The sequence below is a fragment of the Microtus oregoni genome, unplaced genomic scaffold (assembly GCF_018167655.1).
Source record: "Microtus oregoni isolate MIOR12 unplaced genomic scaffold, Mior012 000082F_ref0000272, whole genome shotgun sequence".
Taxonomy (NCBI): domain Eukaryota; kingdom Metazoa; phylum Chordata; class Mammalia; order Rodentia; family Cricetidae; genus Microtus; species Microtus oregoni.
This window is the reverse complement of record NW_024544542.1, coordinates 5,954,876-6,099,054: the sequence shown is the minus strand read 5'-3', so window position 1 is coordinate 6,099,054 and position 144,179 is coordinate 5,954,876. Positions and strand designations below refer to the sequence as shown.

Here is a 144,179-nt window from a genome sequence, read left to right as displayed (position 1 = left end):
TGCTGCCTGGCTAGCTTATGCCTTGAAATAACAACACAAAAGTTGTATTCATTTAAACACTGCCTGGCCCATTAGCTCTAGCTTCTTACTGGCTAATTCTTACATCTTGATTACTCATTTCTGTTAATGTGTGTAGCACCCCAAGGTGCACTTACCAGGAAGATTCTAGCCTACGTCCATCCTGGGTTGGAGGTTCATTGCGTCTGCCCAGGAGAGGGGAGCATGGCGTCTGAGCTCACTTCCTTTTCCTTCCAGCATTCTGTTCTGTTTACTCTACCCACCTATGTTCTAATCTATCAGGGCCAAGCAGTTTCTTTATTAATTAACTAATGACCTTCCTCCATCAGTGTGGCTATAGGATAAGGCCAGTTCAGGTACCCTCTTCTCTGCTGCCCAAGGAACAAGCTAGGGACATCTCCTTGGACACCAGGGAACCCTTCTACAGTCAAGTCTCTTGCCAACCCTAAAATGGCTCCCTTAATTAAGATAACTACTTCCCTGCTTCCGCATCCACCCCTCCTCCATCCCAACCATCCCATTCCCTCAAACTCTCCCTATCCTCCCCTTCTCCCTTCTCTCTCCCCATCTCCCCTTATCCCCACCCCACCCCCACCCCCTGCTCCCAACCCCTGTCCAGCAATCTTGTCCACTTCCAATATCCAGGAGGATAATTATGTTATTCTTTGGGTTTACCTTCTTATTTAACTTCTCTATGATCATGAATTATAGGCTCAGTGTCCTTTATTTATGGCTAGTGATCTAATGGGAGATCACCAAGGCCAGTTGGACAGGAACTGATGAAGCATGTGATCAAACCGGACTCTCTGAATGTGGCTCATGGTGGAGGCTGACTGAGAAGCCAAGGATAGTGGCACTGAGTTTTGATTCTATTGCATGGATGGGCTTTGTGGGAGCCTTGTCTGTTTGAATGCTCACCTTCCTGGACCTGGGGGGATCAGGGACGACCTTGGACTTTCCATAGGGTAGGGAACCCTGACTGCTTCTTGGACTGCAGAAGAAGGGGAACGGGGAGTGGGGGAAGGGGAGGGGAGAGAAGTGGGAGGAGGTGGAAATTTTCAATAATAAAATTAGGTAAAAAATAAATAAATAAAAGTTTATTTTTAATCATGCAATATAATCTGAATATAGGTTCTAGATTGCCCAGAGACCTATGGAAAACAAAACACTACTGGTCTTGAAAAAAGTAGCAGTAAAATGGCTTCTAGTGATGTTCTGCAATATCCCCAAATTGGTATCTTGTTTAGACATCATCAGATATGCTGCATCCTGCAGAAGATGGGAACAGACACATACACATAGCCAGATATGACATACAGAGAGATAGTCCTTGGAACACTCAGCTTTAAATGAGTTGTCTCCATTAACACTTTCCTTTCAGAGAACAGGAAAATCATGCAAAAGGAGGCAGGAGGGGAGGAGCCAGGAAATATAGGGCACCAGAAAAGCAAGATCCCCAAAGCAACTGAGCAAAGTTTATATGAACTGACAGAGACTGAAGCAGAATGTGCAGGGTCAACATTGGCAAGCACTAGGCTCTCTGCATATATTAACATAACTTTCAATTTGTACATCTATGTGACTTGTAAATGTATAAAGGAGTGGATCTCTGATTCTTGTGCCTTGTCTTGGGGTTCTTTTATTTTATTTTTGTTCTGTTGGGTTATCTTGTCCAGCTTTGATACGGTTTTTTATTTTATTTATTTTATTTTATTAGGTTTTGTATGATATTGTCTCCTAAAATCCTGTTATTTTCTAAAGAGAGAAAGAAATGTAATGGACCCATTTCTTGAGATGAAGTATGGAGTAACTGGGAATAGTAGAAGGAGGGGAAATAACATTCTAAGTATCTTCATACATCTTATTTGCATGCTTTACTACAAAGTCTCTTCCAAAAAGAACTCCATGGGCCATATTAAGATCACTAAACAACGTAAGTGTTAGGCACTCCCCTTTCTTGTTATTTATCAGTGTTAAGCTGCAGTTCTCATATATTTAACAAAATGTGATTTAAAGCTTTGAAATTACTAACTGCGTACAGTATTGTCAGGGGGTATTTTAGGACTGTGCAGTGATTGTGAGGTTATAAAGTCAGACAAAGTCTGTGAAAGTTGTATGTGATTTCTGAAAAAGAATTGAACAGAACCTTCATGTAATCTAATAGTTTAACTTCAGAGTAAATGTGCAGACAAAGGCTAAATAAAGACTCAAATATTTGGATTAGTTGCCATGTTTGCAAACCTTATTGACAACAGAAAAAATAGGAAAAAAGTAATTTGCTAACAGATGCGTGGACAAGTAAAATTTGATCTATATGCAGGAGAATATTGCTAATTACAAAAATATAAAAGGTCTGACAGTGTAAAAAGTGAGATAAAATTCTAGAGAAACAAACATATGGTGAAATACTTATGGCCATGAAATTCATGGAGACAGAAAGTAAAATGGTGATTGGCTGGAGGGAAAAGAGGATGTGAAATTATGTAAAATGAGTAGAAAGTTTGAGTGGGCATGTTGAAAGAGTTCTTCAGATGGATTACCTCTTCAAACATAAACCATCATCAGTCTTTAAAAATCCATGAATTTAAATACCATCTCAATACCCCAAGGTTTTCGCTGATAATACTGATAGATTCTCATTCTGCCTCTGTCTCTCTATCTTTCTTTCTCTCTTTCTCTTCCTCTCTCTCCCTTTAATCCTTTCACTCGCTGTGTGGGTGTATTAAATATAATAGCCTTAGAGTTAATATAGGCCTTCTCACCTTTAGAGGGTAAGGAATGATTTAAGCATATACACTTGATACTTTACAGTGTTATGTGTCAGAAATCTGATATAGGTCTCAGCAGATTAAAATGAAGTCTAAATTCATTTCACTATTCTAGAGGAAAACTGTTACCTGGTTTACTTGTCTAGTTAGTAGAGTTCAGGGCTATGTAGATATAGCAATGAGGATTCCATCAGGCTCAATTATAGTTTAAATTTTGACATAAATTCAAGGCCATTCTCTTTCTATAAAGGCTATTGAGTATTGGAATCTGTGCTACAAGATTTCCCCCTACCACCCAAACACATACATGTAGCTATTCTCTTCCACTTTCAAAGAAAAAAACTGGAATGACAATAATTTTCCATGGTGTATTTTAGGGAAATACCATTAAGTGAAGGCATTAACACTGAAAACAGTTTGTGCGCCAAGATTGCGAGAATTACTGCTGTGATCGGTATTACAAAACAGAATCAATAGTAAAAGTTAATGTTTATACTTTACATCACTAGTGATAGCGAATGACTTTGATAAGATGTCTGTATTTCTATATATAGATGGCCATTCTTTTCTATACAGCAGAATCTGTAGACAAAGATAAACACTCGAGTTTAATACAATGAAAATGGTGCTGTAATTGATTTAAACTTACTCTAGAGTTCATAACAAGTGCAGATTTAGTGGATCTAATCCCAACCCTGGTTTTCAGCAGTAACTTCAGTCCTTCTTCTATGCCCCTAACATGTTGTTAGATTGTTTATTCAGGACAATAAACCTTACTATTGTTAGCAACAATGAAATTCCCTAATTAACTTGTAATCAAATAATAGACAACATAGAAGTTGTTTATTGGACCTTAATTTGTTCTTCTTTGAGATTTACATGGAATCAACTTTATGTACAATCTTGTGAGATGAGATTTCCAAATAAAAATACATGAGCAATATTGAGATTCTATCAGGTATTTGTCCTAAGTTTTCTATTAGATTCTGATGCCAAAAATTTACCAGTATAGTTAATATGTTTTATTGAGGGATTAAATATTAAAATGCAAATGTAAACTCTGAAATATTTTTATATTTAATGTTCATTGTATGTGAATTTATGTGAATCATTCTAATTGACCTTTGTTTCTATCAAATGTTGGCAAGACTAACGAGAAGAAACAGTAAGAGAATGATAGATTTATCAGGAATTGTGAAATAAAAACTTTGGAGAAAGAAAGCCTGAAACACCAAACTAGGCAATCGTTTAGCATGCCAGAGTACTTGCTGTATACTCCTCAGTAACTGCCAGTCCCTTTAACTCTAGTGCTTGCTTTTAGGGGAAAGCAGGATCTCTGGGGCTTCCCGGTCAGCTATCTTAGTCACAACAAAGAGCTCTAGGTTTAGTGGAATTATCACAGGGTAATAGAATGCAGAGGAGTAGAGTGGAATCTCTGCTGTTTCCAACTGGCCTCTCTACATGTGCACATGGATGCATGTACTCAAACATGTATATGCATATACACACTCATTAATTACACACATGTACATGTTATGTGTACACATACAAGTTCATATATATATATATATATGAAGCATATTCTTTGGATTTTATAATTAATGTGGATGGCAGAAACATGCCTCATTTTGTTGATTGGAAAAAGACTTTGTATCCCTGGAAAAATATTATTATTTTATAATATTGCACGAGTTTGAATTGCTTCAATTTCTGATTCAGTATTCATGACCAATAGCAATTCTTTCTACCAATACTGGTAACAACGTCTACTTTTGTGTAAGCCAAACTCCAAAGTGTTAAATGAATGCCACAGTACATACAATGAGAACACTTTTGCTTCCATTGCTGACAGAAGTTAAAATTTATGTAAGTTTCAATGTTATATTGACCTTAGAATTATTTCTCATTTAATACAGGCAGATACATTTCTGGAGTTTAAAAAAGTCCTTCAGGTAGACATAGTTCATTAATTCTTATGAGTGTATTGTGTTGTATTATATAAAGCAATCTATTTTATAATGTTCATTTAGTGGATGTATCTTTTATCCAGTCAGTAGATTCCTGTGGGATTTATACTGAGGACAGAAATTGCTGCTAATTTATGTCTATATTTTACTGGAATGGGATCTGGGATAAAGATATTTTTGTATCCCAATGGCGGGGAAGTAGAGACAGAATCATAAGCCATACAATAGAATTCATGCTCTCACCTTACTGAGCCACTTTGGACTTACCATCGGTCTCCTGACAATTTAAAGTTATCTCATTGTGCTTCAATTTGCCATTTTTTTGGTGGTATTGATTATTATTTTGTATACTGCTTTTCTTGTTTTAATATTTGATTCCTTTTATGTTTAAAACCCAACTAAGTTCAGAAATACAGTACCTAAAAATATGAGCAAACAGCTCTCAGAAAAAAATGAACATAAAAGTGCAACTATTTTTATTTCAGAACTACAGAGACAAATCTAAAAAAGGCTGCAAAATAAATTTGGAACATTAAATGTGTCAGTTCATTTCCTTTAAATAAAATCTGAATTCTAGTTATGATTAAAAAATGCTAACAATTCAATGAAAGTTAAAATCCATAAATTACAAGAATTAAATTTTAAATATTACTACTATCATACATACATACAATAATGTACTGGCCCTTTAAAATTAGCATGTTAGCTTAAAAAACATACTGAGAAATTAAAGTTATAATAGTTTTCTTATAATAATATTATTTACTAAGTTAAGCATGTGTATTGAAAACTCTCAGAAAGGTTTGCAATTAAGTGGTTTATCAGTAGTATTCATGTAAATGGAGACTTATTAGTTAACAAATGGCCTTTGAATATGCAATAAATAATACTGCGAATAAATTGTAAAACAACATTTAAAATCTCTTTGTCCTTTCATGTATATAGACATATAAAAAGTTTCTACAATAGTAGGCTTCCATATGGCATTTCAAAGGGACTTTGATGTTAGTGGTCCCAATCCACTTGACCCTCTCTACCCTTTTCTCCCATTGCCATATACATTTAATCATATTCTAGTTTCCCATTATCTCTTATCACACTACGTGCTATTTGCTCTCATTTAGAAGATCCCTCCAGTTTTTACTAGATACCTAATCTCTGCAGTTATTCAGCTAAAAGCATGTATACCTCAAGCTTAACTATTAACATCCACATGTATACAAAAGCATACAATATTTATATTTTGTGAGTTTTGGTTAATATACTCAGGATGATTGCAGATTTTGTTTATCTGAACATTGCATTTTTTTTAGTACGTGAATAATATTTCATTGTGTACTTGTGACACATGTTCTTGGAAATCTAAGTTGATCGAAATCTACGCGATGGCTAAAAATCTCAGATGCTTTCAGTTCATGACTATTAAAAATATTTCAGCAATGAACTTAAATGAGCAAGTTTCTATGTAGTTTGATGTTGAGTGGCTATAGCCTACTGGTGGCTGTACTTAGATATTGTACTAGATTGATATTTGTGCTTTTGAGAAACCTCAACACATATTTCCACCATTGCTGTGCACGTTTACACTTCCATGATCAATATATGTGTTCCCTTTCACCATATCTTTCTATCATGTGTTGTCTTTTGTTTTATTGATCTTAGTCATTTTGACTGGTGTAAGATAAAATCTCTGTATAGTGATAACAATTTTAATTTGTACTTTCCTGTTTGATAAGGCCATTGAACATTTTAAAAAATCATTCTCAGTACCAGTTAGTGGTGTCACACACATTTAATTTCATCACTCGTGAGGCAGTGGCAGGCAGATCTCTGTGAGTTCAAGGCCAGAACTACAAGAGCTAGTTACAGAATAGGCTCCAATGCGACAGAGAAACCCTGTCATGAAAACCAAAATAAATAAATAAAGAGAGAGAGAGAGAGAGAGAAAAATGAAGAAAGAAAGAAAGAAAGGAAGGAAGGAAGGAAAGAAAAAAATCTCAGCCTTTTGTGTTTCATCATCGAGAATTATTTGTTTAGTTCTACACCCCACTAATAACATTTTTATCCAGTTTTTAAACCTTTCATATATCCTACATGCTAATATTTTATCAAATACATATTTAATAAATAGAAAATGGAGTCATAATAGACTGAGGACAACGTCCCAACAAGACATCTTATGCCACCAAGCAAAACCCTAGTGCCATAAATGTGCTACTTGTTGTTGTGTATTGGCAAAAGGAGTCCTAGAGACTTCCAACAACATCATGGCTATTTCCAAAGCTGCTAGTTACTCCCTGAAACCTGATGGTAAGGCCCTATTTCTGAAAACAATCATTTTTTTTGTTCATTGACACATAGCAATTAAACTAGTGCCCAAGTAGAAGCTTGATTTTTTTCTAACTAATATATATGGTGCTGTAGGTTCCAGAGGAGAAAAACAGTCATTATTATCACTGAGCTACTAATATTCATGTCTATAACAATGATCCACATGAAAGATATACAGGTGGAAAAATATAGAAGTAATCAACCCCATGTTCCTCCACCACACAACTGTATTTATGGCCTACTTCACAAGAGAGAACAAATATACCTGATACTGCCTAAATGCACAAGCACCTGAAGCACCTGAAACTAGTTGGGTAATTGTTGCAGCATATTTGATCACACTGCAAGCCCTGAGATTGTGTTAAATAAATAAAATGCAGGCAATCAATTGACTGGAGGCAGCTATAGAGAATGAGGTGACATCGCAAGGTTGAAGAGAGAGAGAGAGAGAGAGAGAGAGAGAGAGAGAGACAGAGACAGAGAGAGAGACAGAGACAGAGACAGACAGAGAGAGACAGAGACTGGGGAAAGAGGGGAAGTACAAGGGAGACATCAGGTTGAAGGAGTTTTGTTTCAGATGGCATAGGTAAGATGGTTGGCAGAGAATATAGACCAACTGGCTCTGTCTTCTTCCTCTCTGAACTAGAATGGTTTTATCCCAGTATCTGGCTTCGAAGTCTTTATTGATAAAATAAAAAAGGCAGGAGATGGCTCCCCGACACCGAGGTATCAGTAGCGAGGCTGCTGTGGCTGCGAATATGCAATCAGAATCTGAAGCAGTGATAGGATGAGGTGCAGCTGCTATACCATACATGCGAAACAGCAGGGAGTGGGCTTTAGGGTAAACCTACTATCATTATCCTGCTAAAAGAACACAGCAATAAAAGTAATCTTGATGACATATTGCTATAACAATAGATCACAAAGCTACTTAACCCTCATCAAAGAACTTTCTTGAAGCAGATGGACATTAACTCAGAGGTACACAACTGGACAATTAACACAGAGTGAGAGACTTTGAAGCTTTTGCAACTAAATGAGATGTCTTCAAGTCACTCTCCACAGTGCGCACAGATCTATTTGAAAGATGAGATGGAAAGAGTATTTGTCTGGGGGGGAGGGGATGGGTAACTTCAAGGACACAGTGTCTGCAGACACAGAGAACTGAAGCACATATACACTCATGGAGACAGTTATCATGCATAAGACCTGTATGGGTTCAACTCAAGCGAAATCTCAGAACCAAGAATGGAAAGTAGACAATAAATTCCACACTGATTCAGATTCTATTTGTAGTTGATTCCTGCAGAGAATAAAACAACTAGTTTTCTCCAATGAAATGTCACTGGTATATCAACCATGTTCCAGGGAAGGTCCTATTCCAAGGAGTACTTAGTCAACACAAAATTGAATGCATGATTATTTTAATCCAAATTTGCCTCTCTCTCTCTTTTTTATTTTTTTTACTATTTTTGGCTTGTTAATTTCTTTAATAGTTTAATTTTTGATTTCTGATTTTTGTCTGCTCCCTTCCATTTCCAGATGGGTAAGCTAGCACAAGGAAGTCAAAAAAATATGAACTTTTTGTCTCACTGTATCTGTGAACATCAATTCGAAATAGATTATAGACTTAAAGTAGCAATTTTGAAATCAGAAATGCATATAAGTGTATAAATTGTTGGCATTGATTAAATAATGTGCTTTTGTATAAAATACAGTGGCACTAACAATAACTGAAAAGCACAACTCTTAAGCTTTTGAAGAGTCCCTCATATTCAGAAGCCATTACAATAACGAGTGGATGAATCACAAGTCAAGAAATGTTATGTGCCACACATACAGTCAATCTAAAACTAATTTCAAAATGCATAAAGCTTTCTTTGTATCTATGTTGAAAAGTATGCTTCTTATAAATACATTGCAATAACTGAAAATGTGAGGCAGGTGATACAATGTTAACTGTTTGTTGATTACAGTATTGTGACAGTATCTACTAATAAATAATAATGATAACCGTTTCTTCACTCCATCTTTTCCTATCTTCCCTCTGTTCTCTTCCAACTCATGGCCTCTAATATTTTTCTTTAATTGCTGACATATATGTTATACACACACACACACACACACACACACAAACACACAAACATACACACATGTCTTGATGTGCAATGCACACTGCTAATCACCTGCCTGTACAGTCTGTTGCTAAGATTTTGAATTTCTGTCCTAATCTACCGTGACTGAGAGCTGCTTTTATTAGGCTGGACCACCTCAGGGGGCTTGAAAGTACTTTAAGTATATTTTCAAGAATACAAATGAAATTTTTAAAAATTAAATATTGACTATCATAAAACAGTAATATATGTTTGATTTAGACAAAACAAGATTATGACTGTTATAGGAAACATACAAATCTTAAAGGTACTAAAATATGCATTTATTAAGGGTAATTAATCACAAGTTTAAATTTACTTTCATAAGTATTATCAAATATAAAACAATAAAAATACACAAAAATAAAAGAATGTTCCCTAACTGACAATTTGATTGAGGTTTGATTATCTCAATATTTACTGACACATTAGAAATCTTTCAAACATGTTTTCCTTTCACAAAAAAATCATGTTTTAAAATTCATATGAGTGTTTGTCTTATTAAATACTGTTGGTAAAATACATGCACATAAGAATATATTAACTTGTGTGTCTAACTATGTCTTCAATGATATTTGGATACTGTTTATTTAGTAAATAATATCTTGTTTCATTATTTTCCCTAAGATGAATAACATATCCACTACTAAAAATTATTTGAGTGTTGTGCAAAAGATGTTATCAACACTGGTAATGGGAAAACTATCAGACTATGAGGTGCTTTCTCTGGTTATGATATTCTCAGTACAAGGCCGAAAAACAATCTTGTAGAGGTCCTTCAGAGCTAAGTATCTTTTCCTTTCAAATCTTCATCCCTTGCAAACCTTGCTTTTAAATTATTGGTAAGTTAACTATTTGTTATTTGTAGTGGTGTGAATGTGAAATGTCTCCCACATAAATACAATTTTGCACACTTGGTCCTCACTTGGTGTAACTCTGTGGAGAGCTCTTGATATTTTTGGATAATGTTCTTTTTTATCTCTTTTTCTTTCATATTTTAATTTTTTCTCATTTTATATACCAATCCCAGCTCCCTGCCTATCCCTGTTCCTTCCACTTCCCCCACACCTCATTTCCCTTCTACTCCTTAGCGAGGGTAAAGCACATTGATTTGAGGAATCACCAAGGCTCTCCCTTACTATATCTAGGCTGAGAAAGGTATCCCTCCAAAGAGAATGGGATCCAAAAAACCAGTACAAGCAGCAGGGATAAATCCTGGTGCCACGGCCAGTGGCCCCGGAGTCTGCCCCAGCCATACAATTGTCACCCACATTCAGAGGGCCTATTTTGGTCCTATGCTTGTTCCTTCCTAGTCCTGATGGGGTTGGTGAGCTCACATTAGCTCAGGTAAACTCTTTTAGTGGGTATCCCCTTCATGGTCTTGACCTCTTTGCTCATATTCTCACTCCTCCCACACTTCGACTATGGGAGCTCAGCCCAGTACTCTGTTGTGGGTCTCTGCCTCTATTTCTATCAATTGCTGGATGAAGGTTCTATGGTGACATTTAAGGTATTCATCAATCTGATTACAGGACAAGGTCAATTCAGGCACCGTCTCCACTATTGCTTAGCATTTTAGCTGGGGTCATCCTTGTGGATTCTTTGGAATTTCTCTAGTGCCATGCTTCTTGATAGCCCCAAATTGGCTCCCTCAAATAAGAATCTCTTTCCTTGATCTTTATGAAAGAACCAGCAGTTTTGAGATTTGGTTACTTTGCCATACTTCAAATTTCTCCCTCTTTTCCTGTAACAGATGAAATATGAGCCATTAGTGTCCTACTATTGTCATCACCTTTTCTCTGTTATTGTGTATAACTCACATCCTGAAACGGGAATGCTAAATAAATCTTTCTGCAAGTTGCCTTTTGTCTTGGTATTTAACCATAGCAACAGAAAGATTGTTAACAAAGTAGTTAAATATCTCATTAGTATTATCAGTTTCCCTGATAGAAATATCACATCAGTTCCGAAGACACAAGTTAGAAAGAAACAGGAAACAGATTGAATAAACTATTGGACATAAGGTCATCACATTTACTTGAAAGTACCATTTGCTTCAAATACAATGATATTGATTTTGATTGTTTTCATTTCTTCATTAATGGATTCAGTTTTATTTAGATCTTCTTTTTAAGAGCACATTAAGAATTAGCACAGGAGCCACCAGAATGCATGAGTGTCTCATTAAGAAATTATAAAAGATACTTTGTTTTACAGTAGTTTAGACCAAGAGAATTTCTAAATTTGAATTCTTGTCTTCTCTTCTTGGGGTTTCTGTCTGTCTATACTATCTGTCATGTTTTCAACCTGGGCCACAAATTGCCTTCTATATTTATTGGATATTTGTTTTAGTTCACTTTCAAACCCTATAGCACACACATACCCATATCATTCTAGGTCAGTGGCATGGAAGAGTTCATAGTTTAAAATTAAAAATATGTGTTAAAATTAGGTTGTAAAAGCTGATTATATGGTTAACCAAATTCACAGTCAAGTTGATTATATTCCTTTCTTATTTTTTTTTCTTTTTGGTTCCCTGACTGGAAATTGAACCCGGGCCACGGCGGTGAGAGCGCCGAATCCTTTCTTAAAGACAAGTTAAATGTGTACAGATTTAAAAGGAAGTAAGCTCAAAGAGAGAGTAGGTAGATATTTGTGATCTTAAGACATATCATCAACTATCTATAAGGCCTAGAAAAATTCCATTTTCTTTGGAGCCAAGAATTACTTGTAGAAGTTATTACCACAGATCATAACTGAATGTAACCAAGCAGATGTAATGGTTTCTTGTTTGTACTTTAACAAGTCAGGCTTGCCTAAAGACCAGAGGGTTAACTATCAACTAGTGAATCCCAGAGGTCTGGAGGTCTGTAAAGGCAGACCAGAAGTGTATAGGTAAGCATAAGTAAGATTATAAGTTGTGAAGAGACAGGAGCTCAGTGTCTTTTCGATCTGAGGTTTTGTAGATATACGAGCTCTGGTGGTTGTCTGTTCTGCTTTTCTGCTCATTCAGCTTTCACCCCTGTTATCTGACTCTAGGTTTTATTATTAAGACGAATTTGAACTCATTTTACAAACAGATGAATGGGGAACTAATTCCCTGACTCGTGATTATAGGAAAGAAATTATCACCTCTAAAAGCTTTCATTTGTATTCTTCACCATATCAGCCCAATGTGACACCTGCTTAAAGATAAATAGACAGTCTGGAGACAGTTATTACAGTGTTGTCTCTACACTAGAAAATCCTAGATGCAAAGACTCAAAGAAAATGGTATTCCCTCCATAAATCTTAAAATATAAACAATATAATTTAAAATGCAGTGAGATCCTGGGCCAAAGCAGCTTGAGATGTGGAGTAGAAATGAGGCATGCTCTTTTCAGGAATTTGGTTTTTGAAGCACACCAAACCAACCAACAACCAGACACCTGATACAAGCCATTGTTGTTCACTCTGCTTTAATCCTGAGTGTCCACATTGTTCAGCTTTAAATTCTGTCATGCCAGAATTTCTGTGTTAATATGTTCTTCTTCCTCAGAATCTTGGTTCTCCAGGGAAAGGATTCCAGCTGCCAGGCAGGAAAATGCCCACTGGCCACAGAAGTTTTATGTACTAGAGGAGTAAAGTAGTTATTTGAATGAAACACTTTAAATGTCATCTACTGGAACTGAATGAATCTATCGAACTTGAATTTATGGGGATAATATTCTCTATCTAGTTTTGTGAGTAAACTTAAAGGAGCAAAATCAATAAATTCACTCTCTAAGTTCATGAAGATTCAAACACTGAGTTTCTATGTATTAAAATATTCATGAATTGAAATGCACGAACAACTGCTTTCTAAAATGATTCCCTTTTGATGACTGACTAGTTATCAAGAGTAAACAAGAATACTAAAAGTGAATTTTAGATCACAGATAGTTTCAATTGAGTTTGAAATTGGAAATGTGGAAATTATGTGCATATTTGTATGTTCTTTCATGAGTTTGATACTTCTGACTTTGAAATACAGAATTCAAGAAATTTAAATAGGTTAACTTTTCAATGGTTATCATACTGGGAAAATATACATTCCTGAGATTCTTTGAAGCAGCTTAAGTTTTGAAAAATGTTAGTAGAAGGAAACCCCTTCACAGTGATGAAAAGTCTAGTTCATTTGTGTTTTGTTGGCAAAATATTCAGACCATTTTAATCATGTACTAGAATCCATTGCCTAATAGTATTAATAATTCACTTATGACTGAACAATTTGCTTATAACAAGTAACTGAGCAAAATATTTTGTTCATGTTAATTAATATGATTAAAACATGAAAACTATTTTATCCGGAAGGTTTATATGATGAATTGCAAACCTACACATTCTTCTTATTGGAATACAGTACAAAGCACAGCTGGTGGTAAAGGGATAAGGGAAATCTTTTGTAATGTCTCTTTTACCTTTCAAAGAATGTTATAATTCAATCATAATTTCAAAAAATAATGAAATTTTTTATGACATCTGCAGGCAACTGACAGGGTTAGCACTTGGAGATAAAGTTCAAAACACATTTTTAAGATTTATCTTCTCTGAGTAAAGTAGACTCCATGTTAGGGAATGATTAAAAACAATGATTCAAAGAAGAAGGCAGTTATGTAAACAGAGACTAACACTTCTCCAAAAATTATAAACATGGTCAACCCTAAGTCTTAAAATAATCACATACTATGACAAAAATTAATTAAATAATACTTTCAAAATATTTAATAGAAGATAGTATTTATCAGAAACTAGGTTCAACATAACTGGATGAAATTATCAAATCAAAAAGCAAATATTAGAAGCAAAAGTTTAAAACACCTGAATGTATGCCTATAATGGTTCCTACTATATTACTCATAGAAGTGATTCTTTCTTTGTCATGTGATGCAAATAACTCCAAAGTAACAGCTTGGAGATTCACATTTTATAGAATTAGCAACAAAGAGGTATGTGGAATGACTCCAATGGTAACAATCAAGGCACAATCAAAAAATCAAAACAAAACAAAACCCTCACAAGTTGTAAGAAATAAGGTAATATTAAACGAGGCTCATTCCATCAGAATTTAATGCTATCTCAATTACAATACTATATTCAAAACAAAGAAACACAAATGAGATTTAAAAATTCAGATTTAATTTATGGATAAAACTATATTAATGGCTAGGCATTTCATAACTACTATCTTAAAAGTAAATTGAGTAACTAGGCAAAAATATACACATAAATATAGAATATCATAATAGTATAATATAATCACACTTAATGAATGCATAATGGTAACACCATTCACTACCTGTTGAAAGCACATTCATCTTTAGGGGGCAGGAAATTTTATTTAAGGTAGACTATGTAATAGACTAGATGAAAAGTATCTGTAAACTTATAAATACTAGGGTTATACAAAGTATGCATTGTAAGCACAGTAGTTTTGAACTGAAACCCACAAATATCTATCCTATTGCAGTAGATAATATACATCTAAATAACTATAGTGTCACAAAAGATATCACAAAAGAAATAAAAAAATATGAACTAAATGATGAAAATAATTGTTAGCTAAATATATGGTATCTGATTAAGACCTAATTTAGAATAATCATATCTATAAAGTAGTAATATTAGATAAAGAAATATCTTTAAATTAATGACCTGGGTTTTCTTAATTAAGGTTTAAGTGAAAATAAAAAAGCAGAATTAGAAAGATAAGCTTAAATAAAATAATGAGTTCTTTATGTATTTTGGAGATCAGACCTTTGTCATTTGCGGGGTTGGTGAAGATCTTCTCCCAGTCAGTGGGTTGCCTTTTTGTCTTAGTGACAGTGTCCTTTGCTTTACAGTCTCAGGAGGTTCCATTTATTCAATGATGCCCTTAATTTCTGTGCTGTTGGGGTTAAACGTAGGAAGTGGTCTCCTGTGCCCATGTGTTGTAGAGTACTTCCCACTTTCTCTTCTATCAGGTTCAGTGTGTTTGGACTGATATTGAGGTCTTTAATCCATTTGAACTTGAGTTTTGTGCATGGTGATAGATACGGATCTATTTTCATTCTTCTACAAATTGACATCCAGTTTTGCCAGCACAATTTATTGAGGATGCTCTATTTTTTTCCATTGTATACTTTTAGCTCCTTTATCGAAAATCAGGTGTTCATAGGTTTGTGGGTTAAAGTCCGGGTCTTCGATTCGATTCCATTGGTCGACTTCTCTGTTTTTATGCCAATACCAAGCTGTTTTCAATACTGTAGCTTTGTAATAGAGTTTGAAGTCAGGGATGGTAGTTCCTCCAGACGATCCTTTATTGTATAAGATTGTTTTGGCTATCCTGGGTTTTTTGTTTTTCCATATAAAGTTGATTATTGTCTTCTCAAGGTCTGTGAAAAACAACAACAACAACAACAAATACTCAGGGTCACCAAGGTTTATAGGAGTGAGTTTACAGATGTTTGAACTCAAGATTAGAAATTTAGTTGCTTACCTGAACATTAATTTTATAAATGATAAAATATATTACAAATCATTGGCTTGGTTTGGACTAACAGGGTCATGTTTTTACTTTGAATAGAGAAGATTGTATATATAGAAGAATAAATTTATCGTTTTTGTTCTTGTTAAAAAACATTAAAAATAATTCTAAAAAATTTAAAAAAATAAATAAAATAATAGAGAAAAATTAAAGAAAACCAATGAACTAAAACTGTAATAATTGATAAAGATTGAAAATGACTCACCATGAACTAGATTAGCAAACAAATCATTAAAACTTTATCAAAACTGAAACTATAGGCATTGCATTTTATTTCTTGAAAATGCAAATACAATTACTACAAAGTGAAATGTAGAGCATATACAGATGATCAACATATTAAACTAAGTGTATTAGTTAATATTAATGAAATTAAACATTTGCAAATTTAAATTTGTATCCCAACAGATTAAATATTTTTAATAAACTTTTAATGATAAAACAAACAATAAAGAATAGAAGGAAAATTTCAATGTGTTTACGAGCATCTAAAAATCCATGTCTAAGGCTAGATTGTGGATCAGTGGTTAAGTTTATTTACTGATCTGCAGAGGACTGGGATCTGTTCCTAGCACCCATATTGGCAGCTCACAATTGCCTAAAACTTTTGTTCTAGGAGCTCTTATGGTCTTTTCTGGACACTACAGGAATATAATTCTATGTGGTACTTATAGACAATCACATATATACATAATTAAAGTAAACAAACAAATATTATACATTATACACCTAATATTACGTTAAATAATAGAAAAATCCCTGAATGATTTTAATCTTTAAAATAATATGCACAATCTTCCTTGAAATATGTTTTCAATATTGTATGATAGTTGCAAATAGATATTTATAAAGAGAGAGAAAGATACAGACAAGTAGATAGACAGAGACCCATACAGAGAAAAGGCACATTAAATTTTCTATGCTCAGACTGGGCAAGATGGCCCATATTTTTATAGCCAGAAGGCAGAGACAGACATGTTGTGAATTCAAAGCTTGCCTGACCACTTAATGAGATTGAAAATTAAAGCTATCTGCTCCAGTGGATGATTTTAAAGCCCTGTGTTTATCAGCAGCACAAAGAGGACTCATTGGTTTTGAAGCCTGTACACATGATGCGGGGGGGGGGGGGGTAAAATGCAGTGAGGAAAGATGGGAAAAAAGGTAATTGGGAGAATTTTATCAAAATGAATATATTCATGCATAAAACTTTCAAACAAATAAAAATTGAAGCTGTGAAATTACATATAGAAAAATCAACAAAATTTTCTGTGTTAAACATTGTGTGATAATATCTGGTGAAAAATCCCAAAGGAGAATGGGGAGATATTCCTTAACTAATAATTGTAGTAATAATTTTTTAAAATGTCAATAAAAACAAAGGGATATAGACACTAAACACATTTTAGAGAAAGAAGAGAGGTACACTTTCTGGTGGTTGAAAAATTAGGCTGCTGCTATCTGGTGTAGAGGATAATTCAGTACTTTTAATAATTCCCTTTATTATATCAAATCTAAAACACTAATCAATAACTCATACCATGTAATTTACATGCATTTAACAACCATTAGGTTTTACTGTATCATAGCTAAAACGACAATTAAATGTTCTTACTAAAGAGAAGAAACATGGAAACTTCTTCCTTACAACCAGACATTAGCTTGTTGACACTAAAAGGCATAGTTAAACTATTTGGAAACCTAAGGAATTTCTTCCCTCAAATAATTTTGTACAAGTAGTAAGTTTCTCTGCAATTACATCTGTAAATTTTCAGATGTTTATATAGTCCATATGTTATATTGAGGTAAATTTATAATGTGTTAATTCTACAATCATTTATGAGACAAACATTTTCTGTAAATTGACCCCAGTTTAAAATATACTTTTCAAAAACAAATACATTCACCACCCATTTAAATGAACATGATATATTTTCCCAAAATTTTTAGACATCTCTGATTTTGCAATATAGAATATGAAAAGAACAGCAATTTTCAAGCAATGACCACAACAAAAATCTTATCTCTAAAAACCCACCCTTCACCCCAACAGATAGATACAAGAATGAGTTATTTTTTAGAAAAAAATGATTTTTTAAAAAAATATTCTTTGTTGTATTTGATATTTGCATTTATATTTTAGTATTTTAGTACTTGGGTTTTATCTAAACTCTGTTTTGCATTTTAAAATTTATTAAAACATACCAGAGTATATAATATATGAATCACATTTGTTTCAAATATAAAAGGATATTTAATTACTATACATAGTAAATTATCTAACAATTGACATTATGCAGTACAATTTAATCAATTTCACAATTGTTATGTTAATTTATTAATCAATAAAATTAGATAAATAAAAATCTGGAGTTAAGCAGTAACAATTTATTCCAAAGCTGTTTTGTGAAAAAAATTATTGATGATTTTTGTAAAAAAATAAAAGATTAAATACTTTTAGAGGCCAGTCATTGAACATCCTAGGAGCAATTTGTACAAAAATTAACCAAATATAAATATATATATGTATATAATGGTAAAGTTATATGGTTAGCTTGAACCAAAATTTTATTACTAAAAAAATAGAATAAGAAACTTAGAGAAAGTTATTTATTCTCTTTGAATAAAGTTCTTAGTTTTAAACTCAGTATATAATCTATAGGCAGAATTCATTAATGTACAAAAACCACTTAAGTCTAGATTTATAAAAGCTTATGGGGGAAATGTTTGATAATTTTGACAGAAATTTTATTGATTCTTATTATCATAATCTATGAGAAGAACCACAGGTATCTGCCTTTTCCAGTTACACTATAGTGTGTAGAGATATGGCCATTAAGTAGAACAGTTGGTCCACCTACTTGGAACCACATCTGTTTTAGTGGGTTCCGTCCAAAGATGATACCATATACAATCTGTTTCCTAGTTGGAGATCCATACCTTTACAATCATTCTGAGTAAAGTTGCAATGGTTACTTATGAGTGATATTATTTATTGTCTAAATTGGACACACTCTGTATGCATTAACTATACTCAGTTTACAAGAAAATATTCAAGTCAATTCAGGAAATTGTATTCTAATTATTTAACAGCTGAAGGCAAGGGTTTCAATTTGTCACATACTGTATATTCTCATTCACTTTAAAATAATTACTTATAAATATAATACAATAAAAATGATCTTTAGACACATTAGGATCCAAATGTAGAGACTGGTGTTTAAGATAGAAACAATATTTGTACTATTAAATTAATGATAGTAGCCATTTTAATACATTATTATTTAGCTCCTAGTTGTACTTAGTTTAAAAATTCAGGATTCAATGAGAGACCTTTTAGATATTGCAAGGAACTTTGTTCCTGTAAATGATTCTATGGAATAATTAAGGAATCTCATCCAACAGCCAACATGGCAACATTTAATTATTCTATTCCTTTAAAAAAAACAATTATCAAGAATTTGCTAAGCAATAGTCTTAGTATCCAAAAAACATGAAAATACTTTATGCTTCTAAGAAGCTGCTGGATGTATAAGCTTCCATAATGCTTCTATGCAGTAAAAATACAAAACCCCCAGTTAAAGCAAAAGTAATAATTGGAGATAATCTATCATAGCCTAATTTATGATGTAAAAGAACTTTGAATGAAATAAGTGTTTAAGAAACAGAATTCACAAACAGATTCTCTTTTCTAAGTTCTCATTGCTGAGATGTTATTCTGACAAGGTAACTTAAATGAGAAAGGTTTAACTTGGTTTACAGTTCTAAAAAGAAGCAGTCCAGTATTTCAGAGACATGGCAGCAAGGAGGAGGATCATGGTGGGAGAAGCAGGAGGCTGGTGAGCTATACAGTACCCATACAGAAGCTGAGTGTAACCAGGAAGTCAGGCCAGGCTATTAGAAAAGCCTGTCTCTAGTGACTAATTCCTTCACTCAGGGTCTACCTCCTAAAGGCTTTCCATCTGTCTAAATGGTACTAAGGGCCAAGATGGGAATGAAGTGCTCAAATATTTGTAGCTGCAGGGGATGTTCCACATAGAAATCACAACACAAGCCTCACTCATTCAGCCTCTACTGCTAGACAAGGCTGCATTTTCAGGGAGAACTTTCCAAGAGGAATCTAAAATGAGACATAATATCAGTTGCTCAATATTATGTGAATGTATGATGCTTGTTGCTTGTAAAAGACTCTTCCAGGAAGGAGACTTATCAAATAACCACTTCCAAATACTACTATCTACCAATGACATAATTTAAAAGCTCTATACAATCATATTAATTAGATAGCCCTGTCTAGTTTACAATATTCTCCCCATTTCAACAGACATTTTTCATCTTAAGTGTTTATGCTAATCAACTCATAACATACAATCATTCTAGACTTGCAATTATCAAACTACAAAGCATTGCTTTACAGAAAACTCTGCAACGATAATATAGAGAGGATTAATGGCTCCAGGATTGTTCATTTGTTGCTATGGAAACTCTGCTCCTCTACAGAGCTATTAGTAAACAGCATATTAAGGCTTCTGCCAAAGGCAGAGTCAGTCTTGGCAAATGTGTCATAAATGCAAAATGGTATTATTACCATTGTCCTAGTGAGGGTTTCTATCACTGTGAAGAGACACCATGACCACTGCCACTCTTCTAAAGGAAACCATTTTATTGGGACTGGCTTACAATTTCAGAGGCTTAGCCATGCAGGTAGACATGGTGATGGAGTAGGAGCTGAGAGTTCTACATCTTGATCTACAGGCATCAGAAACTAATGTGACACTGGGTATAACTTGCACATTGGAGACCTCAAAGCCCACCCCCACAGTGGAACATTTCTTCCAACAAGGCCACCCATTTTTCATTAAGGCTACATCTCCTATGGGGGCCACTTTGCTTGAAACAACCACAGCAACCATGATATGCCATTATTTCATATAACAGTTTTTTTTAAGATTTAATAGTCTTAATTTTATTGATAAAATTAATAAACTTAATTTATAGAGCAAAAGACATAAATAGAAATATGGACATCTGGTGGACTAGGCTTGCACACATTAAGATGTGCATTGGAATTCAAATATTTTAAGTGAGAACAGATAATAACTTATAATTAGGAACTAAACTAATATGCAAATTCTTGGAATATTTATTTTTCAATGATTTTATTATTGTATTCAAGTATTTACTTATTTATATCCAAATTCAGGTTTGTCCTCCCTTTTTCCCTTGCGGTCGCTTTTCCCAACCTCCCGTCCGGCCCTGCTACCCTCTCCTCCTCCTCCATTTATATTCAGAAAAGAATAAATCTTCTATAGATATCAATCAAACTTGGCATATCAATTTGCAGTAGGACTAGGCTCCTCCTCATGTGTTTAGATTGGACAAGCAAACTCAGTATGAGGAATATGGTACCAAATGCCATGAAAAGATTCAGAGAGAGCCCCTGATGCCACTGTTAGGAGTCCCACAAGAAGAAGCTATACAATTGTAACATATATGCACAGAGTCTAAGTCAGTCCCATTAAGGCTCCCTGGCTGCCAGTTCAGTTTCTGAGGACTCTTTAGAGACCAGGTTAGTTGATTCTGTAGGGTTTCTTGTAGTATCCCTGACCCTTCTGGCTTCTTAGTCTCTCTTACCCTTACCCCTCTTCCAGAAGATTCCTTGAGGTCTGCCTAATTTTTGTCTATGGATCTGCATCTGTTTCCACAAGTTGCTGAATGAAGGCTCTCTGATGACAACTGGGCTAGGCACCAATCATGCTTGTCTTTCTGGCTCTGGGTTACCTCACTCAGGATAAAGTTTTTCTAGCTCTATATATTTATCTGCAGAGATCATGATGTTCTGTTTTTCACATTTAGCAATACTCCATTGTGTAGATGTATCACTTATTTTTTAAATCCATTCTTCTGTTGAGAGATGTCTAGCCTGTTTGCAGTTTCTGACTATTACAAATAAAACTGCAATGAATATAGCTGAACAAGTGTCCTTGTGGTACTATTGAGAATCCTTTGGGTATATGCCCAAGAGTGGTATAGCTGGGTTTTGTGTTAGATCGATTTCTAATTTTCTGAGGAAATGCCATATTGATTTCCACAGTAATACATGTTTGTACTCCCACCAGCAATGGAGGAGTGTTCCCTTGGTCCGCATTCTCAAAAACATGAGCTATCTCTTGTGTTTTCAGCCATTTTGAGAGGTGTAAGATAGAATATCAGAGTCATTTTTATTTGTTTTTCCCTGAGGGTTAAGAATGATGAACATTTTTAAAAATATTTCTCAGTCATCTGAGATTCTTCAGTTACAAATTATGTGTTTAGATCCGTACACTATTTTTGAATTGGATTATTTGTTTTTTTTATGTCTAGTTTCTTATGTTACTTATATATTTTGGAAATATATAAGATTTTGTGTTGATGAATATCTTTTTGATTCTGTAGGCTAATGTTATGTCCTTTGGATGACATCATTCTTGCCTTACAGAAGCTTTTCAGTTTCATGAGGTCAACATTTATTAATTGTTGATATTATAGCCTGAGCTATTGTTGTTCTGTTCAGGAGGTTGTCTCCTGTGCCAATGTGTTCAAGGTTATTTCCCATTTTTTTTTCTACCAGGCTCAGTGTATCTAGATTTATGTTGCTGTCTTTGATCCTCTTGGACTTCAGTTTGATCAGAGTGATAATATCTTTGCACTCTTATACATGCTTATAGCTAGCAATTTGTTTAAGATGCTTTCTTTTTTATATTATATAATTTTGGACTCCTGGTCAAATCAAAAATCTAGGTATGTGGATTTACAACTGTGTCTTCCATTCGATTTAATTGATAAACCTGTTTTTGTGTCAATGCTATACATTTCTTTATCACAATAATTCTGTAATAATGCTTAAAATCTACAAAGGTGATACTTCTAGAAGTTCCTTTATGGTACAGGATTATGTTTGCCATTTGCCATTTTTTGTTTTTCCATAAGAAATTGAATATTATTTTTTCAAGTTTTGTAAATTATTGTGCCATAATTTTGATGGACATTTCATTGAATTTGTAGATTGCTATTGGTGAAAGTTCCATTTTTTCTCTGTTATTTCTACCAATCTATGAGCACGGAAGCTGTTCATCAGCTGTAGGAGTTCCCTGGTAGCATCTTTGGAGTTGATTGTATATATTACCCTATCATCTGGTGATAGCAATATTGACTTCTTTTCCAACTGATGTTCCTTTGATCTGCTTTGGTTCCTTTATTGCTCTGGAAATAATTTCAAGTTCTATATTGAACAGACATTTAGAGAGTGTACAGCTTTGTCTTGTTCCTAATTTTAGTGTAATTGCTTTAAATTTGCCATTTAATTTGATGTTGGCTATTTGGTTTCTTTATGTTTCCTTTATTATGTTTAGTTATGTCCCTTGTATCCCAGATCTCACCAAGAATTTTATCATAAAAGTGTATTAAATGATGTAAAAGGCTTTTTTTTCAGAAACTAATGAGATATTGTGTTTTTTACATTTGTTTGTTTATATGGAGGATTTTATTGACAATTTTTTTTTTATGTTGGACCATCCCTGCATCATCTGGAATAAAGATTTCTTGATCATGGTGAATGACCTTTATGATGTGTTCTTGGATTTGGTTTTTGAGTATTTTACTGCATTTTTGTCTTATTATTTATGAAAAACCTTGGTTTGTAATTCTCTTTCTTTGCTTAGTCTTTTTGTGTCTTGGATATTAAGATGAGTTTGTCTTTATAAATTTGGCAATGTGTTTTTCTCTTTCTATTTTGTGAAATAATTTGAGGAGAATTGATATTAGCTCTTCTTTGATATTCTGATCGAATTTTGGAATTCTGCATTAATATTATCTGGCCCTTTGCATTTTTTTGGGAGAGGGCAGAAGACTTTTGATGATTGTTTCTAATTCCTTAGGGAGTTATATGTCTATTTAAAAAATTGTTTTGATCTTGATTTAACTCTAGTAAATGGTGTCTATCAAGAAATTTGTCTGTTTCTTTTAGGTTTCCCAATTTTATATATACAGATATTTTAAATATCTTTACTATTATTATTATTATTGTTTTAAACTATATATTTTTCTTCATTCCTCTCCCTTCCTCCTTCTCCTTTTCTCACCCTCCCATGATCTCCACTCTCCCAATTTACTCAGTAGATCATGTCTTTTTCTACTTCCCATGTAGACTAGATCCATGTATGTCTCTCTTAGGGTTCTCTTTATTGTTTAGGTTTTCTGGGATTGTAAATTGTAGGATGGTTTTTCTTTGCTTTATGTCTAAAAGTCATTTGTATTGATTACATATTATATTTGTCTTTCTGCATCTGGATTATCTCATTCAGTATGATGTTTTCTAGATCCATCCATTTGCCTGCAAATTTCAGGATGTCATTATTTTTTTTCCACTGTATAATGCTCCATTGATTAAATGTAACACATCTTCTTTATCCATTCTTTGGTCAAGGGACAATTAGGTTATTTCCAGGTTCTGGCTATGACAAATAATTCTGCTATGAACATAGCTGAGCACATGTCCTTGTGGTACAATTGAGCATGCTTTGGGTATATGCACAAAAGCAGTATTATTGAATCTTGAGGTTGTTTGTTAACTAATTTTCTGAGAAATCGTCATACTGATTTCAAAAAGGGCTGTATCAGTTTGTACTCCCACAAGCAATGGAGGAGTATTCTCTTTACCCCACATCCTCTCCAGGATAAGTTGTCATCAGTGTTTTTGATATTGGCCATTCTTAAAGTTGTAAGATGTAATATCAGAGTTGTTTTGATTTAGATTTGTCTGATGGCTAAGGATATTGAGCATTTCCTTTAGTGTCTTTCAGCCATTTTAGATTTATCTGTTGAGAGTTCTCTGTTTAGATATGTCTTCCAATTTTTTATCAGATTATCTCAAAGAATATTTTTTTCTCATTGGTTTTTAAAATGTTTTCTTTCTTTTTTATTGATGTCAGTCCTCAGTTTGATTATTTCCTGTTATCTACTCCTCTTGAGTTTGTTTGCATTTTGCTTGTTCTAGAGCTAGGTATGTTGCTAAGTTACTAGTATGAGATTTTCCATATTTTTTATGAAACCACGTAGTGCTATGGACTTTTCTCTAACACAGATTTCATCATGCCCCATAAGTTTGTATATGTTGTAAATTTATTTACCTTGAATTCTAAAAAAACTTTAACTTCCTCCTGCTTTATTTCTTCTTTGACCCAGTAGTAATTTAAGAAAAGTTGTTCAGTACCCATATATTTTTAGGCTTTCTATTGTTTTTTGTCATTATTGAAATCTACTTTTATTCCATGGTGGTATGAATTATCATAATTTTCTTGTATCTGTGGAGATTTGCTTGGTGACTGAGTATATGGTCATTTTGGGAGAATGCTCAGTGAAGTGCTGAGAAGAAGGCATATTCTATGTTTGGATGAAGTATTCTATAGATATCTTTTATGTTCATTTGGTTCATAATGTCACTAACTCAAATAATTTCTCTGTTTTGTTTTTGTCGTGTGACTGATTCATTGATAAGAGTAGGGTATTGGAGTCTCCCTCTATCAACGTGTGAGAGTAAAAGTATGATTTAAGCTTTGGTAATATATCTTATACAATGTGGGTATCCTTGTGTTTGGACCATAGATGTTAAGAACTCAAAGATCAAGTTGGTGGATTTTTCCTTGGCTGAGTGCTAAATGTCCTTCCCGTATATATTAATTAATTTTGGCTCGAAGTCTATGACTACATTTGAATGGATAGGGTGCTTTTTGGAGTCATTTGATTAGAAAATCTTTTTCTAAGCATTTACATTAATATAATGAAATCTTTGATATTGTGTGCTCTTGTATGTTGTATGCATAATAATGGGTATTGTTTTCACATCCATTCTGTTATGTTGTAGTTTTCTTTTATAACTGGGGAATTGAGTCCATTGATAATGAATGATATAATTGACCAATTTTTGTTAATTTATGTAAATTTGTTGTAGTTGGTAAAGCGTATGCTAGTGTGAGATTATTTATTGCCTATTTGCAGGGGTGTAGTTAATCTCCTTGGGTTGGAGTCTTCCATCCAGTCCTTTCTGTAGGGCTTGATTTGAGGATAGATATTGCTTAAATTTTATTTTATTAGGTATATCTTGTGTGGTATGAAGCCACTTGGTTTCCAGCTGATCAGCCCCCAAATAATCACACAGAAACTATATTATTTAAAGCACTGCTTGGCCCATTAGCTATAGCTTCTTGCTTGCTAACTCTTACATCTTAATTTAACCCGTTTCCATTATTCTGTGCACTATCATGAGTTTCTGGCCTACCAGCAAAGTTTCAGCATGTCTGTCTTCGGCAGTGGCTCTATGGCTTCTCAAAACTCCTCCTTCTTCCTCCCAGCATTCAGTTTAGTTTTCCCCACCTCTCTCTGTTCTGCCCTGTTTTACTATAGGCTCAAAGCAGTTTCCTTATTCACCAATGTTATTCACAGCATACAGAAGGAAATCCCACATCACCTCCCATTTTCTGTTGAAATATAAAGGAAGTTTTAAAATTTAACAAAGTAAAATAGCATATAAGAAAACAGGTATCAAGCAAGAATTATAATTAGAATGTTTATATTTACCTTATATTATATCATAACTAAGAAAAATTATAACTAAATATTCTCAACTTTGTCAAAGACTCCAAGAGGATATAATATTACCTAACTAAACAGGGAGTGCATTGTAAGCAACTTCCAAAACTCAAGAATTGACAGAAATATTTTTGCTGCCCTGGAGAGTCACCCAAAGTTCTTCTGTACCATTGGGGCAGCCATCTTCAGCCTACAGGCCAATAGTATACAGCTGTTTTTTTCCATGAAGCAGGGAATTTGAAGACCTGCTCTGCCTTGTAATGACAAAGTCCATCAGTTGCATTTTTCTGTGTCATGCAGAATGTCATGAAACAGGAGCCCTAAAGGACTATCTCACCTTGTTTAGGAAACTTCAGCAGTCATTTCTCTGTGGGTCCTGCATGTCCAGTTTATACATTATAACAGCAAGCGGTCCAGACAAGATAAGTTTCTTGCCCAAATGGCTAACCAACTCCATGGAAAGCCTCATTGGTTCCTATCATCCTCTTGAAATAATTGGTGATTCCAGGAGCAGATGTGTCTCATCCATGAAATGTCTTCTAGTGGTATGGGCCGAGATAATTATAATCCTATTATTTGTTTTTCTTTGAGGCAGCATTTCATTGTGTAGTACTAGCTAGCATGGAAATTGGTATATAGACTAGGCTGATCTCAAATGTAAAGCAACCCTCCTTCTTCTGTCACAATAGCTTAGAATGAAAATGTGTTTCAAAACATACACTGAATACTTCTTATGTTAAAATAAACACTTCACGTTTTTTAGTTTTTCATGTTTACTGAAAATATTCATTTTCAGAGATGCCATGTTAAATCACTTAATAATTCACAATAAAAGTGTTTATAGCCCATCATATATTAGCTTGAAAAATAGAAGCAAAAATCTACATGACTGCATATAACATTTTTGGTTGCCTTTGACTAAAGTGGCTAGAACACATGTACAAGAGTTTATCCTTTTCCATTAAATTTATAACAATATTTAGATAAGTGTTCTGTGTATGGACGAGAGTCATACATTTATGATCATTATATAGAAGAGTTACAAGCTTTTTAACAATAAGATTTTATTAATATCATTAGATGATTTTGTATTGTGAACACAGTAGTATACTTGTTAAACATATGTGGTGTAGTCATACACAACTGAGTTTAAAAAATTATTATGTTTGTGTGTATGTGTGTGTTTGTCTAAATATATAAGCATAGTCTTCTCAGCCCTTTTAATGCTACTTTTATATACATGATTTCATGGTTGGACATTCCTTATTAGATCACCAGTTAGGGTGTTCATCTTTAGGGATGACTAATTCTCCTACTCAGAGCATTCCTTAATTGCTATATTTCTTTAATCAGGTCTAAAAGCAGTGAGATTTCTCCCTTCTACATTAGCATGATAATCAGTGTTGCACTTATTTAGGGCTTGTGTAGGTGTCATATTCCTAGGACTTTATATTTGATGTTTCACTGTCATCTCTAAGGGAGACATTTCACACAGACCTTCATTTCCTCCAGATTTTTATCAACTTTCTACCCCAACTTCCATAATGTTCCCTGATCCTTCAGTGCAAGATTCATGCTGTAGACTAGAGCTGTGTACCTCATGATTGCTTATTCTCTACATTTAGATCAGTGATTTTGTTTGGTTTTTTTGTAATTGTGCCTTGTTGGCTGGTTCCTGCTACAAAACATGTAGAGGTAAATTACTAGAGAGTTTGGATGCAATAAAAAAGGGATTCTTGTTTTACTTTTTGTTGATTTTTTGTTTAAAATGAACATATGCTATAAAGAAAAAAATGAACATAATCACATTTATAATGCAAAAACACATAAAGCAATAAGTGTTTGTTTTTCCATGTTGGATATTTTTCCTGATCATGACTACCTCTACTTTTATTACCACTGCCCAGAGAGTATGTGTGTACACCAACATCATCACAAACATATAAGTGACACGTTGAATTATCACTTGGCAGCTGTGACATCTTTAAGTAATGGAAGATTCTTCTAATGTAGTCTCCTGGGTTCACTATCTGCATATGGGACTTTGTTGTTATTTATGTAACTGCTTTCTGTGCATTACACATGAAAGTTTCAGCTGTTAAGGAAATTTTTTGACAAAATATGTTTAGAAATAAATACAGATTATGGCAATTTTATACAAGGTCAAAAAATATAATATACCTATATATATATTATACCTATATATAATGTCTTTGGGATATTAAACTTGCAACTACCAACCAAAGAATTCTCCTTGCATTATAAAATGATATGTAAAAAGTTCAAAGAACTAGATTAAACGTATTGGTAATCATTACATGAATTTTCTAGTTTGATGACTTTAAGAAAAGTAAGCAGTAGAACTAGAAATTTGTTAACTTGTTTTAAAATTTAAAGTAGGGAATTACTTGTAGAATAGTTACATACTCCATTTTGCTCTCAATAGTCATTCACTCAATTATGCACCATTAAATAGAACTTTTGGAATCTACTTTAGCTCACTATTAAAATGGATCATGAATTACATTATTTGCCTTTCAAAAACTGGTTTGGAGTAGACAGCTTAAAGAACAATGAGCTCCTAACTGCAAATGCTATATTTTGAGAGTTTTCTCTGTTTGCTTTTTACTTATAACAGAAAATAATGATTTAGACATAAATTCAAGTTTTCTGCACTACAATCAATTAGCCTGTTACCATCACAAACTTGAAAAAAATTAGAAAGTGACTCTATTGAAGTTACTTAAAAATAGGGAAATCTTAGAATAAATAGACCAAATATTTTATATAGGTGAAGCAAAAAACTGGTTTTCAAACTCAAAATTAATTTTATTTAAGATATTTGTCTTTTTATCAGCACACTAACCCTCAGGTATTTAGAGACCTGGTATTTATTTTGATTTTTGTTAATTAAAAGTCATCCAGATTGAACAGTTGAATTAAATTTATACTACTTCATTGATTAAGAGATGCTTCACAATATTTCCAAGCTCTGTGTCTGCTCTAAATATTTCAGTTAATTACAGCTAATGAGATTTGGTTGATCTGGAAACGATTCCTCATAGGATATGGATATGGTCATTTGTTCCATTCCTTTTGTCCGTATGTTTTCACACTTGAATAAATCTTTTATTTTTAACATATTAATTAAAAACAAGTTATTTGAGATGACACACATACATATGCACATATAAATGATTAAACAATGATACTATATTAGTCTTTTAACTCAAGCAATGTACATGCAAATAATTTGTTCATGTACATCTCTTATATAGTAATGTCTATATTTAAGGAAAATTTGTAGTTAAATATAACTATTGGATTACTTTTGTGTAAACACTGTTAAAATGTGTGAATATAATCTCAATATCTGATAAGAGACAAGATTCAATATATCATTTTTAGAAAATGAAAATAATTTTTCTTTAATAAGCATTAATGCATGGCAAAGTAGCTTGATTCCCATAGGTATCCTGAATCATATTTCTCCAGGCTATGTCATCGTATATTTTAAGACCTTTGATTTTAACTAAGCATTTATCTTATGGAAGTCATAGTTTTGACTATACACCATCTATACCATCTTTATAAGGTGATGTGCTTAAAATATGAGTGTATTTTCACTATACTATATATATTACAAAGCAATGAACCTAGCTACTCTCTAAAGACAGATCTATTCTTGTAAAGAGTATTTCAAATGGGAAAGATTTTATAGTGTTATAGGCTGTGATAGCTTTCCAAAGTTCATTTATTAAATGTGCCCAATTTTAAGTTATTTTTCCTCTAGTGTGTTGCAATTGTCACTAAAATTTAATTAAATACCGCTACCAAATATTCCAAAAAGTAATTTCTTTTTATTTTATTTTAAAATAGCCTTATTTTGCATATCAATCCCAGTCCATCTCCTTACCTTCCTCCTGCTCCCTCCATCAGTTTGACCCATCCCACTCATCCATTCCTCAGAGATGAGGAGACCTCCCATGAAGAGTTAACAAAGTCTGTTACATCATTTTAGGTAGGACCAGGGCCCTGCCCCTGGTATCAAGGCTGAGCAAGGTATCTCTCCACAGGAGGGAATGAGCTCCAAAGTGTCAGTTTATGCACTAGAGATAAATACTGCTTCCACTGTCAGTGGCCCCACAAACTGCCCAAGCCACACAATTATAACCCACATTTAGAGAACCTTTGCTTGGTCATATGCAGGTTCCCAGCTGTCAGTCCTGAGTCAGTGCATTTCCACTAGCTTGGGTCAGCTATTTCTGTGGGTTTCCCCCATTGTGGTCTTGGCCTCTTTGCTTGTAATAGCGCTCCTCCTTCTCTGTGGTTGGGCTCCAGTGCTTAGCTATGGATCACTGTCTCTGCTTCCATCAGTTACTAGGTGACGGTTCTACAATGACAATTAAGGCAGTCATAAATCCGATTACAGGGAAAGCGCATTTTAGTTACCCTATTTATTTTACATACACTATTGTTTAGATTCTTAGCTGGGATCAACCCAAGAAGTAAATTCTTTTTTTTTTTTTTTTTGGCATTCTAAAAATTTTATTGTTATTAAAAAATAGATTATGGCCACATTATTCCAGTTGCCCAATTCACCAAAGCCAGTATTTTCTTATTCATTATCTGATGATGTATCTTTGATTACTGAGGACCCTGGCCCTGGGAAGGTCCCTGAGGTCTGCCTCCCTGTTGGGGTGGGCCTTGCTGGTTTCCTTGCTGAGGGCCTTGATTCTGCTGCTGGCCTCCTTTTTGGGGTGGGCCCTGCTGGGGTGGGCCTTGAGGGCCTGGACCTTGTTGGGGTGGGCCACGCTGGGGTGGGCCTTGCTGAGGTGGGCCTCTCTGGGGTGGGCCTGGCCTAGGACCAAAACCTTGGTGGCGTGGGGGACTGTGCGGCAATGCTTCACTGAAGCTCTGAAGAGAGCTCAGGGCCAGCAAGGCGGCTGTGAACAGGACAACCTTATCTGCAAACTTTCACTTTTAAATTTACTTCAAATTGACTATCCTATCCCTATATAATTACTAATATAATTTCTGTGCCTGTAATGTAACTGTTTTGGGCATTTTAAATTAATGGAATTGTTGTATGGGGCACAGGGGCCTTTTGTTTCGCTCTGCCTGGCTAGCTTAATCCTGAAATAATCACACAGAAATTGTATTAATTAAATTACAGTCTGGCCCATTAGCTCTAGTCTCTTATTGACTAACTCTCACATCTTGATTAGCCCATTTCTATTAAATCTGTCTATTACCATGTGACTGTGGCTTACCGGCAAAATTCTAACCTACATCCATCTCAGGCCAGAGATTCAAGGCCTCTGTCATACTTCCCTTCTTCCCAGCATTCTGTTCTGTCTACTCTGCCTACACAAGGGCTGCCCTATCAAAAGGCCAAGGCAGTTTCTTTATTCAACCAATGGAAGTAACACTTAGAAATAAGACCTTCCTACACCATGGAAAAAAAAAGAATTGTAGATATAACTTTATAATTAGCATATTATGTTCAAAATTCTTCCATTCTGCAATTCATATATTTATGACATTATTTCAGTTCATGACTATGACACTTTTATTTTTGCATTTATCAGCTGATCCTCACAAGTTTAATACTCTGCTTTATTCCTTTGTCTATACTGGTTTTCTGTTCATTTGTTCATATGTCTTAAGTAAACATGATTTGATTAGCTTTGGAGATTAGGTTTTAGTATTATCATCTATAGATGCATATGTGCATATTTGTTTTCTTTTAATCAGATGGTTGCCCATTTCTTTCAATAACATCTGATATTTTTCAGTACATTTTTGAAATTTTCTCAAAATTTATTGAATTTATTGATACAGTTTTATGTTACTGTATTAGTAATTGTCTTATAGTTTATGCATTTATGATTTCTTAATAATATATGTCAATGAAGTTGATATTTATGGAATGATTTTGCATCTTTCAAAGTGAAGAACTCCTCCATTCATTCTGGTCCTTTATTCATATATTACTAAGTAATTTTCACAATAAGGTTATTTGACCCAGTATAATAAATATTTTTTTTCTATTTCACCACCTGTCTCAACTACCAATTGCCTGATACATCCTTCCTTACTTACCCATAGAACAATATTAAATAAAATATATTTTTTTAAGTAAGCAAGATAATTTTTTCTTTTTTTATTTATTTTTATTTATTTATTTTTTATTGAGAAAAAAAATTTTCAGCCTCCTCCCAGCCTCCCACTCCTCCCCCCTCCCCCTACTCCTCTCCCCCTTACCCCACTCCTCTCCCCCTCCCCGCACTCCTCTCCCCCTCCCTCTCCAGTCTGAAGAGCAGTCAGGGTTCCCTGCCCTGTGGAAAGTCCAAAGTCCTCCCCTCTTCATCCTGGTCTAGGAAGGAGAACATCCAAACTTGCTAGGCTCCCACAAAGCCAGAACATGAAGTAGGATCAAAACCCAGTGCCATTGTCCTTGGCTTCTCAGCAGCCCTCATTGTCTGCCATATTCAGAGAGTCCGGTTTTATCCCATGCTTTTTCAGTCACAGTCCAGCTGGCCTTGGTGAGCTCCAATAGATCATCCCCACTGTCTCCGTGGGTGGGTGCACCCCTTGTGGTCCTGACTTCTTTGCTCATGTTCTCCCTCCTTCTTTTCCTCATTGGGACTTTGGGAGCTCAGTCCAGTGCTCCAGTGTGGGTCTCTGTCTCTATCTCCATCCATCGCCAGATGAAGGTTCTATGGTGATATTCCATATATTCGTCAGTATGGCTATAGGATAGGATCATTTCAGGTTCCCTATCCTCAGCTGCCCCAGGGTCCCCAGTTAGTTCCTGGGGCAGCTGAGGATAGGGAACCAGAAATGATCCTATCCTATAAATAGGTTTTAACTCAGCTTTCATTTTCTTTGTAAAACATTTCTCACTGCTCCACCACTTAGTGTAGTAGGTATTGTTGCCCTTTACTAGTTTGAGGAAATAAATCTAGTATTGTGTACATTTGCTCCTATTTTAATGAAGAACAGATTAATTTTTCTACAATATGTTCTGATTACTATATCCATTCCTCCAACTTCTCTCTGATCCTCCCTACTTCCTCACCCACCAAATTCACATCCTTTCCCGCTCTCTTTTGAAAACACATTTATAATAATAATGTTAATAAAATAATAGCAACCATTGTAATAATAATATAAAAAATCAAGTACAATTACATAAAAACAAACAAACCTGAATAGGACAAAACTAAAAGTGAACAGAAAAGAAAAAGGAAAAAAAAAAGCTTAATAACACATACAGATGCAGAGCCACACTCAGTAACACATACCAAAATCCCACCAAGACACAAAATAGGAAACAATGAGGAAACAATGATTTAGGCTTATTTGCTTCACCTTACAAATGTAATTAGATAGTCCATACTATGACAATAGATGCTGTAGTGGTAACATAACTTTGTACTTCTGAATATAATGTCTTTTCATCTCAGTAAATCATTATTTTATGTACAGATGGATTCTGACTACAAGGATTCTGCTTAGGTGTTTTGTGGCTATTCACATAAAAACATTATGTTCATTCTCTGTTCCGTTCATTGCCAATGTTGACTTACTTACACTTAATATAAGGATCACTCATAATTAAATTTACATATTTAACTAAAGTAAGTCACCTTATTCTTATGTTCTGAATGGTTTGTATCAAGGGGTCACTGTGGGGCAGCATAAACTATTTTGTTATTAATTACAGCTTAGTCTTTTTGGCTTATTATTTACAAGCTTGTACATATGTTGAATTTGTAATTTGGAGTTCATTGAGTTTACAATCCTGTTTTCTATGTTCAGTCATGTTTTTCAGGTCACTTGTGAAACATTTTGGGAGACTACCATATGTGTTATACCTTACGTGTAGCGTCCCAAGAACCCGATATGCTCAGACTTTGTTATCATTCAGTGAGTGAGTGAATGCCTGCTGTTTTTGAGAATTTTATTGGGTGGGGTTGGGCAAACCATGCAGAGTAGAATATTTGCAGTTCTGGAAAAACAAAACACAGCAATCAATAAAAACTGTCTCTAGAATGAAGTAAATTCAACCCAATAACTTTTAAATCCAGGGAAATTTATGATGCTCCTGTTTTGTGTTGGAGAGAATAACTCCTACACTAAGTTTTCTTTAAATATATGTCATTCATTTTTGTACCCTTCTAGAGTTTATGATAAGCTTACGCACAGTTCATGGGAGATTTTCTTTCCACCCTATACACTTTCATGATTGCTCTGTTTTGATTCTACTTAGCCATGTGCAAAAATCTCCAAATTCCCCACAGCTGACTGTGATCCCAATAAGATACCTTACTCCCTCTTTCCTAGTTCTTTTTATTTGGCTTTTTTTTTTTTTTTTTTTTTTTTAAGTTTTGAAGGGACATTTAAATGTCTGTCAATCAAAGCATTTTGTTTCCGACAAAGATTTTAGAAATGCAGCTTCTTTTCTTTTATCAAAATGAACCCCCCCCCCTTTGTTTCTCAGAACGAACTATTGATCGTGTGTCCTCTTCATATGTATTTGTCTCTGGGCAAATGCCATATATGTCATCAATGTGACTGGAGAAAGGAAGGTGCATTTCTGGAGGTGACCCTTGCTTTGGGAACGTGTATCAGACACACAGTGGAAGCTTTTTGGTTTTCTAAGTTGTTGCTTGTGCTTTGCACTAACTCTCTCAAGGCACCTGGAACAAAGACATAATGTAAGCCACAATATTTTCATTCTACTGAGGCTTCAGTGGACATCTTAGTGTGAGTGAGGACCAGACATAAGAAGCAAGACCCAGCAGTGTTGGCATGCTTCCTGGAGAAAAATATCTGCAACTAAAGACTGAGGCAAGTAGTTAAGAATTATAAAATGTCAGGAGCCTGAATCAGCACAAATGACCCATAATACCAGAGTGGAAACTAATGATAGAGAAGCCTCTTCTTGCTGCTTGCTGTAAAAGACAGCATCATAAGTATAGGGCTGTAGGTTAACTATGGACTAAGTTTTATCATAAAAAGTTAATACTGGTAAAAAAAAAGTGTTTTTTTCCATTCATGGTATATGAAAATCAATAGGAAACTTTAAACTAAAAACATAATTTTCATCAATTAAATTTATTTCCTTCTGGAAACAGGTTTCATTGATTCCTGTGTTATGTTTCTCTAGAACTGCCAATATTATATTCTGCATTGATTGTCCAACCATATCAAATAAAATCACTTGAGTAAATTAAAACAAAATACTGGTAACAATCCTTTACCCAAGATTCTAATTTAATTTATCATTTTTGGCTCTACAGGTATTATAAGCTGTGTAACTGCTCTGGTTTTAGAATTTGATAGATAAGTATTAGTTTCTATTCTTCAGCACTTTTGGAACATATAAAGCTTTCAAATTAGTGATAAAGATTGCTGCTTAGGAAGCAAGTTCAATTCCCAACATCCATGTTGGGCAGACAACAATGCCTATAATCTAGCGCCAAATGACCTGACAATCTCTTTAGCCCACTATGGAAACGCTCACACATGTATACTTACTTATACAGACCCAAACAATACATTGCAGTAAAAAATAAAAAGAAAAACTTTAGGAGAAATAAATTATTATACACGTTAGAGTAGCAATTGAATATATGTTTACCTGAATCATACAAGATCATAACATTGTTATTTTGACAGAGATCACTTTATTCTTCTAGTATCAATATATGCAATCTGCAAACATGTGTGTATGCATGCACATACCATATATGCATACTTAGAAATGGAGAGATATAAACAAATTCACATGTCTTCAAGTCCCTAATATGCATGGTGTTTTCATATAGCCTAAAACCATAAACATATTTTAAGTCATCTCTAGATTGCTGTAACTCTGAATAATTAAGTATAATATAAAAGAGATTTTATAATGCATATTTAGAAAATAATCCCAATGAAAGGAAATATGAAAATATTCCCTAAAAATAAGAAAAAATTTAATAGTAATGAGAAAGCTTATATTTTATCATTAAGTTAATAAGATACTTCCAGTCTGAGTATATGGTCTAAATGTTTGGGATTTTGACTTTGTAGTGGACTCCGATAATTACTAACTAAAATTTTTAAATTAAAAAACAAATAAATGAATTGAATAGTTTAATTAAATCATGGCAGTGTTATCCTTCAAGATGATACCAACCACCTTTTTTATATTGGGATACATTAGGGAATTATATTGGCATGGTGAATGCTACCAAAAGATGTAATATATCAAGTGGGCATAAAGTATTGTTCAAGGTTAAAGATCCTCCCTTCATCGATTATTAACATTCTTATTTGATTTGGATTTTTGGGGTTTTTTTTGCTATTTTTTTCAAAAATGTTCACTGTTATTTTTGTCTTAGCAACAGATAGGCAGAGGAGAGATGTGAGTTTGATAGAGCATTTGCAGTAAGAATGGAGAAAACAGAGATCAGATACACTCATATTTGTGCATGTCAATGTCAGTCCTTTTCAATAAAGTTCAAAGGAGTCTATCACGTACAAACTACTTTTCTGTTATATGTGACGAAAATACATTTTCTTGGCAGGTTTCTGATGTGCAGACGCGAACCTCTGTCAGCTTCCTACTAATTTTAGTGCTTCTTGTCAGTTTCTTACAACTAATGACATAAAGGAAGAGTTGTTAGCAGAAAAACACTTTGGAATCCAAAAAAGTCTGGCAGATCTCACTGATAAGATTGGAAGAGTTTATTTCTCGAGGTAGTTAATGTATGTTCATGAAAATTAGAAAATTACTGTTTAACATGTATTAAGGAATTCATCTCCTCCCAGTAAGGAATTATATATATCACAGAACTAATGCTTCTCAAATATCTAGGCTTACTACAAATATGACTTTTGCTTTTCTTTAATGAGTGGATTTGATATAAAATATATATTAAATTCAACAATATATTAGTTTTTACATGTTATCTTTCTTTTAATTTTTGATATTATAATAAAATTACATTTCTCCATTCTCTTGTCTCTCATATATGTGTGTGTGTATGAATGTTTATTGAATCATGCAAGACCGTAGCATTATAATTTTGACAGAGATCACTTTATCTTCTAATAGCAATATATTCAATGTGCAAACATGTGTGTATGTAGACACACACCATACATGTATACTAGATTAATAGCGAGATAGAGGATAGATAGATAGATAGATAGATAGATATTAAAAAAGATGGCTGTATTTTTTGTTTAAATTGAAGTAAGGTATTTTCAAAGGCCACTGATCATGAATGTGCATGTTACCAGTCAACATTTACTCAAAAGAAAGGAATGCTTTGCATACTTTCTGATATTAAATCCATGGTGATATTATTTGGGGCATGAACCTGCTAAAAATCAGCAATCCTTAAGAAAACAAAACAAATGCAAAAGAATTTTGCCAGAGGTTGGAATATAGTAATGATACTTTGCATAATAATGCTTGTACCACAAGGAAATATCTGTTCAAATCAATTCAGCGAAGTACAATTTGAACAGAAATTCAATGTATCAGATTTTCTACAGGTAAATTCTGTTAATAGAATAATTGTCCTAATAAAATATTCCACATTCCTCATTGAGAAACTCAAGCACAACCTGCCTATGTAGAGATTTACAGATTCATACACAGCTTCATTCTTAACTACTACTGTTTCTCCTCTAAAACACTGCTACCAAAGTCCAAATCAAGCAATTTAATGTAAACATTGTTTACTTTCAAGCCAAAATTGCTTGTATTTAAAGAATCATATTCATTGTAGCTAAAAACAATTTATATTTCAAAATTATTTTGACTCTTTGAAAATTTACATTTCATGGATGCAGTATCATCAAATCAAACTTCTTCTGTGGAAATCAAACATCAAAGACAACATCTGAAGCAGTCCTGTTTTCTATAATAGCATGCCTCATTACAAACAGCAGGCTTAGGGAGTTTGGAATGTGGAGGGCAATAAGAAGGAAATACTGGTTAATTATTCACTTCTCTCCTGTTACAGAAATCCCAACTTCTGCATGAGTGAGCATGGCTCAGAGGAGACTCTTTTATTCATTATTGATTTTGACTTCTAATTCCATAGAACTTCTGAACACATGGAATTTCTTCGGTGATAAGAAAAATTTATTGTCATGGAGAGACAGATATCACTGTTTCCATGGAAATTAGCCATGTGGTGAGAGGATTAGGACTTTCACAGACTTTTTCTCTTACTTTTGTAGATGAACTGTCTACTGAGATCTCAGTTGGTCACCAAAATTAGTGTCTGACTCCACCATTGTGTAGTGAAGAAATGTTAAAGAAGCACCAAAGATCTTACCCTGTGTGTTCACATAGCATTGCTTTATAACTAGTGTTTTCTCAGGACACAGAAGGCCTCTTCTTTCCCACATAAACTCTGTTTATGCACTAATTTATTGTTAAACTTTTTGCTGTGGTCTATGATATTGTCAAAGTGACTCATTAAGGGTTTTTTTTTTGTCTTCTCTTTTAAATAATTTCTTTTATTTTTTTTAGATAGCAATGAAGTTATATCATTTCTTCATTCCAAAATATCCCAAATGACACCACTTGCACTTCTCTTTTTCAAATTCATGCATACTTTTTCATTAATTGTTTTTATATAAGCACATACCACATCTCTCTCTCTTACACACACACACACACACATACACACATACACAAACACATGTGCACACCTTCTCTGACTGTACAATATATGATCTCAGAGCCAATCATTTGGTATTGAATAACCAAAGGGTATCCTCTTCCTTGGCCATATATTCTCAACAATATGAATATCTAAACATGAACAAAGCAAAAATATCATTTGACATGCTAAAATGTACAAGGAAAAGTCCTGCATTCCTGACCTCTACATGAAAAACTAAAGGCAACCAAGGAATATTGAGAGCAGCAGAGTCTGCATGATTTCTTGGAGAAATCCTTAAATTATCATTCTGTAAAAGAAACATAACAATAAAATGACTATTAGTAACTTGTTGCTATACCCACAGATTAGTGCCTTCCCTAAAATTTCCTAAGAAAAGCTTCTTCCTGAGCTGGACAATGTGTACACAGTCAGAGACTTTACATCACTCAGTTTCAAATGGAATATTAAGACCAAAGCCCTACTTTTGTTTGTTTATTTTTTCGAGAAAGGTTTCTTTGTGGCTTTGGAGCCTGTCCTGGAACTAGGTTTTGTAGACCAGGCTGGCCTTGAACTCACAGAGATCCGCCTGCCTCTGCTTTCCAAGTGCTGGGATTAAAGGCGTGTGCTACCACCATCTGGCAGATAGTAACAATACATAAAAGCAATCTCCATGCCTAGGAATAGTTGGCAAACACAAAATGAACTCAATGATATTTTAATAAATATTAATATTTATATAATATAATAATAATAAAATGGATTATTTTTCTCTCATTTTGCTTAGTTTGGGTAATTTTTATCTTATTTGTCATTTGATTTTTCAAAAAATATTTTCCATTTTGGTTTTTGTGTTTGTATATGTATTTAGTGATTTTTCTTATTATTATTTATTTTAATTTTTAAAAGACAGGAAAGAAGAAAATAAATTTGAATGAAGAGGTAGGTGGGAGAACTTGGAGGAAAAGGGGAATGATTAAAATATATCATGTGAAAAATTACTTTCAATAAAAATTTAGTCATATATAAGCATCAGCTGTAGCAACCCAAAATTTGAATTTGCCAGTCAGGAATGATGTTGATGATTGTCTTCTTGCCACTAGAAGTTGCAGGGTTAATGGTGGAAGACATCTTTTAGAAGTGAACCCTCAACAGGTAGTATCTGTACATCTTTACCTATACAGGATGAAGAATCATTAGAATAAGGGAACAAGATGGTGTCCTCTCTGGGTTCACCTTCTTATTTAGCTTCTCTAGGATCACGGATTATAGGCTCAATGTCCTTTATTTATGGCTAGAAAGCAAATATGAGTGAGTACATCCCATGTTCCTCTTTTTGGGTCTGGCTTACCTCACTCAGGATAGTGTTTTCTATTTCCATCCATTTGCATGCAAAATTCAAGAAGTCATTGTTTTTTACTGCTGAGTAGTACTCTAATATGTAGATATTCCATACTTTCATCCATTCTTCCATTGAAGGGCATCTAGGTTGTTCCAGGTCCTGGCTATTACAAACAATGCTGCTATGAACATAGTTGAGCATATACTTTTATTGTATGATAGGGCATCTCTTGGGTATATTCCCAAGAGTGGAATTGCTGAGTCCAGGGGTAGGTTGATCCCGAATTTCCTGAGAAACCACCACACTGCTTTCCAAAGTGGTTGCACAAGTTTGCATTCCCACCAGCAATGGATTAGTGTACCCCTTTCTCCACAACCTCTCTAGCAAAGGGTAAACATAGAGGACAATGAGGACTACTGAGAACTCAAGAACAATGGCACTGGGTTTTGATCCTCCTACACGTACTGGCTTTGTGGGAGCCTAGGCTGTCTGGATGTTCACCTTATTAGACCTGGAAGGAGGTTGGAGGTCCTTGGACTCCCCACAGGGCAGGGAACCCAGTTTGCTCTTAGGGCTGATGAGAGAGGGGGGGTTGATTAGGGGAGGGGGAGGGATATGGAAGGTGGTGGCAGGGAAGAGACAGAAATCTTTAATAAATAAATAAATAATAATAATAATAAAAAAAGATTGTGTCCTCCACAGAATTGCATGGTGTGTGACAAAATGACCTCAAACAGCTGACGTCAGAGTACTTGTTGGGTAAATACAGAGAGTCAGCAAGAAAGTCCTTTATTCATCCTCCTGACCCTGATACAAGTGTACTTAGATGTTGATCATTGGAATCTACTTTGTCATTTTCTCTATGTGTGAATCTGTTCCCGGAATGCTTGGCTTCCTCCTCAGAGGAAGCTCTCATGACTAATTAACTGATAGGCCCTGTTCAGATAATGTTTTACTCTTTTGTTTTTTCTTCTATAAAATATCTATAGTTCACACTAGAGGTCATCTACAAACTGGGACATTTGAATGAAATAATACATCACTGAATCTTATCAAAGCCTAAATTCCATGGTTATTATTCTATTGCATTTCAGTACATGGATAGAAACTCTCTTATTTAAGAATAAAAGGAGTTAAGTGCCAGAGAATAGGATGTGAAATTGTGAGTAATTACCTTTTAGGCATTATTTGACTGATGAAGAAATGAATTTAGAGCAGATATGATTGTTTAAATTTTTTAGAAAGTAAAGACAGTGCCCAGTAAAGATGGGGGAGGAGATCCTGAGGTCCCATGTCAAACTGGGGAGCTAATGGAAGTTGATGACTGCTAATGGAGAAGGGACTCTAGTGAGGTGAACAGTAGAATGTAGTTGGGTTGAAAAGGAAAAAAAGAAGAAAAGAAGGGAATTAGCCTGGGAAAGAGAAGGGTAACATAGAGGATGAGAGAAGAAAGGCACCAATCAGCAGTAAAACTGCTTTTTTAAACTGAGAGGGACACAGTATTTTATGTTTAATTAAAATTGTACACAAACAAAATTTTAATTAAGTTATGTCACTTGAATTAACAATGGTCTCTTTCAACATTAATAGACTTTCTTTCAAAAACCCTAATGGCAAGTATGGAAAAGCTTCCTGCTGAGTTGGGAGTTAGAGAAATTTAAGAGAGCACCAAAATAATTCAGAATATTGATGTTGCTCTTGGATACATTAAAAAAAATTAAATGTAAGACACTAATAATGAAGTTGGGATAATTGATCTAGAATTGATCCTGCAGACCTCTTTTTAAGGATTCTGGACACAGTACCCAAAGATTTATTTGGGATTCTCCTCAGTATGCTGTGAATATCATTGGTTAATAAAGGAACTGCTTTGGGCCTATAGCTCTGCTTTAAGCCAACAGAGCTAGGCAGGGAAAACTAAACAGAATGGAGGGAGAAAGGAGGCAGAGTCAGAGAGAAGTCATGGAGCTACTGCCAGATACAGATACTGGGAACTTTACCTGGTAAGCCACAACCATGTGGCAATATACAGATTAATAGAAATGGGTTGAATTCAGTTGTAAGAGTAAGTCAATAAAAATTAGAGCTAATGAGCCAAGCAGTAATTTAATTAATACAGTTTCTGTGTGATTATTTTGGGTCTAAGCTAGCCTGGCAGCTAGCAACCAACAAATTGGTGCCAACATGGTTGACTAACCTGAGAGGGCTTGGAAAGGAATTCTCGACACTTAAAAACAAAGTTTAGTCACATTTATTTCCCCAGATGGGCTTTGCTTGCTGGCAACATCCTGCAGCTCTTTAAGTGAGATTTTCCTGATTCAGAGATAGCAATGAACAAAACCTGCATGATTTTGAAATGCTGGCTTTATGGGCCATGCTGCCAGTGTGACCTCTGGCTACTTCAGAAGGCCGAGATTATAAATGGGATTGTGAGCAATGTATTACAACTTGCTTAATGGCAATGTAGACCTGTCGTGTGCCTAAAACTGGAGCAATATGCATGGCTTGCACAGGCTGTGAATGGACTTCCACCATGTTGGACTGTGCAGAGCAAGGAGAAAGTGCTCCATATGCCCTTGTAATGGCGGTTTGTTCTTTTAAGAAGCATTTAGCATTTTAAGATGCTGTCCTGGTCAGCAAAGATTTATAGATATTCAATAAAGACAAATTCAGATGTAAAAGACCTCTAAATGGGTCACAGTGTTAGTTAAATATATGTAGACTTGGGAGAGAGAAGAAAAAGAATATAGAGAACTATAAAAAGAAGTAAATGGTATTAAAAATAAAACAAAGTCTTTAAAGAGACAGAGTATAGACAGTCATAGATTAAAAAAAATAAGAAAAATAAGCCACATAAAATGGAAAATTCACAGAGAGTCTGGATTATGTATATTATTGTGTTTTCTTTGAATTTTTTGACTGTGAAAGAACTAAATACAGAGAGACATTTTATTGCATGGGTTGCAAAGCTAAACCAGGATTTTTTTATAAAGGAATATTGACTTCAAAATTTGAGTCTTAGTATATGTTGCTTTGGAAAAGAGGTTCTTCTTTTGTTTCTACAGAGGATGAGAACTTGTAGGTTGATTCCAGGCTAATATTGTTTAAGGACCACAATCCCCTGAAAGACCACTGTGAATACCCTCAAAAAAGTCCTTCATCCAACTGCTGACTGAGATGAACCTAACACACAGGATACACCATGAAAAGACATGATTAACAGCACCCCCAAACAGTTTGGATAAAACTATGCCCATAATCCCAAATATTGTCTATAAATGTTCATTTACATTTATAGGGGGATATGCTATAGAGATTTGCATTGGTATAGATTTCGGCTTATTGATACAAATTTAAGGTCAATCTTGCTATATGTATATTTCTGCTCTTGATTAAGGTATTATGATTGTGTAGTTCATTTTAAAATGTTATGTATAATAATTAAGAAATATAGGTTAATAGATAATCATCTATAATAGTCATGCTTGTGGTCATATTAGTTAGATTTTCTAAATGTATAAAGACATACTTCAGCTAGATAGTTATTCTTCAGATCTTTCTGGAACCTTCAGAATATGGCATTTAAAATCTTGAAAAACTTAAGAGTTTTCATGAGAGTGAGAAACACCTGCTCCTGGAAGCACCAAGCTACTTCAAGAGAATGATGGGTATTGAAGAGGCTCCTTATGGAATTGGTTGACCATTTGGCCAAAAAATTGCTCTTTCCTAGACGTCTTGATAAACTGGATATGCAGGATTCACAGAGAAATGCCTATGAAACTTGGTTAAAGGTGAGATGAACCTTCAGGGTTCTTGTTTCACGGCTAGACATTCTTCAAAACAAAAAAAAAAAGTGACTGACAAACTGCCAGTATAGGTGGAACTGTTTTTGAAATTTCCTGCTTTGTGGAAAAGTCTGCTGCATACTATGGGCATATAGGCTGAAGATAGATACCCCAACAGTACAGAAGTACTTTGGGCGACTATCCAGGTAGCAAAATGTCTCTGTCAATTCTAGAGTTTTAGAAGTTACTTACAATGTACTTCCTGTTTACTTAGTAATGTTGTATCTGTAGTAATGGGGCATCGTGGCTGCGTTCCCAGCACCCCGGCTGCCTGCTCGGCTAGCTTATGCCCCGAAATAACAACACACAAACTGTATTCATTTAAACACTGCTTGGCCCTTTAAGCTCTAGCTTAAATTACTGGCTAATTCTGATATCCCGATCAACACATCTCTAATAATCTGTGAAAACCGGTCTTACCGGGAAGATTCTAGCCTAGTCCATCCTGGGTCGGAGCTTCATGGCATGTGTCTGTCTGGGAGCGCGGGGCATGGCGTCTCTCTCAGGCGTCTGCTCCCTAGAGGAGAAGCTGTGGAGTCTGAGCTCACTTCCTCTTCCTCCCAGCATTCTGTTCTGTTTACTCCTCCCACCTATCTTCTAACCAATAAAATGGGCCAAGGCAGTTCCTTTATTAGCCAATGACCTTCCTCCATCATGTATCATTCTGGAGTCTTTGATGGAGTTGAAGAATAGATAGAGTTTTTCTTAGTCTTGATAAAAGATAAAATAGGTATAAATGTTGTAACTGTAATTCTTGCTTGATACTCATTTTATAATATATTATTTTACTATACTAAAGTTAAATCTTCCTTTTCATTTAAATAGAAAAGGGAAGCTGATGTGGGATTTTCCTCTGTAAGCTGTGAATATCTTTGGTTAATAAAGGAAGTACTTTGGGCCTATAGTAAAATCTGTAGGCCAACAGAACTTGGCAGGGAAAACTAAACAGAATGCTGGGAGAAGTGAGGCAGAGTCAGAGAGAAGCCATGGAACTGCCACTAGAGACAGATGCTGAGAACTTTACCTGGCAAGCCACAGCCACATGGCAATATACAGATTACAAGAAATGGGTTAAATTCAGTTGTAAGTGTTAGCCAATAAGAAGCTAGAGCTAATAGGTCAAGCAGTGATTTGATTAATACAGTGTCTGTGTGATTATTTGCAGTCTAAGCTAGCCAGGTGGCCAGGAACCAACAAGCAGCATCCTCCTACAAAAGATGATATGTAAAATGTTATAGAAGAGGACTCATGGGTGTTCTTAACTCTGTAAAACTTGTGAATCATAATATGTCAAACATGGCAAAATGTAGTAGTTACTGACACTTAAATATTAGCGGTAATATGACTGCCAGAGGGGATGCAATCCCTAGTCAATAGGAGGTAACTCAATCATGGTATTCTAATGATTTATAAGGTCATGGAATTTAGAGGAGGATCTATTACTGTAGCTTTCTTAAGTCTATAATTTCTAAATGTGTTCTAAGTGTTTATTCTTTAATCCAAAGATAAGTATAACTAACTTTTCATTAAAAATGATCTTCTTTTTGCAGCAGAGAGAATATTATAGAAACCCTGATAAAAATTTAGAGAACAGCAGACTGCTAGGTACCCCAAACCAAATGATACATCTGTGATACAACCTTGACATCTGAGGCTCAAGGAATAGTTCAGAAGTTTGGGGAATAAGAACACAGGGCACTAGGACTCCTGCTCAAATATATTGTCTTCTGCATATGACAGAGAAATAATGCCCATGACATCTTAAAAATGTGGATGCCTAAACAAGACCTACAAATTGACAATGTAGGTTTATGTGTCATGTGGGTGGGGAAAACCTTTCAAGGCTCTACTGTAGATTAGGAAGTATAAAAAACCTAATGGCCGAATTTTGGAGTCTACAGAATAAAATTTAAAAATAAGAGAGCTAATATGAGAGGAAATAAGGTTGTTCATAGGAGGAGTTCCACAAGAGACAGAAAAATAAGCAAATGATGTAAACCCATTACACTTAATGAATGTTTTTTAAAAAAATTAAATTTATAATAAAAAGTTTTTAACTTGCAAGCTATATGCTATGTTTCTATATTAAAAACTTGCCACAAGTTACAATCCCAGAGAACATAGACAACAATAAGGACCCAAGAGAGACATACAAGATCTAATCTACATGGAAAGTAGAAAAAGACAAGATCTCCTGAGTAAATTGGGAGCATGGGGAACATGGTAGAGGGTTGAAGGGAAGGGGAGAGAAAGGGAGGGGAACAGAGAAAAACATAGAGCTCAATAAAAACCAAACAAAAGAAAGTGGTAAAACAACTTGCAGTTACATGAAAATGAAGAAAAGAGCATTATAAATGAATTTTACAAGCATTCAGTCCTGGAACTATAACATTCTGATTCCAAAAGTTGACATATATTTGTGTGTTATCAAAGTATAATACTTTAAAGTGTCTTAATTTTGTTTTAAAAAAGTTTCTATTCTTAGTTTTTATTAATGAGTAAATGTATATGTGTCTATGTTTGTTCACATATACATATATATGTTATGTTCACATATGTTATGTTATGTTCACATGCCCAAGGATTCTAGAAGAAGGCATGAGATAACTGAAAAATCAAGTTGCAGGAAGCTATGAGTCATCTGAAATAAACATTGAAGTAGATGCTTGATACAAAGCTTGAGTGTTCTGCAAATGATATCAGTATAGACTTTTAACAACTGAGTCATCACAGTAGTTGAAATAGTGAGTCATCATATATATATATATATATGGATGTGACTAACAGCAAAAATTCCTTGTTTATTTTTTTATCTCTGCTCCCTTTACTGCAAGTGGGACACATTTAGCCTTGCCCACATTGATTTACTGGGACTCTAAGCAATGTAAATGAAACAACTAAACATCTATGAGTAATTTTGTATAAACTATTAACCTCTAGCACTTACATTTAGTCCTTGGGAAAAGTTTGTCACTTTTATTTGTTATAAGAATTTATACCCAGACCAGTACATTGTCCCAGTGTCACCAACAGTATCAATTTAATTAAGCTACTAACAGCTTTATTTTCTATTGTTTATTCAGTTCAGTGTCTCAGACTTTATAATCAAATGCACCAGAAAATTTGTGCCAGTTTTACCATTTTCTGACAGTGGAAGAAATAATCTTCCCCTGAAACATTTACACAATTGGTTATCTAAAATCAAATGATCAGCCTTGAAAATATATACAACACTAACATGATACAGACTGAGAAGTTCATATATACATACACACACACACACACACACACACACACACACACACACACATATATATATATATATATATATATATATATATATATATATATATATACTGGGCTGTGATATGCAGACAGAGCTTGAATCAACAATGTGACAATGTGACTATTGATGACTGACTGATATTCACTTTATCATAAGTCTCATATGTCTTTAACTTTAGAGTAAGTTCTACGTGAGAATTTCTGACCAGTGGCTGCATTAAATTGACCCTAAGAAAGTTCGGTTTTCTGTAACTTTCTTGTTCCAAGAAATTTATGCATTCCTGATTACTTCTGTTAGTACTTTTCTTTCTTTCTTTTTTATATTTATTTTCTGCAATGCTTTTACTTTCTTTCCTTCACTCTAAGACGGTAATGAAATTTCACAGTGATTTCTGGGTAGCGGCAGATAGAAGGTGGCATTAGGAATGATCTTGGCAGTGGCTTTATTTCCCTGAGAAGGTGCAAGTGGGGAAAGGGGGCACCCTGCTGGGGATGCAACACCGACTGCCCAGCTGGCGGGTAGATGATAGGCCCAGAACAGAAGAGCTGCTATGCAATGTCCTCAGCCACTTTTAGCTCACACAGCTCAGTGAAGCCATCACCTATGATGGCAGCGGGTTGGTGATCAATTAGCTCGGCTGTCTGAAATCCCCTTCAGCAGACAAAATGACTGCCTTCTTCTGCTGCTCATTCTGTCCACCACAAATCTGGCCCTGTCTACTTTCTCCTGAGCCACCTGTTGGGCTTCCACCACTTCTCTGAACTGCTTTCTGAAGGTCATCCAGGTTGAGCCCAAACGTCGCTGTTCCATCTGTGAGGTCACTTCTTACCTCCCTAGAGAACAGCTCTCACTGGGTGATCAATTTTCCAGCATCATAGCCAGCCACCGCATACATGAGGATTTCTGTGATGATTGATGGCAGCACCTGCTCATTATAGTCCTTACCAATGGAGGTGTAGGTAAAAGGAAGCTGACTGACTACGAACCAGAAAAGGATGCGTGATGTGATGTTGAAGTTCTGTAAATCTTTCCTACCAGTGATGACCCATACACTCCATGGTTGCAAACAACTGTCAAAGACATTGATTTGAAAAAGAGAATGCCTTCCCCTACCACAATGTACTATACTCCACAGAACTGGTCAAGGAAAACAGCTCTTTGCCCAGCACCCACATTATACGAGGCAGAGTCACCATGCCTCTTGCAATTAGGAAAGTCAGGATGAACTTTCAGATAGACTCAAACACTTTGACACCCACTCATGTCTGCTTTCACTCCAACCTCCACATGATTCCCCCTTTTAATTCTTTTAATCATTAATACATTGCTTATTTTACATTTTCATTTAATTTTTTGGAGGTTTTAGTACACAATGAGTTTTTTCTACTATGCTTTCATGAATATATCATTTATGGAGCTGTGTTTTATACAGATGTAATTTATTTGTTCTTACTCCAATTCATAATTCAGTTACGAATATAGGCTAAGCTATTAAACAGTCCAGTCAAATTCTATTTAGCTTTTATTTTGTTTGTTTTGTGCTTGTTTGTTTATTTGCTTCTTTGTTGTGTAGAACAATGCAGTTGTGGACTTTCTGGGTCAGCCTTCTCATCATGAGCAATAAAAGGTCAGCCATGAATGTATGAATACATATGCCTTCTCACCTAAACACAAAAGGCATTTCTGCTAGAGAAAGACAAATAAGCAAACACAGTTTTAATACTGCCAATGTCAACGACAAGAATGAGACTGTATTTCATTCAGTAAATGGTTTTGGAGCATCATTGCTGTGAAGTTTAGAATAAACATTTAGTCTGGAACATTGGAATAAACGTAATTCTAATCTAATTGCCATTTGGTCTTTAACATTTTTGTATGCTTGTGTTAGGGTGTGTGTTAAAGATGAACCATTATATAGAAATTCTATACTTTAAACAAAAATGATCTTTAAAATTTCAAGAGTTGTGTGAAGCATGACACAAAATTATAGTGTAGCAGGATGAACCGATTTAGAGGAAAACAGTCCAGATCTAAATCTGAAATGGAAAATTCTTATTGTATGAAGAAATGAATTGCTGCTATTGCAATTGATTTGTTTCTTCTTGTACGTGTAACTTATATTTCACTAGACAATAAAAACCTTAGAAGCAAATAACAAATTGATCAGTTGACACCTAATATTTTCTTTTTTTGATTTTTCGAGACAGGTTCCTCCATAGCTTTTGGTTCCTGTCCTGGAACTAGCTCTTGTAGACCAGGCTGGCCTCGAACTCACAGAGATCCGCCTGTCTCTGCCTCCCGAGTACCTAATATTTTTTAAAGTTTCTTTTTAGCTCAATGTATTTTAGAGGCATGAGTGATTTGCTTGCACATATGTATTTGTATGGTATATGTGCCTGGTTCCCACAGAAGTCAAAAGACTGTATCAGATTTATGGGAACTGGAGATACAGATGTTCATGAGCCACAATATTGGTACTAGAATCTAAACTCAGGTCTTCTGAAAAAGCAGTTCCTCATAACTGCTGAGTCATCTCTCCATCCTCTCATTGACCACCAATCTTAGTGGATAAGGGAAGAATCGGGTGTTCTCATTTTAAAATAATTAAAATTTTAGATAACAAAATCTATATTTTAGAAGCAATGACAAAATAAATTAGCAATTTTGTAGACTTGCTGTTTCATAGACTTTATTTTCTTAATTTTTCCACTGTATCCAGAAGATATACCTTTGCTGTTTATGTTCAAGGTTTAATATACATTGAGGCCCCTTGTTAGTCTTTGATTTATTTTTGATTTAAGCAAATCATCTCCTAATATCTTTCAATAAATTGACATTATACAATTGTGACTTCCTTTGCTGTTTATACGATATAGTTAAAGTTTTTATGAAATTTTAACAAATACAATGAACAAGGAAATTTTTTCAAGTTCATACATACTAATAAGATAAAAGTTTTATCACCTTAGTAACAACTGAGTCTTTATTCAATTACACTGTGCATATCTGGCTCATTTTTAACTTACAGTTTTCACTTATAAATATGGAATGCTGAATAAGCATGAAAGGAATAATAGTTGCTATTTGTTCTGAATGACACACATAATAGGCAAAATATCAAAACAATGATTAAAATTCAAGTCCAGTGTTCACCGGTCACTTGTCACAAACTATATTGTTTTTGTTCTTTTGGATCAACTCAAAAGAAAAGACAACCTAAATCACAACCATACTGGTCAGATATTTATACAGTTTCTACATCCATGGGCAATGTAAATTTTGAGAATGTCCCTCAAGGCTGAACTCTTTCATCAAATTTAAAATGAGCTTCTGATATTGTGCATTTAGTTGAATACTCTAATATAATCAGGTACACGGTAGGATAAGGTCCTATAAAGGTAAGTGACAAGTTTTCCAATTTCAGATGTTTATGACATAAATTCTGATTGACACAGTGATTATGGGTGAATGGATGGACAAAGCAGTTTATCCCAGACCATCTTTGTACACATGCAAAACCTAGATTCCATTCTTGCAAAACTGAGAATTCTCATTCAAACTTTTTGTCAATAAAATTGTAGTAAAATGTGAATTATTTAATGCTCTCATAGGATAAACTACTGAATTGAAAAAGATAGCAAACCTGGAAGAAAATGAAGCTAGTCTCAGAGGTAGTCCGATTCCCTAGTCCCAAAAGTATTTTACTATTCTTTTATTTTATATTTTGAATAGCAAAACTGTATACATATATTTAGAACTTTCCACAAGTTTAACAACTGTTCAAATGGATAAGTTTAAAATAAGTACATGTACATTTAGCAAATATTTAGTCATATCTTCAATAGAAATGTCTGTGTGATTTTCCAACAATTACAGAAACAACAACTGAATGAGAATGTTTCTTGAAAAGCTATAAATAGATCTATCACATGATACAGCTATTGGATATATGCACAGAAGTTTTTACTCCAGCAATACTTGCTCATCCATGTTCATTGCTGCTCTATTCACAACACCAAGCAAATAAAAACTACTTACATTTCCAGATTCACTGATTAAGAAAAATGAAGTTTGCGGGTACATGGATGGAGACTTAAACAATCGTGAGTGAGGTAAGTAAGACAAACAAATGTCACATGTTTACTCTCATCTGTGTATGGTAGTGTTGAGTCTTCACATAAATGTGTCTCATGTGAAATACATATAGATCAGGAAATTCATTTTCTTTGGGGAGGCTCTTAAAAGAGGGAATATAAAACTTAGTGGTATAAAAGATTAAAGCCGAATAATTAAACAGGAAGGGCTAAAGTTGGGTAGAGAGTGTGAGGACAGGGTAGAAGAGGACAGGGAGCAATGAAGAACACTAAAGAGCTTTCAAAACTCACACGACAACTCATAACTGTAGAAGTTTCCTAAGATAATTACCTGCACATACATATTAAGAGTTTAAATGGAGTTGCCCTGTGTGGTGGTTTGAATGAGAATGATCCCCACACTCTCACATATTTCCATATATGGTTCCCAGTTGGTAGACTTTATAGGAAGGATTACTATGTGTTGCATTGTTGGGAAAATTGTGTCATAAGCAGTGGCTTTGAGCTTATAAAATCCCACTGCCAGACCCAGTCTTACCCACTCTCTCTGCCTGCCTGCCTGCCTGCCTGCCTGCCTGTCTGCTTGGGATCATGCTCCTCACCATCATGGTCATTATGTAACCCTCCAAAACTGTAAGCAAAACCTCAGTTGATTGTTTTCTTACAAGCTGCCTTTGTCATGTGTTTCTTTATAGTAATAGACCAATAAGTAAGACACCCATTAATGGGGTGACACTACCCCTACTAGAGATCATTCAGTAGCATATATAAATACCTTATGTCAGCAATGCTTTACTACTTTTGGAGTTTAGTCCAGTGAGGTACCATAGTTCTGCCAAGTTACAGAAGACTGCCAATACCCTTAGGTGTTCCCCAAAATTTGATAGTAAGATCCTATATTTGATGACAGAATATATCTGAGTCATGAAATAATAATCAAGCTATACTGACCTGGGAACTTCATCCGTACTGGCTAACTTGCATCGTGACTGTAGGTACGATGCACATAAGCAAAGGAGAAAAGTAATCTAATCACCCACCTTTGACAGTGAGACCTCCAACAACTATTGAGCCTGGAAAGCTACCTCTATTGATGCACTAGTGGCACTAGTTTATGGGAATAACATGCTATATTCTGATTAGATTTAAGACTCACTCCATAGGAACCCTTACATGACAACATTAACTGTAGTCAAGAAGTGGTGTCTGCACAGCTTATATGTCCCAAGGGAGAACCTACTAATAATATTATGCTAGAAGGAGTTAACATTAACTTGATTCTCTTTTTTTATTTTTTTAAAAGAAAACAAGCTACCTATTTTCATTTTACAAACCAATCCCAATTCCTACTCCCTCCCCTCCTCCCATTCCCTCTACCTTTTGCCCACCCAACCCTCCATCTAGTCCCCAGAGAGGGCAAGACACATAGCTCCAAATAATGACCCAGGTTCTCCCCACTATATCCAGGCTGAGCACATTATCCAAAGAAAATGGGTTCCAAAGAGACTGTACAAGCAGGAGAGATAAATCCTGGTCTCACTACCAGTGGTCCTGCAGTCTTCCCTAGCCAAATAAATGTCACTCACATTCAGAGGGTTTAGCAATGGTCCTATGCTGGCTCCTTCTGGTGGGAGTTGCTGAGCTCCTATTAGCTTAGGTAAGCTGTTTCTGTAGGTGTCCACATCATGGTTTTGAACTCTGCACATATTTTCACTTTTCCTCCTCTTCAACTGGATTTTCAGAGCTCAGCCCAGAACTCCACTGCAGGTCTCTGTCCTTTCTCCATCAGTTGCTGGATAAAGGTTCTATGGTGAAATTTAAGACAGTCATCAATCTTACTACAGGGCAAGGTCAGTTTGGGCACTTGATTCTAAAACACTTTATACCCAGAGATTAGTGCTTCTGTCAGTCCTCATTGGAGAAGCTTCTATTTGCAGTCGGGGTGATAAACATGTAGACTCACAACACGACAAGATGCAGGGCTGTAGAAGGCCCAACCCGAAGTGGGACATCTGTATTTTACCTCCTTTATCTAGACTCAGGAATAATTGTGGAAGACAGACTAAAAGGAGTATAAGTGCTGGGGTGGTGGATAGGCACAAGGAAACTGTAATTTAGACATAGCTGATCAATTGCACATATGAACTCACAGTTGTGACAGTATGCGATAGACCAGGGCAATATTAAACCAGCTAGATGAAACCTCAGTATATAGAGACAAGGAAGATATATGCAGTCCACCTAGTTGAGAAACTTTGGGTATTGAAAATTTTGGGAAGTGGGAGCACCTGTTTCTTTCTTTCTTTCTTCCTTCCTTCCTTCCTTTCTTTCTTCCTTCCTTCCTTTCTTTCTTTCTTTTGGTTCATTCATTTGTGTGATTATTAAGTTTGCAAATCTTGGGAGGTTGACAAAAATACAATGTATGAAGTTCTAATTAAAATACATTGTATTAAATTCTCATAGTAATAAAATAACTATGACAGAAGAATAAACTTATGTCCCCTTCACATGGTTTATGATAGTACATCTCACAACATTATTCCATGATTTCAGAAAAAAAAGTTTCTTGATTCAATTATCAAGAGACATTTTTTCAGCTTTAAATGTTAAATGTGTTGTCTGCACATTGGGTGTGCAGAAAAACCTTCATAGGATGGTACGGAGAATGTGTCACTCAACAGAGTAAAGACCCTAACTTTTCTCTAGTGTCCTTTGCAAGCCTCGTAAGCTCTTTCTCTTCTTTTTTATTCTCAAAAAATAAAATATCACTAATGTCATGTTTCAAATGTTGAACATCAGTTAAGTCATTATGAGTGAAACGGTTTATGTGTGAGCATGGTTGTTGTTTTTCGTTTATTTGTTAAAATTTCAAGTTAGGTTAATTTTTGAATTTAAGGTTTTACTAATGGAGGATTTTCGTATTTCTAAGAACTATTATTAAAGAATAGAAAAGGCTGAAGCCTTATTTGGTAATTGACTACCATTATGTGCTCTTTCTTTCAATATTTAGCAGTGTATCTCTGTGATGGGAGAATTTAGTAAAGTAAACCTAATAGCAAAGTAATTGTTTTCCATTACCAAATTTCTCTGCGCATATTTATTTAGATTTCTTAAGTGATTAATGTGAACAAAAATATTTGTCACATGAAATAATCAAAATATCCTTTCTGACATTGCAAAAAGAAGAAAACATCCTTCTTAAAATAAAAAGTTCTATTGTATTTGAACCACTGTATGAACATCCATATTCTTTCAATTTAAATATAGGAAATTTATTCTGAGATTATATTTTCTAGATTATAGTCAAAGCATATAGTTTATTTTGAGAATAGCATTGTCATCAGGACTCTGAAACATTTGCATGTTACATTTTACATGTTACAAAATCTTGAATATACAATATTGCTCTTAGATCAATAAAAGATTAACAGAACTTTGTGTAAGCCCAGCATATTCTTCTCCATTGACCTTTTGAAGTATTAGCCCTCTGTGTTATAAAATTAGTAAAGAAAATACTTAAATAAAATGCTTGAATTAATGTTTTCACCTGATACAAAATACGTTTAGAAAAAGAGGCTTCATACTTAGTAATGGATAGGAATTTGTCAACTTTCATAGAGATAATTGAAAATAATAGTCATCTGCAAAAATTACAAGTTTGTTTTTCTCATCCTAAATCATTGAAGAAATGCTTTGCTAAGGGGCTCAATCTTCATCTCCTCTCAACTTTATATTCCTACAGTACACTAATTATTCTCTTTTTTTCTCTTACACTCTTACATCAGGTTGCCAAATTAATAAAAGCAGAAATAGAAATAGCTGCACAATTTAAAGAATACTCCCTAATGGGGGAATGCTCCCTGGAAATTGCAAAATGTCTTTGTACTTAGGACTAAATGGGCAGTAAAGAGTCATGTGACCACACACAGCAACAAGAGTGCAGAAGAATACCAGGCTTTGGCTAGGAGGTCAGTGGGTTGGTTCTAATATTAAGGAGAATTTGAACAAAGTACTTTGTAAAACAATGAACATTTAACAGATATGACTAATTTCAGAAGTACATCTGAAAGTTTGGTGAGATAAACATTTGAAAGTGGCTGTGGGCTATTATTGTTTAATAAAAGATTATGAATGTTTGGCCCTTGGCATTTATTTATATCCTTTAAGAAAGGTTAACTCTGATGTCAGTGGTAACCGAATGTTAAAGGGCAACAGGTGTCTTCTAGATTCCTCTAGATTTTGTCATCTACTTTGAATGTTTAGGCATGAAAAATCTGGACTACTTGACCTATTTTACTCAACGCCCTCCCTGAAAAAGAAAAAAAAAAAAGACAGAAAACTCCATGGCACTATAGGAGGAAGCATGGGCAACAAAGTACGTTACTGGCGAATCAGTTGAAGGAAGCCAAGTTTATATGGAACAGGAACAATGAAAGTACAGAAAACCAATTGGAAAAAATCTGCTCTAAACATCATAAAGAAATATATTCTTTAAATGTGCTCTTATTATACATTTTATTCTACTTACTGGGCCATATTAGGTCACCTTACAGTTTCTTGTTAGCTCCTAAAATAAGAAATATTTCAATTTATTGCTTATATAATCAAAAAATTAGAGCATGTCATTGTATTTGATTAGTGCAAATGTAACAAATAGAAGGTATCAACCAAATCAAAACATTAAAAATAGTATTAAAGATATAAATACATTAATTTTGACTTAGCATTGTATATTATCTTAATTTATGGATAATTATTTAATTAAATAATCATATACATAATAATTTAAAAGAAATACAAACCTGGCGAATGGATCTAAAATATATCAATATATTTATAAAAATTATCATGCTATTTTAATTCAAATAAGATTAAGAATATATGTCCCAATATAAAATCAAAATCGCCTAACTTTTCATTATTTATGAGAGACTGCTTGTCTATTTGAATCAGCTTTTTGTGATCCAATATTCAGGTGAATTGAAATATGTAGAACTCTGTGTATATACCAAGGACATGATTTATTAGAATTTTCCTTTATATTATGTTCATTAATTTTAAGTTAAAATGGGTTTACTTTATGCTAATAATGCATATCCAGAAGCATCTACTCATGTTTATTATATTTATAAATTTCCAATTTATATAGAGATCCTCATTACAACTTTTTATTGCTGGTCATCAACTATGAATTATTCTCTGAGATTTATGTTGTACTTCATTTTCTATTATAACTTATTACCAATTTTACAAATGAAGTAAAAAGTAATTATACCTTATCTTTCACAGGCAACAATGGCTTTATTGTTTCATATTCATATGGCATTTCAAATCTTCACACAGTCACAAAGGAAAATTCTCTTAAATTGGCTTTCAAAGGATTAACTATGCAGATATTCTTTTTTTTCCTGAAATATGTGCAGAAAAGGAAGAAAATTAATGCATTTAAGTCTTAAATGAATTTGGTATTTAAAAACCTTTACCAAGATAAACAGAACAATTGCTGGCAATTCTCTTTGGGAATTAAGACAATATTCAGCATACGGAACCATCCTATTCGATTATTTTTGACACTTTAATAATTGTTTTATTCTTTTCACATTTTCAAATCCTTTATTATTTTCTATTTCTGTCACTACTAATTTTACTCTTTAATCTCACCTTATTATCTTGTCATTTAATACTTCTCATTTTCCCTATTCTCCCAAGATATTTCTTGTCCTTAAAATTCACATATTTAAACCTTTTTCTCAGTTTAGAATGTTTTATCAACTGTCCATCTTTATAACATATTCTCCTACATTTTCTGAATATTTCCACTAATATCAAGTTATATAATATGCTTCTGTCACATATAGAATATGGAATAATTCATTTTCTGAACCATATTAAATTTACAGATGTCTTATAAGAAGAGATTACTTAAAACTCTTTTACTTAAAATATGATGTAAATTTAATCAAAAGAAAGTAGATGAATACACACAGATATTGAAGATTTTCACCATAATCTTCTATTTCGTTAATTTGAGTTTTTAAATCTGCTTGTATTGATTCAGATCATAAGGTGCATTCCTCAGACTACAAGAGTGAGTGATGGAATGGACACATTTTTAGAAGCGATGCAATCTTGGTTGGTCAAAATTTAATTCTCTATGAAAAAAAACAAATAACTGTAACATTTTTAGCAAGTAAGCTTGGTCAAGTTCAGTTCTAGTCTAAATAGACTAATTGTATGATTGACACCTAAAATTTGGCACTAATCTGAATAAAGTAAAAGGAAGTAATATTTATTAAATATGATCTTTATGCTCTATGCAGAAGCATGTCTTCAATCCAATATTCATTCATGTATCCAATATTTATATGTTTTTCAAAAATTTTGAGTGCTAGAAGAAATTAGTGGAAAATAATACATTTTTAAGGGAATTGCTTTTAAGATTAAATCTTACATATGTGAATTTGAAGTAACCCTATTTTTATTTTTGCAGAAACTGAAAAAGGAATTATTGCTGCATAGGAGAACAGTCATAGCGTCAGATAAGTGGGGAGGGAGCAGACCTGAAAATAAGTATATTTCACTTCAATTACCATAAATCATCTTTGTTGATATTGTTATCTAAGCTATTTTCTATAATGTTAAGCGAATATACATTATTGGGAAGTAATTACAAGACATATTCACATCTTAGATTCAGAGATTCTTTTAATGTTCTCAACTAAACATCCACCAATAGTGAAGACCTATCTGCATAAAGTAAACAGGGTTAGAGTTAGGGTTAAAATAGTAATTAGATGAATATAGGAAATATCTCCCTAATGTTAATGTAATTCAGCTCTAGTGAACCTTAAGGTATCATAGTAATGCAAGAGGTAGGTCTAGGAAAGCCAGGCTGTGACACAGAGATACCCTGTCTTAGAAAAAAAAAAAGAAAAAAAAAGATTAGTATGGTATGAGTGCTGAGAATTATTGGAAAAATTGTCATTACAGGGGCTGGAGAGGTGGGTGAGAGATTAGAACCATAATCCTATGGAAGAAAACCCAGTACTCCTCAACCACTGTTTCCCAAACTTACATGTGGTGCCTTACAACCTCCAAAGGCCACCTCTAGAGAACCCTATGCCCTCTTCTGGATTTTTCACATAAATTCACTAATGTGTTCACAAAACCCCTTGTAGACATAGATGTACATAAAAAAATAAAATGCACCTTTAAAATAATTTTGAATAAAAAATGTTTCCTTAAGAGAATTTAATTTTTGAAATATTATTTTAGAGATCCACAATTATTTTAAGAAAATACTATAACAGGTACCTCACAATTTAGATAAATCTGAGATTTTCTTCCTCTGTCTATTTTCTGAAAAAAGGATTATCATCAAATTCCTATTTTGTATGATATTGCACAGTCTAATACCAGGATGTGATACTTTCTATTATTTTTTCATGTTAAAATACATGATCAATAAGTAAACATTTTTTTACAGAAAGTGGCTTAAACATATCTCCCTAAAATTTATTTCATTTTAATCTATAATAGTATATATCAAATTTTAACAATTCATAATTTATAGTTTGTATATACCATTAATATTGATATAAAATATATGAAACTATGTAGAGTCTGAAATGAATCCTCTAAACTATGAATTACAGAAAAATGTGTAAAGTTCCTATATTTTCTATTTTTTATCTCTTCAATTTTGGAGAATTTATTGGATATTTTTGATGATTAATGAGATATTTTTGAAGAATTTTGCATTGTTTATTCTTTATCATGAGCGCTTTATATACTAGTATTGTTTTTACAACATTTCTACCCCACTATCTGTTTCCCTCCTTCTTAAGTCCTTGACTCCTTCTTTTAGAAGTACTGTTGTTATACATCACACACACACACATGCACATGCACACATTTCCTCTGAGTCCATGTAGTGTTCCTTACGTACATGTGCTTAGGTCTGACCAGTTGGGATTGAATAACCCATCAGTTTCTGTCCCTGAAGAGCACTGATTCTGCCATCAGCAACAAATACACTGATTAATTTTTGCAGTTCTTCATCTGGGTGCAGGGAGTTGTGAAGCGTTCCCAGTCAAACCTGATGTCATACTATCCTGTATTGTCATTATTCAGGTATTATTTAGACAACAATATTGTTGAGATTTTGGAGATATGGCTTTCATATGATATGCAGAAGACACTATCATGCAGTAGGACTCCTTTTCTTCTGGCTTCTGTTCAATGATGTTCCCTGGGCCTTTGGAGTGGGAGTTTCATTAAAGATATACCGATTGGGATGGATGGCCTACTGTCCTTTATTATTTGCATTTTAATCAGTTAGATTGTTGTTGTATCTTCTATCTGTTGCATAAATGTTTCATTGAGAAGTGTGAAAGCTACACTTATCTGTCAGTTTAAAGACAAGTATAAAAAAAAAACATTTTAAAATCACATTGTTTTAAAGAAATGATAGTACTGTGTTCTCCTCTAAGATCCATGGCCTGTCCAACTCTAGTAGTTACCTACGTTTACACTACCAGTCACACATAAAGTTTTCTTCACATATTATAAAGAGAAAAACTCTTCGTCAAAATCACTCTGAAAGTTTTGTGAAAACTGAAGATTTACATTCAGATGTTTCACTTGAGTGATAATTGCCCATGGTTGAATATTCATGTATGAATACACTAATGCTTAATTATCTTTAGAAAGTAAAATTAGCTTTCATTTTGTTCCCTAGTAACTTAATTCTAAGTATCCATTTTTCAAATTTCTAATAATGCTTCTAAAGGGTAATAGCATGCTACAATAATGTATCACTGATAGGTCAGAATTTCTAGACCCTAAGTGAGAGATTTAGACATAGAAACTAAACACTCATATACAGTTCAGGTCAAAGAAAAGGTACGGAAAAGTAGTGATTAACAATGAATAGCTGTTATGCTCTATGCTTTATTGGAGACAATCTGGATGCGTTAATGGTTCACAGAAAACAAAAAGAAAGCACTGAGAAAGTGCAAAGAAGGTTCATGGTGCTCAGATGGAAAGAGGTTTAGAGGCTAAAACCAAACCTAAGTACTAAAGGACTGGTAGATACACGATGACAGTGGAGAGCACCTACAGTTCTTTATTCTTCTGTTTCCTGAAATCTTCAAAGCTGTTAAACATTTCTAATTGCTTATAAAATTATTACTCTATTTCTATATATTTAATGAAAAACACTGTTTTTTAGGGTAAGGTATCATTTAAGTGACTATCTGGAACACTATATAATGAAGATCCTCTTGTCATTTGGCATTATTTCACTGGAAAATAACTAAAAGTTATACACACAAAGGCACACACACATTTATAAAGTTATATATATATATATATATATATTAGAGTATATATATATCTGTAATAGGCTAAATATATGTATATATATTTATAGCTATCTCTCTATACATATATATCTATATCATCTATATCTACATATATATGTGGATAGATGTCTCTTAATATTCAATAACAGGATAATTTTCAAACATAATTTTAATTTTAAAAATTACATTTTTATTATGAATAGTTTTAGAAATATAGTACCAAATTTATTTTTAGAGAACACCAGTGCCCCTAAATTTGCAAAGCAAAAACTCCCAAGTTACAAATTTATATGACTCAGTAGTTTGTTCTTCTATGCCTTAAGGAATCTTATAACATAGACTTTTATTAGGGAATCTTGTTACCATTGTCATCTTATCCATGATGATAAGACATGGATGGCATTCAGAGGCAAAGACTGAGAATCAGAATCATATAAATCTTCTGCACATAATCTTTGACTTCTATAAATAATTTGCTGACATCAGATGCTGATATATGTGTTTTTATTTATATATTATTATTTCATTTACTTATTCATCATTCATCGAGGTTTTGTGTTTTATCATCAGCTTTCTCCCATGTTGACAGCTACATTTGTATATACACTGTCTGTCTCATGAAAAATAAAGCCTGTCATCTTGGTAAATTCTCGTTTTCCAACCATCAGAGGCACTAGCTATTCAATCCATGACCATCTGTAGAGCTAGTGAGAATGCTCTCCCATTACAGTTGCATCAAAGAATTGTTTTCTAATTTCTTTAAAAGTCTAATCTAGTCACATCACAATGCGTTTTCTAATATTTAGTGAAATTTGATCTCATAATAATTGCTGCAATTTTTATTCCTATGTAAATTTAATTTCTATTAATTTTTTGAGTTCAGACTAAGCCATATGTTAACACATGTATTTATAGTTATCATCGTATTTCTCATCACTTTTTGGAACTCACAGAGTATGAGTCAAAAGTTGTAGTCGACAAACACTGAGAGAAAGTTGGTAAGTAGGGATAAGTATATTGTGTGCTAGCTTAGAGTACCTTACACATTCCCACTCCATGTGTACAAAATAAACATATGGTTATAGACTATATGATTTTGAAAACCACAGTTAAAATAATGAGGTATTCAGGAATATGCTGTAAGAACACTATATGTAGGATCAGAAAGCCAGGGTCAGCCCAGGTGGCAGCAGTGATTCTCAAAGTCATTAATGAAGGCAAAACCCAGCAATGAAATTTACATAATCTGAACAAAGAAAACCTGTTAATATTACTGGTATTGTTAAAGAAATGGTGGCCTATAAGGAAAGAAAGGATTATGAATGGTAGATGGAAACATTTCTATTATTAACTTTTCTAATAATTGTGACAAATATGTGAGAAAAGTGATTTGAAGGAAGGATTTGGGTTCATGATTCCACATAGTTCAGTCTCATAGAGGGGATATGTATGGAGACTGGATCTTCTCGGTCCTCGGTGGAGGATGCATGGAATTCCAGCACTTAACAACTTACTGTGTCAGGAAGCAGAAAGCTCATAAACGATGGTGTGCATGAACTTCAAGGACACCACAGCTCATGAACCACCAACTACGTCTCTTTTTTAAGGCTCCATAATCTCCAAAGTAACACCACTACTTGGGAACCAAGTATTCAAGTACATGAGCCTGTGGGGATATTTCACATTCAAAACACTGTGCCAGTGAAACAGAATAAAAAATAAATAAATAGACCACTGAAGTGCACATGAAATTGCTTACTTAGACCTATAAAGAGAGAATATCATTATTAAAAATGTAATTAAAACAAGTAAATGAAAGTATTATATTTGAAAAACATGTAAACTGGACTATATTGTGCTCTAGAGGCTTCCTCTCACCTGTCTCACATGGAGCTTACAGGGGAAAATGTGGAAAGAAAGTTTGAGGCGAATTATAGAAAAAGTTGTAGTCATGAAGTCAAGAAACTTAAAGCTAAAATTATTTAGTCAGAAAAAAATTCTAAAAGGTATATAAAAAAGAATGGATAATACAAATGATCACCTGTTTATACTTAGCAAAATTTACATTGTCACTTTAGAACCACATATAGTTAAAAATTCTGTCAGATTATTTTGATTGTGCTTGATTATTCTAAAAATATATGTTGACCATAGGAAAAAAGAAATAAAAGCATTTTCTCCTTCATAATTTTTTTGCCTACAAGGCAAAAAGTTTGAGAAAAGGGAAAACCTAACCTAAGCCATATGAGTAGCTTGTTTTGAGAGTTACTGGGCTGTCTTTTCAGGTGGTAATAATGCCATTTCAGTGATGAGGTACAGCTCTCCTGCCTCACTTGGAATAATCAGTGTTCATTTCAATTTCACTCATTTTTTTCTTCTTCAATTAATGTGAAGGTTATCTCTACTGGAAAGCAATACACGGAGGGAAAATCGGTCTTCCTAATGGCGAGTTCCCTGTGCCACTTCAGTTGGCATTGCAGGTAATTTAGCATAAACATAGATGCTCTCATTAAAAGTCACTATCTGAAAACAATGACTTTCAGGGGAAGGAAATGTTTGTCAATCTGAAACAAATTTCTTCAGGCTGTTCTTTATATGCTGCTTGTAAAGATCACTCCTAAAATAAAATTGTGTGTTAACAATGGGATGTTTGGTAGGTTTGCACTCAAAGCACAATACATACATAATTGAACATGGTAAAGAAGCTAAACTACATGTTAGCCTCATTGTCCTGAGATAGTGTGAATGTTTCTGAAAGGAGTTAACTTGTAAATCATATTTGCCTGCTACTTTCCTGGGTATTATATATTAAGTGGAAGAAATGTTGATAGCATGGGTTTGGAAAACTTAGTAGCCCAAATCTCTAACCTTAACTTTTCTTAAAAGTCATTTGGCCTAAAGTTTTCTGTTAAATTACTTGACTGTTTGCATCCAGACATCTTTCTAAAAAATTACTTTAATAATTAGAATAAGGTAAAAACTAGGTAATTATTTGATAAATGAAAATATCTGTAAGTGGAGAGTTTTGAAAACACAAATACATAGAACATTTTGTGGACATAACAGGTTATATTTAGTAATACATATGTATACATAAATACATATACGTATATAGCACCAATTAATAGGAAAAGAAACTGAAGGGTGGGGTATAAGTAAAACTTTGGAAGAAAAAAATGAAAGGAAGAAACACAATTAAATTGTAATTTTAAGAGTAAACAAATGAAGTAATTCCATTTTCATTTACACTCCCTATCTCATTCCATGTGCTCACATCACTCTTCTCAATCATATATGTATATACACATATGTGCACATATATGCATATATATGTATATATACTTACCCCTATACACACACACACACACACACACACACACACACACACACACACACATGATTGATTACAGGACTGATGACATAGTATTGGATGACCAATTATGGGGCTCATTCCCAGACAAGAGAATTTTCCTTCTTTCACCAGTACTTAGTTACACATAGTTCTTTAACTAGGAGTGGTATTTTCAACTTTCAAGATACCATATTCATCGGTGCTGTCTTTGCTCACATCTTATTTAGGCAACCACCTTGTTGAGTAACATAGACAAAAGTTCACTCTTATTTTCTAGGAAACATAGTCTCATAGAAGATGTCTCGTCCTTGCTGAGAAATAGGTAAGTATAATAAATGGTTTTAACCACTTACCATCTCTCCTGTCAAAATGTTCTTTTTTTAAAAAAAGTAAGGCATGGCAATGCTTCTTACATTTTATAAAATTAGAAAATATTGAACACAACTGTATATATATATATATATATATATATTCACTGCATACAGAAAAATGTAGGAAATCATATACAGCATATATTTTGATATTTATGCAGTTATATTTATATGTACATTTTGCAGCTATTGTAAAATAGTCAAATAATGGAGCGCTATAAGGAGATTCTGAGTGCTTGTGAGAAAACCTCAAGAAAGACAGTGATCATATGATGAACCTCAGTTTCTTCAAAACAGATTTATTCTTGAAATGTGTTTTGTGCTCCTTACAAGTGTAGCAGAAAGGAGTGAGTTTGTTTCAGATTATTTATTACAGCTGACAACAGCTATTTGCTTATATACCTCTATAGGAAAATATGTTCTTGCTACATTGGGCCTATCCTTGTGATTGTATAATTTACTCATATGACTCTCTTAACCTTCAGAGTATGATGCCTGATGTTCTGGATAACGTTGTCTATTGCATGAGGCTTTAGTAGTATGCCTTATTTACTGGCACCATTGTCTTCTAGAGTAGTAAAAAGTAGGCACATGAATTTGGGCAAATAGATATAGGATGAAGATATAAGTATACTTATGTGGCATAGAACCCACATAACAATTTAGAAGAAGCCTACTCTTTGAAGCAGGGCAGAGCTACAGCATACCCTTTGTGTCATCTGATTGCTACAGTCATAGAGAAAACACGGGTAGAATGAAGTTATAATGAGAACTAGACAGTGGTTCTACAGAAACTGCCTTTAACAAATATGTATTTTCAATATCAGCAGAAGATTTTTTAAAAGAGAGGCATTTAATGTCTATATTTGAAGTTAGGATACTCAGAACATAGGATCTATTTTTAATAAACAAAGAAAAGAGAAACCGAACCCATGAAGCATCTTTTTTTTTTTCACTTTAAATAAGCCATTGCTTAAAATAAAGTAAGATCTTGAAAAGTGCCATTGAGCTATAATAAAATATTTCTACTTAAAACCATAAGCGGCCTATCTTGTAATCCCAGACTGGGAGGGCAGGCAGGAAGATCTCAAGGTAGAGTCCATTCTAGACTAGAGAATTGCTGGAGAGGCTTGCTTTTGTTCAGTGGACTGTGCAAGGGCACCTTATATACCAGATGTGTAGCTTTGTGTAGGTCTTATTGTGGGTCTCCCAACGGTGGGAGCAGGGGCTAACATAGACTCTTTTGCTGGTTTATGAGATCGTATTCGCCTTTCTGTGTTGTTTTGCCCACCCTTAACACAGGGGAGGTGCTTAGTCTTGCAACTTGATATGCCATGTTTTATTACTACCCATAGGAGACCCACCATTCTCTGAATAAAACAGAAGAGGAATGGATTAGGGGTGCAAGAGAAGATTGGGGAGAAATTAGGAAGTGAAAAGGGAGGGAAAGCTGCAGTCAGGATGGAAAATAAATAAGTTTTAAAAAGTAAAATAAAATCAAAAGAAATACCAGGAAAACATGGAGTGGAGAGACTATGGAAATGAACTCATTCAAAACAAGATTGCTTATCAGTAATTAATTCTTTTTTTTCCTTCAGTTTATTTATATGGTGGGTTACATTGATAGATTTTTTCTTTAATTTTTTAAATTTATTTATTTATTAAAGATTTCTGTCTCTTCCCCGTCACCACCTCCCATTTCCCTTCTCCTCCCCTAAATAAGTCAGCCCAAAGAGCAATCAGGGTTCCCTGACCTGTGGGAAGTCCAAGGACCACCCACCTCCATCCAGGTCTAGTAAGGTGAACATCCAAACTGCCTAGGCTCCCACAAAGCCAGTACGTGCAGTAGGATCAAAAACCCATTGCCATTGTTCTTGAGTTCTCAGTATCCTCATTGTCCACTATGTTCAGCGAGTCCGTTTTTAACCCATGCTTTTTCAGACCCGGGCCAGCTGGCCTTGGTGAGTTCCCGACAGAACATCCCCATTGTCTCAGTGTGTGGGTACACCCCTCGTGGTCCTGAATTCCTTGCTCATGCTTTCTCTCCTTCTGCTCCTGATTTGGACCTTGGGGTTGTACTCCAGTGCTCCAATGTGGGTCTCTGCCTCTGTCTCCTTTCATCGCCTGATGAAGGTTAATATTCAGGAGGAGAACTATATGTTTTTCTTTGGGTACTCCTTCTTATTTAGCTTCTCTAGGATCACTAATTATAGGCTCAATGTCCTTTGTTTATGGCTAGAAACCAAATATGAGTGAGTACATCCCATGTTCATCTTTTTGGGTCTGGCTTACCTCACTCAGACCCAAAAAGATAGTGTTTTCTATTTCCATCCATTTGCATGCAAAATTCAAGAAGTTCTTGCTTTTTACTGCTGAGTAGTACTCTAATATGTATATATTCCATACTTTCTTCATCCATTCTTCCATTGAAGGACATCTAGGCTGTTTCCAGGTTCTGGCTATTACAAATAATGCTGCTATGAACATAGTAGAACATATACCTTTGTTGTATGATAACGCCTCTGTTGGGTACATTCCCAAGAGTGGTATTGCTGGGTCCAGGGGTAAGTTGATCCCAAATTTCCAGAGAAACCGAAAGACTGCTTTCCAAAGCGGTTGCACAAGTTTGCATTCCCACCAGTAATGGATGAGTGTACCCCTTTCTCCACCACCGCTCCAGCAAAGGCTATCATTGGTGTTTTTTATTTTAGTCATTCTGACAGGTGTAAGATAATATCTGAAAGTTGTTTTATTTGCATTTCCCTGATTGCTAAGGAGGTTGAGCATGACCTTAAGTGTCTTTTGACCATTTGAACTTCTTCTGTTGAGAATTCTCTGTTCAGCACAGTGCCCCATTTATAATTGGGATGATTTGCCTTTTACGGTCTGGTTTCTTGAGATCTTTATATATTTTGGATATCAGACTTTTGTCAGTTGCGGGGTTGGTGAAGATCTCCCAGGAGGTGGGTTGCCTTTCTGTCTTAGTGACAGTATCCTTTGATTTACAGAAGCTTCTCAGTCTCAGGAGGTCCCATTTATTCAACGAGGCCCTTAATGTCTGTGCTGCTGGGGTTATACATAGGATGCGGTCTCCTGTGCCCATGTGTTGTCGAGTACTTCCCACTTTCTCTTCTTTTTTATTTATTTTTTATTTATTTTTTATTGAGAAAAGGAGAAAAAAAAACAAGTTTCCACCTCCTCCCAGCCTCCCATCTCCCTCCCCCTCCTCCCAACCTTCTCCCCCTCCTCCCAACCTTCTCCCCCTCCTCCCACCCTTTTCCCCCTCCCCCCACTGCTTTCCCCATCCCTCTCCAGTCCAAAGAGCAGTCAGGGTTTTCAGCCCTGTGGTAAGTCCTAGGTCCTCCCCCGTCCATCCATATCTAGGAAGGTGAACATCCAAACTGGCTAGGCTCCCACCAAGCCAGTACATTAAGCAGGATCAAAACCCCGTGCCATTGTCCTTTGTGTCTCATCAGCCCTCATTGTTAGCCAAGTTCAGAGAGTCCAGTTTTATCCCATGCATTTTCAGTCACAGTCCAGCTGGCCTTGGTGAGCTCCCAATAGATCGTAGTCCCGACTTCTTTGCTCATGTTCTCCCACCTTCTGCTCCTCATTGGGACCTTGGGAGCTCAGTCCAGTGTTCCAGTGTGGGTCTCTGTCTCTATCTCCATCCATCTCCAGATGAAGGTTCTATGGTGATATGCAAGATATTCGTCAGTATTAGTATAGGATAGGGTCATTTCAGGTTCCCTATCCTCAGCTGCCCAAGGAACTAACTGGGGACATTGCCTTGGGCTCCTGGGAGCCACTCTAGGTTCAAGTCTCTTGCCAACCCTAAAGTGGCTCGCTTAACTAAGAATTGTGGTTCCGTGCTCCCCTGTCCAACCTTCCTTTATCCCAATCCTCCTGTTTCACCAAGGCTGCCCCTCCTTCCCTTCTAACTTTTCTCTCCCCATCTCCCCTTACCCACATCCCACCCCAGCCCCAAGATTCCAATTTTCTCCCCAGTAATAATGTCTACTTCCCTTAGCCAAGAGGATAACTATATGTTTTTCCTTTGGTTCACCTTCTTACTTAGCTTCTTTAGATTCACCTATTGTAGACTCCTTGACCCTTATTTATGGCTAGAAAGCAATTATGAGTGAGAACATCCCATGTTCATCTTTTTGGGTCTGGGATACCTCACTCAGGATAGTGTTTTCTATTTCCATTCATTTGCATGCAAAATTCAAGAAGTCATTGTTTTTTTACCGCAGCGTAGTACTCTAATGTGTATATATTCCATACTTTCTTCATCCATTCTTCCATTGAAGGGCATCTAGGTTGTTTCCAGGTTCTGGCTATTACAAATAATAGTGCTATGAACATAGTTGAACAAATGCTTTTGTCATATGATACGGCATCTCTTGGGTATATTCCCAAGAGTGGTATTGCTGGGTCCAGGGGTAGGTTGATCCCGAATTTCCTAAGACACCGAAACACTGACTTCCACAGTGGTTGCACAAGATTGCAATCCCACCAGCAATGAATGAGGGTACCCCTTCCTCCCCAGCCTCTCCAGCAAAGGCTATCCTTGGTGTTTTTGACTTTAGCCATTCTGACAGGTGTAAGATGATATCTCAAAGTTGTTTTGATTTGCATTTCCCTGATTGCTAAGGAAGTTGAGCCCAACCTTAAGTTTCTTTTGGCCATTTGAACTTCTTCTGTTGAGAATTCTCTGTTCAGTTCACTGCCCCATTTTTTAATTGGGTTACTTATCATTTTAAAGTCTAGTTTCTTGAGTTCTCTATATATTTTGGAGAACAGACCTTTGTCTGTTGTGGGGTTGGTGAAGATCTTCTCCCAGTCAGTAGGTTGCCTTTGTGTCTTAGTGACAGTGTCCTTTGCTTTACAGAAGCTTCTCAGTCTCAGGAGGTACCATTTATTCAATGTTTCCCTTAATGTCTGTGCTTCTGGGGTTATACATAGGAAGCGATCTCCTGTGCCCATCTGTTGTAGGGTATTTCCCACTTTCTCTTCTATCAGGTTCAGTGTGTTCGGGCTGCAATCCCCATCAAGATCCCATCAAAATTCTTCACAGATCTTGAGAGGACAATAATCAACTTTATATGGAAAAACAAAAAACCCAGGATAGCCAAAACAATCCTATACAATAAAGGATCTTCTGGAGGCATTACCATCCCTGACTTCAAACTCTATTACAGAGCTACAGTAATGAAAACAGTGTGGTACTGGCATAAAAACAGAGAAGTCGACCAATGGAATTGTATAGAAGACCCGGCTTTTAACCCACAAACCTATAAACACCTCATTTTTGATAAAGGAGCTAAAAGTATACAATGGAAGAAAGAAAGCATCTTCAACAAATGGTGCTGGCACAACTGGATGTCAACCTGTAGAAGAATGAAAATAGACCCATATCTATCACCATGCACAAAACTCAAGTCCAAATGTCTTAAAGACCCCACTTTCTCTTCTATCAGGTTCAGTGCGTTTGGACTGTTATTGAGGTCTTTAATCCATTTGGACTTAAGTTTTGTGCATGGTGATAGATATATTGAAGAGGTATGGCGAGAGTGGACAGCCTTGTCGTGTTCCTGAGTTTAGCGGGTTGGCTTTGAGTTTCTCTCCATTTAATTTGATGTTAGCTGTCGGCCTGCTGTAAATAGCTTTTATTATATTTAGGTATGACCCTTGTATCCCTAATCTCTCCAAGACTTTTATCATAAAGGGATGTTGAATTTTTTCAAATGCTTTTTCAGCATCTAATGATATGATCATATGTTTTTTTTCTTTCAGTTTATTTATAGGATGGATTACATTGATAGATTTTCGTATGTTGAACCAGCCCTGCATCTCTGGGATGAAGCCTACTTGATCATAATGGATAATTTTTCGGATGTGTTCTTGGATTCAGTTTGCCAGTATTTTGTTGAGGATTTTTGCGTCGAAGTTTATGAGTGAGTTTGGCTTGTCATTCTCTTTCCTGGTTGAGTCTTTGTGTGGTTTTGGTATCAGAGTAACTGTAGCTTCATAAAAGGAATTTGGTGATGACTCTTCTATTTCTATATTGTGGAATACATTAAGGAGTATAGGTATTAGGTCTTCTTGGAAGTTCTGGTAAAATTCTGCATTGAAACCATCTGGTCCTGCGCTTTTTTTGGTAGGGAGGTTTTTGATAACAGCTTCTAATTCTTCGTGACTAACAGGTCTATTTAGATTGTTCACTTGATCCTGGTTTAACTTTGGTATATGGTATTTATCGAAAAAAAGTGTCCATTTCTTTTGTATTTTCCAGTTTTGTGGCATACAGGCTTTTGTAGTAAGATCTAATGATTCTCTGAATTTCCTCTGTGTCTGTGGTTATGTCCCCCTTTTTATTTCTGATCTTATTAATTTGTGTATTCTCTCTCTGCCGTTTGATTAGTTTGGATAGGGGCTTATCAATCTTGTTGATTTTCTCCAGGAACCTGCATTTTGTTTCATTGATTCTTTGGATTGTTTTCTGTCTTTCTATTTAGTTGATTTCAACCCTCAGTTTATTTCCAATCTTCTTCTCCTTTTAAGTGAGTCTGCTTCTTTTTTTTTTTTTCAAGAGCTTTCAGGTGGGTTGTTAAGTCTCCAATGTGAGCTTTCTCTGTTATCTTAAAGTGGGCATTAGTGCTATGAACTTTCCTCTTTGGACTGCTTTCATAGTGTTCCATAAGTTTGAGTATGTTGTTTCTTTATTTTCATTGAATTCAAGGAAGACTTTAATTTCTTTCTTTATTTCTTCCTTAATCCAGGTGTGGTTCAGTAGTTGACTGTTCAGTTTCCATGAGTTTGTAGGCTTTCTGGGGGTAGCACTGTTGTTGAATTTTAACTTTAATCCATGGTGATCTGATAAGACACAGGTGGTTACTAATATTTTTTTGTAACTGTGGAAGTTTGCTTTGTTACCGAGTATGTGGTTAATTTTCGAGAAGGTTCCATGAACTGCAGAGAAGAATGTATATTCTTTCCTATTTGGGTGGAATATTCTATAGATATCTGTTAAGTCCAATTGATTCATTACCTCCATTAATTCTCTAATTTCTCTGTTAGGTTTCTGTCTGATTGACCTGTCCATTGGTGAGAGAGGCATGTTGAAGTCTCCTACTATTAGTGTGTGCGGTTTGATGGCTGCCTTGAGTTTTAGTAATGTTTCTTTTATGTACGTTGTTGCTTTTATATTAGGGGCATAGATATTCAGGTCTGAGACTTCATCCTGATGAATTGTTCCTGTTATGAGTATAAAATGTTCCTCTCCAGTGTGGGTCTCTGTCTCTATCTCCATCCATCACCAGATGAAGGTTCTATGGTGATATGCAAGATATTCGTCAGTATTGCTCTAGGATAGGGTCATTTCAGGTCCTATCCTCAACTGTCCAAGGAACTAACTGGGGACCTCGGCTTGGGCACGTGGGAGCCCCTCTAGGGTCAGGTCTCTTGCCAACCCTAAAGTGGCTCCCTTAACTAAGAATTGTGGTTTCGTGCTCCCCTGTCCAACCTTCCTTTATCCCAATCCTCCTGTTTTCCCAAGGCCCGACCTCCACAGAGACCCACACTGGAGCACTGGACTGAGCTCCCAAGGTCCCAATGAGGAGCAGAAGTGGGGAGAACATGAGCAAAGAAGTCGGGACCACGAGGGATGCACCCACCCACTGAGACAGTGGAGCTGATCTATTGGTAGCTCAGCAAGACCAGCTGGACTGTGACTGAAAAACATGGGATAAAACCAGACTCTCTGAACATGGCGAACCATGAGGGCTGATGAGACACAAAGGACAATGGCACGGGGTTTTGATCCTATGTAATGTGATGGCTTTGCGGGAGCCTAGCCAGTTTGGATGTTCACCTTCCTAGATATGGACGGAGGGGGGGAGTTCCTAGGTCTTACCACAGGGCAGAAAACCCTGACTGCTCTTTGGACTGGAGAGGGAGGGGGAAAGGAGTGGGGGGAGGAGGAGAAGGATGGGAGGAGGGGGAGGGAAATGGGCGTCTGGGAGGAGGTGGAAACTTGGTTTTTTTTTTTCTCCTTTTCTCAATAAAAAAAAAGAAAAAAGAAAAAAATGTTCCTCTCCATCTCTTCTGATTGATTACAGTTTGAAGTCAACTTTGTTAGAAATTAGTATGGCCACACCTGCTTGATAAGCCTTTTCCCAGGCCTTTACTCTGAGTAGGTGCCTGTCTTTGTGGTTTAGGTGTGTTTCTTGTAAACAGCAGAATGTTGAATACTGTTTTCATATCCAATCTCTTAGCCTGTGCCTTTTTATAGGTGAGTTGAGCCCATTGACATTAAGAACCCTTTTGCCTTCCTGATTCTGTCCCAGAGCCCGAGCCGGCTGAGCTGGGAGATACTATGCCACCAAAGAGGAGAGGGAGGGAGGGAGATGGGGGGTGGGGGTTCTGGATGTAAGCTGGGTGGGATAGGAAGGGAGAAGAAGTATCTGGCAGTATAGCCCCTGCAGGATGAGCAGGAAGTGTAGGAGGGATGAGGAAAGTCTTAGTTCCCTGTTCCCGGCTGCCGCTGCACTCACCCCAATCATGGCTCTCCTGGTGCCCAGATGGGAACCGATTCAGGTTCTGTCCCAGCGCCCAAGCAGGCTGAGCTGGGAGATGCTATGCCACCAAAGAGGGGAGGGAGGGAGGAATACATTGGGGTGGGTTCTGAATGTAAGGTGGGTGGGATAGGAAGAGAGAGGTGGTGTCAGGCAATATAGCCCCTGCAGGATGACCAGGAAGTGTAGGAGACTTCTTTTCTTGTTCAAAACTCACAATTCTCACAATTTATAAGGAGATTGGCAGAAATTAAAACAAGGGTGGGACACTTTGAGTATAAGGTATTCATTAACTATACAGCTTATAGTTCAGGAAGCTGGCTCAAAGACTATAAATCAGAAAAATAACGCCGAGTGCACAGTTGTTTCAAAAAACAGCTGCTTTAGAAGGAAAAAAAATATCCTTATTTCTGATCAGACTACCTGCAATAGGCCTTTGTAACTATATTATGAAAATTAGAAAAAAATGATCAAGTGTATTTTATGAATGATTAATAAATAACTATGGTGTCTGAAATAAATCTATTTATAATTTCACAGTAAAATAAACTCATAATCTTTTTCATTTAAGAAATAAGGATGCAGAATATTTGGTTAAATTTGTGCTTTCTATAAAGTACAAGATGCCATTAATGTTATAATTAGTTAATGATGATGTTACCAGTTAAATTTTTTTGTTTTATTAATAACTGACTCATGTTTAATCACATATATGTGTCAATACATGCATTTGAAGGTCAGAGCACAACCTATAGGAGTTGGCTTTCTTCCCCTACAATGTAGATCTTTGTGCTCAATTCCAAGCTGTCAGACTTGCCAGCCATTTCTGAGAAAATCATACACACATACACACACACACACACACACACACACACACACACACATATATATATATATATGTATGTATGTATGTGTATATATATGTCAGCATTAGAGTTTATTAATATTTGGGCAAAACTATAACATTGACAAGGTGTAATGTTGTAATAAGAGCAGCGGGGCTGTGTCCCGCCACCCAGCCTCCCGCACGGATAGCTTTATACCTGAAATAATTCCATGGAAACTGTATTCTTTTAAACACTGCCTGGCCCATTAGTTCCAGCCTCTTATTGGCTAGCTCTTACATATCGATCTAACCCATTTCTAATATCCCTGTAATATCACGAGGTGTCTTACCAGGGAAGATCTTAACCTGCATCTGTGTCCGGTAGGAGAATCATGGAGACTCCTTGACTTAGCTTCTTTCTCCCAGCATTCTGTTCTGTTTACTCCGCCTACCTAATTTTATGTCCTATTAAAGGGCCTAGGCAGTCTCTTTATTTAACCAATGAAATTAACACAAGCCAGAAGATTCTCCCCCATCAGTAATGTGTTGGTTTGAAAGAAAATGGTCCCCAAAGTAATAGTCACAGATTAAATTACCTGCACTTTAATAAGGCGCATTAGTAAATTTTCAAATGTATCTATTCTTTTAATTGATGGGTCATCTAACATTATGATTTATCTAACACCATACCCAAATGATTGTAAAGTAACTGAACTTGCCACCATGTTTTGTTTGCTTGTAATGCTGAAATTTAGAAGCCAATGAAAGTGGTTATTATTTTTGTAAGTCCCCAGTAATATTATAATTTCCATTTTACAGATGATAAATAGAGAAGTATACATGAATGGATTAGCTCATCCATGAGTCCAGTACCATGACGGCTTTCTCCCAGAAGCCATTTTTTTCCATTCAAAACCTTACTAGTTCTATGGTACCCACATGGCATTCAGTATTTTATCATCACCAAACTTAGTTTATCCTCTGTTCCATATTCCAGTTATCTTCTATGGCCTAGTCAATTAAGGTTCAATATTTGTCAAGGTCACTCTCAATTGTTCTTATAAACAAACTGTTCAAAATATTGTAACGTGTTCTCTGACCTATCTGCCTACTCTGTGCTTTCTCCTTCATGTCACTGACAAATTTTGGGTTTCAGTTTCTTCTTCCTGTATTGAAATAGATGCCTATGGAACTGTCTTTAATATCCTTCATATACTTCATGCATTCTTCATAAAAGTAAATGAGATTTGTGTATTTGGTTTCCCTGGTGTTTCCTAGCACAAATTTTCAATTTCTTGATATTGAGAAATGAAATTGAAACCTCGTAGCCTGATATAAAAAGTTTTATATCATCTGGCTTCTGTATAATAGTCTAGAAAGATATTTTGTTATATTAATGTAGGTAAATGCTTTTTTGGTTTTTTTTTTCTTGCTGCTTTTTCTGTTTTTTTTTTGTTAGTTTGTTTTGCAAAGGGAACTATTTATATCCCAAGAAACATACCATGGTCTTCTATCAGAACATTTAAATTCTCTTTCTTGGAGCTAAATAATGATTTTTTATTGTGCAATTTGTTTCTTTCATAAAGAAATAGTGGAAAATGAGAACAGGAGTTACATGAAATTTTAATATTCTGAAAATATATAAAGATAGTAAATATTTTTAAAAGAAAGATTAAATTTGTTTTATATATTTGGTTAAGTTTACAAGTGATTTTCCATAGAGGATTTACTGAAGGAAAAATCTGACCATAAACTGAGGAGTACCATCCAATGTGTTAGCAGTTCATCTGAACAAAGGAGAAAAAAGTCAAAAGCAAATGAAATACTGGTGTTCCCCTGTCTTATTCCTAATCTATCATGTTCCTATTGCCACAGCCACAGGACACCCCTGTTGCTATCCTTTGTCTCTGTGATGTACTATGTACCCTGAAGACTCTGAAAAGAATAAATGTTTTATCCTTAATGTTGCTTGTCAGGCATTTGGACACATCTATGAGAAAAAGTAAGTAGTATTTATTCAGTGTAAGAAGAACATTATATGAGAGAAACTCATGAAGAGAACATGAAGTATACATACTCATTTTCAGAAAATACACTAACAATATTTATAAGCAATGAGAGCTAAGAGAGCAACTACTTTCATTTGTTTCATTCATATAAAGATATACAAATGTATATATTAAACCATATATATGCAAATGTAAATAATTTTGAATAGTTACCCAAAATTGCAAAACAGCAGAAATCAGGAAACACAATGCAACTGAGTTACAGTTTAGCTACACTTAGTCATTCTATAATATCTACAGTTTGATCTTTTACTTTACTAAGATAATAAATAGAAGTAGTCTTACATACAGATGGGGGAGCAAATTTAAGAAGGGGGTTAAATATACTTATTAGATTAAAACAATAGATTAATTTACAGAAAAAATGATGTTTGTATATGTAATATATTTTCCTGGTAGGAAGAGAAGAAGGCATATTATATTGTCAGTTGTATCACCTAGCATCAAAGGATATAATTTTGTTCATCTTCATTTTATTATATCTTCTTTATTTTACAACTTTATTTGGCTTCTCATTCAATTTTCTTCTTTTGATTATGAAATTCTTTGACAGAATCTCATAATATATATGTTTGACCCAATTAATATTTATTTTAATTAACCTAAAATTATAATGGTAACATTTAGAAATATATTTGAAATGGATTGAGAAATAAATGTCATTAAAGAAAATCAGAAGTTAATGCATTTTTCAAAATAGGTATAATTTGAATTTGATTACAAAAGGCAAATCTAAGATCTCTGAAAAATTCTTATGGCAATGAACCCCTCAGCCAAAAGACAATGCTGTCAATGACTTAAGGAGTGTTGCTATGTAGTGTTGATGTCAGAGTAAGCTGAACAAATTTATTGTGTTAACAAACTTTGAGGGTATTTTTATCATCTTAAACTGTCTTTGCATGTGATAATTACTGGCAGATATGTTTTTATTGCTTAGCAACTTATTTTGAAGGTTCTCGATGACAAGGGAATTCTAAAGGGATGTTATATATTCTAATATATAGAAAGTAAAAAACTCATTAGTTTAAGGAAACCTGTGAAACTGACAAGAAGCACAGCCCTAGCCTTCTGGTTCTTTTTCCCATTGCCTGATTTCTTCTTCTCTAGTCATTGTGGTTTCCTTTCAATATTTCACTCCTAGTCCCCTTTTCATTTAACAAATTAGTACATGATTTGATCACATTAAACAAGATAATAAGCACTGTCTAAAGACATTTTCATGACATTTATTTCAAAGGCTTTAAAAGAGTTTAATTACAGGTCTGGGAGAGACAAGGGAGAAAGGGCAGACTTTTGAGATACAATGTTTTAGAGGATAAGATATTTAATTACTTTCAGAATACTGCAGTGTGCATCAAAATATGTATTAAAAACTGTAAAGAAAATTATTGTACAAGAGTAAATAACAGCATATTTTCATTCATGCAACAAAAATTTTATATTTATAAATTTCAAATTACAGATTTTTATTAATAATTATTGAACTATATACCAATTTCCTTACTTGAAATATTCAGAATGCTATTTTGCCTTATTGAAGTTTGAGTGATAGACCAAAAGCAGTATCTAATAATGAGAGCACTGGATTATAGGGGCCATTTTTATTTTATTGAAAAGATAATAATGAAAATAATAAAATAACTCAGGTTGTGTTTTAACCAAGGCACCAGTGGCATTCTTAACTTGAAAATTGGGAATCAGTCATCAAATAAATGGCAATGGACTTTAGTACAGTGTGTTCACAACTTGAAATCATTTTACTTCAGAATTTGTGGGTCCAATGAAATGTAAAGATACTTTCTGTCATGCCTGATTTCAACTCCCAGACAACACCATAAGGTGGGAGAATGAGCCAACTTTGTTATAATGTTATCTAATCTCTGTATGAGTGCTTTGGAAAAATGTGAACCTCCTACACACAATTAAGTGCATAAATGTAAATAATAAAAATTGTTTTACCTAAATGTACATCCTTGTATGACTTTATCAAGAACACTATATCATCTAGGCAAAAAACAATAAAACATGCTCCTTATCCAATCCTTAGATGAACTATGAGTACAATCTAAGAATTTAAGTAACAGGTGAATTCAAGTTTACTTTCTTTAAAAAGTAAATGGGAGAATTGATAAATCTATCTTCTATCTATCTCTATCTATCTATCTATCTATCTATCTATCTATCATCATCATCTATCATCTATCTATCTATCACCTATATATCAATCCATCTACATACATGTTTGCAAATATATGCCAAGATAAAATATTATTATTACTCAATGATGGAGCTGGCATCAGGGGCTCGCAGAACCCACTTTGAGTGTGAATCTAGAGTGTTGGTGCTCCAATAGATAATCTAACTGGGTTGCTTAGGAATACCACTTTTCATTATTCCTATAAGTAGGTGGTTTGAGTCATAATACTGGTACGATTTTGTAATAATCTATTATAAATATGTGAGGGAGAGGAATAGAGAGAGAATGAGAGATGTGGGATGGAGGAATGGAGAGAAAAAATGTAGATATTGTTTTAGCTTCTTGGCAAGCTGTTTGAATAAATTCTAATGTGCACAGTTTCCAAGTAATTAGGATATCCATTTTACTTATAAAATAATCTTACTAAAAATAATCTACAGTCTTATACTTCTTAATATCAACTGTTAAATTTTCCACAATTAATTCCTTGCTACACAGTTTTTAAATTGTCAGATGTCTATAACTAGGAATTACAAAAGAAGGATAAAAAGGGAAGCCATAATTGAAAATTGATTATTTTATATAAAATTACATTTAAATTAAATAAGCAAGTAGAGATTCCACTCCGAATATAGTTTTTGCTTATTTGTTTGTTCTATTTCTTTTTTAAGACAAGGTCTTTCTATGTAGCCTGGCTGTCCAGAACTAGCTCTATAAACCAGGCAGGGCTTGAGCTCACAAATCTGACTGCCTCTGCCTCCTGAGTGTTGGGATTAAACGCGTATGCCACCATTGCTTAGCAAGTTATAACATATTTAAAACTCATGTAGGTAGAATTCGTATTTAAATGTCATGAGTGCTTACTAAATGATAGCCACATTACATTGAACAATTAAACTAATTATGAATAACCAATACCCTAAATGTTTGCTGAAAAATGATTTGTATAATTTGTATTTATGAAATAAGCAAAAATAATTAAGCATAAACATGCATCTACTTTTCTAGATATCTTAGAAACTGATCTTTTTTTTTTTTACTCCTCTTAGAAACTAAAGTCTTATTTCCCAGTTCTTAGTGAGATGTTCTTCTAAGAAGTTGAGCACAAGACTCTGCCTTTTATTCAGATATAGAAGAATGTTATTGCTTGTAATTCAACAAGTACAACAGTCTTGAATATACTGACAAAGCAGATGTTAGTATTCAGGCATCTAGACTGGCCTGCCCTGTCAGGGTCCTGAAAGGCAATGTCCTCAGCTGCAACCACTAAGAGCATGTCCTGTGCACATTCACTATGTTCCCTTGTAAAAGGGCCCTGCCCACCTCCCATCTGTCTCTCTCTGTCTCTCTCTCTCTCTCCTTCTCTGCCTCTCTGTCTCCCACCTTTGCTTCTTTCCTCACTTCTGTTGTTACTGTCAGCAGAGGTTTGTCTCTTTCTTCCTGTTCCCTGTTAATAAGATCCACTCTGTGTGCAGCCTATTGCCTCATGTCTTTCTCTTCCACACATCTTTTTAAATTACAACAGTAGAGAGCTTTCATATTCCAGAAAACTTAAATATTAATTCTTTCAAAGAGATATCTTAAATATCGAAACAAATATTTCAGAAGCCAATGTCTACAGATAAAACAGTCATTATTTCACTTTTTACTATTTTCACTATTAATTCAATTTTAATACAATCTAATATTCCATAATATTTGAATTTAACACACTATACTTAGCCTTCTGATTATAGGTCAGTTTCTTTTTGATGTGTACAAGAAGATGTGTAATATTTATGACAAGAGCCCCAGATATTTATGCATAATCAACTGTATGGCCTCAAATATGTGAGCCCATTGTGTCTGGCAATAATGATGGCAGTCATAATTTCCTGACCTTATCTAAGTGACATTGAGTAGCAAGATGGAACAATTTCTTAATGCACATTTGCCTTTATGCGTGTTTGTTATTAAGAAAATTGTATAAAAAATTTAGAGAATTTATATAAAAATTTGTGTTACTTTATAACTTAACAATTGCAAAATATTGTTTCTTTTTATCAAACTAACAGTTTCAAAGTTAATTATTTCAACTTAAAATGGCCAAGTTTGTTCTAAAAGATATTGAGGAAAATACATCAAACATTTCTAACTCAGAAACAAAAAAAAAAGAAAAGAAAGAAAGATAAACTAAGAAAAGTTCTTTGCAGTGCAAAACAAAATGTTATTCAAAATCATTGTTTCTCAGAAGAAAGTTACTATCAATTCTTCTCTGATATTTGATGGAGGATCAGATAGAGAGTTATGGAGAAAGATAAGAATTTAACTGAGGGTGGGGTGGGATGGGGGAAGGGGGAGATAGGAAGAGAAAAGTGAGAAGGGGAGGATGGGAAGAACTTGGGGGAACGGAATGGTTGAGATAAAGGTAGGGTAGATATGGGAACAGTTAAGTATATGTCTTAATTAAGGGAGCCAATTTTAGAGTTGGCAAGAGACTTGACCCTAGAGGGGTTCCCAGGTATCCAGGGAGATGTCCCCAGCTAGTTCCTTGGGTAGTTGAGGAGAGGGAGCCTGAAATGGCCCTACCCTATAGTCATACTGATGAATATCTTGCATATCATCATAGAACCTTCATCTGGCGATGGAAGGAGATAGAGACAGAGACCCACATTGTAGCACTGGACTGCACTTCCATGGTCCAAATGAGGAGCAGAAGGAGGGAGAACATGAGCAAGAAAGTCAGAACTGCGAGCGGTGCACCCACACACTGAGACAATGGGGCTGATCTATTGGGAACCCACCAAGGCCAGCTGGACTGGGTCTAAAATAGCATGGGATAAAACCAGACTCTCTGAACATGGCGGACAATGAAGGCTGCTGAGAAGCCAAGAACAAGGGCACTGGGTTTTGATCCTACTGCATATACTGGCTTTGTGGGAGCCTAGGCTGTTTGGGTGTCCACCTTCCTAGACCTGGATGGAGGGGGGAGAACCTTGGACTTCCCACAGGGCAGGGAACCCTTACTGCTCTTCGGGATGAAGAGGGAGGGGGAGGGGAGCAGAGAAGGGGGAGAGAAATGGGAGGCGGAGGCGGGGAGGAGGCAGAATTTTTTAATAATAAAAAAAGTGGAAAAAATGTAAAAAAAAAACATTTACTATCCTGACTGGTTGCACTCCTTTTGCTATTAAGCATCAAGAGACTGTGTACCATTTAGTCTATACCGCTTACTGCTCCTCCCTGGTGTTTATGATTTTGTTCATGCTGTCCCTTTCTTGAAAGTTCTCTCAACAATGACTTTCATTGACCAAATGTATAGTTGTCTTTTACTTTTTAATGTACAAGGACTTCACTGATATAGTAAGTGGGTCAAGTTTCAATGCTCTCCCATAGTACCTGTGTTTATCTTTATATTAATGAATAAATTTTATTTCAGCTTTTCATTTGTGATCCAAAAAAAATGAATTTAGATGATTCTTTAAACTCACTGCATTATTCCCTAAATAAAGGGAGTCAAGTGTGTGTGTTTGTGTGTGTGCTGTGTGTGTGATCATTATATATAGACTTGCTCTACAACATATTCAGATGTTTACATGTAAGCTTCATACCTCATAGTATGCAATAATCACACTCTTATATTCAATATACCACATATATTGAAACCAGAATGCAAAGACTCAGGCTGGTGATGTTAAGTTGTATTCAGTTGTCATCCTTCTTCTCAAAATGGCCCTTCCACCTTCAGTGAAAGATAGAGATGAGCAAAATCCTAAGATGTGTGAAGAGCAGGCCTAGGAGACTTTTAAATAAGAACCTTTAGCCCTGAATCGTCCAGCTATTGCTGATGCTTCTTATCTACTTTAAGGTGTTGCCTTGTGTAGGGTAAGCTGAAGATCCTATAAGATGTAATGCTCCATATAGTCACGTTCCATTGCTATTACTGAAAAGAGTAGGAGGAATTTATGGAAAAACAGTTTTCTTCCACATTGTAGGCCAAACTGATTGACAAATACTTTTCAAAGCTATTTTGAGACCTGGAAGTTTTATATTGCCCTGAAAAAATGAGTGCAAGGAGGAAAGTCATTTCAACCAATATAGACTAGGGTAAAAAATATGAAATACATAATCATAGACTACTGTCCCCTTAATAGTCATATTAGTGAATCAAAAATAAAAAAATAGACTTTTAGCACTTGTTCAACTATGTTCATAGCAGCATTATTTGTAATACCAGAACCTGAAAGTAACCTAGATGCCCCTCAACCAAAGAACAGATAAAGAAAATGTGGCACATTTGCACATTAGAATACTACTCAGCAGGAAAAACAAAAACAATGACATCTTGAATTTTGCATGCAAATGGATGGAACCAGAAAACACTATTCCGAGTAAGGTAATCCAGTCCCAAAAGATGAATATTGTATGTACTCAATCATAAGTGGATACTAACTATAAATAAAGGATATTAAGCTTATAGTTCATGATTCTAGAGAAGCTAAGTAATAAGCTGAACCTTAAGAAAAACAAATATAGATCAACCTGGAAATTCAAAATAGACAAATTGTGTGATAAAATTGGGAGCATGGGGGTACCGGGAGAAGAGAGGTGGAAGGGAAAGAGGAGAGGAGAAGGGGATGGGTGAGGAGAACCTGAGGGAATGAGATGAAGAAAGAATAAAGATGAGAGCAAGGAAAGAGATCTCTTGATTGAGGGAGCCATTATGGGGTTAGCAAGGAACCTGGCTCTAGAAAATTTTCCATGGAACCTAAACAATAGAGGAGAGGGGGCCCAAACTTGCCTTGCCCTGTAGTCAGACTGAATATCTTAAATATCATCATAGAACCTTCATCCAGAACCTGAAGGAAACAGAGGCAGAGACCTGCATAGGAGCACTGGAGGGATACCTTACTCAGCCTAGATATAGTGGAAAAGTCCTTGGTCCTGCCTCAAAGCAATGTGTTAGATTTTGTTGACTCTCAGAGGAGTGGATGGGGATGGGGTGAAGATGGAGGTAGCAGGAGGGGGGAGTGAGTGGGAACTGGAATTGGTATGCACAATGAGAAAAGATAGCTTTTTAAAATTACAAAAAAAGAAGAATATAGCTTCTGAAACCATGCTAAGTCCATCATGGCTCTAACTAACAGGGATCAAGCTATCAGGAACATAAAAGGAGCAAATAAAAGATATACCCAGACAGAAATTTAGGATTGAGCAGAGTGGATTTTCTAGTGCATAATCCTCAGAATCCACAAAACTCGGTAGCTTATTGTGTACAGTTGAACGGAGAGTGAGGGCTATTGAATACAGCGGAATCTGATCTCAGCAGAGCATCTGCATGACAGGCAGTCGTCTTCTGATCTTAGCATTTCTTGGTTGGTAAGACTTCAGAACACATTTTTTTTAAAGATTCATTTATTTATTATGTATACAACATTCTGCCTCGATGTATGCCTGCACGCCAGAGGAGGGCACCAGATCTCAGTACAGATGGTTGTGAGCCACCATGTGGTTGCTGGGAATTGAACTCAGGACCTCTGGAAGAGCAGCCAGTGCTCTTAACCCTTGAGCCATCTCTCCAGCCCCCAGAACTCATTTTTTACAGATGCTCAACATTTGTATTCTGATCAGGAGGTAGGGCTTTCTTCTTTTCCTGTGAGTCTCTGGTTACAGTCTTTGATATGGCCATGTCTATGTCAACAGCAAACATCTACACAGGGCTTCACATACTCTGGACTTCCTGGCTACCATCAGAAATAGAATCCTACATAGCATGAAAGACTTTCAAAAAGGAGTTTGTATTTTCTGTATTTGTTGCTTTTTCATTTTTGTGAGCAAATAGTTTACTAAAAGCAATTTAAGGGTAAAGGGATTTTCATTTTCTGGATCACAGTTTGAAGATACAGCCCATGATGACAGAGAAGTCATGGTGGCAAGAACATAAACTATTGGGTGCCAGAGGCAGCTGTCAAACTGCATGTGTAGTCAAGAAGCAAAGAGGCAGAAATGGTTGATCTAAACTATGCTTTTGATTTTTATGCAGTCCAGTATTTTGAATGGTAAACTCACATTTTGATATGTCTTCCCATTGCTATTAACTTAGTCTAGAAACGGAAGGATAAAAAGTCCAGAGTTTGTCTCCAGAAGGATTCTAGAGCCTGTCAGGTTGGTAATCAAAATAACAGTCACACTCTTCATCATAGAGTCTCATATCCTAGGAAATATCTGAAAAGATACACAGATAAGGAGTTTTCAAGAATATTTTTAACATGAGAGACTAGATCACTTAATGAAATTATACTTTGGAGAATATAAATGATATAGGAAAATTTGAAGCTGAGGGTCAGACAATATTGTTTTGTACACAGTTGTACAAATTAGTGAATATTTGGAATTTCAGGATATATCCTGGTAGCTGCTACAATTGTCATCTTCAACATCATCCTCATCATCTAAGACTGTTGGTGTTAGGCATTCATTAAGCATTTTAAATGAATTAACTCCTTTTTATTTTTCTGAGACAGGGTTTCCCTGTGTAGCTTTGATACCTGTCCTGGCACTAGCCCTTGTAGACCAGGCTGGCTTCAAACTCATAGCGATCCACTGCCTCTGCCTCCCAAGTGCTGGAATTAAAAACATGATCCACCAATGCCCAGCTGAATTAACTTATTTTATAACTGTAACAGATCTGTGTACCAATATAGAATGAAGTATATTTAAATTACATATATTTAGGCTTATGTGACTCTAATGAGTCTAACACAATGGCACAAAATTTCTCCCACAGTAAAAAAAAATCAAGCAATCACCTAAAATACCTATAGTTAAATGCCAGATTTTAATCACATGTTACTAAAATAGCAACTCAATGACATGTAAATTCAGAATGTATTTGTCTCCCAAAGCTGTATACAAATGTGAATCCTTTTCTTTCTAAATTATGCATTCCTATTCTAGATTTATCTTCAATTCTGTTTTATACAAAAAATGACATTTGATATTCATTTTATTGTATAGGTTCTAATATATGATTTTTCACAATTAAGTCTTAGCATTTTACTGACATAAGGAAAACAATGTGATAACAATATATGAGTTTTTAAAAATAGATAACCTGTAATAATATTAAGTACCATGTAAATTTAAAGGAGCAAAATATTACATACCTTTTAACTCTATCTTTTCAATTTGGATAATTAACCAGTTCCAACATACAAATTGATCACTAAGTAAACTAAATAAGAGGTTTGAGTGTTGGTGTGGGAAGTTCTTCTACATATGTGTTGCTTTTATTGGTTAATGAATGAATTTGTTTCCTCCAGTTGCTAAGCAGAATAGAGAAAGGTGGGAATTCCAAGCAGAGGAGGAAATAAGGCACAGTTGGAGCTAGCCAATAAGCATTCTTTAGGCCAAGCTGTGTTGTAATAGTACAGTTTCTGAGTGATTATTTCTGGTCTGGGCAGGTAGGAATAAATGTGAAGTTTCTGCCAACAGAATGGTACCCACCGTCTGGGGCATGAATTCCCATAAGACCTAAAAAAGAGGGTTTCTAGAACCACAAAAATGGGAGCGTAGCACAATTTCTTGGTAGCCACTTTTTTGGAGGTGGGTGGGCTCTGTTTGCTGACAGCAAGCAGGGCACCATGGCTCCTTTAAAAGAGGTCTTCCTGATTCAGCAGTAGCAGAAAAAAAAAAACCCACATGGTTTCAAAATGGCAGCTTCCAGGTCACACTAGAGCTCTGGGCCTTTCAGGAGGCTGAGCATGTAAATGGAGTCTGTGAGCAACATATTTCAAATTGCTTAATGGGAACACAGACCAACAGTGACCCTGGAGCTGGGGCAGCATGCATGAGCATGCCTCTGCCATGTAGGACTGGACAGAGCCAACAGGGAGGACTGCAGAGTTGGTCCTAGACACATTTGCTCAGCATTTATGTAACAGGGGTCTCCTGGTCAAAAAATAATAACACATGCACAATAAAGACAAATTCAAACAGAAATAAACCTTTAAACGTGTCACAGAATATTTAAAAATGCTTGGATGAGGGACGAAAAAAGTATAGAGAGTTATAAAAGGAAAAATATTTTAAAAAAAAAAAACAAAGTCTTTTTTTGTGTTAACAATTAATATTTTTTAATTTATAATTAATTATTAAAATTTATAATTATTAATTATTTAATTTATGGTTTCTTAAACATTTTTTGTGTTAACAATTAATATTACTTTTTTAATTTATGATTTCTGAAACTTTTTTTCAGAAGCTAAGTAAGAAGGGGAACCCAAGGAAAAACATATAGTTATCCTCTTGGTAAAGGGAAGTAGACAAAATTGCCAGGGAGAAAATTGGGATCTTGGGGGTGGGGTGGGATGGGGGTAAGAGGAGATGGGGAGAGAAAAGTTAGAAGGGAAGGAGGTCGGGCCTTGGGAAAACAAGAGGATTGGGATAAAGGAAGGTTGGACAGGGGAGCACGGAACCACAATTCTTAGTTAAGGGAGCCACTTTAGGGTTGGCAAGAGACCTGACCCTAGAGGGGCTCCCAGGTGCCCAAGCTGAGGTCCCCAGTTAGTTCCTTGGGCAGCTGAGGATAGGGAACCTGAAATGACCCTATCCTAGAGCAATACTGACGAATTCCGTGCATATCATCATAGAACCTTCATCTGGTGATGGATGGAGATAGAGACAGAGACCCACACTGGAGCACTGGATTGAGCTCCCAAGGTCCCAATGAGGAGCAGAAGTGGGGAGACCATGAGCAAAGAAGTAGGGACCACGAGGGATGCACCCACCCACTGAGACAGTGGAGCTGATCTATTGAGAGCTCACCAAGACCAGCTGAACTGTGACTGAAAAAGCATGGGATAAAACTGGACTCTCTGAACATGGCGAACAATGAGGGCTGATGAGATGCAAAGGACAGTGGCACGGGGGTTTTATCCTACGTAATGTGATGGCTTTGTGGGAGCCTAGCCAGTTTCGATGTTCACCTTCCTAGATTTGGACGAAGGTGGGAGGTCCTAGGTCTTACCACAGGGCAGAAAACCCTGACTGCTCTTTGGACTGGAGAGGGAGGGGGAAAGGAGTGGGGGGAGGGGGAGAAAGGTGGGAGGAGGGGGCGTAGGGTGGGAGGAGGGGGTGGGAAATGGGACTCTGGGAGGAGGTGGAAACTTGTTTTTTTGTTTTTTTTTCTCCTTTTCTCAATAAAAAAAAGAATTATGAAAGATAAAAAACAATTAATATTTTTTAATTTATAATTAATTATTAAAATTTATAATTATTAATTATTTAATTCATTGTTTCTTAAACTTTTTTGTGTTAACAATTAATATTACTTTTTTAATTTATGGTTTCTGAAACTTTTTTTAGTTATTTATTAAAGATTTTTGCCTTCTCCCCTCCACCGCATCCCATATCCCTCCCCCTCCCCCAATCAAGTCCTGCTCCCTCATCAGCCTGAAGAGCAGTCCGGGTCTTTTAAGAGACAGAGTATAGACAGTCATAGATTAAAGGAGTAAAGAAAATAAGCCATGTAAAAATGGAAAATACATAGTCTGAATTATGCATATTATTGTTTTTTCTTTGTATTTTTTCATTGTAAATGAACTAAGCACGGAGAGATATTTCATTGTACTGACTGCTAAACTAAACCAACATATATACTTTAAAAGTATCATGATTTCACTATTTGGGTGTATGTATATGTTGCTTTGAAAAAGAGGTCCTGCTTGTGTTTCCACAGAGGATGAGAACCTGTGGATTCATTTCAGACTAATGTGGTTAGATGGACCAAACCCCACCCCCAAAAGGTCTCCATGAATCCCACCAAAAAAAAATTGCCTAACAAAAAACATGAAGCAGTTTGGAAAGAACTTCATTCAAATTTCCAAATATGATTTGTGAATGTTTATTTTACACTGAAAAGGGGATATGCTATAGAGATTTGCATTGGTATGGATATTGATTTATTAATGCAAATTTAAGGTAAATTTTGTTTTATGTATATTTATGCTCTTGATTAAGGTATTGTGTTTGTGTAGCTCATTTAAAAATCTAATGTATAATTAAGAAATACATGTTAATAGATTATAATTTATAATAGTTAACCTTGTAGTCATGTCAGTTAGATTTTTTAGATGTACAGGTATATATTTCAGTTAGATATATAATCTTCAAACCATTCAAAGACATTTGGAATATGGCAATTGAAATTTTTTAAAAACTTAGGATTTTTCATGACAAATCAAAACAACTCTGAAATTCCATCTTATACCTGTAACAATGGCCAAGATCAAAAACACTGATGACAACTTATGCTGGAGAGGTTATGGGGTAAAGGAAAGACTTCTGCATTGCTGGTGGGAATGTAAACTGGTATAGTACCTGTGGATGTCAGTATATTAGGAAACAACTTTCCTCAAGACCCAGTAATACCACTTTTGGGTATATATACAAAGGATGCTCTGTCATGCCACAAGGACATGAGCTCAACTATGTTCATAGAAACATTGCTTGTCATAGCCAGAACTTGAAAACAACCTAAATGCCCTTAGACCAAAAATGGATAAGGAAAATGTGGTACCTTTACACAATGGAGTACTTACTACACTGCAGAAAAAAAAATAATAACATCTTGAATTTTGCAGAAAATGGATGGAGCTAGAAAACATTGTTTTGAATGAGCTAACCCAGACATAGAAAGACAATTATCACATGTACTCATTCATAGGTGGTCTTTAAACCTAAAGCAACAAAAATCAGCACACAAAATACAATGTCAGAGAACTTAGGCAACAATGAGGACACTAAGAGAGACTTACATAGATCTAATCTGCATTGGAAGTAGAAAAAGGGAAGATTTCCTGAGTAAATTGGGGGAGCATTGAAGGGGAGGGAGAGTCAGGGAGGGGAGCAGAGAAAAATGCAGAACTCAAAAATTAATAAAAAAAGAAAATAAAAAAAGAAAATAAAAAAAGAAAATGACCTAAAAACAACAAAAAAGATAAAAGAGCTAGTCAATATGAAGCCATTAGGTTTAGCAGTATTGTAATAATACAGCTTCTGTGTGATTATTTCAGGTCTGGATGGCTGGGAATGAATGAGCAACCTCTGCCTACAGGGTGCAATATAAAAGACAGACTTTCAACTGGGAGAAATAAGAAAAAATATAATAAAAATATCTATATCACAAATATTAGAACCAATGACAGGTTTCTGTATTGTTAGTATATAAGCCTAGATTTCAGGAGTTCATTTTACAACTGAGAAATTTTTTAATACTTATTTAAAGCTTAGAAATGATAATATAGTCATATAATTTGTCTCTTCTCTTTCCTCCATCCAAACAGTCCTACATTCCCCTCATCACTCTCTTTTTAAACATTGTTTTTAGATGTATGCTTATATATTCACATATATATTCCTAAATATGAAAATCCAACTTGTCTAGAATGTATTTTGTTAATTTTGTGTGTGTTTACAAGACTGGCCACACAGAATATCTTTATTATATGTAAAGATTTAAAATAACCCTTTCAAGTTATTTTCTTTTTAATAAGTGTTGAATTTGCACATACACAGGTGCTTCTGAGAAAAATCTATGGCTATATCTTCTTTGTTTCCACATTTAGGGTTAATAGAGAACAAAGAATTTGAAAACTCTTGGTATTTAGGAAAGCTCCTAGACTAGGGAGTTTACTTCGTGGTTTGAGTATTTATTCAATACTGTGTGGTTCTGTGTTTGCAAAGCAAACTTAAGGAAGACTAATTAAAAACAATCCTGCTGCCATTATGTAAATAATCATGTGCACTGAGGTATTTATCTAGACAAATTTCACTCTGATCAATATCCTGAAGAGATATTTGTCATTACATCTAGGAAAACAGCAGGAATCTATCACAAAGGAGCACTCAGAAACAAGAAAAAAAACAAACTGAAATTAAGGGTATTTGTTGTGGAAATATTCAAGCAGGAGTAAAGGGACGAAGATGAATGTTACGGCCAGTGTGATGGATCAGTATGTAGAAGGGTTTGGTGTTCAGGCCTGAAGACCTGAATTTGAATCCCCAGTACGCCCTTATAAAATCTCTGTGGGCTCTTTACCTGCTAATAGCTCTGGTACAGTCGAAGGAGGAGTCAGGAGAATCACAGAGGGTTGCTTGTGTCAAACTGGCTCAAGGAACTAGAATAAAGACTAATAGAGCAGGAGACCAGATATCCTCCACAGAGGGATACACCATACACCACATACATGTGTATGCACACACAGACACACACACTCACACAACTTTCCTCTAGTAGAAAAGAAGTAAATCGTTTATGAAACATAAATGAGTTGCTTATACATGCTTCAGATTTTAAGGTGAAAATGAGAAGTAATCATCCAAAAATGACTGACTTGGGAGAGTAGAAAATATAGATTCAAAAGCACTGGACAGGCTTCCGATAACACAAGGCAAATTGACCAGCTTAGCAGGCAGTGAGACATCTTCTACCTGAAAAACTGCATGATGTCCATCAGGGGCAAAGCCAATTTTTAGTTTATCCTTCATGCCAGGACCTCGAGAATGTATAATCTTTCTGACAGCATAAGCCTGTTCCTGAGGCAGACGCAATATAAACTGTTCCTCAATATCTTGGGATTCTTCATGCTTTGAAGTCATGGCTCGCAGGGACTTTAAGACATTGCTGCTGCTGGGAAGCCCGCTGCCGCGGTTTCCTTGTGTTATCGGAAGCCTGAAAACTGTTGATAGAAAAACATATTATAAAACAGCAGATATTTCTCAGATGCTTGTATGCAGTGCTCATGGTGAGCCTCACTCTCCCCCAGAAGAACCAGTTACCTCTGCTCACACTACTGTAACTGGAAGGGGTGGAGGGAAGACAGATAGAAAAAGATATAACTGGAAGCATGGCATTACTCCACCACTTAAGAACGTCAGAAAGAAAAGGTTTTGGAGAACAAGAAAAAAGCTTCCTGATATCAAACAAATGGATGAAGTTGGCTTGCATAAGGACACTGAATCTCCAAATGTGGATAAAGAAGTGAAGAGACTGCTATGCTCAGATGCTGAAGCCATCAGTGTCCGCTGGAAAGTCATTGCTGATGATGAAAACAAGGAAATAGAAAGTCAAGGGTGCATCTCAGGCACTTCAAGAACAGCACGAATGCGTGGTCGTAGCTCATCAGAAACTGCAATGCTTCGAGAGATGTTTGGCGATTCTGACAGTAACAGTAATGATGTGGGTGCTAAAATGAAGAGGAGGATGTTGACAATCAAAAGGATGGGGATCAGGATGACGATGATGAAGATGATGATGATGATGAAGAAGAAGAAGAAGAAGAAGAAGAAGAAGAAGAAGAAGAAGAAGAAGAAGAAGAAGAAGAAGAAAAGGAGATAGACAATCTTGAAGAGAATTTAGAAAGGGAGCTGCAAATCCAATTTATTCATCCTAGCTTCTGTGAAACCAACAAAGATTACAGTTCAATAATCACAGGAATTCAGAAACTGATTCATGTCAAAGAAATGAAGCTCCAAAAGATTTATAAAAAAGCACAACGACAGAAAGACCTCCTTAGGAATGTGGAAAACTTGACCCTTAAGAGGCATTTCCAGTATGCTTTGGGGCAGCTTAACATATTAGAAAAACAAAAGTGTGAAGAGATTTATCACCTACAGGAACAACTGAAATGTTACCTAAAGGAGTAAAGAAACCCTCAGCGTAGCATATAAAGTGGATTCACTTTCCAGATGAAGACCGGGTGGAACCACTACACTAGTTGCTTTATATTGACCAACTATATTTGCTTATTTGAATATTTTTATAGTAAAAAATAAAGATCATAGCCATATAGAAGGGGACAGTATAAAATGCATAATAGGCTTAGAGACCCAACTCAACATGGGCTTTGTTTTTCTTTATCAATTTAAGATTAAATATGTATGAGTTGCAAAAAAAAAAGCACTGGACAGGGGGTTTGCAGTGAAGCAAGATATTTATAACAGTGTATCAGCATTGGCAAGCTAAACATAAATGTAGGTATGTAAGCAAGATTGAAGTCTCAGCCCTAGCTGACCACCTATTAGAAATTAATGTCTTCTGGAAGAAAAGTAGACAATTTTCTTCAAGGATGCTGATGCTGAGATACTGCCCATATTACAGGGCAGTGATGCCTCCCTGTAATACCTCCCCTCTTCCGCTGGCTCAACCTAGCACAGACTACATATCACTGAAAAAAGGGGTTACTCTTCAGTGAATATCTGAAAGTTTTATTTCCCTGTGATTATTTTTAATATTGAATTATAAGATTATTGTGATTATACTTGGTTACAAGCAATCTAAAAATAGCTTAGAGCATTATAATGTTTTAGGTTATATGAAAACAGCATGCATTTTTAATAAAGACTTAAATATGTAGATTGTTTATAACTTCCCACATGTAAGCATGTATGTACGATGTGTGTGTGTGTGTGTGTGTGTGTGTGTGTGTGTGTGTGTATTAGTGGCAGTGTGGAGGAGTCTGGAGGAGTCTGTGCACATATGTGGAAGTCAGAGGACTCTTCATTCTCAGTCCTCCCCTTCTATCTTATGTCTTATGTGAGACAAGGCCTCTTTTATCCTGTTCTTTAATTCAGGGTAGCTTGCTCATGCAGTTCTGAAAATTATCCAGTTTCTACCTTCCATCTGGCTTTAGAGCACTGAGTTTACAAATTCAAGCTCACGCTAAGCTCTGTATTAATAAGACCTGTATTAGGTCTTGGAGTTAAGACTTGGTTCTAAATTTTTGGGTCTCATTATATGTCAAGCACGTAACATACTGAGCCATCTCTCCATCCCTATGCCCATGAATTTTTGCCATTCTAGTAATAGTCCCCTCCATATCGAAGGATAACTATAAGTAGAAGAATATTAATCACTACTAGAATTTTAAATAAAAGTAGGAAAATGAATACTGGAAATTCTCTTAGAAAATAATCTTTCACATAGATCATCAGTACCTATGAGTTTCTTTCATTGTGACTACAAAATGATAGTTTATTATTCAAATATAACACAAGGTAGAGCAGAACAGCCTAAATAAGTAATTTTAATTTATTTTATATAAGTAAATTTCACATTCTATTTAAGTTGTCTTAAGTTTGTTGAGATTTTCATATATACATATTGTGTGTTATGATGCAACCTTCCCTCACACCCTCTCTTTGAAGTCCACTGATCCCCAACCCACTACTCCACCTCCGAACTACATGCACTCTTTGTCTTTATCCCCCCAATAAGTCCACTTGGTGAAGACGGTGAGCATGTGAGGATTGGACCATTCACTGGAGCCATCAACTGACTAAAAGTGCTACAGTTAGGTGAGGGAACGCATGAGCCTCCAGCCCCTTGGCTGGAATTTTGGCTGGCTTCTTGGAGAGTGCAGGACTTGTTCACACAGTCATAACCCACGTGAATTGCTGCCTGCAAAGAACCTGCCATAGAGAAAACATGGTTTAGAAAGAACTCCACACTACATTTGGTTCTTGCAGTCTTTCTGCTCCTTGCTCTGGTGTGAACCCTGAGGCTTGGGGCCAGGGGTGTGATTCAGATATCCTGTTTAGGGTTGGAAACTCCAGTCTCTTATTCTCTGTGATCCTGATTTGACCAGTTCTTAAGTGTTTTATTTAAACTAATACATTTTTTAAAATTTTACATCTCTATCATAGTATCTCTTCCCTCTTCTCCTCTCATTCCTTTCTTCCTCTTCCCCTCAACAGCCCCCCCCATACTCCTCATCTTTCTCAGTTTAGAAAGGGACAGGCCTCTCTGGGCATCAAGAAAGCATGGCATAACAAATTGAGGCAGGATCTAGTTTTTTGCCCTACATCAAGTCTGGGCACAGCAACCCAGCATGGGGAATAGGTTTTCAAAATCCAGTTTAAGCATCAGGGACAGGTCCTGATTGCTCTGCTAGGAGCCCCACAAACAGACAAAGCTACAAGACTGTCACACACATTCAAGTGGCCTAGGTGGGTCTTATATGAGCTCTCTAGCTGTGAGTCTAGAGTCCGTGAGCTCCCAAGAGGTCAAGTCATCTGTCTCAGTGGGTTCCTCCATTGCAGGTCTTAATCATTATCTACTGCAAAGGAAGCTTTCTGATGGTGCTAAAGAGCTGCAGTCTATGGATACACCTGTAAGTATATGAGGGACTGCTTGTATACATTGGGAATATGTTCCTTTTAGCTTCTATGAATTAAAAAGCCTTGGTACTCTACTCTTATTTGGTAAACCATGAGGAGAATAACAACTATTGAAATAAACTGTTTATTTACAACATTAGACTGGATATAACCTGTATTTCCTTGTTTCCCTGGCTTACACAATATAGTTCAATGTTACTATCATAATCTTCAGCATCTTTACCATCTTCATTATCATCAGTAAGTCATGTGGAAAATCGCAAACCCTTGTAAGAAAATAGTAATGTTTACAACCTTTATATATGTTTAATCACTTTTTAAGTGACTGCTACTGTTACTTAAATGTTTTTTATTTTACAACAATATACCAATAAATGGTATTTTAAAGTTTGTGGCTATGAAAGGTTTTAGTTTTATGCTTAGAAGGTTACATAATAAAACATATGAAAAACACAGTATTTTCCACCTGCCTTGATTTCCAAAACAAATTTAGTAAGACTCAGTACTCAGTCTTTAGCACCATTTAATGTTGATGCATTCATTGAAAAAATGGTTATAATGTTGGCAGTAAGATAGCAATTATTCAGAGAAAACAGGGTAGATTGCCAGAAAAGTATTTAAAACTTAAAAGGATAAAGAAGCCCTACAATTAAAGATCACTTGTTTAACAGAAAGGTGTACTTATTTAGATTTTCAAAAATCATAACCTTTGAGTAATGACTTGTTACTGAATGTCTTAGCACAGGTGTTCAGGTGTTCTGAATAAAGGATTTGTCAAGAGTAATTGGTGGGTTTTGTTACCTGTAAAAAGAGGTAGCTATTTCATTGGTGAATAGAAAAGGAGGTGTAGGTGGGTAGTTTTACATTCTTCTTCATCTGCTCAGTTTAAAATGCCATCCACAGACTTCATAATTGCCATGTACTTTTATACCTGTAATTTAAAGTGAAATAACTGACATCATTTTATTTTGAGGTTGTTTTATGAGAAAATTTCTTACGTGTTTTGGGTTATGAGAAGGTTCATCAATGAAACCTACACTGATTTAGAAAAATCAAGGAAATTTTTACAATTTTTAGTGTCTTAAATTTGGTAAACTTTATTTATTACCGGGAAAAAATAAACAGAAAGTTAGGTTTTGTGTGTACTTTTTAGATCACTTTGCACTAGGTAAATTCATGCACATTGGATTTTCAGTTTTTATGTATCTTAACCTGTGTCAGGTGGACATCACTGCCTCAATTGAGTAAGAATCTGACAGCTTTTATGGCCTACAATTTCCTCATAATCCTTTATTTGTGATTTCTTTATTAAATCCACAACTGACTAATAATATAACAAAATGCTAATTAGAACAAAACAAATTAAAGTTTTTACCTTATAGTAATATCTACCAATTATCAGCCCAAGTAAATTGGATGGTGAGATGACTTGACTCATGTCAAGCCCAAGACCTGAGTACCACCTCTGCTTGCACCATGGTAGAAGAAGAGGATTGATTCTCATGCATTGTTCTCTGACCTTTAAATATGTACACACACACACACAAACAAACATGTTTTTAAAATATAAAAAATGATGTTTTACCCCTAAGTAGTACTCCATTGTGTAAATGGACTGCAATTTCTTTATCCATTCTTTGATTGAGGGACATCTAGGTTGTTTCCCGGTTCTGGTTATTAGGAATAATGGTACTATGAACATAATCTGAATATACAGGGCTTCTGAGGTTTCAGTTTTCCTGATCCTTTCCATGAAGTTCTGTATCAGTTTGTTTTTGTTGTTGCTTAATGTACAAATTTATTTCCATTTCTGCAATGGGATTGATATACAAGTTAAGAAAAACAACTAAGTAATCAAACAAAATCAGGAAAACTAATCAAAAACAAGAACAACAGGGAGGGAATCTCCTCTAGGCCAATGATTCCTTGAACTTCTGGACCATGCCCTCCATCTCATCCTGCTGGAATTTAACATTATGTTTTCTGAGCTCATCTCCTTCTTGAACTCCCTTAATAAAATTCAGTCACAAATAGCCAACCCAGTGTGCTAGCATTTAGTTTTAAGACTTCTAGATTTCGAGTATAACTCATTGTAGACAGGATTGAATTCAAAATTGCCACAGGCAGCATTACCCAAATGCATATCCCATAATAGAGTATTCTATTCTTGGAGTCACTTGAAGCATGTCTCCTTCCTAGTCAACAAGAGATGATGCAGTATTGGAGAAACTTGTGCCCTTCCCATACTTACAAAAAACAAAGCAACATGTGAAATATTTTACATCTATTTTAAATGAAGTTCAATATTTATGGTATATTTCATGATTTTGGTCAATGACCACTTACTCTAACAATGTACTATTTTCCTTTGAGAAACAAGAGACATCAATTACTGTAACTAGGTATAAAAAATAAAATGTGTTTTTCACTCACTCTTACTATTTTTCCAGGAGGAATGAATCTATGTTTCCTCAACATTTCTCTAGGAAGCAGCTGGTGGGTACAGTGACCAAGTACTCACTGCTGGTCATCACAGGGTTATAAAATAGGGATTGGAAATTCCAACTCCTGACTTAAAAATAAATACATATTTTATATATTTTCTGATTTATTATGACTTTTACAAAACTCATAATCAGTGGAATATTCTATCCAACCATGTTGCCTACATGTGTCATATAGATTCAACTGATGGTTGCTCATCTCTAGCTTTCTATCAACAATTGAATGGAAGACAACATAGCCAGAGTTTCTAGGTTGTATGTCATCTTAATGAACAGTATGCTATACTATAGCCTATCTCTTAGCTGCAATTTGAAATACATACAAAATAATCATTACAAGATGTGAGAGCCAACTCCTTCTAGTATGGCATATGTGATATAAGTAGTAACTTCATGAGCATGAGACCATAAACTCATTACGGCAATGAGAATAGTTTTCTTAGCAAGAAGTAATGTTTTATAATAGTAACAATGAAAATATTACAGAGTTCCATACATAGTGATTGGTACAACACAGCAGACACTAAATTGTTCTGACTTTGTATCTTCACAATGAAAATAATATTGTTTTTAATGCAACTAGTCAAATATAATCTGCTTCATACAGGTCTGATGGTCTCTATGTTGATATGGTACATGAAATCCACTTAGATTGCTCTGCTTTTCAGCACATATATGTACATCAAGGAGGTGAACTTGTTAGTGTGAGAGATTGTGATAGCCTATTTGTGTTTTCATAACACAATGCCATAGCTTGAGTAAATTATAAAGGAACAGTGTAGGGAATTAAGACCTACCATACCAAGAGGAGTCAACCTAGAGTCTGTCTGGTGCTGTCAGAGTTCCTGATTGTGTCTGGCCAATGAGGGGTGGCAATGCAATGGTGCCTGAGGGCCAAGAAACAGTTTCTGTCTGAGGTCCTGATTATGCCTAGCAAATGATGGACAACCTTGTGAAGTCAATGGATCTGAAAGCCTGAGTGATGGGAAGGTGTTTAAGGTTTTATCCTTGATAAATAATTGAGTTTGCTGTATATCTTTCAACAGACTCCTGGCATCTATGTTATTGATGTCATGCATTCACACCCTTTCCCCCAAGAAAGACAAAAGGGTCTAGCTATGAAAATAATATTTTGTGTTGTTCTGGAATCTGGAAAGTTCAAAACAAGGTTCCAAGCTTTGTTCTGCTCTGACAATTTGATGGTAGGTGAACGCCATCGAGAAAACCTCATTTCTTTTTTTTTTGCTTTGATTTTTAATTAACTTTATCATAAATATGGACTTCTAAAGTTACAATATGAAATAATGAATATCATCAAAGCATGTTTACAAAGGAATCTGAGGCAGGACCGACTGCCCCAATGACAGTAAAGGAAGAAAGCCTTGTTGAAAACTACAAGATGGTCACATAAGCATAAGAACAGAGAATGTAGTTTAAGTAAATCTAGCAGACGTTGAAAGGTCGAACATAAACAGCATCTGCAATACTCACAACTAGCAACGTAGACCAGGGCCAATATAAAGTATGCATCTAAAGTCAGAACCTAACAAAGCAGGGGTCAGATATAAACAGAAAGAAGCTTCAATGTACAACACTGGCCATTCACCTAACCCCCACATTTGAACTAGACATCTACAAACATCATAAGATCATTACCATCTTTGGATTAAGAGACCATGTTCTACATGGTATAAAGTTGTCCTATACTGTACTATTTAGAATTTTCCACTCTTGAATTATTACACACTGTGTACACTTTTGTTTCATTTTTGTCATTTTCTTTCATAAAGTGGCTTGCATTTGGCTTATTGCATGAGTGTCTTCATCATTAATCAACACTGCCAAGAAACAAGAGACTTGAAGATGATGGATGCAAGAAGATTTATTTATGGATTTATTTATTTATAGTTTTGTGGTTTTGTTTAACCAGATCTAAAAGATGTATTGTCTTCCTTTTGCTTTCTTTGCTGCACAGTGTGGAATTTGGACTTGTGACTCATGGAAATTTATGTTTTTCTTTCTAGAATAGCTTTACAGTTTTTGGAAGAAATACTTTGTGTGATGTCAGCACAGTAACATTTACTGTAGTACATCCAGTTTCTTGAATTATGAACTGGATATCACATTCTGTAAAGAGCACCATTCATTGTTGTTCGAGACCACTTGTTGATTCCCAGCTGCTCAGCCCTGAATTAATCACTCAGGAATTGTATTAATTAAATCACTGCTTGACCTTTTAGCTCTAGATTCTTATCAGCAAGTATTTACATGTTAATTTAATGCATTTCTATTTATCTGTGTATCGCCATGAGGCTGTGATTTATTGGGTAAATTTCTGTCTGACTCCGTTGGGGCTCCATGACTTCTCATTGATTCTGCCTCCTTTCTCCCAGGATTCAGTTTAGTTTTACCCTCCTAGCTCTAGTCTACCCTATCAACATGTTAATGCAGTTTCTTTATTAACCAATGGTATTCACAACATACAAAGTGGGAATCCCACATCACCTCCTTTTTCTGTTTAAATAAAAAAGAAGGTTTTAACTTTAACATAGTAAAATCGCATATAACAAAACAGATATCAAGCAACAATTACAGTTCCATTATTTCTACCTACTTTATCTTTTATCATAACTAAAGACAACTATAACTATAAATTCTTCAGCTTCATCAAAGACTCTAGAAGGATATAATATTACCTAAGTAAACAGAAAGTACATTGTAAGCAACTTGCAAAACTTCAGAATTGACAGAGACATTTCACTTCCTGAAGAGTCAACCAAAGTTTTTCTATACTGTTGGGGCATCCATCTTTAGCCTACAGAACCATAGTATCTAGAAGACTTTCCTCAAAGCAGTAAATTTCAAAGAAAGTCCTGCCTATATTGGCAGTATGTCAGCCACTTTTTTCTGTGCCCTGCAGAATATCTAGCAGACTCTTTCATTAGGCAGGAATCCCGAAAGATCATGTCACCTTTAGGAAAGCTCAACAGTCATTTCTCTGTGGATCTTACATATCCAATTCATATAGCATAGCATCCAGTAATTCAGGCAAGAGCTGTTTCTTGTCCCAATGACTAGTGAACTACATAAGGAGCTTCTTTAATGCCCATCTTCCACTTGAAGTAATTGGTATTCTCATGAGCAGATGTGTCTCATTGTCATGAAAAGTCCTAAGTTTCCTAATTTCTTAAACATTTTAAATGTCATATTCTGTAGTCTTTGAAAGGTTTGAAGAATACCTATCCATCTGAAATACATCTTTGTACATCATGAAAATCTAACTAACATGACTGAAAACTCAACTATTATACATGATTACCTATTAACCTCTATTTCTTAATTAAACATTATATTTTTAAATGAGCTGTACAAACACAATACCTTAATCAAAAGCAGAAATACACAAATAACAAACTGACCTTAAAATTGTAACAATAAACCAAAATCCATACCAAAGAAAATCTCTCTAATATGTCCCCTATTAAATGTAAACAAATTTCCATAAACAACATTTGGGAATATGGATGTAGTTTTCTCCCAACTGCTTCTTGCTTATTGTGGGTTAAGTATTTGGGGGGTGGTTCACATGAACTATTGAGGGTCTTGGTCCATCAAACCACATTAGTATGGAAGTATTCAACAGATTCTCATCTTCTGTGGAAACAAAAGCAGAACCACCTTTTCCAAAACAAAAAAAAAAATCCTTAGGCCCAAATTTGAAAATCATGATACCTTTAGAACATATATGCTGGTTTAGTCTAGCAGCCCATACAATGAAATGTCTCTCTGTACTTACTTCCTTCACAGAAAAAAAAAAGTTAAAGAAAACCCAATAATATACATAATCCTGACTCTTTAAATTTTTCTCTTTACATGGTGGCTTAATTTTCTTTACTCTGTCTCTTTAAAGACTTTTTATAAAAATATTTTTTTCTTTTATAAGTATATACACTTTTTTTTCTCTCTCAAGCCTATGTACATTATCCAGCACTGTGATTTGTGTGATTTGTCTAGAGTTCTTCTATGTCAGAATCTGTCCTATTGCAAATATATAATCTTTTTCTGAATAGGATAACTTCTTAAAATGCTAAGCGCTTCATAAAACCCTAAGAGGCATCATTGCTAAGGGCAATACAGTCCTGTCTGCTTGCTCCACCCAGTCTGACATGGTAGAAGTCCATTCACTTCCTCTGACACTGCCTTGTGTGAGCTGTCCTCACTACCTCAACTCTGACAACCAATTGGCTGACGCTGCTACCAAGTAACTTGCAGCACACTGTCCACAAACCCCAGTTAAATGCTTGGCCTCTTGAAAGAGCCAGAGTTCATGCTGGCATTATGGCCCAGAAAAAAAACTGTTTCAAAGCTATGCTCTTTTCTTTTTCTGCTATCACTGAATCAGGAAAATTTCTCTTAGAGGGTCATGTCATGCTTAACTCTGTTTTTTTTTCTTTTTTTTTTCTTTGCTTGTTGTTGTTTTGATTTGCTTGCCTAGAATTTTTTTCCAAACTCTCTCAGGTTTTAAGTGTATTTTAGTTGACCGCATTGGAACACCAATTTGTAGTAGGAGGCAGCTTATTGGTTCCCATCTGCTCAGCTCCTAATAACCACACAGAATCTGTGTTAATTCAATCACAGCTTGGCCTTTTAGCTCTAGCTTCTTATTGGCTAGCTCTTATGTGTTAATTTATCCAATTTCTATTAATTTCTGCATTATAACAAGTTGTGATTTATTGGGTAAAGGTCTGTCTGGCTCCTTTGGTGCTACATGACTTCTCTCTGACTCTGCCTCCTTCCTCTCAGCATTCAGTTTAGTTTTCACCACCTAGCTCTATTCTGCCCTATCCATAGGCCAAGGCAGTTTCTTTATTAACCAACGGTTTTCACAACATACAAAGGGAAATCCCACATCATTTCATTACATAAATTCTATCACCTAAAATTTCAGAGACAAGTGAGAAAAGGGATTAAGATTATGATGGAAATACCCACTGAAACAACTTACTTGAGCTAAATGGAGCCCACCAACTCTGGTCTGACAACAGGGGAACCAGCATAGGTTCAAACTAAGCCTTCTGAATATAGGTATCAGTTGTATGGCTGGGGCAGACAGTGGGGCCACTGGCAGTGGTACCAGGATTTATCCCTATTGCTTGTATGAGTTTTTTCGAACCAATTCTCTTTGGAAGGATACCTTGCTCAGCCTAGATATAGTAGGGAGGGCCTTGTTCCTGCCTCAAAGCAATGTGCTTGACTTAGTTGACTCTCCATGGGAAGTATTACGCTCTCTGAAAATGAATGGGTGTTGGGTTGCAGGGGAAGGTGGAGAAAACAGGAGGCTGGGAGGGAGTGGGAATTGGGATTGGTATGTGAAATGAGAAGATGAATGTTATTTTTTAAAATAAATTAGAAAAAAGAAATCCTTTGTCAGTGTATGGTTAATCTTACTCAAAAATTTTTAGAACCTCTTAAAAATTCATTTTAGTTCTACTGGATTTCAGAGGAACAATTAAGAAGAAAGGCCTTCTCCCTGCTGGGTTTGTTATTGTTACTTTTTAATTTCCTCTAAATTTTAATTTAGAGTTTTATTAAAACATCAGATTGCTCTGTAACCTCATCAGTCAAAATTATAATGTGACAGGCAACATTTTGAAACATAGTAAAGACTATGGCATAACTAATTAGGAAAATTATATGCTTTAAGTGGACTCTAATATATTTTTATTTAAAAAATACTGCAAGAGCAGCCTAGAGTTTTCATTGAATACAAGCTTTTATTCCGGGTGCTTATTGTCACATTTTGAGGATGTATTAGCAAGTTGTGCTATTGGCCTTAGTTTTTTTAGTTTGAAATTGCAGACTTGTTATTAACTCATTTTGTAAGCAATCTTTTTACACCTGTAATACTGATAAACTTATGCACTGTATATTCTCAAAAGTTATTGATATTGCCCTCACTATTTCTAGTTTATAAACTAGAATCAGTATGATGACTAGCAGAGAAAATTATTTTATTCCATAGCATTTTTGATGAAAATAGAAAAGCACAGGAACTTAAGACAATTATTCTCAATCCACAAATCAAAAAATATGAATGCATATATATTTATAGTCTATACTATATAAGTCCATATTTTATATACATAATATATACTGTATACACTACATATGTTGAGAGAGAGAGAGAGAGAGAGAGAGAGAGAGAGAGAGAGAGAGATTGTGTGTGTGTGCATCCTTACAATTTCAAAAATTCTATTTTCAGGAAGTATTTTTTAATTTGTGTTTTCCTTGGGAATAATAATCCTCAGTTCATAGAACTCATTGACATTATTTCAGACTTGTCAATTATTTTCGGTGATATATAAAATATATAACCAAAATAAAATGTACCTGCAAGGGGATTACCTATTTCTCAGTAAGGGATTTGAAGTGTTTAATAGTGTGAACAATTCTGCAATCATTTATTATATTATTCACAAATCAAAGTTTAGAACATAAAAATTATGAGGAAATCAGAAAATATTTCTCTATTAATCAAGAATTTTGATTATATCTCAGTCAAAAATGAGAATGTTTTTATTCTTCAAGTCTGTCATCATTTAGTATAACAGTATAACTTAGGTGATTCTGGAATCTTGTGTTTTAGTAATTATTTGAAACGATAATTGGATAATCAACTGTCCACACTAAACCCTAAATATCTAAATTTGTTAAATAAGCACTCTGCCATTAATTTTGTAAATTATATTTGAAGCCAGCTATTGTCTATTTTAATACTGTAAAGTGCATGGGAGTTTTTTCATTATCAGTTTAGCATTTCTTGTGTCATGTTCACTAATAAAAATAGTCTGGCTAATGGGATAATAATTTGTGTTTATGTAATGCAGACTTCAGATTTTATGATAAGATAATGAAAGGTGATTTGTGTCAGGAGTCCAAATTCAGGTACATAATTACTGCTTTCATTTATCCCTAGCAGGCAATTTTGTCCAAGTATTTCTTCATGAGAAGGCATTTCAGTTGACACAATCACATTGAGAATTGTGGTTGTAGACCATGTTGGGGAGAAATTTATGTCTCACATTATCTCTACTAAAATACCCTTCAGCTCTGCATGAAAACCATTGACTATCAATTAATTTCAGGCGAAAAGCCCAATTTTTCCTAAGGTTTAGTCTCAGCATTCTACTTTACACCTGCAGTTTCACAGGCACAGAATTTAAACTCTCCTTTATTTGGCTGATTATTTTTAAATTTGGCTATATTTACCATGGTATAGAAATTAAATTGGTCATTTAATGGTGTTTCTGAGAAATTTTGGTCATACTGAAAATTTATAGTTACCATGTGTGAAGTAAAAGACATGTACTTGGTCCATCTAGATGGGAAAAGATATGAAATAAGATTTAGAAATTACATTTCTAAAATAAGAATTATTATTGCCCAGTGCTTTCAATCCTCTTCACAACCATAAAGAGACGTGTACATAACCTATCAAATTTCCTTTTATAGCTCTTGACTTCAGATACATATAGTTTATATAATTTCATTTATATCCATATTTATGTATACAGACAAATACAAACCAACACACACACACACACACACACACATATATATATGTATATTTGTTGATATTTATTTCACATGTTCTACTTTCTTCATAGAATAAATAAATAAATTGCTCTTTAATAGCTAAATAATCTTTGACTTGAATTTATATTATGCAAAGTTGTACAGGGGACAATATAGTGCTATGGCAAATGCACTTTGCAACACTTTATTCTTAGGTAATTTCATGTGTATTTGTTCTAAAATATATTTCAGAAATTGTGTCTGTTTAGTGTATGAATGTGGCAAAATATTCACTGCCATATAGAACAACCTACAGTTCAAAAAGTGCCTCCTCAGCTTTGCAAAAGTTCCCAGTCACATGTACTGGACATATGCATTATAAAAAATTCTCATTTAATTTCCATTTTCAGTTTCTTCTTTGGAAAAGACTCTTGTTAGATTTTTTGTTCTTTGTTTATTTTTAGTTTTTCTGTAAGCATTCAGTTAGCATAAAATTAAATCTTAGAGAACCCTCGCCCCTTTCTGCCTCCCTTCCCTCTTGGGGTGCTGAGGCCGAATCCCTAGGGCAACCTCGTGGGCGGGAACTCCTTTGTGTCAATAGCCTGCCTGCAGCAAGCAAGGTAGGCACTTTGTTTACGAGCTACCTAACCAGCACAGAGATCTGATCTTGGCACCAGAAGAGCCATCATTGGAGTGAGTTTGGGACCTATGGCAGCAGCCAGGGACAGGGAACTCAGACTTTCCTCATCCTCCCTATACTTCCTGGGCTTCCTGCTGGGCCTATACTCCCAGCATATTGCCCCTCTCTTCCTACCCCACCAAGCTTGCATCCAGAACCCTCCCCCCTTTCTGCCTCCCTTCCCACTTGGGGCACTGGGGCCGAATCCCTAGGGCAACCTAGCAGGTGGGAGCTACTTTGTTTCAATAGCCTTCCTGCAGCAAGCAAGGTAGGCACTTTGTTTACAAGCTACCCAACCAGGACAGAGATCTGATCTCAGCACCAGGAGAGACATCACTCGAGCAGCAGGAGAGCCATCACTGGAGAGTGCCATCACTGGGAAGGTACAACAGTAGGCAAGGAGACCTGATCCTGTAAAAGAAGATACATAGGGAAACATTTGGAGGAAGAGATGGGCAGGCGCCAATACAAGAATTCACCCAACAATCTGAAGAACAACATGAAACCACCAGAACCAAGCGACCTCACAACAGGAGGACAAGAACACCTTAATCAAGAAGAAGTAGAAAAAATTGACTTTATGAAAGAGATTGATGCCCTTAAACAGCATGTAAAAAATGCCCTTATAGAAATGGATGAGAAGTAAAACAGAAAGTTTGAAGAATTGGATAAATCAGTGAATAATATCCTAGGAAACCAAGGAAAAACAATCAAACAGATAATGGAAACAGTTCAAAACTTGAAAACTGAAATGGAGGCAAAGAAGAAAACACAAACAGAGGGCCAGCTGGACATGGAAAATCTAGGTAAACAAATAGAGACTACAAAAACAAAATTAACCAGCAGAATACAAGAGATAGAAGAAAGAATCTCAGATTCTGAAGATAACACAGAGAAAATAAATGCACTGATCAAAGATAACAGCAAGTCCAACAAACTCTCAACACAAAACATTCAGGAAATTTGGGACAAAAAGAAAAAGACCAAACCTAAGAATAATAGGAGTAGAAGAAGGAGAAGAAGTGCAGCTCAATGGTCCAGAAAATATATTTAATAAAATTATAGAAGAAAACTTTCCCAACCTAAAGAAAGATGTACCTATGAAGGTTCAAGAAGCGTACAGAACACCGAATAGGCTGGATCAAAAAAAAAATCCCCTCGCCATATAATAATCAAAATACAAAGCATACAGAATAAAGAAAGAATATTAAGAGCTGCAAAGGAAAAGGGCCAAGTTACTTATAAAGGTAAACCTATCAGACTTACACCTGACTTTTCTATGGAAACCATGAAAGCCAGAAGGTCCTGGATAAATGTACTGCAAAAACTAAAAGACCATGGATGCAAGCCCAGACTACTATACCCAGCCAAGCTTTCGTTCAAAATAAATAGAGAAAACAAAATTTTTCAGGACAAAAACAAATTTAAACAATACGTAGCCACAAATCCAGCCTTACAAAAAGTAAAAGAAGGAAAATCACTAACCAAGGAGTCCAACAATGACCACAATAACTAAGACATCTAGAGACCCTTCACCAACACAACTCAAAGAAGGGAAACACACAAACTCTACTATTAAAAAAGTGACCGGAGTTAACAACCATTGGTCATTGATATCACTTAATGTCAATGGAATCAACTCACCTATAAAAAGGCACAGGCTAAGAGATTGGATACAAAAACAGGATCCAAAATTCTGCTGTTTACAAGAAACACCACTCAACCACAAAGACAGGCATCTACTCAGAATAAAGGCCTGGGAAAAGGCTTATCAAGGAAATGGACCTAAGAAACAAGCAGGTGTGGCCATACTAATTACTAACAAAGTTGACTTCAAACTTAAATCAATCAGAAGAGATGGAGAAGGGCATTGTATACTCATAACAGAAACAATTCATAAGGATGAAGTCTCAATCCTGAATATATGCCCCTAATATAAAAGAACCCACGTACATAAAAGAAACATTACTAAAACTCAAGGCAGCAATTAAACCACACACCAATAGTAGGAGACTTTAACACTCCCCACTCACCAATGGACTGGTCAATAAGATAGAAACCTAACAGAGAAATTAGAGAATTAATGGAGGTAATGGTCAATTGGACTTAACAGACATCTATAGAATATTCCACCCAAATAGGAAAGAATATACCTTCTTCTCTGCAGCTCATGGAACCTTCTCGAAAATTGACCAAATACTCAGTAACAAAGCAAACTTACACATTTACAAAAAAATATTAGTAACCACCTGTGTCTTATCAGATCACCATGGATTAACCACAAAAAGACTCAACCTTGAAAGAGAATTCAACAACAATGCTACCCCCAGAAAGCCTATAAACTCATGGAAACTGAACAGTCAACTACTGAACCATACCTGCATTAAGGAAGAAATAAAGAAAGAAGTTAAAGTCTTCCTTGAATTCAATGAAAATAAAGAAACATGCTCAAACTTATGGGACACTATGAAAGCAGTCCTAAGAGGAAAGTTCATAGCACTAAGTGCCCACTTAAAGAAAACAGAGAAAGCACATATTGGAGACTTAACAGCCCACCTGAAAGCTCTAGAAAAAAAAAAAAGAAGCAGACTCTCCTAGGAGGAGTAGAAGACTGGAAATAATCAAACTGAGGGTGGAGATCAACAAAGTAGAAACACAGAAAACAATCCAAAGAATCAATGAAACAAGATGCTGGTTACTGGAAAAACTCAACAAGATTGATTAACCCCTATCCAAACTAATAAAACGGCAGAGAGAGAATATGCAAATTAAAAAGATCAGAAATGAAAGGGGGACATAACCATAGACACAGAGGAAATTCAGAGAATCATTAGATCTTACTACAAAACCCTGTATCCCACAAAACTGGAAAATGTAAAAGAAATGGACACTTTTTCGATAAATACCATATACCAAAGTTAAACCAGGACCAGGAGAACAATCTAAATAGACCTGTTAGTCGCGAAGAATTAGAAGCAGTTATGAAAAACCTTCCTACCAAAAAAAGCCCAGGACCAGATGGTTTCAATGCGGAATTCTACCAGAACTTCCAAGAAGACCTAATGTCTATACTCCTTAATGTATTTCACAATATAGAAACAGAAGAGTCATTACCAAATTCCTTTTATGAAGCTACAGTTACTCAGATACCAAAACCACACAAAGACTTAACCAGGAAAGAGAATTACAGGCCAATCTCACTCATGAACATTGACACAAAAATCCTCAACAAAATACTGGCAAACCGAATCCAAGAACACATTAGAAAAATTATCCATTATGATCAAGTAGGCTTCATCCCAGAGATGCAGGGCTGGGTCAACATACGAAAATCTATCAATGTAATCCATCATATAAAAAAACTGAAAGAAAAAATCATATGATCATTTCATTAGATGTTGAAAAAGCATTTGACAAATTTCAACATCCCTTTATGATAAAAGTCTTGGAGAGATTAGGGATACAAGGGTCATACCTAAATATAATAAAAGCTATACACAGCAAGCTGACAGCTAACATCAAATTAAATGGAGAGAAACTCAAAGCCATCCCGCTAAACTCAGGAACACGAGATGGCTGTCCACTCTCGCCATACCTCTTCAATATAGTGCTTGAATTTCTAGCAATAGCAATAAGACAACATAAGGGGATCAAGGGGATTCGAATTGGAAAGGAAGATGTTAAACTTTCGTTATTTGCAGATGATATGATAGTCTACATAAGCGACCCCCAAAACTACACCAAAGAACTTTTACAACTGATAAACACCTTTAGTAATGTGGCAGGATACAAGATCAACCCCAAAAAATCAGTCACTCTCTTATACACAAAGGATATGGAAGCAGAGAGGGAAATCACCTTTCACAATAGCTTCACCTTTCACAATAGCCACAAACAGCATAAAATATCTTGGGGTAACTCTAACCAAGGAAGTGAAAGATCTATTTGACAAGAACTTTAAGGCATTGAAGAAAGAAACTGAGGAGTATACCAGAAAATGGAAGGACCTCCCTTTCTCTTGGATTGGGAGGATCAACATAGTAAAAATGGCAATTCTACCAAAGGCAAATTATAGATTCAATGCAGTCCCTGTCAAGGTCCCATCAAATTTCTTCACAGATCTTGAGAGGACAATAATCAACTTTATATGCAAAAACAAAAAACCCAGGATAGCCAAAACAATCCTATACAATAAAGGATCTTCTGGAGGCATTACAATCCCTGACTTCAAACTCTATTACAGAGCTACAGTAATGAAAACAGTGTGGTACTGGCATAAAAACAGAGAAGTCGACCTATGGAATCATAGAGAAGACCGAATTTTAGCCCACAAACCTATGATCACCTCATTTTCAATAAAGGAGCTAAAAGTATACAATGGAAGAAAGAAAGCATCTTCAACAAATGGTGCTGGCACAACTGGATGTCAACCTGTAGAAGAATGAAAATAGACCCATAACTATCACTATGCAGAAAACTCAAGTCCAAATGGATCAAAGACCTCAATATCAGTTTGAACACACTGAACCTGATTGCAGACAAAGTGGGAAGTAGCTACAACAGATGGGCAAAGGAGATCATTTCCTAGGTATAACCACAGTAGCACAGACATTAAGGGCAACATTGAATAAATGGGACCTATTGAAACTGAGAAGCTTCTGTAAAGCAAAGGACACTGTCACTAAGACAGAAAGGCAACCCACTGACTGGGAGAAGATCTTCACCAACCCCGCAACAGACAAAGGTCTGATCTCCAAAATATATAGAGAACTCAAGAAACTGACTTTAAAATGCTAATTAACCCAATTAAAAAATGGGGCACTGAACTGAACAGAGAATTCTCAACAGAAGAAGTTCAAATGGCCAAAAGACACTTAAGTCATGCTCAACCTCCTTAGTGATCAGGGAAATGCAAATCACAACAACTTTGAGATATCATCTTACACCTGTCAGAATGGCTAAAATAAAAAACTCCAATGATAGCCTTTGCTGGAGAGGCTGTGGAGGAAGGGGTACCCTCATCCATTGCTGGAGGGAATGCAATCTTGTGCAACCACTTTGGAAATCAGTGTTTCGTTTTCTCAGGAAATTCAGGATCAACCTACCCCTGGACCCAGCAATACCACTCTTGGGAATATACCCAAGAGATGTCCTATCATATGACAAAAGCATTTGTTCAACTATGTTCATAGCAGTATTATTTGTAATAGCCAGAACCTGGAAACAACCTAGATGCCCTTCAATGGAAGAATGGATGAGGAAAGTATGGAATATATACACATTAGAGTACTACGCTGTGGTAAAAAACAATGACTTCTTGAATTTTGCATGCAAATGGATGGAAATAGAAAATACAATCCTGAGTGAGGTAACCCTGACCCAAAATGATGAACATGGGATATACTCACTCATAATTCGTTTCTAGCCATAAATAAAGGTCACGGAGTCTATAATTGGTGAACCTAAATAAGCTAAATAAGAAGGTGAACCCAAGGAAAAACATATAGTTATCCTCTTGGCTATGGGAAGTAGACAAAATTACAAGGGAGAAAATTGTGATCTTGGGGGTGGAGTGGGATGGGAGTAAGGGGAGATGGGGAGAGAAAAGGGAGAAAGGGAGGATGGGGGCAACTTGGGGAAACAGGAGAATAGGGATAAAGGAAGGTTGGATAGGGGAGCTAGGAAGCACAATTCTTAGTTAAGGGAGCCACTGTAGGGTTGGCAAGAGACTTGAACCTAGAGTGGCTCCCAGGAGCCCAAGGCAATGTCCCCAGTTAGTTCAGCTGAGGTTTGGGTACCTGAAATGACCCTATCCTATAGCAATACTGATGAATATCTTGCATATCAGCATAGAACCTTCATCTGGTGATGGATGGAGATAGAGTCAGAGACCCACACTTGAGCACTGGACTGAGCTCCCAAGGTCCCAATGAGGAGCGAAAGAAGGGAGAAGATGAGCAAGGAAGTCAGGACCACGATGGGTCACCCAACCACTGAGACAGTGGGGTTTATCTATTGGGAGCTCACCAAGGCCAGCTGGACTGTGACTTAAAAAGCATGGGATAAAACCGGACTGTCTGAACATTGTGAAAAATGAGGGCTGATGAGAAGCAAGGACAATGGCACAGGATTTTGATCCTACTTCATGTTCTGGCTTTGTGGGAGCCTAGCCAGTTTGGATGTTCACCTTCTTAGACATGGACAGAGCGGGGAGGACTTTGGACTTTCCACAGGGCAGGGAATCCCGACTGCTCTTTGGACTGGAGAGGGAGGGAGAGAGGAGTTATGGGAGGGGGAGAAGGGTGGAAGGAGTGGGAGCAAAATGGGAGGCTGGGAGGAGGCGGAAAGTTTTTTTTTCCCTTTTCTCAATAAAACAAATTAAATCTTAGCGTTTATTTCTCAACCTCTACATGTTCTTCAATCTCTCCGAAAATTTCCCTTGTACACTGATGTTAATTTTTCTCCTGCTTTCATGTGAGTTTACATAACAGATTCAAACTGATAGCCGTCAGCTTGGACTCCCACACCTCAGGTGCATATTTTAATGGCATATTTCCTTTATATTTTCCGCACTCACCATTTCTGTCTGCTCTGCCTCTATATTGTTATAAATTTTTGCATTGTAACTCTTTTCTCGGTCTTAACTCATCATTCTGTTGTTTTTGGCAGAAAGATGAAAACATAACCTTTCCAAGTTTAAAAAGTAATCATTAGAATTAAGGTGCCCCCTTTTACTAGAATACCTTACTATTATGACTCAAATAATAAGACATATTTAATCTCAAAATTCATTTGAAATTTTGGTGTAAATTTTTAAGATGTGTATATCTGTGCTACAGTTTAGTTGACCTCATATGTTAATCATTGCTTTCTGATTTCCTCCTGAAAGCTTCAATTCCATATTATTTTCTTTTCCAATTTTTATTTATCTACTTTTGCATGTCACAGTCGTCACCTTGAGACTTGAAACTTTAGAACTGCTTGAGAAAATTTAGGAATTACCCTTTAAGACATAGCCATAAGTAAAGAATTTCTGTACAGGAATCATGTTCGTCGGGAAATAAGACTAAATATTGGAAACAAGTGCATGTGCAACTATAAAGCTGCTAAGCAACAAAGGAAGCCGTCAACTGCATAAAGAGACAACTTTCAGGATCCGAGAAAATCTCCTCTATTTTATATCTAACAAAGGCGTAATATCCAAAACACCTAAAGAACTCAAAAGAACAGTCATCAATAAGAACATCAACCTAATCAAAATATGGGCATGGAACTTAAAAGGCAGTTCTACAAAAGTAAACAACCACAAAATACAAGCGCTAATAAATATTTTAAAAGGCTCGGTATTCTTTAGTGTCATTTCATATTTTTCCTTTGAGGATATATGTTATGCTAATGAATGCCAGGATTATTTTCTTTTTAGATCGTAAATGGGAGTCATTCATCTGTCTTGTAAATATAATCATTGAATGTGTGATCTGTTCAAATTGTGCCCTATCAGTCCAACTCACTTATATCTCTTAAGTCTTAACAGATATGGCTTCTGACATTTCAACAAGACACAGTCTCACAGAAAATTCCTTGATTCTCTTATAATCTTTTTTCCTTAGCTCTGCATTGAAACCTGGGGCATAGGTGTGAGTATTCCGTAGATGTAAACATTGGTATTGGGCTCCACAGTTCTGTAGTTTGATTGGTTGTGGTTTTCTGTATTTGTCTCATTCTGTTACAAAAAGAAATATCCTTGATGAGGGGGTGAAGACTACACTTGTCTGTGGATGTAAGAACACATATGTAGAATGTGGTCAGGAATCATACTGGTTTAGTAAGTTGTGGTTGTAGGGCTCGTCTCCAAGATCCATAGCTTCACTTGCCAAGGATATTTGGATAGGATTCCAGGACCATGCATGATTTCCCTCTTGCGGAGCAGATCTTAGGTCCAGTTAGAGCCTTGTTATTTACCTCCAAGTTAAAGTTCATGGTTGAACCCATACGGTTGTTGTTTCTTGGTATTCATTGTTGTGGCTGATAGGCACTATAGCTGAGTAAGGGTCTTAGTTATTTCCCTCCTTTGAATGCTTTAACATTTTAATAAATAAAGTTCAAGTCAATTAAAATGTATTTACATTCATTTTTATAAGGTATATTCCTTGATTTTATTTCTCTAAATATGTATTTATGATACTCATATTATTTAACCCCTTTTGTTTTACAAACTGAATTATTAGAAATATCATTGGGATGAAATTTTCATCTTGTTACTATTCTTGCTATTGTATGTGTGAAAGAACAATTGTGAGCCGTAATCTGCCTATGGAAAACTTTCAGTTTAAAAGGCTAAATTCACCTGTACTTATAGACAGTTTCTATCTTGTTTCTGCAGCTGGCCACAAACTCCAGGGTATCTGGACCTTGAGTTTTTGTGACATTCTTCTGTCACATAACTCAACAGTTATTGAATAATACATGCCTGTTCTTTAATCTCACTTTTCATTTAGATTCCAGGTATTGAACTCAGGTATGAACAAATGTATGTATTGTGTGGATACTATACATTCTAATCTATCTCCTTTCTCCAATATGATATTTATAATAATGAATTTGTACTTGATAATCAGATTTTATTCTTTACTCTTTTAATTCCTATTTTAGTTGTGCACAGTTATTTTGTATTGCAAGAAGCTACTTTGGAATGCTTTTCTTCCCACAGCACCTGAGTTAAACAGTGGCTATCCTTTATCTGATTAATTTTCATTTTAATTTTTTTCTTTGTATTTTTGTCATGTTTCTTACCTGAGGTACAAACTATGTAAGAAAATATATATATACAGACTCAAAATTCTCCTTAAGTTTGAAGTTTCTCATTAACAATATGGTCTGATTGTGAAACTAAGTATGGATGATAATTAAAACTGTAAACTCAATCTCCTTCATGAGAATGAAACTAACTGAGCATGAAGTTACACAACAAAGTATAAATGTTGTCATTATAGGTGATGCTGGCTAAACATGCCTGGCAATTTTCTATTTTTCCATTTGTTCTCATCACAAGGCGATGGTCACTCATCCACTATCCTTGACTATGACTTCTTTCATGTGTGGAGTTTGTTTTGCTCAATAGAATATCACAGAACAATAGGAATAGAATCCTAAAGTTCAAGGTGTAAACTCTAACTCCTGAGACCCTCAAGTTGTGAAGGCCAAATATATCTTGTTGGAGAATAAAATTCCACAGGAAGAGAGAGAGTCAGTGTAGTTCATGGCAATGCACACCAATCCTAAGAAATTCACAAAAGCTAATGAGGGTGTTGCAGTTCTGATGAAAACAGTAGTCATTGGAATGTTTCCAGAGAAATTAGCAGAATTCACCAGATTGTTGAGCACAAGAGTTTGGAAAATTAAAAGTCATTTTACATCTGAGCTTTCAGGTAGTTTCATTAATAGTGATAGAAAAAAAAATGAAACAAATAAAACCAAAATGCTTCGTGCAGTAAAGTCTGTATCTACCCAGTCCATACGTAGGCACAGTGGCCACTTTAGGGAAATGAAAATATAGAGACACAGTCTTCTCTTGGTTAATGAAATATCAAATAAAACTTAGAATTTTAACACAAAAAGTCTCTTACAATTCATTTTATGTTATTGTATCCTCGCAAAATAAATGCAATGCAGATATCAAAGAATATTTACCATTTTAATGATGAACTTACAGAACCGAAGTTCCAGCGTAGTACAGGAGGTAGGGAGGAAAAAAGGGCCAAGCCGTCTCTCTGCGTGCCCATTTATTGGCAGGCATTCGCCAGAGGCAAACCCTTCCCCCTAAAGGGGCTGTCTTAACCCTACAATGTTATTGTCATCTATATTTGAAAAAAAAAAAAAACTTAAACTAAATCTGGATGAATACAGTAACATCTGGGTATGGTGGCATACTGTAATGCCAGCAATCAGAAAGTAAAGGGAGGTAGATCTCTATGAGCTTGAAACCATCCTGATCTACAGAGTGAGTTTCCAGCCTAGCCAAGAATTTCTCTCAAAAAAACAGAAAAAAAAACAAATAAAAATAATGAAATTAAAGTCTGCATTTCTTTATCTATTACTGCCACAAAAATTAATGATTAAGCCATTTAATATACAAAACTTAGAAATAAAGGGTATTTAATTAACTAGTTTTTGCCATATGGCCATTAAATGCAGAGCTGTCTAAAGCAAATATGGTTAAAGCATTGACCTGATTTTATAGATTCAAGAAAGCTTGCAACTAACTAGATATCAATAAAATATAGGTTCAAGAATGCCTGTGATCAGTACTAAAAAGATAAAGTATACATATTTAAAATCATAGACAGATATGTAACCACAAAATTTCAGCAGGGTATGCATAAGCACATTCATAATTAAATAAATAAACAATGAAGTTGACTCAATACTTGTTAAATTAATTGTGGTTATTTTCTTTTTATGTGTGTTGTTAAGTAACTAAGGAAATATGTACAACCTGCTCAGTCTGTGTATTATTTGCATGTATGTTTCAGGGTTGGCCATTTGATATTGGATAACCAACTGGAGTAGTCTTCTCTGGAGACAATTTTTTTTTTTCTGCACTCCTTAGTTCTCCGCAGATTCCTGTTTTGGACTGAGGCCTCCTAGTGTTTTCCAAACCAAGCTAGCATGTCTGTCATTGTCCTTGTTCATTTCAAATTTAGGCATTTATATTGTTGAGAAATGATTAGCAGAGAAGAGTCCATGAATTTGAAAATCTATGATAAGTTTATATGGGAGGGTATGAAGGAAGAAAAGGAAAAGGGAAAATGATGTGATCATATTAGAACCTAAAAACAATAAAAAAATTTAAAAAAGGAAGTAAAAGTCATATGAATGGACAAAAAAGAAGATAAAGGATCCATTATTTATCATCCTCTTTTAATTTTTACTTTGCATTTTATCATGGACATTGTATTTTCTATATCTTTTTTGTACTTTTAATTAAGTGCTTTGACAGTTTCATATGTATAAATTATATTCTGAATATTTTAACTTCTTTTCTTTCATATCACCATTACATCTGTGTTAGCTACCCCCTTCTTATAAAGTTTCTATTCCTTGGATACATTTTTTCCTGTTTATTTTAATAGACAAATGGAGTTTACTCAACACTGTAGTCATGACCCTGGATGTAGTAGTTAAATGAGAATGGTCCCAATGGATTTGAGTGTTTCCTCTCCACTTACTGAAACTGCTTGAGGATGATTTAGAAGTGTCTTATTAGATTACCTGTGTCCTTGTTGAAGAAGTGTGGCTCTAGATTTGGGGGAGCTTTCAGATTTCAGAAGTGCAGACTCAGCCCCGTATCTCTCTTTCTGCCTGTTTCCTACAGATCAAGATATAAAGCTCTTGGCTACTACTCCAATACAATATTTGTCTGCTCCCACCATGGAGATGATGAGGCGATGGGCTACCATCTAAAACTATAAACAAGCCTCTAATTAAGTGCTTTATTATCTAAAAGTTGTCTGGATAAGGTATCTATTCACAATAATAGAACAGTAACTAAATCAAAAGTTTTACTCTAGACCATCTTTTTGAACTAGCCATTGCAGGGTTATGTGCTTACTATTGAGTGCACCGCTAAATAAAATGATTTCACCTATACTAGCAACCATCAATCATCCATAATTCAGTAGAGATGAGTAGCACCCTGTAATCCTGTCTCTGATCCAGATAATAGAAAGTATCATAGTATGAATAATTTATCACACACCTGACTTCACATTATTTCACATGGCAAAAAGATATTGTATATAAACACACAGCAGACTATACAAATATTCATGCTGTGAAAGCAAAGAAAAATGGCAATGTAATATATGAATATACAAAGAAAAATGTGACAGAGCTAGCCAAAGAATTAGTAAATAATTAAAAGTAGAAATGAAGAAAATATAAAATTTTAACAGCAGAAGTGGAATAAGAAATACTGTTAGGACTTAACAAACGACCAACAGGTTTGCGATGCCTACAATTGTAAATCAGATGAATTTGAAGGAAGCATTGTTGGGGAAGATGTACAGAGACCACAACATTATATATTACAATCCCAAACAGTTTCAAAACAGAACCACCCCACACCAACTAGGTTTTCCTTTTTTCTCCTCTGGTGGGCTTTCCTTGAACGCTTTTTTAGACTGCTGCTAAACTAGGAAACTGCCTTGAAATCTGGCCAGACATTGACTGTTCTATGCAGCAGCAGTAAGCTTCACATCTTCAGGAAAAACCATAAATAATATTTTGATAAGCTTCTATATAATGAAAAAAGGCCAAAATTAAAAATATAAAAATGACATTGTCATCAAAGGTTTGGTAGATACAGCTGTAGATGTAACAATAATTGCATCGGAATCTTTGCATTCAAATTGGCCTCTTTAGGAGGTGAAACGTTCAGCTTTTAGTGATTGTAACTTTTCATCATGTAAAACAAAGCTTGAGATGGTTCCAATGTTTACGGTCACAGAACAGAGAAGAAAATTAAAGCCATATGTAGCTAATATAGCAGTGAATTTGTGGGGACACGATTTGTTACAGCAATGGAATATTCAGATTAACATTCCTTTTATTTTAGAAGCAAATCATATATTAATGTATGTTTCTGGGAAAAGATTAGAAGATATTATAAAGAACAGTCAGTGACCATTGAAATTATGCAAGAACATAAGACAACAGTTGCTGATCAAAGGCACAAACAACCCTACTTTAAAAAAGTCTGATGGACAAATCTATATGGGTTGTACAATAGCCTTTCCAACAGAAAAGCAACAGGCCTTAGAACATCTGGTATAGGAGCAATTAAATGCTCAGAATTTTGAAGAACTAACTGAATCCTTCCTTGCATAGTATGAGCGACACCAATATCTAGAGGCCCTACATATTTGAAACTGTTGCAAATAAATCAGACAAGTAAGGGTACAAATCAGAAAATTTAAATAAAGTGGATCTAAGCCTTTATGATTTTATCTAGAAGTCAGAATTACATGCTTTTCTCATGGAATTAATGGATTTCATGGAACCTCTTAGCATATTTACTGATTCACAATATGCAGAAAGAGTAGTTTTGCATACTGAAACCATTGAATTTATACAAAATGATACATAATTGACTTTAGTATTTATTCAATTACAAGAAATAATCAGGACTAGGAATCATCCTATACATACAACACATGTCCAATCCTATATGGGATGTCAGGCCCTCTAGCACAAGGTAATCATAAATCAATGAACTATTGATTTAAAATGTTCTGGAGACCTCAGAATTCATAAAAAGCATCACATTAACAGCACAGGTTTAAAAAGACTTTTCCATCATATGGCAACAACCCAAGAAAATTATAAGGATATGTGCCATTTGTTCTTTATATAACCAAACACGACTACCTGCAGGGAGTACAGGAATAAAAATGAAAGGAAAGAAATCTGACAGATGGATGTGTTCCATAATGTAGAATTTGGAAAACTAAAAGATATACACCACACCACTGGTATCTATTCAGATTTTCAATGGCCAACTGCTTTGAGCTCAGAAAAAAAAAGCTGTTTTGGTAATCACGCTTTGGCTAGAAGTTATGGCCATCATGGGTATACCTGTACAAATTAAGATAGACAATGATCCAGCATAAGTATCTAAAAAATCTAATTTTCCCTTATTATGATATAAAACTTATTACAGGTATATCACAAAATCCTCTAAGGCAGGCAGTTATTGAAAGATGAAATTGAGCTGTAAGGATAAATCTAATAGAAAGGAATTATAAAGATCTCAGAAATATATTGCTGGCTTTGTGGGAGCCTAGCCAGTTTGGATGTTCACCTTCCTAGAAATGGGCGGAGGGGGGAGGACCTAGGACTTACCACAGGGCAGGGAACCCTGACTGCTCTTTGGACTGGAGAGGGGAGAGGAGTGGGGAGAGGGGGAGAAAGGTGGGAGGAGGGGGAGAAGGGTGGGAGGAGGGGGAGGGAAATGGGAGGCTGGGAGGAGGTGGAAACTTGTTTTTTTTTCTCCTTTTCTCAATTAAAAAAAAAGTTAAAAAAAAAGAGAAATATATCGTATAATGTTTTGCTAACTTTGCATTTTCTAAATGCTAAATAAAAAGAAACAACAGGTAATAAAAGACACTGAATAATAGAAAACCATGGAATTAAATCAGTTGGTATACTTTAAAGATATTTTGACCTTAGGATGGAAGCCAACATAAAATGCGCTACACTGAGGAAGGGGTTTTGCTTTTGTTTCCACCAGAGAAGAAAAGCCCTGGATACCATCAAAATTGATAAAGGTTTGATTTGCACAAGAGAAACCTCTTTCTCAAAAGAGGTGATAGTTCATCAAGCAGCATGGCCATTCAATTTAAACTAATCTATAACATTAACAAATGCTTTTTTTTATTTTATAAGATATAACTTTTCCAAAGGGAACCTCACCAAAATTAGGGTTGGAAAGGGTTTTGTTTCTGTGATTTCTGGAGAATAAAAGCATCCATCTAAGAAACCTGAAGGTCACCGAACAAATGAGACATCTGAAGACAAAGGATCAATCATCCAGAAAAAAAAAAAGTACCAAGAAAAAGAGTAAATTGGCCTATTGATATATCACATTTCCAACAGCATAATATTTTATGAATCTTCCAAAATGTTTGTTTCTCTGTTCTCTACAGACATATAATGTAAATGGTCTTCTTGTAGTACCAGTCCAGTTGAAGATTAAAGCTGGATTTGGAGTTAGAGTGTGGCTCTCTCCTTCTCTATACGCAAGCATGCTTGTGAAAGAAAATTCAAAATCTCTGTCTCATGTCAGAAAAGCCACTTAATATGGGGCAGAAAGAATTATTTTGGGGCTATTTATTGCCTTTGGTTTATTTATTTATTTATTTATTTATTTATTTTTGGTTTTTCGAGACAGGGTTTCTCTGTAGCTTTGGTGCCCATCCCGGAACTAGCTCTTGTAGACCAGGCTGGCCTCGAACTAATCCTTTGGTTTTATTTTGACTTTTTTTTTTCATGGTCAACTTCTTTTTTTAAATTTTTTAATTTTTTATTTTTTTTAGTTGTTGCAAAAAAAAATTTCCCATTTCCCTCCCCCTCCTTGCACACATCGCCCCCTCCCCCCCCACTCCATTCCCCCTCCCTCTCGAGAATGAAGGGCAGTTCAGATTCCCTGCTTAGAATCCTCATCTGGCGATGAATCGAGATAGAGACAGAGACCCAAATTGGAGCACCGACTGAGCTCTTAAGTTCCAAATGAGGAGCAGAAGGAGGGAGAACATGAGCAAGGAAGTCAGGACCATGAGGGGTGAACCCACCCACTGTGACAGTGGGACTGATCTATTGGGAGCTCACCAAGGCCAGTAGGACTGGGACTGAATAAGTATTTTGACTTTTAATTTATTTATTTTTTTGACTTTTTAACAGCTTTTCTTATGGTATAAATATTACCTCAAATTGATAAGATTAACATATATATGTATATATTATATATTAACCTTTATTCATGATATTAATAGTCAAATAGAGTACTAACTAATTCTAGAAAAAGGCTTTATTTATTATTCTGTACATGGTTTTGGGTTTGAGTCTCTCTCAGTTTTCTGCAATGAGCCATTACCATAGCTCATTTCATTTGAAGTTTCCTCCTTTGAAGGAGGACAGGACCCCATAATGATGATTCTTCCAGGACTATGAGAGCATCACTAAGCTGAAAAAACACCATCTATACATTAGCTTTAGTCTACAAGTTGCTCAGAACAATTTCAGAGTGTTTAGCTGAGATGATAAGGTCTCATAGACCAACCTAGACAGAATTTATGACAAGTCCTGCAAATTCCAATTACATAGAGACTGGACAACATATGATACAGATATCTCTCCCAAGACTTGGCAATTAACTCAAATTTTTCTTCTCAGGATCTCCTAAGGATGCCATTGCACCCAGACAGCAGGAGTAAATTGAAGAACATGATGGCCCTATTCTCAAGAGGTGGAATATGTGGCACCTACCTATCTCTTCCTCCAATTGGCGCTGGCAGTGTCTTTGCCTCTTGGCCCTATCAGTGGCTGTCTGTGTCTTTGGGAGATATTCTTGGTCTGCTCTGAACTGTCACTATCTGTGTCTCAGGGAGTGACTGAAAACTCTTGTCCCACTCTCTGGCCTGCTTTCTTGGTTCATTCTTTTGGTCCACTCTGTGCCGTCACAGCTTGTGCTTCATAGTTTCTCTCTCTTGGTTCTCTCTTGGTTCTTTCTTTCTTTCTTTCTTTCTTTCTTTCTTTCTCTCTCTCTCTCTTTCTCTCTCTCTCTCTCTCTCTCTCTCTCTCTCTCGCTCTGTGTGTGTGTGTATGCATGTGTGTGGTTCAGCTTGTGTTTCAGCATTTCTCTGAGTTTGCAGAGGGGAGGAATAGTAAGATTTGGGGGCAGAGTGGGACTTGTTGCTTGCAGATTTTGATGGATGGGGTGGGGTGTTGGAGCAGGATATCTGCAGGAAACACACCTGCTGGCCTGTGTGAGAAGTGAGGCAGGTACAGGGGGGGCCCAGGTATATGTACTGATATAGAGGGCCTAGAGAGTGGGTGTGTCCCGCCAGGTGGATTGTCACTAATCTCTTAGTCCTCTCTGTGGAGTAACAGGCTGTGTTTCAGAGTTCCACTCCGTGGGTGTAAGAGCATATATAAAACAAGGAAGGACAAGGCAGTGAGAAAAAAAATAGAGTTTTGAATAATTAAATAAAAACAGATAAATACTTTTACCCAAATAACTATATTATAGAGGAATCTAAACAAGACAAAATAGGCTGTCTTCTAAGGTATTTTGCTTCTTTTTTTTTATTTAAATTTATTTATTTATTAAGGATTTCTGCCTCTTCCCCGCTACCGCTTCCCATTTCCCTCCCCCTCCCCCGATCAAGTCCCCCTCCCTCCTCTGCTTGAAGAGCAATCAGGGTTCCCTGACCTGTGGGAAGCCCAAGGACTGCCCACCTCTATCCAGGTCTCGACCAGCTGGCCTAGGTCTGAAAAAGCATGGGATAAATCCGGACTAGCTGAACATAGCGGACAATGAGGAATACTGAGAATTCAAGAACAATTGCAATGGGTTTTTGATCCTACTGCACGTACTGGCTTTGTGGGAGCCTAGGCAGTTTGTATTTTGCTTCTTTTGATTCATTCATAGTCAAGTCAAACTTTTTTTTTACATTAGTTTCAAATGTATCCTGTTCCTGTGATGAGTTCCCTCCTTTTTAATGATGTGACAATTCTTTCTATTGTTATTGTAGTTTTAATCCAAGGACACATTGTCTAAATCTTCCATTTTGTTTTTCTCACACTATTATTTGTAAATTGTCTCATCACAAATTTTATAATTTACATATTCTCTGCTTATTTGGCCCCACCACAAAGACAGTTGACACCTCTTAAGACTGTATTTTACTTATGACTCAATTATGTTGTTATAAGTTGATAATGACAATTCCCTTATGATCCTTATTTCCTAATAAAGATTTTGCTTATCAATCTATCCTTTTGTACTGTATGTTTTTCATATGCCAGTCACAGAATAGGTGGCTCATTTCTTCTTTTTCATTATCAGATAGCAATAATTTATTCAAATTGATGCTGGTTAGTGTTTTAGATAATTAAGAGGCTTTAGTCTCACATATCTTGTTCCCAAAAAAGCACATTTTTATTACTGAGTTGTTATAAGCCTTAAAATTCTGATGTGACTGTTCATAGGAAAATGGGTAAAAAGTGTTTAAAATAAATTCATTAGAATTGGTAAATACATGATTTAGAAAACTATGCTTGAGATGCAAGATTTTGGTCATCATTTCAAACTGTCTTCTACAACCATAATGAATATTTAAGGGTCTCACAAAGCTTTGAATCCCAAACCCAGAAAACAGGAAAATATCTAAAATATTATAAAAATAAATTCTGCAAAAATGATGTAAAAGGTAACTATACAAATCTAAATTTAAATAAAACAGAGGAATTTAGTTTTTATCATAAACAGATGCAGCAATATTCTTTCAGATATATAAACAGTGATAAAGATTTTTAAAAGTAATGAAATAGTGCTGGGAAGAAAGCAATGGATGATCTGTTTCTCCAGCAATCCAAGACAGTTTAATGGTTGCCTATTCATGAACTTGCACAATTTATTCTGTAAGTGCTGGCTTTTAGGAAAGGATAGTAATTACTGAGGTTTTCAAATCCTTCAAGACAATCACACTAATATTACCTATGTGCCCTTCGACTTGCTTTGCACAGCTCCATCATGTTGATGCCTCTTACATTTCCTTTTTAATGGATTGTTCATGGTCACTCTCTCCAGGCTGTTTTTCCTTGAGTTTCTTTTTCACATCATGTCACTCAGAAACATCCCACTCCGTGCTGGAACTTTTAGCTCACTCTTTATGGACAATTTATTTACTGGATCTCTGTTTTTGAGTAACAGTTTGGTTAGCATCTCCTGTGTGAGGCAACTCTTTTGTTTTGGTTTATAATTGGCTCCCTAGCCGCTTCATTTGACTCAATAGTATTTCTCAAGGGGTCTTGGGATTCTTGGCATTTTTCACTAGCTTTAACAGATGCTTTCAGTCTTTTGGCTCACTGTCTTTATGAAATGAAGTTACAAAGGAAAGATGTCCTTCATGGCATCATCACGATTCATCCAATTAGATGAAGTTGATCTGAGCTACTTCTTTGTTTTCCATTTCTCAGTAGAACGCTCATCTCCTGGTCATTCAAAATTCACCTTGACTTCACATGTGTAAGAAGAAGGACGTAACTTCTAATATGTGTCTGTAGACATATTTATTGTTCAGAGTTTTGATAACAAAATTTTAATTTGAAATTCACTAATTCTACTACAGTTTTTATAAATCTGGAGAATTACAGAAATATCCTGCTCTACTTTCACAGGTAAAAATGAATAGTTAAAAGAGACTGGGCTCTTGAGAATATCTTTTTAAAAATATTACTATTCTCATTCCTTTCATGTTTTTCTGGAGTACAAATCTTGTTTGAGTTTTGTTATAAGCATGACAAATTTTCCATGTCATTACCCTCATACAGTACAATGCATCGATTCTTCCTTAAGGTAGTTGAGCCTCATTTTCACAAATATTTCTCAGATTCTGTCTCAGTTTCTATAACTACCTTTCTTCATTTGTGTTGGTACTGAGTATTTGTAGGTTTATTTGAACAGTTATGTATACATTGGTGACCTAGTGCATTTATGCATTTGCTAATAAAGTCAACATGACTATAAAAGCTATCCATTGTCCTCACAGAACCAATGCCAAAGTATAATTGTGAGTTTTATGGCCAATATTTATTATTATTGCTAATATTTTTTATTATTATTATTGCTTTATTGTGCTATCACCTTGCACAGAATAAGATATAAATAGATATTTCTTCTTATAGTTGATTTTTAGTTTTCCACCGTTTTATGTCATTATAAAACGATTTGTGGACTGAGGGTTAACACCGAAGGATCATATTTTCTAAGGAGTATTACTATTGCTAAGTTATACCTGTAGCACTTTTGGCTATATATATTTTCACTTGGAATTTTGTTTCATTTGAAACTTGCTTTAGATTGAGTTTAGTAATGATGTTCCAAACTTAATAAAAAATAATTTCCAGAAACCCATTAAAGTGTCCCAGCTTATTTTCAGAGAAACCTACTCATTTGCTGGTTTATGACCACAGATAGTTTAAGCTTATTTGCATCCACACATCCTAATTATAAGTAACAGGGGATGAGAAAATTAATGAGACTCGTTTATTTTATGATGACATGAAATAGAATATATTCTAAGGGCTTACAGCTTTTAGGACTTGAAGAAAGTTAATGATTTTTCTTAAAATACAAAGTTATTTACTAATTCTGGGGCTTAGAAGAATGTACATTAACCTTCATGAACAAGGAGATGCAGCTAATCTTGTATTTATAGACCAGAGTTAGCCATTTATTTGTAGAGGAGTTCCTACTCCATCATCCTGGTGCTGAATTTGTGCTTTAATCATATGTCTAGCAGACATTAATGATGACTTTTATAGGTATACCACTGATGAAAACAAAATAATGCGGAATAAAATGTCCACCGGATACATTTAATAGGTTTTAATAACTACATTACAAATATTTAATTTGTCCTCATTGAGCATTAAGTTTTATTAAAAAACATGCCTCCTGTCTTCTGAACAATTCATTGACATAAAACTGTAGGGAATTTATTGAAGAAAACTACAAGGAAAAATTTGGAACTTTCTTAGTCTTCTTATATAGTTACCATCTTCTTTCTCTTGTGTTTTGTTATCTATACTCACCAACCCTTAGTTCCAGATGGCAACACATGAAAATTTAGGTGTTCAATAGGTAGAAATATGAACAATATCATGTAATTAAAATAACAGTGTTGATGTTAATATAATTAGAAAGCAAGATTTTGAATGTTATTCTCACAAAAAATATTTTATATGATATATTTATTTGTTGTATTAGATTTATTTTTAAACACTAAAGACATATCAAGCCATCAGCCTGTGTCCTGTAGATATTTGCAATTTACAATTATAATATATCAATAATATTAATTCAAAAATTTATTTATAATTTTATGAAAAACTGGCACAGTTTCACAATGATTATTCAATAGTTAAAAAGTGAAATTATGAAATTTTCAGGTAAATTGCTATAGCTAGAAGACCATCTTATTAAGTTAGGTAACACAGACACAAAATGACAAATATGTTTTCTACTATATGTTGATATTAACTTTGCAGCATTCTAAATGTCTGCAACAATCTGTAGAGCCTCACGCATTAGGCATCAAGTAAGTTACAGTGAGGGGATGGCTTTCTCAAGCCAGTGGAAACATCATAGACTATTATGAATAAACAGTGCATAGGCAATGGGAAGACTGAATGGGAATAGGGAGCAGAGAAGGAATATAGGGAGGGGCAACTAATACTAAGGAATATTTAAAGATCATTTAAAGGATCATATCGAAACTTACTGCAGTAGAAGCTTCACTAAATATATACATATATGAAAGAAATCAAAATGTAGTGACCAAGTGGGGACACACTTTCCCAGTTAGACATCTTCTGCAACTAAGAGAAAACTTCAGTGGCAAGAATGGATTACATCTAGTTGAGTCATTGGCAGAAGGATTCCCATTGTAAAACATCAAACAACTCAATGTATTGCAAGGATATTGGTTGCTCCTCACAGGCTGATGATAAAGTCCTAATGTTGAGAACAGTACCTACAATTTCTTGAACCTGGAGAAGCTGACACTGTGCCTAACTAGAGAATACATATTTACTGATTAGTGTGCAGTGTACTAGAAAATAGTCTCTATGCTACCAGAGCAGAAATATAACCACCAACCAAGCTGCAAACCCTTTGATCTACAATTGTGACTTCCTACAATAATGATGCCACAATAGGGGCACAAATGTTGTGGGACATTTGTGGAATGGAACAAATGCCCGATACTGCTCTGGTGGCCATGAAATTGAAATTAGGTATGGCCTAGAGTAAAATCAAATATTATTATTCAGCTGAAGAAGCTTTGCAATAAAATGGCTCCTCTGGGAATTCTGTTATACTCATCAGTACCTCAGTAAATCATCACCAGAGAACAGGAGAATGAGTAACATGAAACAAGTGAGAGATTTTGGAACTCTCAGTCCTAAATGACATATTTTCATTAAAACCTCCCCCCTACAGAGCTCAGAAAGGTATACAGAAGAAGATGCATAAATATTATAAGAGTTAGAAGGGGGTGTGTGAATCTAAGGAATGGTGTCATTCAGCCACAAAGGGTACTAATGAGCATAATGAACTCACAAAGACTATGGCAACATGCACAGAGTATATACCAGTTCAATCCAAATAGGAAAATAGAAATAAGAAGGGAAAATGGACATAGGCACTTACCTCAACTAATAAGGTATCTGAATTTGAGACCCATTTGCAGAGGAAATATTAGTTTTATCCATTGGAGTCTCATTGGAATTTATTAATGACACTTCAGTGTATACCCCATGCTTAGAAGCAGATGAACAAAAAATGACCTCAATGGTATTTTTCTAGACTTTTTTTTTTGTCTCATAATGCATTCTTTGGGCAGTATTACCTTACTGATCTGTATATAACGCTTTCAAATTTTGTGGTTTTGTTGCGAGAGAGAGAGAGAGAGAGAGAGAGAGAGAGAGAGAGAGAAATTTTTGTGGTGTTTCTTTGCTCCAAATTGTTTGTTTTTTGTGTACTATTTTAAGTAAGAAAATTAAAAAAGGCATGGTGTTGGGTGAGTGGGGAAGTAGCAAGTAACTAGGAGAAGTTGTGGGAGGGGAAAGTATGATTAAAATTATTTTTAATTAAAAATGAAAATAACACTTACCAATTTGTTTTTGATGTTGCCAACAAATCACATCCATAACAAAATGTGGTATATATGTTATGCATGCTGGTGTACATGTCTGACAATGGGTGTCATGGTTTATGACTCTATACCTTATATCTTTGAGACAAGAACTGCTAATGAAACTAGAGCGAGTCCAAAGCCAGAAACCAAGGAGATACTTTTATCTCCAACACTCATCCAAAGTCCCTGGATGACAGAAAGTGTTTTTTTTATTATTATTATCTTATTTATTTATTGCATATTATTATTATTACTGAAAATTTTCACCTCCCCTCTCCCCATTCCCTCTACCCCTCCCCCTTCCCCCTTCCCTCTCCAGTCCAAAGAGCAGTCAGGGTTCCCTGCCCTGTGGGAAGTCCAAGGTCCTTCTCCCTCCATCCAGGTCTATAGAAAGGTGAGCATCCAAACAGACTTGGTTCCCACACAGCCAGGACAGGCAGTAGAATCAAAACCCAGTGCCATTGTCCTTGGCTTCACAGTCAGCCCTCTTCGTCAGCCACGTTCAGAGTCCTGTTTGATCACATGCTTCTTCAGTCCCAGTCCAGCTGGCCTTGGTAAGTTCCCTTTAGATCAGCCCCTTCATCACAGTGGGTGGGCGCATCCCTAGTGGTCCTGACTTCCTTGCTCATGTTCTCCCTCCTTCTGCTCCTCATTTGGACCTTGGGAGCTCAGTAAAAATTGAGAGTTGGAGGGGGGGAGATAAGGGAAGATTGGGAGAGAGAAGTGAGAAGGGGAAGATGGGGAGAGCTTGGGGGAATGGGATGGTTGGGATGGAGGAAGAGTGGATATGGGAGCAGGGAAATATTTATCTTAATTAAGGGAACCATTTTGGGGTTGGCAAGAGACTGGACTCTAGAGTGGTTACCAGGTGTCCCATGAGATGTCCCCAGCTTGTTCCTTGAGCAACTGAGGAAAGGGCGACTGAACTGGCCCTATACTATAGCCACTCTGATGAATATCTTGCATATTACCAGAAAATGTTTTTTATTCAATCAACTTTTCATTCTATATCTGTTTTATTTTTAATTTTTAATTTTGAGTGTGTGGGTGTACCCCTTGCGGTCCTGAGTTCCTTGTTCGTGCTCTCTCTCCTTCTGCTCCTGATTTGGACCTTGAGGTTTATGTCCGGTGCTCCAATGTGGGTCTCTGTCTCTGTCTCCTTTCATGGCCTGCTGAAAGTTAATATTCAGGAGGATGCCTATATGTTTGTCTTTGGGTTCTCCTTATTTAGCTTCTCTAGGATCCCTAATTATAGGCTCAATGTCCTTGGTTTATGGCTAGAAACCAAATATGAGTGAGTACATCCCATGTTCCTCTTTTTGGGTCTGGCTTACCTCACTCAACATAGTGTTTTCTATTTCCATCTGTTTGTATGCAAAACTCAAGAAGCCCTTGTTTTTTACTGCTGAGTAGTGCTCTAATAATATGGTTTCTGATCCTACTGCACGCACTGGCTTTGTGGGAGTCTAAGCAGTTTGGATGCTCAACTTACTAGACCTGGATGGAGGTGGGGTTCCTTGGACTTCCCACAGGACAGGGAACCCTGATTGCTTTTCGGGCTGAGGAGGGGGGGGGCTTAATTGGGGGAGGGGGAGGGAAATGGGAGGCGGTGGCAGGGAAGAGACAGAAATCTGCAATAAATAAATAAATTAAAAAAAATAAAAAAAACCATCAATCCAAAACAAAAAACAATTAATTTTGAGATTATAATCTAAATTACAACACTTTTTATGTATAATATAAATTAATTACCTTTTTTATGTTAATACCCTCCCTTATACCTGTCCCTTTTCAAATTAATAACCTCTTTTTGTTGTTATTTGTTATTGCATGCATATATGTAACTGTATGTACATGTTTATTTCTAAATTTAACATTCTCAGTCTTTTTAAGATTACAAGTATGTGTGTTTTCAGGCATGACCATTTATAACTGGACAACAAATTGTTATTATATATAGTTCTTTTTGTGGGGTTAAGGTCTCAGGGATTTTTCCTGTCAAGCTGGTCTAACTCATTGGTGTCATCCTTGTTCAGCTCACATTTGGGCAGTCATTGGTAGGACTCGATTGGTATAGCTCCTAAAATTTTTATAACAAACTCCCTGACCTGTTGGATCTTAGAATCTTTCTGTTCTCTCTTCCACAATGATCCCTGACTATTGCATCTGAGAATGTTTTATAGATATATTCCTTGGGATGGGCTCCATAACTTTACATTTTTATTGCTGGTGGTTTTCTGTAATGGTATTTATCTGGAAATCATACTACTAAATATTTATCTAAAGGAAAAAGTAGGTATAATCAAAGGAATTCTTTGTACAAATACAGACACAATTTTAATAATTTCATATAATTTTAAAGATATTTTTTATCTGGACTGATGGTATTTACACAAAGGGCCATATATCACCAGGCCAAAACACAACTAACATACAGCAGCAGCCCTATTTTGAGTCGTTGGACATTGCTATTCAGGAGACTCTATATACTTACAGATTATTTTTCTTGCCTTGGTCTTTATTGCTGAAGACACCTTGTAATTCAGAAACAGGGCCCAGTGACACATGAACTCAAACTGACCATATTATCACTGGTTATGTTTTCAAGTTATCAAAACTCAACATGAAAACTTCCAAAGGAGAGAGTCAGTCAACAGTAATAACTACTTATGGTGTCTATGAAGCACATCGATGAACAGCATGACATGCTAACACCAAGGGTACCATAGTGACACACATACTTTAAGTAATCAACAGCTGTGTATTTGGACTGAAGTCCCACTTCATAAGGGTAAAACACTGCTGGTATAGGAAACCTAACTAATCATTCAGTGTTAGAGAAGTCCTTGGTATTGGAGGAGAATCTGAGGTCAGTAATTTATTAAAACAGCGTAATCTCTAACAATCTATAAGAAGAGTCATTTTACCCATGGATAGTTGGAGTCGTTCCTCTTCTTTTTGCAACAGTTAGGATGAACTCTGAACTTAATGCTTCAATTTTAAGAGTTTTTACTGGATGAGTCATTTCTCCAGTCCGTATAGTTTTTCTTTCTTTCTTTCTTTCTTTCTTTCTTTCTTTCTTTTTTTTTGAGGAAGAAATTCACAACACAAAACTTTAAAGAAGCCTCTATTAATGTATCAATGAATAAATCCCTTTCCAAAATAAATGATTATTTGTGAACAATAAATCTGTTGGATCCAGAGTGACACAAGGTCCTGGTGCTGCTGCTAAGAGGGCAGATGGCTAGATAAGAATTTGCTTCAGAATTATTGTTCCCTGAGGAGCCCAAGATACAAATTCTGTAGAAAGAGTCCTCACAAAATGCAACTAAGATGGTATATTTTGGCACCCAAAAGGAAGGAATGACCAAGACTAAGCAGGGAACTTGCTTACAGCACTAGATCTTTCAACAGTGGATATTAGTGTTGGAGAAAGCTATATGATTGTGCATGTTGCTCTTCTTGACTTTCAGATTACTTCATAGAAGTCCCATTCCATCTTTCCTTGGGTTTGAACTACTCACAAAGTGCACAAAAGCAGATGGAAACGATGTGGTTCACAAGTTATTCTGAGTATGAGCAGATTTTCTCCAAAAGGGAAAGAGAGTAAGACTATTTAATCAGTTTCAGTTTTAACTGATGACCCAGAAAATAGAAGATTAAAGATTCAAAATTTGTTGTGAGATAGGGATAGAACATTCAGATATCTATTACTGGAAAAATCCACAGGCTAGAGCACAATAAAGTACATATGACTTGAAAAATTGTGAAGTTAATACCAGTATGTTAATTGAAACAGCATCTCTTTGTCTCTGTCTCCCTCTTCTCTCTCTTTTCTCTCTCATCATACACTCTCATAGAGAAACAGATGCATACTTGTACACATTTACCTCCTAAGTTTTGCATTAAGCATACATTTCTAATACTTCATTGATACACATTAGAAAATATCAGTAAAATAGTAACAAATTGAAATACATCAGCTTCAATAAAGGGACTTACAGAATAATCCAATATACTCATATTTACAAACACATAAAGATTTAAATCATTATATGTTTGATATTTTCCAGTATCCTTAGCAAGAAAATCAGAGTAAGAAAGGAAAATATTCTAAGTGCTTATCTGAGAAATCCTTATCATCTCTATCTCACCTTTCCCATGCCTAAGGGTAAGCCAAGTCAGTTTAAAGGTCAAGGGACAGAAGATAGACTCATATCTCATTACTGCGATCTACAGCAATCTTTGTTTCTCACTAGGATATCAATCCATCATCCTTATCTGTGCTGCTCTCTACTACAGACCTTCCAGGTTTGATATTTGTTTTGACCTAAATTTTTAGCTATTGAACTCTGCTCACACTTTCCTTTAAACTTATGTTCCCCTGGTTATGATATTTTTAGACTGTTTTCCAAGTAACCGACCTTTTGGTCTAGGTCTAGAAATACTTTTTCCATTAGAACTGCAGAGGAACATGTCTAAAATGTTGGGTCATGTTGTGAGATGCTCTTGAAAGTAATATGAGAGAACACTTGAAAATGTACTTTTATTTTCAGTTATGAGTGTTTTGTATAGCAAATCTAAATAATAAACATGGTTGTTTGTGAAGTTTACCAAATTAATACATGGTCTTAAGTGTTGTTGACTAATTAGGTTGCTTTGTGTTAGTATAGTGTAATACAAGCATAAACCCAAAAGAAAACTTTTTTTTTCCTCACAATATCTTTGTTATATGTAAACTTACAATGGTCGATACCTGCAGACATGCATACTAGAATTAAAGATGGTACTGGTATAATAATAATAGCTGTAATGTATTATTATGAAACACATTTTGAGGTTCAAAGAAAACACATATCTAGGAGGAAATCCACAAATTCCTAGTAGCGTCACAGAATATGCTGATTATGATTACTTCAGGTAAAGTGTGGTGGAGCTGAATAAAAGAGCACCACAGTGTGACTTAAGAAAAAAGAACAACCTATAGGGGGACAAAAGCAACTGCAATAGTGCGCTAAGGCTGTGCCCACTGACTGACTCTTTGGATTGAATCCATCAAATACAAAGGATGTTGAGAAATGCAGGATTGAGCTATAGAGATGCAGTTTTCCACTTGAATGTTTGTTAGAACATACTTATCATACTTGTCTTCAAGAGTCCCCGGTTCCTAGCATAGACAATATAACTCCCACTGACGGTATGTGGAGAATTATCTGCGGAAGGAGTTGTAGTGTAATGTTACTGTAATGTTTGCTTCCACATCACACTGAAGCAAATGCATACTTAGGAATTGCTAATTATATGATAATGGAACATTTCCCCTGGTCTTCAGGCTCCTGACTTATTAGCACAGCAGTTTCATGATGACACAAGTGGAGTAGTATTTCCTGGCCAGAATCCCACAGCCTCCTCCTGGCTTTGTGAAATGTGTAAAAAAAGAGACATTTTCTGTTATTTTGTTAGTATAGGTAGTAAATATGAATAATTCACCAGCTAGGAATTCACCTCCCAAATGATAGCAATCTATTTTGCTTTATAAATGTATTTATTTATTTTTGTCTCAAAATAAAAAATATATTTATATAACTTTTATTTTTGAGATTATAATTATGTAATTTACAGTTTCCCTTCCCTCCCTTCAAACACTTAATATGCCCCTCCTTGATCTCTCTTATATTCATATTCTGATTTTTATTAGTAATTGTTTCACATGAAGAGGAGTATGTATATACATTGAATACATGTTAGTATACATATATATTCATAAATATAACCTGCTCAATTGTGTAATATTAATTGTATGTATTTTGAGGGGCTGACCACTTAATATTAGATATCTAGTTGATATGTTTTTCCCTGGAGAGGACCATTTCTCCCACTCTCAGCATTTTATACATACAAACATATATACATTTATATGTATTGATTATGTGTGTAAATATTTAATCTATAATTACTATATATAATGTATCTAGCTATATATGTTGTGTGTATGTATATATGCATATATGAATATACTTATATCAAATATATATATGGGATGGATATTTAAAAAAATCATTCAAAGATTCTGAGCCTCTTTTCCAATATTCACTTTTATACGGATTTATTTGCAGAACAAAGTGTTAAAATAAACCCTGAACTTTTTATTTTCTATCAGATTTGTTTTCAGTAATTGTTAATCTTTTTTATTCAATCTTAAAACACAAATTATAACTTTCATATATATATATACGTATATATACATATGTATATATGGAACACTGTTAAAAAAGAACTTAAGAGGCGTGAGTAAATGAGTGAAACATTAATCATATGAAGTAATGAGAAAAATAATGTTTTGAGTTTTGAATACCTCTTCTGAGCAAAAAAGTTTTACTTTAAGATGTACAAGTTTAATAGTAAAAAGACATTTGTATAGTTTATTTAGGATATTTTTAAATTAGTAACATTTATGAAGGCCATGATTGAGTTGAATAAGAAATTAGAAGTTGAAAATGATGTGTTAATATTTATTTATATACTTTCATCATCTATACTGGAGAAAGTAAATTTGACATGGTGACTTATAAACATTATTTTATTGAGCACTGATTCTTAACATTTAGAAGTGATAACTACTAAACCTACCAGCATCTTCAGATGCTCTAACCTTCTTTCTTAGTAAACAGTATTTTGTTTAATTTTCACAAAATTATAATGGAGTTATTATCACTGTTTTCAGATGATTTGTTGAGATTATTTAGTTAGATTTGTCAAGTTTATTCAGCTAATTAGTATAAAGGGATTTCATACTAGTCTTTGTTTCCAACCAATAGCTTTCTATATCTTCTGCTGATATATAAGTTAACTTGTAAATGTAAGGTTAAAACTGCAATTTTTCAGAAGAGAGAGACTTCACTTATTCACCTAGCTTTTAGGTGCAATTATATGGGCAGCTCTAGTATGTGTATTTTAGAAAGGTAGATATTTTAGAAAGGTCTTGAGAGACCTTGGCAGTCTAGTACTTAAGGGTCCTTAAAGTTACTGGAATAGATCATCATGGTGGCCAACTTGACTTACATCTAAAATCAACTAAAACGTAAACTCCTGGACACTCATTTAAAAGCCCTTTCTAACAAGAATGATTAAGGTCAAAAGATTCACCCCCTCCAAAAAAAACCTGTAAGAATCCTTGTTGTATATACCACAATGGAAAAAAGGATACTTATTTCTATTTATTTACTTATTTATTTTCCAGCATATTTTTTTTTCATTATTTGGGAGTTTCACACTATGCACCCCAGTCACACTCAATTTCTTATTCTCCCATGTTCTGGCCCTCTCACCTTTGTAATCTCCTTTCCCCCTCCAAAAAAAAAAAAAAGAAGAAGAAGAAGAAGAAAAAGGAAATAACCTCATTCCTTATCAAGTTTAATATTTGTTGCCCATATACTCACTAGCACATGGTCAAACTCGCGCTAGCTAGCCACTTAAAGAAAACTGAGTCTTTCTCTACTTGGACCCCTCCCAAAAGCCCTCAGTTGTGGAGAGATAAAGCTCAGCACCCGTATCACAATTTTAAACTTTCTCCTCAATGGTTTTCTGTATAGGCTGCTACTTTAATTGGAAGATGGAGTGGGATGGGTGTACAGTTGTCACAAAAAAAAAAAAAAGAGGATTTTACCTCCTTTTCAACTGTGAATCTGCAGTCATCAATACCATGGCAAAAGTAGTTTCTTTGTCATACATAGTCAGTAATAGCATGGATATGGACTTCCACATGGTTTCTGGTGATAACATGTGCCGCAGACCTCAACATGATCTCCAGTGCCAGTATAGGCCATGGATATCAACATGACCTTAGGTGACAGCATAGACCATTCACATCAACCTGGTCTCTGTTGAAGCACAGCTCAGGGCTATCAGCAATCTTCAGGCAGAAGCAGTGGTCAAACTCGCAAGGCCTTCAGTGGTGACAGGTCATGGACAGACATCACAGATGCCCTTCTGTGGTAACTCATGCCATGAATGTTATCATGGCCTCCAGGAACTACATATGTAGTCATTTGCATGTGGTATTGATGTCCATGGACCGTCCTGCTGCTGGGGGCAATGTTGATGGTGGAAACTTCTTCTTTTTTTTTTTGTTTTTGTTTTTTGAGACAGGGTTTCTCTGTGGCTTTGGAACCTGTCCTGGAACTAGCTCTGTAGACCAGGCTGGTCTCGAACTCACAGAGATCCGCCTGCCTCTGCCTCCCAAGTGCTGGGATTAAAGGTTTTTGACTACTTGAACTCATTATTACTGGCAAATTCATCCATACTGCTGCTGTGACATTTCATTGACAATATTAGAAACAATTTATTCAGTCTTCCAATAGAGACAGAAGACCAGGAGTTCTCCAATCATAAAGTAAGCCTTGAAAACCATATTGGGTGTGATGATATATCCAGAGAAGTTAACTGGGTAAATATAGAACATTCAGCCTTCCAGTATGCCTACCAATGCTGTAACACTTGAGCCAGATGTGTAAAAAGTCCTTGTATAATATATATTTTTATTATATGGATTCTGTTACTTTAAAGAACCATAATAGTAAACTGTTTGAAACGTAATGACTGTAATACAAAACTATAGTAATGTTGCTAGGTAATGTTCATTAATCATCAACTGTGTATTAAATAATGTTAAACTTTAAACACATTAGATGATATAATCACTACAGGTACCAATTCACTTAGGAAATACAATGCCAGATATGTACAATCTTGAGGTGAGAACATCTGCCATTAACTTTAGACTTATTGTTCCTAAGACTCTTTCCCTTTAACAATTGCTTCACTATTTGAAAAGACACTCTTTTGCAGTTGTATCTATTTCCATTTTGCTTTATGCTAGTCTTGTACCTTCTTATATTTTTCGTTTTTAGATACTGTGCTTTGTTGTATCTGTTTAGTGATAATTCAAGTCAATAGGGGTGAAAAACACAGGAAACAAAAACTATTGATAGTAAAAGAAAATATGAATTTATGGTAATCCACAAGTGCTTTATAGTGCTTCAAAGAAACAAGCATTTTCACAACACACCCTCTTCAGGAGAAGGCACACAAAGCAGGGATTTAATTGTATTAGTATTAGATTTTCACTGTAAACTGTAAAACATTATTATATTGATAATTTTGTTGTACAAAGTGATCTTTTGTTATAAATATTTCTCCATAGTCACATAAGATGTGTATGGCATACAGAGGATGTATATTATTTCCTAGTAAACATTCCCCTGCCTTGTGCTTTCTAACTCTTACTTTTGAACAAAGCTCTTTGTGCTTCTATTGTTCAGCATTACAATAGACTTTATAGCACAGCTGAAAGCACCTTTGTAGTGCAATAATGGCAGCAGAGTCAATTTCCTCATTTGAGACATAAGACAGCTCTGAAAGAGGCAACAGCATTATCACAATGACCAGGATGTGAGGAGAATATCGCAAGGTTACTCCTACAGCTTATTTGACTCCTAGGTTTGTATTCAAACTCTTAGATTTCTCTAAGCTACTGCCGAGACATTTTGTATGAACACAAAACTCTAAATAGAATAAGACACAGTTGTGAGAAGGACACCTTGAAGCCATTAACTGGCATCCTGGCATACTTAGTGTCCTGGTGGAGGGGTGAAGGGGGAGGGAGTGGAAGGTGATGAGCTTAACAACTGAATTTGAAGGTGACTTGGGTTGAAACTCTTGATTAAGGGAATGTTTTAACAATTGCACATCCGTTTGCAATAGTATATTGCACATATACAAGGAAAGCACTAACACTCTACCAATGCGCTTCTAAGTAGGAGATGTGACACACTATAATTTGAAAGGTATTTTAAGCATTTACAGAACTACACTGTAAGTCATGCTATATCATAAAATCTCCATCTGATCAACAGCTTAGAAGTCTAATCTAAATTCCAAATGCCTTAAACTAGCATTTAATAAAGTTTATAGGTTATGAATATAAGCAAAATACTTGATTTGAAAGTGTAACGATATTATGATACCCACTTTCTTATATGCTTATTTTAAAAGAGAAAGTTCAAGTATCTCCCATTCCTTTTTGAAAAACTTTTGACTCAAGGTAAGGAAGTTAATACTGGAGATATCTTTATTAAGATCCACAAAACTTCATATGCCCAACTATAAGAGAAATGTCTTTGTTGATGACAGTTATTCAAAATAAATACATTTTAACTTAAATGTGAAAAAACAGTTTATAAAGTCACATTATATTTGTGAATTTTTTTAGCTTTTAACAAAGAAATAAAAAATAAATGTAGTAATACAGAGTGGCGGGCCTGCATCCCCAGCACCCCGGCTGCCTGGCTAGCTTATGCCCGAAATAACAATACACAAACTGTATTCATTTAAACACTGCTTGGCCCATTTCTATCTAGCCTCTTCTAGGCTAATTCTCATTTTTAATCATCTATGTAGTACCGGTCTTACCGGGAAGATTCTAGCCTATGTCCATCCTGGGTTGGAGCTTCATCGCGTGCATCTTCCGGGAGCGGGGAGCATGGTGTCTCTCTCTGAGGCGTCTGCTCCTGAGAGGAGAGCTGTCGAGTCTGAGCTCACTTCCTCTTCCTCCCAGCATTCTGTTCTGTTTTCTCCACCCACCTGTGTTCTAACCTATGAGGGCCAGCCAAGCAGTTTCTTTATTTTTTTTAACCAATGACCTTCCTCCATCAAATAAATTCTTTATATACCTACCTTTCAAAATACAAGTAAGGGTATAGAATTCAATCTGTAATTGAACTAAGAAAATAGTTAACAGGCAGTAAAACAGTATAGATATGAAAAAAATTATATGACTGTATTTGTACATAAACTTATGTTGAAGGTCATTGTCAGAGATTCTGTAAGGACTTGTACACCAAGATAGCAACAGAAGTCCACTGTCTGTTTATCTCTCTATGTCTGAGAGGATATGACTCTGGTAACCATTATTTTAACTGACCCTTACTTAGAGTGGTAAAATAGAGAAATACAAAAAGGATGTACAAGCACAGATCTCAAAATTTGAAAGTGTATTTTCAACACATATCATCTCGAGGTGAATCCATAAGCAATGGTAAATCCTTAGAAAAGGTACCAGGTCTCTTGCTGAGGAAGGTAGCTATTATAATACTTCATTTTATTAAGAAATTCAATATTGATTTTTGAAAGGCTAATGTTTCTGTGCATGGCATTAATGAATTAAGGACAGAAGTTGATAATTCATAAAAATAAAGTTGTGTGTGCAGCAATGTAAATTGCCCTCTGTCCCTGAAGGGGACCAGAAGCATCTACAACCTTTGTCACAAAATAACTGTTGCTTTTCATCCAGGCATACTGAAAGCAAATTTTCTTTTCTGAATTTCAGAGCAAATGAGCTGAATTCATCACTCTTAGATCGGAAATCTTAGAAGAGTCGTGAACAATGCCATGACTGTAGCTATCAGAACACCTGAACATAGCTATCCATTGTGGTACTTTTCTTATTGGATCTGGGATAACAGAAATGGGATGACACCAGGAATTGACAGTAACATCCTAACAAAAACCATGAGACCCTTGCTCCAAAGAAGATCCTAAAATAATAGGTTCTAATCTTTTACTAAGTCTGATAATTCCGTTTTTTTTTTTTTTATATAGAATAGTAAGTCTCTTTAAATGAAGTGAGCTGAAAGGACTTCCTCGGTTTTCTTTGATCAAACTACTTGATCAAAGAGTACTTTGATCAACCAATTTAAATATAATCACCATGCATTATATAATTGCTATGTTTTTTTCCAGTTGAACTGAAACACCTAACCTACACTGCTAAATATGAAAACCCCAAGTCTTCATGATGGCAGCAATTCACACTTCATCAAGGTTAGACAAAGAGTATCCAGTTGCTGTCTGCCTGAATTATCCTTGTCTTTGAATTCTACAGTGACTTTGAATGGTAGTTACTCATTTACTCTCCATATAAGCCTGTCAATGTGAAAAGAGAAATAACTGAATTATTTACACATGTTACTGGCAGTTTAATTGCTTTTGGGTAGTGTCTTACAATAATTAATGTCTGTGGCTTAGCATCTTAGAAAACCTGACAGAGCATTCATTTGTCTTATTTAAATGGAAAATTCAAAATAAACATATATTAAGGAAAAAATGCGTGTCAATAAAGGGTCCTATATAGACAAAAATGGGGTACCTGAGCCTAAAACTATGTAAAAAATTATGTCTCATTAGTAGACATGTATTTTGCCATATATTTGTAAAGTGATATCTAAGGTAGTCAGCAGAAATTAGAAGTTCTACAATTTGAAAACAAGAACTATGTGTTATAATCATATGAAATTATAGATAAAGCTGAAGAAAACGGAAATATGCTCATTTAAATCCAGATTTTTACATTGCCCTTTAGGGAACTTGCTTTGTGTATTATTTTATCCCCACGTTCTGTGTTAACAAATCCGTAAAATATAACGTCTTGATTGCACATTATTGTGATTACAAGTTATATTGCATTTTAAAAATGAAACAGTGTAGAATGTTTGTAGCATGGACTTAAGAACCACAAAAATTTACTAAGGATCCATCTCAGTGGCAGTAGATTTGAATAACAGTGTAAGGTTTGTGGCTCAATCCGTAATACAGCAGAATAAATTACTAAGGAAAATATTAGTACATTAAACAAGTACTATCTTTCTCTTAAACAATGTAAATAAAGTCAAATCTGTCCAAGATAACTTTTTCTGCATGGAAACAATTAACCAAAGATTTGTATAACTTAAAAAAAAAAACATCTATCTAAAAAAAAATGCCTGATCACAATGATACCATAATCCTTAGAGGATTTGGATAAGTCATATTCTTGGCTCTATGGTATTCATCAAGCCAACAACTTCACAGCTCTGTTCAGTATGGAAATTATCACCCTGCAGTAGCATTTTAGTTGTATTTAAATAAATAAAGACTGTCTGAAGATACGAGAGTGAAATAGTCAGCCTCATAGACCTGGTGATGGTAACACACATCTTTAATCTCAGTAGCCATAATTACAGGCGCCTTTAATCCCAGTATTCACACTAGTTACCATAGAAACTGGGAGGTGCATGCCTTTGATGAAGGTGGTATATGTCTTTAATCCTAGCACTGGAGAGGATTATAAAATTGGAGGAAACAGCTTTCAACAGACAATCTCATTCTGAGATTCCAGGAGGCAGGATTGCCATTTTCAGACTGAGGTTGAGGTAAGAGCCAGTGGCTGGCTGTTTTACTTTTTAGATCTTCAGGTTGAACTCCAATTTCTCTCTCTGAGCCTTTATTCATCCTGCATTAGCACCCTAGTGAACACTGAAAGAGTAAAAATGGAAAAGAAGTCTCAAAATCACTATATTCTGTGAATGACTAGTAATTGATCCAGCTGGCCACAAATAGTAAGATCCAATCAGCACCACTTCAGTACTTTTTCTTGAGTTATTTTATGATAAATCAATCCCATTCCTCTAAAGTTTCCCACAACCGATCAAGAGTAATTGTTCAACATCACAGCAGATTAATGTGGTAATAACAGTTGAGAATACTAACATGCTAATCAAAAGTAAAAGGAAAACACATACACAAAATGATCATAGATGACTCTTAAAAGGTTGGAAAATTGCTCAGCAATTAGAAGCATGCACTATTCCTGTAAACTTCACAAGTTCATTTCCCAACACCTACATACAGACGCCTACACCTTCAACTTCATGAGATTCACATGATCACTGGCAACCCTCTTCTGGTCTCTCTCTCTCTCTCTCTCTCTCTCTCTCTCTCTCTCACACACACACACACACACACACACACATACACACACACACACGCACACCCTTTAAAAGGTCCAAAGTATTTGCAGACCTGTACAAGGCCACATAAAAACTCACATCAGTATAGTTTTCCAGAAAACATTTGACAATGTTCTAATTCCCCATCTCTGTTTGACCTAAGGCTTTACAAAACGTACATGTACAGTGGAGAACAGGGCAAAAAGCTAGCTACTGTATCACTGACAGGTCTCCTCAAAACCTTTGTCAAAGTCTGGGAAGCATTTATTTTTAAATTTTTACCTCATTTTCTGAGTAATGATTACTTGGCTCAGGACATATCATTGAACACAAAGTAATCACATAAGAAAATGAACAAAAATATTAACAAACTCTACCAGGAAGTTCTCCAGTATAGTAATAGCAATAATCAGAAACAACATAGATGATGAAAAAGTGAAAATATGATTTACGAAGTAGTCACTTTATTGACAATGTTCAATATTAGTAAAGGAATATGAGACCACAAAAATAAAACTTGAACCATGTATGAGCAAACAAAAGATAAAAAAAAATGTAATCTGGTATTTCTGGTGAGGCAAAAGTATGGGCCTGAAGAATAAATCAAACTGTCTAAGGTGTAAGGAAGACAGTAAGGGTAAGTTGTCAAGTACTGAATGGCAATCGATGTGCCACTATTGGAACTGGGAATGTCATACAATGTCCTGTGCGTGGTCTCTAGCTGAAGAAACGTTTGGGGTGGTTGGGAGCAACTGGGGCACTGTAAGAAGTACAGCCTTTGAAGGTTATATGTACTTCCAGTTTTCATTTGGATCTCTCTTTCTTCTTGTTCTTGTTCATTCTTCTCTCATACACTACATCTAGAGGACAATCTCTCCTCCCTCTACTCATCTCAGTTCCCCTCTGTTTTTCTCCATCTTTGAAGATATGACCATTTTGTGTCACATGATCTCCAAACCAAGCAGGTGCATCATAGTTGAATTAATCTCCTGAAATGGTAAGCTAAAAAAAACCTGAATTTTCTAAAGTTGTTTTTTCAGGTGTTTCTTAGAGCAAGGACAAATATACCTAACAATGCCAATGCTGTGAGGTGGGACTGTTGTTATAATCCTGACCAGACTGTTTGAAAACATTTGGTCTGGTTTCAGGCAAGTCTCTTGCGGGTGTGTGGGCAGCCTCGCTGGAGTTTGGAAGAGGAGAGCATCAAGAGGTGGACTAACATTAAAGACCATGTTTGCCCTGTTTTAAAGGTGAACAAGGATTCCATAAGAAACTGGACCAGGGAACATTTGTGATATATTCTGGCAAAAACTCTGCCTAGGCTTTCTCCTGTCCTGAATATTTAGGAGAGAATGAACTTTACTTGAGAGATGAAATTTCAAAATAAAATATCCATCAAGTTAAGGCATGGTTATTACTCCTTGATGGAAGACAGGTTTGCTCTGAGAATAAAGGGAAAAACTTGGAAAAATAATGCTATGAAAATTTTTAGTTTCAGAGCACCTTCTGACACCCCAGACAAACTGGGAGTGGGTTCAGTGACCACTACTACCAGAAAAAAATAAGTAAATTGATTGTAAATTAATGGCTGTTAAAATACAAAATAATGACATTGATATATACTCACTGATATTTCTTATTAACTTATAGCTAAAATTAATTAGCACTTAATTTCTGGGCATTATGTTTATCATTTTATTTGGTATTTTCTCTAATTCTCTGAACTTTGTTAATATACTGTTCCCACTTCTTAGAATATATATGTATATATATATATATATATACACACACAAATGTTTATCTTCACTAATATATATATACCATAGATAATATATGTTATGTAGATAATATATTTTATATAGATATATAGATAATATATATCTATATACATATAAGAATATGTCATATACTATACACACACACACATATATATATATTTATACACACATATATATATTAGTAAAGATGAACATTTATTTAAGGTCTTAGAAAAGATTTCACCAATATAGAAACCAATATCAATTCATTGCTAGGCAAATACTTGATTTACTAATTCATAGTTTACTCTTCTTATTTAATGCCAAAAGGAAAGGAAATTTTTAGTCACACAAATGAAGTAGGGTTTTGTTGATTATCAAATCCTTTATCAAATAATTATAATGGAAGTCAATTTTCAGTATTATTACCATGAACTTCATTTGTCTCATTATTCATGAGTCAAGTTGGATCAGGTTATCTCCTTCAAGGAGTTATCTTCTTTTAAAATGTGTTTGCAGATATTAGATAATACTTGGAGGCAACAATAATAAACATTATGCAAATGACAATTCAAAAAAATCCTTAAGCAAACAGTCAGTGGAAGAGTGCTAAACAAAGGAAAAACAATCAGAAGTGGGAAAAGCCCACTCACACAGACAGATGAGGTAACAGAGGATTGGTGGGATCTTCTTTGTTACAGTGTTTTGTTTTGTTTTTTTGTGCCCAAGTGACAGGGATGAGAGTTGCAATGTTCATTATAAAAAACATTTGATGCGAATTTTGGGGAACTATCC

General features: G+C 35.3%; 1 protein-coding gene and 1 pseudogene across 1 annotated transcript; one reads left to right on the top strand and one right to left on the bottom strand.

Annotated features, from left to right (window-relative positions):
* Positions 1-47,898: 47,898 nt before the first annotated feature.
* LOC121441851 lies at positions 47,899-91,046 on the bottom strand (annotated as a pseudogene).
* On the top strand, positions 91,045-92,093 carry LOC121441850 (transcription initiation factor TFIID subunit 7-like). The gene is made up of 2 exons (XM_041643171.1): positions 91,045-91,626; positions 91,680-92,093. Exons 1-2 carry the CDS (start codon positions 91,045-91,047, stop codon positions 92,091-92,093), a joined length of 996 nt encoding a protein of 331 aa, XP_041499105.1.
* Positions 92,094-144,179: the final 52,086 nt, after the last annotated feature.

What these genes read in the sequence shown, in the direction of transcription:
- LOC121441850 (XM_041643171.1), top strand. Translation starts at nt 91,045, where the DNA reads ATGGCTCGCAGGGACTTTAAGACATTGCTGCTGCTGGGAAGCCCGCTG. An exon ending in CTGACAGTAACAGTAATGAT is followed by an intron (nt 91,627 to 91,679) that starts GTGGGTGCTAAA and finishes GATGGGGATCAG; the next exon opens with GATGACGATGATGAAGATGA.